At 39.1% G+C, this 144,179-nt stretch overlaps 1 protein-coding gene and 1 long non-coding RNA gene across 2 annotated transcripts; one reads left to right on the forward strand and one right to left on the reverse strand.

Moving 5' to 3' along the window:
- Positions 1-5,361: 5,361 nt before the first annotated feature.
- On the reverse strand, positions 5,362-115,288 carry NXPH2 (neurexophilin 2). The gene is made up of 2 exons (XM_077861553.1): positions 115,048-115,288; positions 5,362-7,870 (listed from the first exon to the last, which is right to left on the reverse strand). The coding sequence occupies exons 1-2, from the start codon at positions 115,096-115,098 to the stop codon at positions 7,127-7,129; spliced, it is 795 nt and encodes a 264-aa protein (XP_077717679.1). The 5' UTR covers positions 115,099-115,288; the 3' UTR covers positions 5,362-7,126.
- LOC144291975 (uncharacterized) lies at positions 93,980-99,899 on the forward strand. Its single transcript, XR_013359514.1, has 3 exons — positions 93,980-94,076; positions 97,671-98,036; positions 99,037-99,899. It is a non-coding gene; the product is annotated as an uncharacterized LOC144291975 (long non-coding RNA).
- Positions 115,289-144,179: the final 28,891 nt, after the last annotated feature.

Raw genomic sequence — 144,179 nt, forward strand, 5'->3', positions numbered from 1 at the left:
GTGGGATTGGGATAATGATAGGCTCCACTTACCATGTGAGATGTCATAGAGGCTCTGATAGTGAATTGGCTTCCTAGATTCTACTGTGAGTGGGATCCTCTTAAGATTTGTAATATATTTTTTGATACAGCAAGTTCTGCAAAACTATTTTATGTTTCACAGACTAGAATCATTCTACACTCTATTTGTCATAAGATAGATGACAAAACGAGAGAAAGCAGAGGGCATCTCATTACACACATAGTCTCAAGGTATCCCATTTTTGAGTTCACACCTAGCCATACACTAATTTCTACATACTTTCTTCAGGAAATGTTCTTAGTGTCTTTTTATTCCAGTCAAGTGTTATTTTTTTTCCAGTCAAGTGTTATATTTATACATGAGATATACTGCTCTATTTATTAATTACCATGCTATACATAATTACAACTACATAAAAGCTATGCACATATATACACATATATCTATATATATGGATAAAGACAAGACAGAAAATATAAGAATAAATAGATTTATCAGTGATGGAATTATGAATAGCATTTTTAATTTTTAGAATTTGGGTATCTGAAAGTGATAAATTAAATTTAAAAAGGAAACAACAAATAAATGCATCATAATGCTTCAGCTAACCAGAATACACACCAAAGGGAGCATAATGGAAAACTGAAGAAAATATTTGCAATCATTTAAAGCACTCCAAAATATATTAATATATCTCTGCCAGGAGACATGAGAAGTATAAACTATGATTTTCCTCTTGAGATAGGAAAGGCTTGGCTATAGAAAAGGGGTGGGAAAGAGATCTTGCATTGGATGCTGTGTTGGTAAATTGGGAATTATGAATCTATGTAAGTGGATTACTAGCAAAAAATAAAATAAAAAACAGATACACCTCTTTCCCATCTCAGTAGCTGAAGTGGAATTAGCATGACTCTTAAATTGTGTTTTCACTCTCTTTTAAGAATTCCCATCACTCTTTTATATAGGTCATTCTTAAAACCAATTTTTTAAGAAAATAACTTCCTATGTTATCTTTGAATGCAACTTACCATGCATATTCCATTTAAAAGGCAATGGCTTTATCTGGGCATTGTGGGACTTTCAAATTAAGTACAAAATGTAATCTCTGGCTTTCCCAGACCGATTTTCTTTCTAGGACACATGAAGAAGTATAAATAATAAGAGAAGCTAAAAACGTGTGTACAGAATTATTACTGATGCCTAGCATAGACTGGAAGACACAATTTAAACAGATGGAGATCAGAGTGGGCTCAAGTTCACAGAGAAGATTTTATGCAATGTTTGTATTTGTTAGGTCAGGCTGAGGTGCAGCAACAAATTCATCCGAATAATCAGTGACTTCAAGAGGGATATATTGATTTGTTTATTTGTTTGTTTGTTTGTTTCTTCCTTTAAAGATTTTATTTATTTGAGAGAGAGAGAGCACAAGAAAGGGAGGTGGGGGGAGAGAGAGAGAGGAGAGAGAGAGAGAGAAAAGGATATTTCTTGTGAGGGAGCCCAATGGGGGGCTTGATCTCAGGACTCTGGGATCAGGACCTGAGCTGAAGGCAGACACTCAACTGACTGAGTCATCCAGGCACCCCTATATTGGTTTCTTTCTTACATAGCAGTCCAGGGTAAGCTTTTGTTAGCTGGGTGGCTCCCCTCCATGGTTGGAAAGGCACTAAGACTGGCAGTTGCTTTTCCTCCTTCACGGTATTGTATCTCAGGACACTCAGGTCAAGTCTCTGAGACAGCCAAAGGGAAGGGAGCACAGAGATGCTGGAGTGCACTTTTATTTGAGTCTACTCCTGGAATGAACACCTGCTTTCCTCTCATATTCCATTAACTGTAGCTCCCTGCAAGAGAGGCAGGGACATGCAATCTAGTTGGCCAGGCACATACTTGACCTTCTATTGCAGTAGGAGGAGGAAGGTCCATTTTGGCAGGCAGCTGACTGTCTCTAGTACAAATGCGGGGAACATCCGTGATTGGGAAAAATAAAAAGAATGAATGGCTTTACCCAGGCAGGAAGAACAATAACAACCATGCTGTTAAACCTCATCAGGCCTCCATTTCTTTATCTAAGAAACAAGACTTACTCTATGTGAGTTTTAAATTGTTTCTAGCTTTTATGTTTGTAGGTCCTGGGAGCTAGCATTCAATGGGTATTGTGTTCAGCTGGAGCAATGTGTTCATGTTGGAAATGGTGCACAATAATTCTTACGTTATATGGGTAGAGTGGGTCTTGATTAACCCTTGTATTGCACTGGAATTTTTTTTTTTTAATCAAGTGACAAATATTGGTCAAGTAACCACTCCATACCAGACACTTTGAGCCAGGTGCTGTGCACAACAATTGACTCATTCTTATTGAGAATAGATTATATACTATTTAGGAAAGAGCTGAGCTAGACAAAGAAGAGGAAGGATTATAAATGAAATAGAAGAGGTTACATGCCCAGGATTCCAGACCTCACAGTTGGGGGAGGAGATGAAGACAAATATGAAATGACTCTTTATCTTCTATAAGATTTTTGTGAAGAAAAATATCTCTTATAAGAGTTTGTTTCCCTATGATTTGTCTCTAACTATTGGACATATTACATTTTCATTCATTGACTGCTTACTTCAGCAGCACATATACATTTCCATTCATTGAAAGTTTTGATTAATTAAGCTGGGGTTAACTAGTTTTACTGCAAGTAAAAATGCATGATTCCATTCTCTATTTTATAGACCAATTAATTTAAGTTTCTTTATAAGATAAAATTGGACTTTCAGGCAATTAAAGTATTCCATACAATTTACCTAGTTCTATGAAAATATTTTTTCAGGTGTTATAATCTCTGGAAAATTCTGCCAAATGTGGTGTTTTACTGCTGTTAATTCTTAGCCAGTCATACCTCTAATATATCCCAGGGCTCTCATCTTTGTATATAATTGCTCTGTCCTGACTTTCTTTTTCTTTTCTTTTTTTTTCTGACTTTATTTTTCTATAGTGGTTAGTTTTTAAAAATATTATGTTCATAAGGAAATTATAACCCTGAAGGTTTTGGAGAGAGAGCTTTGCCAGTCCTGTTCATGTTCAGTTTGCTTTCTGGATCATGACTTGTTATACACTTACTGCACTTATTTTTGTTTTGTCTTGAATCTCTGTTTCCATTTACTTTTCTTATGTAACACAAAACCTGGGATTAGGAGTCAGGATACGTGCATTTCAATTGGATTTGCCACTTACTCCTGGGCATATTATGTTCTTTATTGTGATGGTGCTTCAGTCTACTTGTCTGTCAAATGAGGGAGTTGAACCAGAAGATAGGTAGGTTGCACTCTCTTTGAAACATTACTCTTTTTTTTTTAAGATTTTATTTATTTATTCATGAGACACACACACACACACACACACATAGAGAGAGAGAGAGAGAGAGAGAGGCAGAGACACAGGCAGAGGGAGAAGTGGGTTCCATGCCCAAAACATTACTCTTCTATATCTTAATATTAGGTTGATCACTTTATATTTGGTTATCAATCTATTACTTCAAGTTTTGTTGTTAAAACGATCCTTTATATTTTTTTGGAAGGTATTTTCAGAAGCTTATTTGAACCAGCATAACCTGGGATGCTTATTAAGATGTAGATTCCTATAGTCAATGATGCTGTAACAGCATTGCATGGTGACAGATGGTAGCTACACTTATGGTGAGCACAACATAATGTAGAGTGAAGTTGAATCACTATGTTGTACATCTGAAACTAATGTAACATTGTGTGTCAACTCTACTTAAATAAAAAAAAATAATAAAGGTTTTAAAAAAAAGATGTAGATATCCTATAAAAAAGTGTATAATCCCTAGAGCACAGTCACTAAACCAGACTTTCTATGGAAATACTCCTTAGTCGTTAAATGTGTGTACAAGTCATATGGGGATCTTGTTATAAAGGAAAACTCCTAATTTGGTATGTCTGGGGCTAGGAACCGAGATTCTGTGTTTCTAATAAGTTTAGAGGTAACACTGCTGATATGCCCACACACTCTGAATAGCGGGGCTCTGGAAGCCGGGACTGCAGCTCCAACAGCAGGACCATGTCTTGAATGAAGACAGAATTAACCAGATTGTGGAGTGTTTAAAATGTAGCAATCATGCCTAAAATGTAGCATGTAGCATCTGAGTCATATAAAATAAGGAAGAAAGGTGTTGCAGAATAAAGATTAAGACTGTAATGCAATATGTATCAGTACTCTTATGGGTGGCCATATCAGAGAACTACACTCTTTGTTGCTGTTATTCTAATCATGAGAATGCATTGAAATTCCAAGTACCAAGCAGTAAGAAGAAAATTGTTCCCTTTTTACTGATTGCTGCTTTGCTGCATGCTGTCCACAGGCTCTTCCTCTCATTTCTTTTCTACAGATCTTAGAGACTCTGTGGCTGGTGTGATCACATTGTTCTTAGTCATGGAAATATATGGTCTCTTTCCTGATTCAGTGTGATGAGTAAAAAGATTGTTTCTGCTGAGGGTGAAAAGGTCTTCAAACTAGTTTGCTTTCTAGTAAGCAGCAAGCCTGGAGAGATGCCTGACAACTCCCTGAGGATTAAATTTCTGCTGAATTTTTTTTTAACTTAAAGAATTTTTTATTGAAGTATAATTGATATACAACATTATAGTAGTTTCAGGTGTACAATCATTAAATTTTCATTTTTAAAAGGGTCTATAACTTTTTAAGAATTTGTAATTGAGTGTAAAGTTAGCTTACATGAATGTCCTTTCCCTCAACTGCAATATTCAAAGGCAAAAATGGTTTTGTAGAAATGTATGCATTTGCATGTTTAAATGGAATCTGATTGATATTGTGCCAAGTACCATTACTGACAATTATGTAGTCTTTGAGATGAAATTATGACTTAAAAATGTATGTGGCATATGTTCTACTCCAATTAAAAAATATGCCTAGAGAAACTTTCTTTCTTTTTTTTTTAAATTCCACAAACCCTGCTAAAATCTAAGAATTGTGTAAACCGATCTCCATTTTTACTCTTTGCATGGATATGTTTATATCACTCAACATTTAAACATCAGAGAGTTTTTAACATATATTTCATGTTGTAATAATAATAATTAATATCAACCATAATGGAAGCTTACACTTGTAGTGTTCTTACCAGGTGCCATGCTATGTGCCAAATACTATATATGAATTATTCTTTTACTCTACGTTAAAATCTTCATAGCCAAGGTGCTTTGTTTAATATGTACATAAGGAAAAACTTGATGCCCACTTGGTGTTACACACACACACAAATCCTTGTGAGAACGAAACCAAGAAGAGTCTTAAAAAAAAAAAAAGCCATCCTGAAGTCATGTGACAGATTTAGCAAATTCTTTTTATTTACATAGAAATGTGTACACATACTTTCTCTGTACACAGAAAATTCTAAGTATATATACATATATGGTTCCCACATATTTTACAATAAATAGTATTTTAATCTTGTTTCTAGATGAAAATAAAAAGATGCCTCAAAATATGTCACACCAACCACAAAATTACAAAAGCATCCGAGGAACTCAGAGCAAAAATTTCAAGCCTGTACTACCACACACTAATTCTAGTACAATTTTTACAAAAGACAAAATCAAACACTGTACAGAGATCACCAGTAAAAGGAAAGGAATGGAGATGCAAAATAGAGAAAGAGCTGTTGGTTTTTTAAACAATGTAGTAAGAACATTTTTTTGGTTGGACTTGTCTTCTTTTAATTTAAGGTTTTACTCCCACTGATATTTTACAGATAAGGGGGCAAAAGTGAACACCTGTTGTAAAAACAGTAACTATTCCATAAGTCTGACAAGTTCTAGGAACCTTATTACTGGCCAGCCAGACCCTCTCTCTGTGCTGACTCAGAGATCATGCAGCTCTACGATGCAGGATGACTGTCCACAGGCCCTCAGAGAAGATGGCAAGGACTCGGACTGTGAAGCCACATTAATTTGGAAGTGATTTCAAAAAACTGGTGATGAGTCAGGTATCTTGGTTGTTAGCATTTAATAATAACCAGTCATGTTTAAATATGCTCTTTATTTCCACGGAGAATTTGATCCCTCATTCAAATAATTAAATGCACGCAAAGAGGACTTCATCTGGGAGGCTAGAAATGATGAATCCATAATCCTGAAATTTTGTCAGTCCACTTCCAATTTTGTCCCCTATTCTTGCCTAGGGAACAATCACTTTCTCTCAATTTTGGAGTTCTAGGCGTGTATATAAAATCACACTATTGAATAGAATGGGGTTATAGGTTATAGGGTGATACAGATTTTATAGTATTTTTGACAATGTCACACCAATGAATTTGGCAAAAGAATCTAAAAACATCATGATCTTCATTATTGTGGGACTGACTTAAAATACATCCAGATTAACTTTCCCAATGTACCAATATGACTACTCGGATGAGAATCCTAAAGATACTGATCAACACAGGGCTAAGTTAAATCACATCCCACCCTAGCTCAGACAATAATGTTTTTAGTTCCACTGTGGCACTGTAACTGCACACATGAGTTTTGAAACAAATTTTACCCCTTCATCTCTCATATCAGTAACAGCACAGATGTGGAGGTAGGGGGGGAAGACAGCAATAAAAAAAGAATCTGATGTCAGAAATGTGATTCATCTATCAAATACAATCTTTTCAGTTACTTTACTGAATCTGCTATTTTTAAGGTAACCTTCCAAAACATATTTCAAAGGCAGGCTCATTTCAAGAGCAATGTTTATCACATGCATAATTCGGTTCTTTCTTGTTACACGTTGCTATCACGGATGCTTCTTTTAGAGAAACAACAATATTTCTAGGACTTAGCCATCCTATGTGAAAGTGATGGCTTCATACACAGTTTGACTTTTTAGATTAAGGTATGACCAAAACAAACACATTTCACATTTAAAGATGTTTCTTTTTTTTTTTTTTTTTTTCCTTTTTAATTTGAAAACCTAATGGGGAACTAAGGTTCACTGCCAGAAACAGAAGGGATCCTTTACCATGAAGAGCTGAGCTTGGTTCTTGGCCATTCTAATTAAATATATATTCAACCTTCATTTATATCACTGTGGACAGATTCAGCCAGAAGATAAGTATGGAGTCTCACTATGGTAATTGTAGTCAGGACAGACTTTCTGCACAAGTTTATAATCAACACTGTAAAAGGCAATGTAAATGCAAATGACCTTGAAGGGTTTGGAGCACAACCAAGACACATGGCTCTGAGTCTGCTCCTGGTAGCAGATCTTGGATGGGTCAAAATTGCACAGGGCAGTCTTCTTCGCCCGATCTGTTTTCTCGTACTCAATGCGACAATTGAAAGATTTCGATTCCTTGGTCTCCAAGGTAGACTGTGGGGAAACTTCAAATTCCACCACTTTGGAGGGGGGTACCAAACTCACTGAAACATTGCCTAGGCCTGTGGAATTATGTCGGAAATAAACACTGAAGGTTCCATTTCCATGATCAACAATTTTCCCTGTGATGAGGAGGTTGAGTTTAACAGTTTTAATGTTGGAATGGAAGTCACCCCATCCAAACATCTTCTTGAATTTTCCCGTCTTTACTATCGGCCTCCGTTTAGTTCTTGCCAATGGCTCCTGAACCTCCGTGACATTGGCCAGCCAATCCCAAAAGTTTTCCATGCTGTCCCCATAAGCCAGGTGTCCAGACTTTGGGACTGGAGACTGTTTAACAAACAGGCGCAGAGGATTGATGATCCTTGAGTGCACCACATTTCCGACCAAAGTCCCCGGGCCATCTTTGTCTTCCCAGTCCAGCCCCTCTGTGGCATGCACCACCTTCTTACTGTCACAGAATAGCTGTTCGAAAAGAAGAAAGAGAAATACACCTCAGGTTAGGCTTTGAGCACACATACTAAAGCCAAAGCACAGGGGAAGTGCTTGCAGTATTATTTCGATTCTTGATAAATAGCATTTCGACGACACACCTGGGCTCAGCAGTGTAACAGGATGAGCATCTATTCGAGCAATGTGAAGTTGTGAGTACAAAATTCAAATTAGGAAGAAAGTATTTCATTTTAATGGGCTGATGTGGTTTTAGTCCTTGCTTCCTAATCTTTATGATATTATCTTTCCAGATTGGAGGAAGCAATATATTTTGGTATCTCCTTTGATAAAAACATTCAATTTGTGAGGTCTTCTCTTTCAGGTGAAGACAACTCTGGAATGCTGAAGGTTTCTACCAAGAAGCTAGAAACCGTCTGAATATAAAATATTGATTAATCTCTTAAGTGTAATATTGGAAATATTAAGAGTATTATTATACTCAAAGGCTTAGGTCAAATAATGTCATAGCTTTTGATATAACTCCATCTCAAACTCTGTAACAAAAAAGGAGTGTGAATAGTAATAGAAAGTTCTACAAAAGCTTCAGTTGAAAAAACACAATTTCAAATTTTGTGGTGTTTACAGCAACAGAAACAAACTGAAAATGTGTATTTTGAACTAATAACAGACTATAGATTATCCAAAAAATTTTATTACAACTGAATTATATACCATGAAAGAATTGCTAAGAAAGAATGCAAATGTTTTATGGATTTCACAAAATGTGGTTCAGATCACACTCACTGAAACACAGTACTACATCTGCATCTGATTTTTCTTTTTATTCTTTTTGTAGTGTCAGACTCCCCTTAATTTCTAAAAATCATTTAGTTAAGTCAACATTGATTTTGAGGAACAGAATCATAATATATGAAACAGTTGCCTGGAGTGAATATTTATGGATGAGTTATAAAGTCCGGAAAATAGAGGTTTCTAGTGGAAACACAGATAGCCTCTTATCTCTAATGGCACAAACCACTCTGGTAATGATTCTCCAGAAAACTGTCAGCATGATGAAAAGGATGAGAGAGAAGTGAAGCTGTATTTATGAACTGTTTCCCCAACCCTTTCAAACTTGGCAAAGCACCTGGTAAAACTAGTCTCAGTATTATTACAAAAATTATTGCTTTCAATCCAATTCTGAGGAAAAAAAAAGAAGACACAGCTTGGATCATAAATATTGCACTCGACCATATGGTAGAGTTTAATAACATGGGGTTATCTTCTATATATTCATAAAAGTTTAGAAGTTTAAGTTCTAATAGAGCTTCGTGAAAAGTATTTTCACCTACACCTCATCCCCAAGATCACTTTAGAGTTGGAAACTAAGGACTTCAATGGATGTGTGGGTTTTTTCTTTCTGTGTATGTTGGGCAGGGGGTTCATAATATATATTTGCCTTTGATTAATTTCCTGAAGGCTTTTCTTCCTCATGTCTAGTATTTTAAAAAATTCTCTTCCCTTAAATTACTGAGGTTTGGCAGAAGGACAAAGTGACACGAAGCACATTCTTACTGTTTTGAGAACCTAAATCCGTGCCACCTTCTTAGGGGCTTAGATATCCTGAGTTGGTATTTCTTTCCTCTTCCTCCGTTGGTGTGAAAGGTGAATATATTCCCCAAGAAAAGAAGAATTCTTACTCTAGATTCCTGGCTCAAGATAGTCTGAGTATTTTTGACACTGCAACTAGCTTTCTGATTTTGAACACTCTTAATTATGATGTGCACAAATCTCACTTAAATCCATTGGTACTAGCCCATGGAGTTCAGTGCTGGTTTCCGTTATGACTTGAGTTTCCTGAGAACTGACTGATGCAGCCTGGTCCAACTGACACCGCCAGCCTCTTGCCTAGCGAGATGACCAAGGACACACGGGCAGATAAGAACCCCTTGCTGATCAAGGTCCAATTTCTCTTTTTTTGTGGTTGTGATTCTTGTTGTCCAGGGTCTACTATCTATTTTTCAGCCATTTCCAGTATTGCAAGAGATGTGCCTTTCGTGGTCCATGCTGACAGACACACCTTCTACTTGCTGAGAAGCTCGTCCGCAAGAACTTTACCTCCTGATCGCTACTCCCCTACTTGGTACAACTTACAAACTTCTTTCCTCACTCTTGCCTTCCTTCCTCTCTCTGATAGGGTAAATCCCTTCTGATATTTTGCCCTTCTAAATTGTTTTTAAAAAATCTCAGTTCTTACCCTTATACATCATGCTGCCGATCAATGCTTTTTTAGAACTAAGACCCATTTTCCATTCAGAAATATTTTTTTGCTCAGAAGTATGAGAACATTCTTTGTTCCCAGCAGCAACATGACCTTTCTTCTTCCCCCCTTAAAAATGTCTGCTTTACATTATACATTTTCCTGAATTTTTTCCACCTGGATCATTTTTCCTCATTTAGTGCCTGACCTGATTTTCTCCTTACTTTTCCATTATTGAAAACCTATAAACAGTGAACCCATCATTCAATGACAAGTAAGTTTGCAAGTTAACTGATATTGGCCTTTTACTCATCATAGACCCATTATGAGAGATGTCAAGGAATCCTCTTATCTCTAGGACTTCTGTGCTGGTTCTGAGATTACTCAATGATAATAACAAAAATGGGAATAATACTACTAAATGATCATTTACTGAGTGTTAAAAGATTTTCTTTGTAGTCATTTCTGTCATGAACAATTTGATCCAAACATATGTGACTAACCCTAAGAAATGAGACTATTAAAACAAAACAAAACAAACCCTAAATTTATGAAGCAGATAACTTAGATGTAACTATTTGCTTTTAGAAAGGCTCTTCCACTCTTCAGAAAAGATTTTCCACATGAGAATTTAAAATATAATTTGATTTCTAAAAAATATATTCTAATACAATACAGGTTCAAACTGTTCAAGGAGCTTTTGATTGTAAAGTAGGTTCATATAAAAAATAAAAATATTTAACTAATAGCACAGATCTATAATTGCCTTCTGTTCTCAGGAAAATACTAACAATATTTTAGATAATAGACATTTTTAGATAAAAAGTAGATATATATATATATATTTTAATTTTTTTGCTTTGCCCTAGATCATGTATTTTTAACTTGCTTTGACAACAATATTAAACTAGTTAAGAAAAGCTGTGTATAACTTCATTTGTTTATTACTTTATTTTTTTTTAAGATTTTATTTATTTATTTGAGAGAGACAGGCTATGAGTGGGGGGAGGGGCAGAGGAACAAGCCAACTCCCTGCTAAGCAAGAAACCCTGGTATGGGGCTCAATCCCAGGACCCTGTGATCCTGACTTGAATCCAAGTCAGGCACTTAACTGACTGAGCCACCCAGGTGTCCCTGTTTATTACTGTAAAATAAATACATGACCATTATCACAAATACTGATTTCCAAATCTAAACGCAAATCTCAAAAGGTTATCAGATAATGAAGTATGGGCAGAAGAGTGTAATTAAATGTATTGCTAATTGTCCTAGAAAGCTGACAATTGTGCTTCCTTTCCCAACTCACTCTCTCTTTGGTATAACTTGTTTGGCCTTCTCCCTGGAATACTTTCTTCTTCTTCTTTTTTTTTTTTTTTTTTAAGATTTTATTTATTTATTTGAGAGAGAGAGAAAGCAAGCACAAGCAGGGGGAGTGACAGGAATAGGGAGGGGGAGAAGCAGGCTCCCTGCTTAGTAGGGAACCCAATGTGGGGCTTGATGTGGGGTTCCATCCCAGGACCCTGGGATCATGACCTGAGCTGAAGGCAGATGCTTAACCCACTGAGGCACCCAGGTGCCCTTCCTGAATACTTTCTTATGAACCCATCACTGCTGAGAGGGTACCCTCTCCTAGGCCAGGTCTACAGAGATGGTTGTGCAATCTAAGTCCCTAAGCCTCATGCTTAACCTCAAAGATCTAATCAGGGATGCCTAGGGGTTGCATGATCTATAGCCCTGCCCCACACTCATTTATATACTCCCAGTATGGAAGCAGCATGGTGGAAAAAGCCAAGGGATCCGGTGCCGGATGACCTTCTACCTCTCACTTGAGTGTTCAATGTGAAACCATTTTCTCATCTATATCTTCTTTGCTGACTGATTGCAAGGACCAAATAAAAGAATGGATGGAAATTACTGAGCCCAATCTCTGGCAAAAGGCATTCAATGACTGATGGCTCTTACATGGTCCAATGGATAGTACCATGTTTCCTATTCAAGAACTGTCTTCAAAGGGTTGTATGAACTCTCAGGCCTCCAGGAAACTGATTAATGGTTAATCAAGCAACTTGTTCAATGCCATAAGATAAATTAATGACTGAGTAGAGAACACCCTTCTCAACCCCAGAACATCAATCAATCATTTCCTCATATTTCCAGTCTCACTGGCATCTGAGTCATAGCCAGATCACAGGCACAGGTGAGCTCTCTTTGCCAACAAAATGTGTTTGTGGCTCTTTGATTCTGACCTACCAAATGAGTCAGCAAAAAGACCTGAAAGTACAAAATGTCTGGCAGGCGCCCTCGTTCCTGAACAGACAATTTCCATGACACAACATGCTGAGAGACTGTAGGTGGTTCTGAACCTGTTGGCAAACCACTCTGTCCAAGACAACGTTGTTAGATGTTATCTACAAAACACATGGCTGTATCCCCCTGGTTACTTTTGTACTTGCTGGAGCTCTCTATTGGTTTCTGCTGTCTTTTGTCCCATCGTATTACAATAATAATGCAAAAACATTTCACCGCAAGCACAAAATGGAGTTTAAAAACGGCAGAAAAAAGAGGAATTGCTGTGCTTTATCTGTTTGAACATCCCCTGATTTCCACACATTTATCAAAGTTTAAGTAATTTATGTCTTGGCAGGGTGTATCAATTTCACAAAGCACACACATTAGCAAGATACAATGATATCATATTAGCTTTTTCTGCATCTTATGGAGGAGCTCAAAAAGATTAATAAAAGCTCAAACCTTCATCAATTAAATGAAGCAGGTGGAAGGAAGGGAGTAGAGGAAGAAGACTGTATTTCATTCCAGTTCTTTGTTTTTAGAGGGAAAAAAGCTGACAGGTTCAAATCATTCATCATAACAAGCTGGAGTTGAATTTCGCTGATAATTAAATGCATTTTTTTCCCAAGAGGCAAAGAAGCTGCAATGAATTTTATAGTAGCAGATGTGAGAACTGTCACGAATTATGGAAATAATTTATAAACGAAAAAGCATCTTCCTCTGCAAATACTATATCAGAAGATCCTTTTAAAAACTACATCTGTCATATATTTTTCAATAAACATTTTATTTTAGAGTAATTTTAGTTACAGAAAAATTGTGCAATAGAGAGAGTTACTATACACCCTACTCCCCATTTCCTATACTGTTAACATCTTAGAGCACAGTTGTCAGTTGTCACAACTAATGAGCCAATACTGACACACGATTATGAACTGAAGTCCATACTTTACTCAGGTCTCCTTTGTTTTTCCTTAATGTTTTTTTTAATCTACCAGAGGATCCCATCTAAAATCCCACACTGTGATCACCATGAATCCTTAGGCTTGTCTTGGCTGTGACAGTTTCTCAGTCTTTCCTTTTTTTGTTTTTGTTTTTATTTTTAAGACTTATTTATTTGATAGAGAAAGAAAGCAGGAGTGGGAGATGGTGGAGGGAGGGAAAGACTCTCAGGCAAACTCCAGGCTGAGCACATAGCCTGACACAGGGCTCGATCCCATGACCCTGAGATCAGGACCTGAACTGAAACCAAGAGTCTGACGCTTAACTGAGCCACCTGGGAGTCCCAGTCTTTCCTAGTTTCTGATGACATCGAATGTTTTGAAGAGTACTGGTTGGGCATTTCATAGAATGTCCTTCAATTTGAGTTTGTCTGATTTTTGTCTCATGATTATAGTGGGGTTACAGGTCTGGGAAGGAAGACCGCGGTGGTGCGTGCCATTTTCATCACTTCATCTCAAGCGCACGTTAGCAACACACTTCAAGACTGTTGAGGTTACTCTTTGTATTCTGGCGCAGGGAGAGAAGATCCTCTTTTTAAAGGTTTCCTTTCGGAAGTTTCACAAGGCTAGTTCATTTTTGTTATCATAAACTTAATTTAACTTACATTTAATTCGGCTGCACTTGGTTTAGGATTTTTTTTTTTAAGTCGGGAATTCTCAAGCCTTTCAATTTATAGCTATTGCATTACTGAGTTATCCAAAATAACTGCTGAGTTGTTTAGGAAGTCATACATTACTCATAAAGTACTTCAGCAATACTGTACACTATAAATTTGTCTGTTCTCATTATTATTTTTTTATTTAACATCAATTTTTTAAAAATTGGGTCAATTTCCATCACCGGCAGCTCATCAGAAGAGCTTTCTATCAATATCTTACATAGAATTAGACGCGGACTATATTAGAGTCAAATGTCCCTTTTCTCAATTTTGGAGTCAGTCCACCATACTTGATTCTACATACCCACTGAGTCAGTATCAACTTGTGGATGGGGTTTTCTTTGCACCTGTTTAGCAAGGGGGAAGGGAGAGCTAATGAAAGAAAGGCCATTCTATAGTCATAGTACTCTGGGTGCTACAGGATCATGAATGCTACTTGCTCTCCCCTGGGCTCGGGGGACAGTGAGACCTTTTCCATAATTATGGGATAAGCCTTTTTCTAGATGTCCATCATTGTGACAGCTTTGCTTTTTCTCTGAAGCTGCATGCTGTAGGGTTGGGGAGCGAAGAAGAGGGGAGTTTTCTTCATACACAGTGAATAACAGAAAGGAATTGACGGGCATTTACAGCTTTGAACTTCTGGGGTTCAAATTCCATTCAATATATGCCATGTCATTATCAGTCCAGGGAGCTCTATCTTATAGCAATTTTAACAGACAGAGTTTTTATTTGAAGAAATGCCAATGGAGGAGATACCTCGACCAGTCTTGCTGTCCCAGCCCAGTGTTTAACAATTATAACTGACACGTTTATTGAGCACCCACTGACTCTTCACTTTCGTGACAACAGTGGAGTACGAAAGGCTTGAATTTCTTAAGTAATTGAAGCTCAGCACTTTAAGCTCACTGCCTCTATATATAGTTCCCCTGACTTAGCAAGACCAGACTGGATGGCATTAACACACTTTGTTTAAGAAAGTAGGAAGCCTGAAACAGCTTGGAAATATTTCCCCCCAAATTATTTTGCTTTTGCAGGAGTAAATTTATTGCTTCACTGACTTTTGCCTATACCTGCAATCAGATGAATGTGACTGTACTCCCACATTGCACTTGCAAATGGCTGGACTGGGAGAAAAAATGGGGAGTCCCAAACAAGTGCATGCATTGTAGAAAAGAATCTGTTGGCACAGTCTCCAGGGGCTGAATTTACCCAAATAGAAAAACTTGCAAGAGCGATGGAATGAATGAAAGAAGGCAAAATGAACTCAATCAGAATAGGTTAAAAACCGCAGCACAGAAGAATGAGACATGGAAATAGCAGGGCTTTGATTTGCTGGAAGGAGTTGGGGTCAGAACACTGGGATGGTAATCTGGCACTGCCACTGTGGTCCCATCATCCTGGGAGTCACAACCATTTTCTCAATGGTAAAACGGGGGAGGGGGGGGCAGGGGGAGGAAAAGGTTAGAGCTCACTTGAGAGAGAAAAAGGAGGTCACGAGGTAGAAAGTGACTCAGAGTGAGGCAGCTCTGTGGGAGGGACACTTGTAATGAGGTGAGTTCTGTAGGCCAGAGGATTGAGGTGACACAGAACATCTTTACTCACTGACTCAACACCTATTTATTGAATGCCTTCCAGGTTTAGCATTTTTGCTCCAGGGATTGGGAGCACATTTCTCATGGGGCAGATAGAATTCTTGCCTTTGTGGGATTTGTAGGAGAGAAAGGAAAAGAAGCATTAATCACACATAAATATCTCACTTATTTGTAGTTGTCATACAGGATTGGACATTTATATCTGTATCTACATCTGTACCGATATCTATATCTGCACACATCAGCACAACAGGATGTAGAGAGCGCTAGTCCTAAAGAGGGGGAGCAACAGTGCAGGATGTGAATAGAACGGAGTAATTAATACCTTTATTCTAATGAGAGAAATGAAATCCAAGATTCATTAGTTGACGGTTGATAATGAATGAATCAGTGACAAGGAAAGGAATTGATCTTGGTATTTATACTCCTTTTTTCCTGTTCCAAATTGTGTATCGATTTGTTTATAATTACTAATGAGAGTGTGATAACATTATAAGACAATAGTTATATTTCTTCTCGTGAAAGGTTAATTTTTTTCTTTTTTCTCCCCGCAGAACTTTACCGAAGTATAATTGACAAACAAAATTGTAATATATTTAGAGTGCCCCACGTGATAATTTGATACATGTTTACGGTGTAAAAGGATCCCCAGCATCCAGTTAATTAACACATCCATCACCTCACAGTTACCTTTTTTGGGGGGAAGGCGGGTGAGAACCCTTAAGAAAGGGTTCCTGGCAAATTTCAATTATAGAACACGGTACTATCAATTACAGTCATCAAGCTGTACATTAGAGCCAGAGAACTTATTCATCTTATAACTGAAAGTCCACAACTGCTTCTATTAACCATAAGTGGACTCTGACGTTGGTCAGGGCTGAATTCCTGATCAGGAGGTCTGGTGCTCGTAGGTGGCAACCCTAGCAGGCCTGGTCTTTCACCCTTAAGACCTGCGAAGGTTTATAGTACAGTTGACCCTGGAACAACATGGGTTAGAACTCTGCGGGTCCATTTATATGCAGATATTTTTCCATAAAGAGCATACAGTACTGTAAATGAATATCCTCTTCCTTATGATTTCCTTAATAATATTTTCTTTTCTCTAGCTTGCTTTATTGTAAGAATACAGTATATAACACTTATAATGTGCAAAATATGCGTTAATAAACTATTTATGTTATGGTAAGTCTTCCAGTCAATAGGTTATTAGTAGTTCAGTTTGAGAGGAGTTAAAAGTTATATGTGGATTTTTGACTGCCTGGGGGTCAGCACCCCCCGTATTATTCAAGGGTCAACTGTATATATTATTGGGTTCTGGGAGAGCCAGACCTTTGCCATGATTATGTTACAACCCTTTTCTATCATACTATATGATTAATATGATACATATTAATGCTGATTGATAATGAACTAAATATGCTCTAGATAAACAACAATATTTTGAAATAATGTAGGTTTGTCTTTATGTTTCTATGTGTGTGGAAAGATGCTAGTAGACAACAAATTTGACTGATATCTATGGTTTTCACAAGAACTAGTGAATGTTTTAAATAAAAGGTAAAATAAAACAAACTAATTTTTTTCTTAACCATAGCAATGAAAAGACATCTATACCTCAAGAGGATGTTTTCAGTTTTATGTGTTTAAATTGAATATAAAATATGTACAGCCTATACTGCTTTACCATGAAACAACATAATGTATGTAACACACATTGTACAGATTGAATAGATCACCTACCATTAACAAGGAAGGCCACACCCTTAACTGTTTTTTACTACTGCATTAAAAATATGTAGTCCTCTGTCCATTAAAAAAAAATATATATATATGACTTTCCAGTACCAGACAGAATGAACTGAATGCTCCAGACGTGTGGATTTGTACCAAGCTGGGAGGGCTGGCTTCTTAATAATAGGAGTGGCATGTGCTACAAGAGATAAAGTGATACTGATCTGGACAGATCTTTTTTTTTTAATTTAAAATTTATTTTTATTTTTTAAAGATTTTATTTATTTATTCATGAGTGACACAGAAAGAGAGGCAGAGACACAGGCAGAGGGAGAAGCAGGCTCCTCTCAAGGAGCCCGATGTAGGACTTGATCCCGAGACTCCAGGATCATGCCCTGAGTCAAAGGCAGATGCTCAACCGCTGAGCCACCCAGGCGTCCCAGACAGATCTTTTTTAAAGGCAGCTAGTTTGCCCCCCCCTTGGATATGCTGGAAGCATTCATTAATGTTTGTTGAGAGTGACCATCACTGCTAAGTGCCAGTTTGGAAGAATAACTGGTGTGTTTAATAGATCTGTTTGTAAGTTGCTCATGATGGAATCCATGTAGCTAGCCAGTAATTATTTTGCTGGGGGTATGAGTTTAAGCCAAGAACCCCCAAAGTGACCACTGTTATGTGATCTAGAGGTGGCCTGCAGATCCCATTAGAGCTGAAGAATTACAGAGCCAATACTGAAGGAGGTCTAAAGCCTCATTTTTGTTGCCTATATATATAGCTTATATAATTGGATTGCTTAACAATTCTGTCCTGTAGCCTGTAGTTAAAACTAAAATGACAACCTACTCGACAGAAAAAAAAAAAAAAAAAAATCCCTGTCATGATCAAACTCAGCATCCCATTAAATTTTTTGCTTGTAAAGGAATCTTGGAAAGCATTTTCTGAGTAGACATTTTACAGATTATCATTGTTGCCGACAAAACAGGATGGACAACACACAATGCTATATTGATGATTAGTAGTACGGCTCGCCCTAAAGTCATATTTCTGGGGCTCCATTACTGAACTGTCACAGCAGATTAGAAGAAGAACGACATAAAGGGAATGAAGGATGGTAAAATCAAACACATATCAATATATTAATTGTGCCTATTAATATTTTGTGGCATAATGTGGCATTGTTTCAAAATTCATTTTGCAAGTTGAAAAACAAATGATCGCTTAGCAGAAAAAAGCTACACAGTGGACATCCTTCCTTTCTGCTGAGAGTAGCAAATTCATTTTACCTTCCAGATATCTTTTAATAGCTACCCTTTACATTTTTCTAAATTGATACAGGAACTAACAGGAAACATAAATGTGAAGACAGAAATCTTAGCAGTAAGAGCCAAAAAGCTAGATTGCAATGCTTGGCAGTAGTTTTATTGCTAAGGTTAAATATGGCAATTCCTATTTTATCCTGATGACAGTAATCTGGAAAAGCAATGACACAACCTATGCAAAAAAAAAAAAAAAAAAAAAATCACACACAGACACTCTGATACACAGAAATATCATAAGTATAAATACACGTGTGCATGCACATACCATAATTTCTGTAAACATTTAGGGGAAATGGTGTGGAAGAAAATTTGGATTTCATTTTGTATTAGCAAGCTGAATAATAGGGGCTCTTAAGCATAAACAGGCTAGAAACAAATGTTGAGGATGCCTTGTGGTAGGGGACTGCTAAGTGTTATGAGATGACCATGTTTCCAGAATGAAACGGGGTCAGATTGCAGTCTCATTTACTGCACGTTTTGCAAAGTCAAACAAGGTAAGGTTTTTTGTTTTGTTTTTGTTTTCTTTTAATAATCGAAGAGAATAAAAAATAGTCCTTTTGTAGTTAGAGACTGTAAGTGGTAAGTGGTACGGTCTGTTTTCACCCTTGTGTCCTTATAAACCCCACCCAAGATTTTAATGAGAGAGAAGAGCTTCACGTGATAGGAACAAATAAATACTTGTCATATAATGCCTGGGAGGAACAACACGCATCTGTGTCTTGACCTCTAAAAGTTGGCATTTGAAAAGGGAAGTTTCAACAGAGGGAAGAACAGTTGAATGAGTGGAAATGCCAGTTATTGTTATTTCTATGTCAGTTTAGGCAGAGTTTCAACATGGGGTGGGGGTTGCAGACAGAGACAGGAGATAGTGGTTAGGAGGAGGGCACATTTTCCATCAAATCCATTTGGCATTTTAATCTTCAGGTACCATTAGCCTGGCAATTAGCGTATACTGCCTGTGATGGTTAGTTTTTTAAAGGTCTTATTTATTGTTATTTTTTAAAAAGTAATCTCTATACCCAATGTGGGGCTCAAACTTAATGACCTCAAGAGTAAAAGTCACATACTCTACCAATTGAGATAGCCAGGTGCCCCGTGATGATTAGTTTTAAGTGTCAACTCAGCTAGGTGATGGTGCTCAGTTATTCCAACACTATTCTAGGTGTTGCTGTGAAGGTATATTGTAGATGTGGTTAACATTCATAATCAGTTGACTCCCTTTTTCAGTTCAGAATGTCAGTGTTTATTGGTTACCTTCTTTCGACAGACATGACATTTATTCATTTAAAATAAATCTTCAAGTGGTTTTAGATACATAGTATGATATTTCACTTAAATGCAAACATTCACAATCTATTGGGGATTTTTACATGAGCCTACATAAATATATAGGCTATTTATATGACAATTTCCATATGATAAAAGTCCCATTCAATAAAAAACATAAATGCATATATTTGTGCAAGTGAAACTGATAATACTGTTCAAATTATTTTTTTGCAATAATTATTCCTAACATTTATACTGAGAATTACAGTCTTCATAAATAACTTCATTTGATTCTTACATCTATTTTGTGAGGTGTGTAGCGCAAGAAATAGCCTTAGAGACTTTAAGAGGGCTTGTCCAAGGTCCAAGTATTGAAAGGCAGCAATAAATCTAGAAATCAGGTGTTTTTTATCAATTCACTGATTTTTTTCCACACTGATATTCTAATGGATTTGACACCAAAAAAGCAACTTGATTAATAGAATACAAATAATAGGATGTAATATAACATAACATATTTACCTTACAAATAAAAAATTTCTTTTCATTACAAAATGAAGTTCTAGAAAATGAAACTAAGAAAACCAAAGAAAATTAAAGTCAGATAACTATGAATATTTTAATGTGCATTTATATTTTCTCTCTGTTTAATATAAATAATACATCTTTTGTATGTTATTTTTAGTTATTTTTAAGAAAATATGTTGTATTCAGGGGCATCTGGGTGGCTCAGCAGTTAAGTGTCTGCCTTTGGCTCCAGGCGTGATCCCGGGTCGAGGATCGAATCCTGCATTGAGCTCCTTGCAGGAAGCCTGCTTCTCCCTCTGCCTATGTCTCTGTCTCTCTCTCTCTGTGTCTCTCATGAATAAATAAATAAAATCTTAAAAAAAAAAAGAAAATATATTTAGTTGCATAACAGTTTAAATGCTTTAGAAAAAAAAAATCTTACTAAGAATGAAATCTAAATTCAAATCCAGGTCAATTTTCTCTAGACTCCTCCCTAAATCTTTGACACTTTGCTGTTCCATCATTTGTCATCTAAGTCCATATCAGAATCATTTGGATCATTTGGGGCAAGAGCAAACACGCTGTCCTCTGGGCTGGCTCCACCCTTGAAGACCAAGGAGGTCTTGGGGGCTCTGGTCTCTGATCCATGACTCTGCCCTCTTGAGTCATTCTTCATCTTGTCCTTTCCCTGTACTGTACCTTTCAGTCCAAGCCGGTGACATTTCTGGTGGTATAAATTTCTTAAAACCTCATCAGTCTCCTGTGTCATTCACTGGGGTCCAAGCCATTAACAAGAGTGCCTGCTACATATCTTTTTTGGATAATTATATCTCTATTCCTGGTTTCTACTGAGATAGTTGATTGGATCCATGAGTTTTACACTCAACTGTCTTTAGCAAAAGTTGTCCAGCCACACCTTTGGTGTTTTCTCCACAGCAGATCAGTTTGACTCTTGGTAAAGGAGATTACTTTTCTTGTTGTGGGTGGGCATTATCCAATCAGTTGAAATGTCTTAAAGACAAAGTTGTGTTTGACTGAGGAAAAAGCAATTCTGCCTCAAAACTGAAGCATTAACTCTTGCCTGAAAGTTTCTGGGGCCTGTCCTATGGATGTTGGACTTGCCAGCCCCCACAATTGCAAGAAGCCATCCTTTGAAATATGGCTTTTTGGGTTTCCTTTTTTTTTTTTTTTAATTTTTATTTATTTATGATAGTCACAGAGAAAGAGAGAGAGAGAGGCAGAGACATAGGCAGAGGGAGAAGCAGGCTCCAGGCATCCGGGAGCCTGACGTGGGATTTGATCCCGGGTCTCCAGGATCGCGCCCTGGGCCAAAGGCAGGCGCCAAACTGCTGTGCCATCCAGGGATCCCAACTTTTTAGGTTTCCACTTATCTACCCATCTATCCATCCATCTATCTTTTTTTTATCATCTGTCTATCCTATTGATTCTGTATCTCTGGAGAACTCCAATAGTGCCTTTTAATTTTAATAATTATGTTCATGTGTGAGTATCTTATTTTGATGACTCATTTATGCCTCCCATTTTCTTATATTCTCCATAGGACCTAATAAGGGAGATGCTTGATTGTGATTTCATCACAGGTTCAGATTTAGGGTCAAATGTCTCCATGTTCTTCCAAGAGTAAACTGTGGAAGTTCAAATTGTTTCACTTGTCATGTTGTTTTATTATTATCATTATTATTTATTTTTCACTGGACTCTTCTTCTTGTAAACTCCTTGAAGGCAGCTACTATATCTTGTTCGCCTTCATGTCTCCCGTGCTTATCACCGTGTTTGATTCACAGTAAGTGCCCAATAAAAACTGTGTACATAAATCTGACTGGCAGTGTGTAACATCCTGAACCTTTCACAACTTTTTATTTCCTAGACTTTACTCTTAGGCCACTTTGGAAAATGTTCTAGATCCTAAATAAAATGGAGTCAATAAAGTAGTCAAGTAGAAAAAAATAGTGGAGATGCAGAAAGAGGAGTCGCATGTTTGTAGAACGGACCTAAATAAGCAGTAATGACAATCCAATAGAGGGATAATGAAAACTAAATAGAAAAAAATTCCAAGATAATATCTGAAAGAGTTGGAAGTAATTATTGAAAAACTTAATTTACAGAGTGTTATAAAGAAAGGCTAAATTCCATTACTCTCAAGGGGTATTCATTCCCGTGACTTCCTCTTCCATCTGGAATCTGAGATTAACTCGCTGGTCTTTACTGTTAGCCCCAACTTTACCTGGAGTTCAAGATCTATGGATCTAGCTTTCTAGCAGATGAGTTCACTTTAATGGAAGACAGAAGAAAGACAGGCAGGGACAAGGGCCTCTGTCCTAAGAGGAAAAGTATCCTTAAAAAGAAAAAGACCACATCCTGTTATTTTAGGCTTTACTCAGCACCCCAGAGTTAAGTCTTCCTATTGGGACTTCAGACTTGTACGTGACAGAATGGGAGGGAATGGCCTTGGGCGTCCTAACCCAGGCCTGGGGCCAGCTCAACAGCCAGTGGGATTTTTAAACAGCTTGATCTGGTGGCCTGTGCTGGCCAGCGTGCCCTCGGGCAGTGGCGGCCACTCCCTCTAGATCCTCAAGGCTAGGAAACACTACCCTGCAAGGAGCCCTCTGCCCTTTCCCACGTGAACATTCCCTGATAGGTAGGACCTGATTGGGGAACAGGTGCATGGAGGATTAATCAGATTAAAACACCCCACACCACAGAGCCCATAAAAACTCCTGGATTTAAACCCCAAATTGGCAACACTCTCAGGTCCCCTCCCTCTTCGGGAGCTTTGCACTCTGAATAAACTTTGTTTCATTCAATAAACCTCGCTTTGCTACCCATCACCCTTCGTCTGGTCTACCTCTTCATTCTTCCAAGAGGCGTGACCAAAAACTGCAGGCGCTGAAGGAAAAGAGATCCTGCAACAATTTGAACCATGGAAAGCACATAACACTGGTTTCCCATTTTGTAAAACATGACCTGATTTCTCTGTGACAGTGTAAGTAGCAGTTAAATATGAAGATAGAAGGTTTTTTTGTTTTTTAGGGGTGGGGGGCTGGAGAGCTCTTCGTTACAACTCAAATGATAGCAACATTGCTTCATGTAGTCTCTGCTGGGCTGAGGTAGTGTGCCCATGGCCCCATGGGTTTTTGTGACGTCCTGGCCACTGGCACAGCTACGTTTACACCTAGGGAGCTGTCTTTCAGTCATCTGATACCAGCTAAGATCTGTCATGGCTTCTTCCTCAGTGTCTGTAATCATTTGCAAATAAGATCAAGTCAAAGTCTTTTCTGTCTTTCTGCAAACTCTTGAGTAGCCTTCCCTCCGTTCTCTGTTCTCTGCCCCCCTTCTTCCAACACGTGGTTCAGAAGTCCTGGGAAAGGTCGAACAGGACTGTCCTGGGATTAGGAACTGGTTCAGGCCCACAGGCAGTGGCCTTGGCTCTTGCAAACATTTCCTGTCAAGCCACACCCATCAGGCATCTGGCCCAGTGCATTTTCTAAGATCTACTGTGATCTGATCATGAGACTTTAAAAAGCTCCCTGTTACCTAGAGCGGTGTTTTCACAATTACAAAGCAATAGAATCTTTTTTCCCCCCTCAATGTAAGCTTTCGTAGAATTTTAGTATATACAAGAGACATCAATGCCATTTATTAATGCACAATTTTATGTGAGTTCAAATGTGTAACAATTACTATAAGCTTCATGAATGAGAGCAGTAAGGATCTTAAAACAAATATACAACTTGAAATCAGAGGTAGTAGATGCTTGTTGCAGTTATATCAGCTTCAAAATAGTTCATAGCAACATCCCCATCGTGGAGTGTCTTTGATAATCTAGTGGACTTGGTCATTCCCTACCCATTGGTGGGCCCACCATTATACTCCTATAACAGCACCTGAGTTGGTGTCCCTTCACTAGGCTGAATTATTTTAAGATACATTTTCTTATTCTTGCAGTTTCAAAGCCCAGCATTTATTTTATGTCCAAATAAAGTACACATGTTTAGTAAGTATACGATTATACACTGCTGAAAAAGTGTAACCCTTCCCATAAAGTGCCAACATAATTTCAATATTAAATGGCATGGTTAGATTTGCCCAGGAGATTTTACATATTGTAAAATCATTCCTGGGCTGTATCCAAATAACCATTTAACATTTTTAAATTATTGGGGATCAAAATCAAAAAGTATAACTGTCTGTGGTTTTGTAGGAAACCTGGAGAGAAAAGCCATACTTGAAATAGGAACAAAATGATATGCTACAATTTCTGATGGGATCCTGGCCACTCTGTGCCTTGGAGAGTCAAGCATAATTCCAACTTTTGGGATTCAGAAGGCAAGGATTGTTGGACTTAGTTTAGGAGTATGGTCAGATTTAGGAAGGGATCTGAAAAAGGGATGTTGTGGCTTACTCTTTTTAAACAGGGAAAGGGAGACTACATGAAGAATGTCCTCCAGTGACAAGGGAAGAATTAGTGCAGCATCCACTGACTTGCTAAGGAGAGAGGATACTTTTCTAGGAGTGCTCATGTCAAAGTAAAGGACCAGGGAAAAAGATATTTAGATATGTTACAGTGTTGTCGAGAGATCTGATTTTTTCAGACTAAAAGTGCTCTGGACCTGAACCACATAGATAATATTCCATTTCTCACTGTACTGCTCTTGGCTTTTGTAGACATCTTTAGCAATTGACTAAGTAAGCCAGAATATTTAATAACCAGTGGACACCTTCCCAATGTGTTATTGGGAAGGAGGAACAATCAGTGATTCACTAGGTCTTTATGTACACATAAGTATTAAGACCTAATCAACCTCTTAATTAAACTCGGTTCACGTTGGTGCTTATTGAGTGACTATAACGTAAAGACCGCTTGGTGAACATTCCCCCATTAAGAACGTGCAGTGAAATGGATGGGTAGCTAGAAGTGGTGGCAGAGGGAGGAAATGGTTAGAAAGCAAATATCCAGAGACTGAGAAACCTGAAATGTACACTTATCCTCAACAGTGCCCATCCCTTCTGTGATAACTGGATCATTTACACTTATTTCCTTTCTGATTCCCTTCTTGCGAGCATATTCATTCTCCTTTTGCCACCTTATCTTTCCTACCTAATATGTCTCCCTCCACCAGTAATTCAACCTGGATCCTTGTGTTATGCTTGAAGCCCTCCCCCATTTTCACTATCTCACATCTAATTCATCCATAATTCTTGTATTCTGTTCCCAAATCTATTCTATTTTATTTTTAGAGAGAGTGCATGCTTGCATGTGGTGCGGGGAGGGGCAGAGGCCAGAGAGAGAGAGAGAGAGAAAGAGAATCTCAAGGAGACATCCTGCTAAGCATGGAGTCTGACTTGAGGCTCGATTTCAAGACCCTGAGATTATGACCTGAGCCAAAATCAAGAGTCGACACTTAACTGACGGAGCTACCCAAGTGCCCCCCACAATCTATTTTAAATCTGTCTCCCTCTCTTCACCTCTACTGTCTCCTACATCAACAAGCTGGTCTCTCTCCTGGACACCTTCAGGAGAATCCCTTGTGTCTAATCTTGACCATTTACTCACTCTCTACATGGTGACCTTTGTCCTGCGTCCAACCTTGACTTTTTACTTACTCTCTGCATGGTGACCGTTACATGACCAAGAGATGTCCCTTCACTGCTCAAACTCCTCAGCATGTTCCACTGCATTAAGACTAAAATTCAGCCTCCCCAAATGGTGAGGAAGGTCCTCTGGCTATGGCTCCTTCTGCCTTCCCAAAGTGCACCCTACTTTCTCCTGGGCAGACACCTTCTGTGACCGACCTTCTGTCTATTCCTCTTGAAAACCAACAGAGAACTTGGCTCATGGTTCTTATCTTAAGGCACATTAATATGCTGCCTCATTTTGCCTTCTCTCGCGAGACTGCAAATTTACTTTGTGTCCCTATAACATCCATTCCACACACATTTTGGGAGCACCGTGCATTGCAGGCCCTGGGTTGGGCAACAAGATGCAGTGGTGAGTAGACAGTCACAGATCCCACTATCTGGAATGTGATGTCTAGTGGGGAAGATGAACAGGAAATGACATTTACAAAACAGATGCAAACTCTGGGGGACTGCAGAGAAGAAAACCAACAGAAGATGCATCAGAGAATGGGGTAGGTCACTTTACAGGGAGTGGCCTTTAAGCTCACGTGGCCAGAATTATAGGGACAGTACAGAAGGAGTGCTGTGGGCAGAGGGGCAGTTCGTGAAAGGCCTCATGACCAGCTAAAACTTGGTGAATTCTAGGAATTATATGAAGGCAGTTTAGTGGCAGGAGAAAGGGCACAAGGTGGTTTTGAAGGAGCGGGCAAGGGTCAGGTCATCTGGGAACAAGTCAAGCATCTTACTTGGAAGTGTTTAATATTTGTTGGGTTTTCATGAGTTGACTAAACACCAACTGCAAAATTCTATAGGTTAAGAGATTGAGGCCCTTAAAATTAAGAAAATCTGGAACTCAGGTCTCCTCATTCCCTGTTGAGAGCCTGGTCTGGTATCAGTATAGACTGTAAAATATAAATGAAGACCCAGAAGTAGTGTGGAGATGTGATGACTCAGCATCTGCAGATGACAATGCCAGCTTCTATCATGCAAAGACTGAATGCGATTGACATGCATTAATCCACATTTTTTTTTTTATCAGAATGTGTGACAGCTACTGATAGTTTTCCGGAATCTATCCTCATTCTAAAAGCAAATACTACTCTTTGCCTGGATGCTCTCTCTTCCCCCAACTGCTTTTGACTTTTTTGCCTGTGTTTTCTCTACCAGGGAAACTTTCCCTCACTGTTAGGACCAAGTTATAACTCCCTAATATATGCACTCTTAGAACCTTAGCAGGCAGGTACCAAGTCAAAACATTTAGAGGCTCTGAAATTACAGGGTGAGGGAAAGGAGCCTGGTTGAGTCTAAACTTCCAGCCATCCCTTCCAAGGCCCCATGCCTGTGAGTAAAGCCATCCTGAACGCTTCAGAGCAGTTCAAGTGCCATGGAGTACCTCCAAGTGATCCCAGTAAATGCCACTCAAAGCAAGAGAATCAATCAGCTAAGCCCTGTTCAAATCTTGGATCTGCAATATCATGAGATATAATAAAATGGCTGTTGCCTTAAGATTTCAAAATTCTGAGGATAGTTTTTAATGTAGTCAATAATTGAATCATGGAGGGTGTGTAAGAGTCTGTGAGGTTAGATTGGAGCAGAAGCCACAAGGTGCAAGTACTAGAAAGATAATCTAAACTTTGTCCTGTAGATGAGGTTGTCTGCGTGTGGAGTGACCTGCAGCATTAGCCTAATGATTCAGTCCCTAATCAGTCTGATTTATGGATCCCACACAAAACCCAAAGGCCTTCCTAAATTCTGCCTCCAGGATTTTACAGTCCTTGTTGAGATGGTTCTTGAAAAGTCCAGACTCAACCCCAGTCTCCCATGAACAGGACCACTTGAGTCCATACTGCTGGGATGACTTCCACAAAACATCTTTGTACCACCAAGGAACCCATGCTAGCTCCTCACCAGCCAGTGCAGAGCTTTGGCCAATATATATTTCAGTGATATTCAAGAAATGTGTGATGTTTCTTGCTAAGTAACCATCTCTTCTGTTTTCTTTTGCTTAAGAATTCTTAGCTATCTTGGGTCTTAATCAGGCACCTTTTTGTCCTGAAGAGGATTCTTAAAGGTTAATTCTGAATGGATACATAAATAGAAGAAAATGATGAAGTATGTACTATTAAGCCAGGCCAACAGAAAGTAGGTGAAATTCAGGATTATTGGTTTTTATTTGTTTAGTATACTCACAAGAGACATCATTTTTATACAGGGCTTATTTGATCTTCAACGTTATCTCATTTCTCATCTTGATATGACCTAATTCTAAAAAGTGAGTGCTTCAGAATATTTGGAGATTTGCAATATTTATAAAGGAATCACATCAATAGCAGAAAATAGCAGAGGAGAAAACAATTAGAAGAGGTCTGATTTCTTAAGTCAATTGTCAGAATCTCAAGAAAGCTTTTTTCAAAGAAGTTAGTTTCCTCCCCTCCTTATGCAGTGCATGTAAGTTGTATTTCCATTTCACACATATTCTTTTTAAAAGTCATTTCAAGCAAGGAATTAATGATTAATAACATTTAACAACCTGCTTGTCTCTTTTCCACAGTATCTCCTTTTTACTGTCTTTGCTTGATTTGCTTTCATGGTTTGCCCTGTGAAGGTACTTATGCTTCTCATGCTTTGTTTCTCAACATAGCTCAAGCACCATCTGATCTAGCCACCATGGTCAAATGAAAAGGTGGATAAAAAAATAGAAATCACCTACTTCTTCACCAACTATGCACCTTTAGGAGAGAACTCACTGTTAAAAAAGTGTGGGTGTTTCTCTATTACTGGCTTTTGGCCAGGTTAAAAATTAAGGTAATGGCCCAATGCCTGGGAGCACGCTGGGTCAGGTATGATAAAGATCAATTCAGATGCTCCAATGTCATGCAAATCAGAAGAACTTGAGATTACTCTCTGAGATAACTGGTGAAGATCAGGAAAAGGATATTCAAAACTCACAAGTTGTATCACCTAGCTTTATTATATATATACACCTCTGAAGTAACTTCTATGAATTGGTAATGAGTAGTTTCCATATAATTTACAAATTCTTGATTGTGGCCAATTCTTGATTTCTTTCTTTCTTTTTCTTTTTTTTTTCATCAAGTGTGTGACTATCTCTAAACAGTGAGCTGTGAGGTTTTCGTACATCTGAAGGTCTGTCCAATAGAAGCCGGGTGAGATTTACTGTGGTTTACTCTAGGTCAAAGTACAAAGTATGGAGACAAGAGGTAGGCTGACCATGGTTTGGTTAAAGAAAGAGATTCCTGCACTGAGGGGGGCACTTGACGGGATGAGCACTGGGTGTTATTCTGTATGTTGGCAAATCGAACACCAATAAAAAATAAATTTATTATTAAAAATAAATAAATTTTAAAAAATCAAAAAATTAAAAAAAAAAAAAAAAGAAAGAGATTCCTAGCTATGAGGACTGCCCATCAACAGAACAGCCTGCTCCTATAAGAGTGTTATGGGTTGGACTGTGTCCCCTCAAAAAGATATGTTGAAGTCCTAACCTCCAGCATTTGTGAATGGGATCTTACTGGAAACAGGGTCTTTGCAGATATAATCAAGTTAAGATGAGGTCATTACAGTGGGCCCTAATCCAACATGACTAGAGTCTTTATGAGAAGAGAGGAAAAAGCACACAGGTAAAACACCTTGTGAAGACAGAAACACACAGACACAATCTCTCAAGACAGAGGCACAATTGAAGTAATGCTGCCACCAGCTAAGGAACACCTGAAGCTACCAGAAGCTGAAAGAGGCAATGAAACATCCTTCCACAGAGGCTTCTAAGGGAGCTCACTCTTGCCAACACCTTGATTTCAGACTTGTAGTGTTACAGAGTGCTACAAAACAAATTTCTATTGTTTTAAGCTACCCAGTTTGTAGTACTTTTTTATGGCAGCCCTAGAAAACCAATACAGACAGTTAATTTCTCTGTCCTTATCACTCCAGATATTAAAGCAGAGTATCTGAGGTTGTAAAGGGAAATTCAAAAATTAACTAAGCATTAACTTAGACAACTTTTACATTTTTTGCAGTCTCAAATTACCTTCATTTTTAATCCACTTTTCTATGATCTGTGAATGATACTGGAGGCTTTGAGATTATAGACCTACTGTTATCATTATTATTTAAAATTGTTGCAGAAGTTCTGACCAATTCAATAAGGCATAAAAAAGATAATTGGAAAAACTCCTGGCAATGAAATGACTACATTACCACTACCTGCTGAAAAAAATAAGTTGCATAAATAGAGAATCCAAGAAAATCAAATGAAAAGAATTCAAAATGGATACTAGTCCAAGAAAGTGGCTAAATAAAAAATCAAGAGCAAAAATAGTTTCCTATATTTTAATGTTAGAAGTGTTAGAATGTAATTTGTAAAAGATGCTGTTCACAGTAGCAACATAAAGTTTAACATAGGTAGAAATGGCTTTAAGAAGAAATGTCTAGGACTTCTATGGGTAAATTTATAGAACTCTGCCAAGAAAAAAAAAAAAAAAAAGAACTCTGCCAAGAGAAATGAGGGAGGGCTGCACTGATTGGACACATAGCATGTGCTTGACTGAGAAGAATGGATTGTGTGAAGGTATCACTTCTGCCAAATAAATATATCCATTTTATGTAATTAGATCTAAAAATCCTAACAAGATTTTTTGGAAAGCATTAAAAAATGATTTTAAGTCCATTCTGAAGTAAATATTAAACACCTCTGATATCAAAAACTGGATTGTTGAAGTTAAAATACAAACACAGACCGATAAAACTATTTTGAATAAATACAGTACAAAAGAGATTCATATATATAATCATATAAAGAGATTTTTAGATAAAATTAAGAAAAGAGGTAAAAATCTCAATGGAAACACAAAGGATAAAAACATAAATTTCACCAGAAAAGTATACAAATAGCCAATGAATATTAGGATAAACAGATAAATATCCACTTAAAAATAATGATATAATATTTTCTAAAAATTAAGTTGGCAGGGAGTTTTTTAAAGTGACACAATCAATGTTGAAGGTTGGGAACATGTCTGGAAAAATAAATGAGATATAATCTTTCTAGAGAGAAATTTAGGCACATTAACCAATAGCCTTAAAAACTGTGATACCTTAGAGCCCAATATTTAATTTTTAGGAACTTACTGTAAGGCAAAATGATGTCCAAAGCAATGGGACAAAATAGCCCTGAAATAAACATATATTAAATATATATATATATATATATATATATATATATATATATATATATATGACTGACTTGCAATAAAAGTGCCAAAGTAATTAAATGGGAAAAGAGTAGTCTTTTCAACAGTGCTGAAATATCTGGATCTCCACATGGAAAAAATGAATCTCTTACACCCAAACAAAATAATTGGATAAATCCAATAATTATTGGATTGAATGGATCTTAGACCTAAATGTGAAAGTTAAAATTATAAGACTTCTAGGGACACCTGGGTGGCTCAGCAGTTGAGCATCTGCCTTTGGCCCAGGGCATTATCTCGGAGTCCCAGGATCCAGTTCCGCAGCAGGCTCCTTGCATGGAGCCTGCTTCTCCTCCCTCTGCCTGTGGCTCTACCTCTCTCTCCATGTCTCTCATAAATAAATAAATAAATAAAATCTTTTACAAATTTTTTTAAAAATCAAGAAAATAAGACTATAAGACTTCTAACAACAACAACAACAAAAAGGAAATAACTGTCAACAATTTGGCACAAGCAAAGGTTTCTTAGGATATAAAAAACAAAAAGTATAAAAGAAAAAAATATTAAATTGTATGTCACCAAAATTCAAGTCTGCTCTTTGAAAGATATTGTTAAGAAAGTGAAAGATAAGCCACAGACTGGGAAAACGTATTCCTAATGCATTTATCTTACAAAGGGTTTGTATTTGAATATAGTAAAGAACTCATTCAACTCAATAATAAGACAAGCAGTTCAATTTTTAAAAATGGGAAATGGTTGAGCCAAAAGAAGATATATTTCACTACAGAGATACAAATGGCCAGTATGCTCATTACAAAATGCTCCACCTCATTTAGTCATTAGGGAAATTACAATGAAATCCACAAGAGATAGTACTACATACCCACTAAAATGGCCAAAATGGAAAAAAAACTGACAGTATCTGATGGTAGCATTAGTATCAGATGTGGATTAACTAGAACTCTTGTCCATGGCTGGTGGGAAAGTAAAATGTAAAATGCAACTCTGGAAGGCAATCTGACAGTTTCATATAAAGTCAAAGACATACCTATACCAAGCCTCAGCAATTTTACTCCTAGGTATTTATCCAAGAGAAATGAGTATACAGGCATATCTTGCCTATATCATAGGTTCAGTTCCAAACCACCACAAGAAAGTAAATATGGCAAATAAAGCAAGTTAAATAAATTTTTTTTTGGTTTTCTAGTGCACATAAAAGTTATGTTTTAAAGAAAAGTTATGTTTGTACTCTAGTGTAATCTATTAAGTGTGCAATGCAAAAGCAATATGTCCAGAAAAGGTATATACCTTAATTTAAAAATATTTGATTGGCAAAAAATGCTAACCATCATCTGAACTTCCAGCAAATTGTAATCTTTTTGCTGGTGGAGGGAGGGTTGTGCCTTTGCCTTGATGTTGACAGCTGCTGAATGATCATAGTGGCGGTTGCTGAAGGTTGGGTTGGCTGTGTCCATTTCTTAAAATAAGACAACAGTGAAATCTGCAGTATTGATTGATTATTCCTTTCATGAACAATTTCTCTGTGGCATGCAAGCTGTTTGATAGCATTTTACCCAGTAGAACTTTTTTCAATATTGGCGTCAATGCTCTCAAACCCTGTCATTGCTTCAGCAACCAAGTTTATGTCATATTCTAAATCCTTTGTTGTCATTTCAGCAATTGTTACAGCATCTTTAAAAGGAGTAGGTGCCATCTCAAGAAACCATTTTCTCTGCACATCCATAAGAAGCAACTCCTTACCTGTTAAAGTTTTCTCATGAGGTGGCAGCAATTCAAACATCATAATAATGAAAAAGTTTGAAATTTGCAAGAATTATCAAAATGTGACAAAGAGACATGAAGTGAGCAAATACTGTTGGAAAAATGGTGCCGAGAGACATGCTTAACACAGGGTTGCCACAAACCTTCAATTTGTAAAAAATGCAATTATCTGTAAAGCGCAATAAAGTGAAGTGCAGTAAGACATGGTATGCCTGTATATATCCAGACAAAGACTTTTACACCAATATTTATAGCGGCTTTATTCATAGAGGCAAATCAGACATTGCCGCTGATCAAGGGGTTGGTGGTGGTGCTGACTAAAGGGACTTGCGAGAAGTTTTCAAAGTGATGGAAGAGTTCTATACCTTGATTGTGGTGGTAGTTACACACGTGTACATATCTGTCAAAACTCTTGGAACTGTTTTTTTAAATCTATTATGTGTAAATCATACCTCTTAGAAGTTGATTAAAAAGTTAAAAGAAATGATGCACACAATTTATGTACAAGCATATTATCATAGCATTATTCATAATGGCAATAATACACAGCATATACATTTAATGGAAGCATTAAAATATAACTTATATGAGGATCCATTAAAATCATGTAAGTAAATAACATTTAGTAACATGAAAAATGATATACTGCTAAGTGGGAAAAAGTGATACTTTTTTTGAAAAAAAAAGTTTATATACACATTACAAATTATTGTCAGGACCAAAGAAGACGTTCAGATAGATGGCCAACAGACACATAAAAAGACACCTCAACATCATTAATCATCAGGGAAATGCAAATCAAAACCACCATCAGATATTACCTCACACCTGTCAGAATGGCTAGTATCAAAAAGTCAAGATAGGACAAATGCTAGCATGGATGTAGAGAAAAGGGAACTTTTGTGGACCATTGGTAGGCATGTAAATTGATGGAGCCACTGTGGAAAACAGTATGGCAATTCCTCAAAAAATTAAAAATAGAAATACTATATGAGGGGATCCCTGGGTAGCTCAGTGGTTTGGCGCTTGCCTTTGGCCCAGGGTGCGATCCTGGAGTCCTGGGATCGAGTCCCGCGTTGGGCTCCCAGCACGGAGCCTGCTTCTCCCTCCTCCTGTGTCTCTGCCTCTCTCTCTCTCTCTCTCTCTCATAAATAAATAAAAATAAACTTAAAAAAAAAGAAATACTGTATAATCCAGTAATTGCACTGCTGTGTATTTGCCCAAAGAAAACAAAAATATGAATTCGAAAAGCCATAATGTGCTCCTCTATTCACTGCAGCATTATTTACAATAGCCAAGGTATGAAGGCAGCCTAAATGCCCACAGATAGATGAATAGATAAAGAATATGTGGTATATATGTACAATGGAATATTACTTAGCCATTAAGAAAGAACGAAATCTTACCATGCACCACAACACCGATGGACCTAGAAGGTATCATGCTAAGTGACATAAGTCACATAGAGAAAGACAAATACCAAATGACTTCACTTATATATGGGATCCAAAAACAAAACAAATGAACAGGTAATAAAACAGAAATAGATTCATAAATACAAAGAACAAACTGGATGGGGTGGAGGGATGGGTAAAGTAGGTGAGGGGGATTAAGAGGCACAAATGTCTAGCTATAAAATAAGTCATAAGGATGAAATGTACAGCATAGGGAATACAGTCAATATTTAATAACTTTGTATGGTGACAGATGGTAATGCCACTAGTGGTAAGCACTGAGTAATGTAGGGGATTGTCAATTCACTATATTATACACCTGTGACTAATATTCTATGTCAACTATACTTTAAAAAAAATTGGCAAGAGTGGAAAAAATATATTGGGACATGTACCGTGACATTAATTGGTTGTCTCAGGATACTGAATTTCTTGGTGTTTCTTCTTTTTTTTCAATTTCTACATGAAATTTGTATCACTTTTCTAATTTGAAAACTTAAAAATGCAGGTATTGAAGAAAAATAAAATAAAAATTATAAACTGACCAAGGAATTCTCTTTAGAGTAAGTATAAATGGATAATATTAACATTCAATAAAATATTCAACCTTATTACTAACCAAACAAGTACAAATTAAACAACAGATGCTTTTGTGACTAAGAAATTAGCAAATATAAAATGTATGAAAACAAATTATGTTTTCAGAATAAAAATATCTACTGCTGGAAAGGATATTTTTCTGACTTTGTTATGGCAATATAAATTAGTACAGCACTTCTGGAAAGCAATTTATATGAACGAAAAGCCTCAAAATTCCTCATTCCTTTGATGTAATAACTGCACTTCTGAAGTACTAGCCTTAGGAAATTTTTTCAAAATACCAACTGTGATGTATGCACAGTGACGTTCACTACAGTGTTATTTATGCTATGATAAACTACGCACAAGCAAAACCTCTAAAAATTAATAAAAAATTGTTACGTATTTCGATACATTTACTTAAAAGCTTATTAACTGATATTTAAAATGATGTGGATTTTAATATCATGGGGGAATGCTTACTTCTATAATGTCAGGTTATAATAGCTACATAATTGTACGTGAGGTCTTATTTCAACTACATTGTATATTAAAAATAAATGGAAAGAAGTTAGAATAACCTAAAATATTTATAGTTTACAATTAGAAAGATCACTGATAATTTTCTGCCTATTTTAAATGCATTTGTATTATTTTGAAAACAGTCAACAATAAGCAGGGATAAATATAATAACTGTTCCCAAGTAAAATTCTGGAGTTAAAATATGCTCAGACCAAGGTTAGCACATTCAGGCAATTTGCCATCAAAGATAGAATCCTTCAGTCTTCTAGTGTCTAGTGAAACGGAAAAGGGTAATAAATTTTGGGAATCAAACTACTTCAGTGCCTGGACAGAAATCCATAAGGCATTAAACAAAGGTAGATTTGTATCTCTGATGCCTAGCATAATATCTAGGACAAGATGGTTAAGTGTGAGTTACAATGAACAGAAATGAAAAAAATATTGAAGATATACATGAATGTGTATGCACATAAGCACACACACACACGCACACACGATATAAAGCAATCTCCTAATGAATCAACAGTAGGTAAAAGGTTTCATCCGTATGTGTAGAGAAAATTGGAATGAACACAAACCCCTCCTGCAGTTGTCAATGAAGTGCAAGTTTAATCGTTTGTGGGCAGAAGGATTAAGTGTCTACTGGAACGCAAGCACTGCCCCGAGCCCTGGGAGGAAGGTGCTTTTCGTCATCCAATCAGCTGGCTCACCAGGGAGCTGCTGAAAATAGAGGAAGTCAAGGAACAATACCACCTGGGTTTCCAGTGCACACCCTGTGAATAGATCTTTAGGAAGAATCATCCTTAAAGGCAGAGAGGGCAAAAATTCCCCTTTTTGCTTTGTGTTTTATCTAATTTAGAAGGGCCTTCCTATTAAGGCAGCATCCAGTCTCTGGGATGAGAGCTGGCCTAGAAACATGGCAATGAGAACAGACAAACTGGGTTCCAGATTTAAGTAGGTCAAGGGAGCTTAGCCCAAGGTGGGGCGAGAGTGAGGGCAGACCTTGCCGTGCCCAGCTCCTGAGAGGACAGATGACAGATGATAGATGTCAGCACAAGGGGACACTTCTCTGCAGGGATTTAGACGGAGTCCGAGCTTTGGGTGAGCAAGAGTCTTACCCGATCCCAGATCCCAGCCAGCCTCCTGCTGAGATGCAGAGCACAGGCTGTGGAAATATGTTCATGCTTATTTTCTTGTTAATAGCAACCTTTAATCCAAAATTCTACAGGAGGCCGAAGTATACTCAAATACAAACTGAGGCTTTGGTGGTGGATCTCGTCGGTGCACACTCTAGGCAATAATGCCACACGGCTCCATGCATGTGGGGCCAGGGCAGTTTGAGGATATTACTGAATCCCATTTTCCCTATTTCCTGGATAAGCCATGTAGGCAAATGGTAATAGCCTCATTGTGCAGATGAGATGATCTCTCATCTCATCTGGGCACAGAGAGTTTAAGCAGCTCGTCCAAGTTCTTTAAGCAAGTGAGCCCTGGAAAACAGAACTCTGCTCCTCTTATTGCCCCTACAGGGATGCACTCAACAGTCCACTTTAATCAAACGCTCAAACCATTTTTAACATGATCCATGTATGGACTTTTCTTTTAATTGACTAGGTGGTATAATACGCGAGCCCTTAGTAAAATACATATTTAGCACTATAAACATTTAAACCTTAACAATTCAACGATCTGTTCACTTGCCTCTGGTTTCTAATATTTCTATTTTGTTGAAACTGTTTATAGTATTGCTAACAATCACTGCTGGGTACCAGGCTACATAAATATTTAATGATGTCATTAATTTCTGAAAGGGAAAATGAGAACCTTGACATTAGGCTTAAATGAAGAAGGAATTTATTTCCCGATATTTTGCACTGATATTTAACTTGAGGTTCTTGGATTGAAGCCTCAGATCTATGATTGATTAGAATTGGACGCTGCTCTTTAGGTATTTCTGTTCACCTTTAAATATGGGCTTTTCCCTGCCTTGCGCAGCACATAAAAACTAGAACGTTCAACACTCTCAGACCAGCACCTGCTGACCATCCGTCTGTTGGACTTCTTAGTTAATGTCCTCCCTCCTGCTCGTTTCTTGAAAGCCTGGGAGATTTCACTTTACATTTGCTAAGACTGGTTCATTAAAATACTAATTTTAAACTGTAATTATCTGTTGGTTCATATCTGCGATTGAACCGCAGTGGTGCTATCTACTAACTGCAGGAGAATTTCACATCTGTTCTCATCCCCTGGAGCCTCGAGCAAGAGTTACCTTGGCACTCAAAAAAGGAGGCAGTTTTAAAGAGATGTAGAGAACTGCGTCTTAAGAAAAGCAACAAAGGCAGGCAGGAAGAATTGTAAATATGGTAAATAGACTCAATTGTAAAACTATTCATGATCATACCTTCTGGGGGAGAAAAAAAAGCAATCAAATAGGAAGCATAGCAGGTAATAGTCCTGTTGTCAAGTTAGGAAGATTTTAACTGTGCATCAGCTGATCTAACTCCTGGAGGATTTGCAATCTGCCGACCAAAGTGGGTGGGAAGTGTGGGTTATTCCTCATTTTTGGATAAAGGTCAATGATATCTTTACCCTCGAATCCATCACCCAGCCCAGGAAATGCCCACTGGCTGGCAGTACTGAGTGCAATTCTCAGACTTAAGGTATCAAATACGTGAGAGAGGGGCAAAAAAAGGCAAACTAAGGAAAACAGAACAGGTTTAAGAAAAGGGACTAGGAATAAAAAGATGGGGGATGACTACAAGGGGAAGAAAAAACACATCCCGGGTAGTTGCTACAGTATTTTCTGAGCACCCCCTACTCACAACTCACTGGAGGAGTCAGACCAATAAGACAGAACATTTCCTGAATGTTCATTGTGTGCTTGATTAGGGTCTTTGGATTAGATGAGAATTATCTGCATGGTACAGATGAGAAAACTGAGTCTTGGAGAGATGAGAATCTGGGTTTAAGACCTTGGTTGTCCAACGTCAAACTCTATGTGTTTTCCATTACGTGCTGTGGATTTCCAGTTTTCAGAGAGAAAAAAGATAAGATACAAATTCTTCCTTAAAGCCCTCATGGCCTATAGTAGATATCTTTTTTTTTAAGATTTATTTATTTATTTTAGAGACAGTGAGAGCACACATATGTACATGTGCATGGAGGGGAAGGACACAGGGAGAGAGAGAGAATCTCAAGCAGACTCCATGCTGAGCACAGAACCCAACGAGGGGCTCAATCCCAGGTATAGATCATGACCTGAGCTGAAATCAAGAGTTAGATGTTCATCCGGCTAAGCTACCCAGGCCCCTCTCTAGTAGACAGGGAAAAGCAGTGTCATCCATATACTACAGAGACTCACCTCACCCAGCTGAGGGCTCTCGCCTGCTTATAGCACCTGTCTTTCGGCATTTAGGGACATTGACTCGTTAACATTTAACATCCGTGTAAATGCCCCCACACAGGCATGCACAGAGCTAGCTTTGGTAGGGAGCAGGTCCTGCCGGTTGCCCATCACAGGAGAGGAGAGGTCTGTTACTCTGGTTCAGGGCAAAGCTAGTATGCAGAAATACTGAGCGAATTCTCTGCAACACAAAGGTTACTTTATGATTTTTCAGAGGCAGTTTCTTTATCTTTTAATATATTCCAGTCTCAGGTCCTGACTTGAGTAAAGTCATAAATTTGGCCTGGCATCATATCGTCTCGTGGCTCCTACCCACAGTATCTACTTCCAGAAGAATTACAGATGATTCCAAAATTTTCTTGAGTTTCCTTCCTACTCCATCCCCACCCACCCCCAAATAACCTGAATAAATTAACTCAAGGAGAGAAAACTCATGATGGAAGCACAGTAACGATGGGGCCAGAGGGACAGGCTACTCTCACAGAGAATATTCAAGGCTTCGAGTACAGTGTAAAATGCTGTTGCCTTTGTCCACATATGGGGAGTAAGTTGCCGGGTGCCAAGAACAAGAAACGTGAAAGATCTTTGCACAAACCACTGGGAGCTTTAACTATGGCCAACTAAAAGTGGGATGGAGAAGCCTTGGAGGGCAAAAGAACCTCTCTCCTGTGAGTATGGAAGGTTAAGCAAATGAAACCTAAATCAGGCTTAATGGGTGCTAAATCAAGGGATGTTCTATTGACAAACTAATTTGGACATCATTGAAGAAAAATTGTGCCTCGGCTCTTATTTATATCTGCTGGAAATAACGGGCCATGTTTTCTCCCCTGTGTTAAATAACAAGTATTTAACCTAGGAACTAAAAGTCCATTTTTCTTTTATATCTCCAGGACCCAGGGACTAGGCTGTTAATAATTTAGCTAATTGAGTAAAACTTAATGCTTCAAATCTTGAAGCAGGGAAATAAAAATTCAAGATTTCCTGTAGATATGGGATGCATAATATTTAATGCTTCAGAGATCATTAGTAAAAGAAAATATTACAGCCATACACACCCTCTGAGAGTCTAACTAATGAATGTCTCCCAGCTGCTGTTGAAAAATCAGCAGCAGCATCGGTACCAATTTCAAGACAAAGCACAGCTGACAGATGTTTGAAGGGATAAATCAGGCTGTACAAGGATTAAAATAATAAGTCCCCAGTGCCTTTTAAAGGCAGAGGTGCCACAGCAAAGTATTCCCAGCCACTTGAGTACAACCGGAAGACAGATCCTGGGAGTCATTGTCTAGCAGCCTGGTAGGTGTGTGAGCAGGATTATTACTAAAACCTAGTATAGGTTCTAACCACACCAGGTTTTAAGAAAGAACAGCTTTTACTGTTACCTCTATTGTAAGGGAGTCTCAAGGATTTTACCCCAGTTACAATGTTTGGGACCTGACGTGGCAAATGTGAGCAGGGCCGGTATCACAAAACACAAATGACAGCGATCCTTCATATATGCTGTAATGGTGCTTAGCATGGCGATGCAGCTGTTGTAAAAAGGGTGGCAAACAACCTCCTAACCGAGGAACATGCACTCACTGGGGATCTATTATGTGTCTATTCCTGCTTATCATTTAACAAGGTGGCTTAGGGAGACTTTTGAAATAATACAAATGGTTAGGCTTCATTCCAAACTTATTAGAACCCTTGGGAGCTATGGGCCTCTCCTACACCACCACCCTGGATACGGCTTCACTGCAACACATACTAAATTGTGTTGCAATGGTTTGAATGCCTGCTAGCGACATTCCCCTCGCTCATACCCCCATGAACTCACTGCGTAAAACCTGATCCGAGTCACCTTATGTCCCTCAGAGCCTTAAATGATGCGTGTGATACAGTGTATTGAATAAAAGGCTAGCATTTTCCTATGTGTCATCATGTGATGGCTAATTTTATGGTCAACTTGACTGAGCCACAAGGAGCTTAGATATATGGTCAAACATTCTGGGCATTTCTGTAAGAGTGTTTTTGGATAAGATTAGCACTTAAGTTAGTAGACTGAGTAAAGCAGATTTCTCTCCCCAATGTGAGTGGGCCTCACCCAATCCACTGAAGGGCTGGTTAAAGCAAAAAAGACTGACCCTTTCATGAGTAAGAGAGAATTCTTTCTGCCTGATACCCTTTGAACTGGAACACTGGGTTTTTTCCTGCCTTCAGACTCTCACTGGAATGTTGGCTCTTGCTGGGTCTCTAGGGCGCTGGCCTTTGGACTGGAACTACACCATTGGCTCTCCTGGGCCTCCAGCTTGCCGACTCACCCTGCAGACACTGAGGCTTGCCAGCATCCATAACCATGTGAGCCAATTCCTTATAATAAACAGTCGTGACTAAAAAACGTCTTTGGGCTATGGAAGTGTAAAACACAAGTCAATACATAAGAAGTTACATGGGAAGCAATGACTGGCAGACAAGGCAGGCTCTCTAAATCTGTGGTTCCTTGCTCCACCTTTGGTGAGAATCAGCTCTTAAAGTATGATCCACAATCTGTTACCAGTCCAAGATAAATACTTCTGTGTTTAGAAACTTTTAGAGCAATTTGACATTGTCACAACATTCAGTCATATGGTGCAGCCACATGTGATGGGAAGATATTTTTCCAGTCCATACAGATGAGCTTTAAAGGGATTCTAACTTGGAAATTTATAGGTAGACAGGGGCTATAAGGTGGAATAAAACTCCATTACAGAATGGAGCGAAGATATACTGGGGCTCAAACTATATCCCTCAAAATGTGAACTGTCCAGAGTTAAAGACTGCCATCTGCAGCTACTGTGTCTTGTCTCCTGATACCAAAATAAAGGGATGTCTATGCTTTTAGATTTCTATACTCTGACATCTGCAACTCTGTCAAGTGGATCTTATTCAACAGAGTAGAACCCATCGTATTTTTCAAAGAAAGCATTACTAAACAGTATCAAACTTATGTATTTCTTTTCAGATTTGTAAGTCATTTTAAATTCATATAACAAATTCACTTAACATACCTTCATCTAGTGGAGATGTAAAATGCTCCTATTCCAGGAAATAATTATTGTTAATAATATTAATAAGATTTGTGTTTCTTTGTTTCTTTTGCTTTGATTTTTGGTACGGAATTCTCATCCTGGAGGAGAATATGTATATGCACGGACTCATACACATGTATGTACACAAATATGTATGTATGTTCTTAGTTGTATTTCTGGTATCTTGACACAAAAATCATTCTTTTGAAGAGGAGTTGGTTTTTTAAAATTAAGATGAAACAATGACATTTGGGACTGCCCTTCTTTTGGCAATGTTTTGCCAGAGGAATGTCTTCGGCCTAATTCTTTTTAGTAGATTGGCCTGAGTGACTGATTTTCTGGTATCGCCATTAGGGTTTGAGAAATTATCATCATCTACTTGGATTTCCCATACTAGCCTGAATTTGTTCTATACCATCACTGCCATGTTGGTCATCCCGCCTATTTTGAACATGTCCAGGGACAGGCATCTCCCAGAGGGCTTGTGTCATCTTTAAATTCTCTACTAAAGTTCATGCTGGTATGAGCTGAAATTTGTCTGCTTAGAATATTAATTGGTGATCTGTGTGTTCTCTCTCTCTCTCTCTCTCTCTCTCTGGAGTCCTAGAGAAGAGGTTCAGTGAATCTTCCTTGAAATAGATACTCCAATAGCTGAAGATATTTGTGAATCACCCCCTTTTTAGACTAAATGCTTCCACTTGGTCAATCATAAGCCATCCTTTGATTCCCATCCCCATCCTGGTGCCTTCCCTCTGATTATGATCCTGTTTCACAGTACGTTGACTGCTCACCCGTAGTAGGCTCTCTTCTGGTACCCACCTATTTTTCTTGAGTTGTATGTGAGACAGCTATTTGTCTCCATCTTGTTTATGCCAGTTAAAGTGGTCATTTTAATCATGTACTTTAATAAAATATTATATAAGCTGGTGAAATATGAGTGAGAAAAGAAAATTTCTTACGTAAAAATTAAGTTGAATGCTTGGAGAAACTTTTTTGCAGATGGGTCTTAAAACATTGCTGTTAAAATAAATGAGAGCAAGAGAACTATAAAAGGGAAAAATGCAAAAATTGTAGAATGATTTGGATTGATTAAAAGATGTCTTTTAAATACATGCTCCATTAAAAGAAAGCAGCAGCTAGAAATTTTAGATAATCCGTTAAGGATGGGGTTTACTTAAATGAGAAAGTGAGAACTCCAGTCAGGGGACCCATATTTAAAGGGATGATACTGCAAATATTGTTATAACCAACGAGAACCTACACCAAGCACATGAGAATGGGAGTCAGCCACCAACCACAGGTACGGTCATAGCGGTGTGCACTGGCTGAAGGTAAGCTCCACCCTCAAAGGAAAAGGTTTGACCTTACACCAAAAAAGATCTATGAAAGAATGAACATTCACAGTTTAAGTTAAAAAGTTTAGTGTACGTTTGACATTTTTATGAATCGCTCCCAAAGAGCTTCTACTACACCATGAGCCGGAGATGGGATCTGCAAAACGGTTGTCTGATCCCAAAGAGCATTTGCCTGACATCTGTGTATATTGCCTGCAAATGCTTTATGCTATCGCTGTTCTCTTACTAAATACCATAGTCTATTAATATAGTCTAGGATTGCATAAGCATTCTGGAAAGCTCATGCACATTTAAAAAGCGTTCACCATATTGATGACTCATAACTTTAGTTATTTCAGCTAAAACTTTTCCATCCATACTTGCCATCCATATATCCTTATTCCTCTGGTGGTGGCTCTTTCTGTATCCAAGTACCAAACTTCAAAATGATCCCTTTTAACTTTCTTCTTTGTGGATTGGACCCATCATTCTAGTCTGCTGAGATCCTTTTGAATCCTGTCAGCCAACACATCCCCTCTCTCTCTCTGAGCCTCATGTCATCAGCTAATTTAATAAGTAAGACTTGCGTCTGCCCTTTTAAAATCTGACCTTGTCAGAAGGCTCCCTGGGCAGTCAAGCTGATTACTATAGATACTTCCTCCATTTCTTCCTCACTGGAATAATTTGTGATTACAGTCACCACTCTGGCTGTCCCAGGATGCCAGGGCTGTCTTCCGGCAGAGCCTCATGTGTGGCACTGTGCTTGTCTCGCCCGCAAGTGCATTTAGTCTAAACACCCGGCATATAGTACGTGTGTTTAAATCAGAGAATTTAACTCTTTTTTTTCTGGCACAGGATGACAAGGAGGGCCTATTTGGAAAAAAACAAAAAACAAAAAGAAACACAAAAACAGCTGCTACCTTCCCCAGCTGTCATACACACAAACCACTTTGCGACGATCACCAAAGCCATGAACCTAAACTCGAGAGAAGAAGAATGAGCGTAGACTAATTAAGATATTTTAACAAGTATCTGAACACGCAATCGAGCCAGCGCTATTTCTTACACTATGACTTGAATATTGTAGAAGACTCTATTGATTGCTTAAATCTAAAAATAATTTCATTAATGGAGGCAGATGTAATATGATTTAATATGCAAATTAGTGCTGCACTCACTGAAAAATACTAAATCACCCCATTTAGCAATTCGACTGAAATTAATAAAATTCGAGACAACTGTTTTCCTTCACAGTCTTACTGAAAACTCTTGAAAGACAATCACTGTCTTTGAGTTCTGAATATCCTACACAGCGGTCTAGAAATAGGCCCAAACTAATGTGAGGTACAGTGCTCATTACTCTTTGAATGTTGTTCTAAATTAAGGAGACAAGTTGTAGAAAAGTTAACTGCTGTGAACTGGAAAACCTCCAATTAAGTGGTTGGATTCCAACCTCTCCTTGACTTAAGGGCTGGAGGACATTTTTCAAGGCACAGGGAAATCGAGACTGAAAACAAGGGCTGGTTTAGATAACAAAAAGCCCTGACTCACTCTCTCCATGTTGACAAAATATATCCTATGCCCACACACCTAGGCTGTGTCCACGCACCCACAAACCAATTTGAAACAAAAACAAGTGAGTATTTAAATTTAGACCAATTATGACAGCAAAAGCTGTGTTCTCTGGCATTCTACCAAACAAAAGCTGCAGAAACCAGCACTTCCAATATTCCCCTGGTCCCCATGTGTATTCTAGTAGCAGGGACTGGCAGTGGAGCTAATTGCAATCAACGATGAAGCTATTTAGACCCCACAGGACTGACTCTGGGAGCCACTGGGGGGAAGCTGGAATGTGGGCTGGTGGTTCCCATTGGGGGTTACGTGGGGCAGAAGGTGTCTCCCATACTGTCAGGCAATAGGGTTAACTGTGGGGTCCGGTGAGGAGGGGTGCTCAGGAACAGGCAGGCTCAAGCTGCATTTTCTCTCTCACTCTTCAGTCTACAAGCAGCCTTTGCAACTTCTCTTTAAAAAAAAAAAAAAAAAAAAAGTCTTTAAATTGTGGTAAAATATACATAACATAAAATTCACCATTTTAATGATTTTTAAGTGTACCTAGTTTAGTTGCGTTAAGTACGTTCATGTTGTTGGGCATGCATCTGTCACCAGTACATCCAAAACTTCTTCTCACGCCAAAGAGAAACGCTGCAATCATCAAGCAATAAATCTATTCATCCCAACGCCCCGGTAACCTACTTTCTGGCTCAAAGAATTTGCCTCTTTTAGATATTTTTTTTTCTAAGTGGACTCATGTTTGTCCTTTTGGCCCTGGCTTCTTTTACTTAGCATAATGTTTTCAAGATTCACCCATGTGGTAGCATACACTGGAACTTTACTCATTTTTATGGCCGAAGAACATTCAGTCGTACCTACGTACCATGTGTTGTTTACCCATTCATCTGTCAGTGGACACTTGGGTTATTTCTACCCTTGGCTACCATGAATACATTTTTCAATGAACACTGGCATAGAAGTATCTGTTCGAGTTCCTGTTTTCAATTCTTTTCAATTTTCTTGTTTTTCAATATCTAGAAGTGGAATGCTGGGTCACGTGGCAATCCTATGTTTAGCTGTCTGAGGAACCGCCAAACTGTTTTCCCCCCGAGTATGCACCATTTCACATTCTCACTAGTGATGTATGAGAGTTCCAATGTGCTGCTTATCTTGAGACCCAAGCAGGGTGGTTAGTTCACCCGCTGCAGGTTACTTTGAAGTTACCTGGCATCCTTACTCCACCTCGGATTCTGTAAGATACATTTTACTCTAAGTTATTATATTTTACCAGCCCCAGATGCACCCCTCACCCCTCCTCAGGCTTTACTGGACCTCCCTTGGACCACTCGGTGCTTCTGGCTGCTACCTCCCTGCTCCTTGGTTCCGAGCATCTTGCCACGCTCTTCCCAGAGCCCCTCACTAAAATGAGGGGAGATGCTCCTTTTGTCTCTGATACTGCACCTTGCTGTCTTATGAACTGGTGTAATTCTACTTGAAAATCTCAGCCTGAGAAAGGAGGCTAATTAACAAGCACTTTGAGAGGAGTTTCCTTTATGTTTCTTCCAGCACCTAGACTTTCCTTTCAGTCATCCATGTGCTTCCATCGTACTTCAGGCCACAGTCACCTCATGACGACACCTTCCGAACGCGTCCAAACTTGTCACTTGGCCTCTAAACTGCACCTCAGTCGGATACACATGACCTGAGCTCACCGAATTGGTGCGTTGTGTGTACGTCTGTGTGCTGCAGAATGTCATCACATGAGTTAATTCAGTTGAATCCATCTTGTTGAGTACAATCATAGCATCTCTCTTACGGCACCAATTCTTTTACTCAGACTCTTCAATTGTTCCTTATTCCTACTCAGTATGATTCAAACCCCGGATTCGGTCCCCCACAGCAGTCCAACCCACCCTTTCCCACACCAGCTCCCACTCTTTCCTAGTAGCTCCTGTCTGCAGAGACCGTGCATACCCCTCTGCATCTGACTCATGAGTTGGCCTTTGGGTTCCCGTTCGCCAAAGCCCTCTGCTTAATGAACCTCTACACTTGTTCAAGGGTAGAGTTTCCATGGTAGTTCCAGTTAGAAGAATGTTTATCCTTTGCTGGTCTCATGTAGTTTATGCATTTGGTTTATGTTTTAGCTTGATCTGAAAAGCATCCAGTGAGCTTGGGGCAACACCACAAGAGGGCAGATGGCAGCCTGCCAAATGGTCTCAATCAGGTCACCTTGGGGTGTTCACCAATGTCAGGTTCTAATCCTTAGTGTGGAAGGGGAGGAACCTGACTTTGAACTGTGCATACCGGGCAGAACTGTTTCTTAGGAATGGATGCACGTTGCCTAAGCTCTTGAAACTGGTGTGTGCGTGTATGTGCGTTGCAGAAGGCTACTACGGTATAACCTACATGGATAGAAGCCCGTATGTTACATGAGTAGAAGATTCTCTCCCTGACAGACTTAAACCAGAAGCCAGTTTATAATCAGAATATTAAGTGAGTATAGAATCAAAACACGGTGCTAACTCATTGAGGGGATTCATTCTTCTGTCCCAGGGTCTGACCTGTTCATCTTCGGCTGGTGAGCAAGGACTGGATTTTGGAGTTCTTTCCTCTCTGGGCTGACCACTTTCTCTTGATTCAGTTTTACTCTCAACAGCCTAAATACAACTCACCACGATATTACCCTCCCTGTCCTCCCACCCTCCACCTTCCATCCTTGAGACATTCAGAGGCATCTGTGAATCTAGTTTTACTTTTCCCCAAATCTGCAGCAGCATACTATCTTTGGTTTATCCTCAAATCATGTTCAGCCTTGTGAATGCGGCTAAGTGTATCTTCCTAGTTGAACTCTGAGAAAGCCAAGGTCATATCCCCCTTTATGTTCTTAGCTACTACTTTACCGTACTGCCGTCCACCGATTACTATGTGCCACTGAGCCGAAAATCCACTGCACTATAAGTACTTGGGCTCAGCCTTATTTCCATGTGTGAATGGAAAACTCCTTGAAGATTGGGCCAATGTCTCATATATCTTTCTACACCCTCCACAGCCTACCACACAGCAGGTATCCAGCCAGTACTATGGAGTAAAGGAACAACCAGAGATCATAAGGTAAACACTCTGTGATGAATTCCTTCTAATTCTTCCTTCTCTCAGCTATGTCTACTATTACTAATTGTTTGGAGACAGTTTTAAATGTTGGTTGTTCACAAAAATGCTCTGAATGAAAAAAAAATTAAATAAATTATCTAATGCTTTCAAGCCTTACACAGTTGACTGTGGAGAAACAACGGTTGCTAATTCCAAAGGGGTTTTCTGCTGGGAGAAAACTGGATTGGGAGGCCACTCAGGATTTGCCTACATCCTGCAAAGGTGGCTCTTCCTTGGAGCTGCTGCTGACCTTCACTGCTACCCTTTTGTTTGTTTTTAAGATTTTACTTACTTATTTATTTAAGACAGAAACGGAGAATGCAAGCAGGTTGGGGAGCAGAGGGAGAGGGATAAGCAGACTCTGTGATGCAGGGTTTGATCCCATGACCCTGAGATCATGACCTGAGCCTCTGGAATCGAGAGTGGGACACCCAAACGACCGAGGCCCCCAGAGGGCCCTGACTGCTGCCTTTCTGATTGGGGTCTGACCTGCCTCAATTCAAGTAGGAAGCCTCAGAAAGTCATAGTAGAGCATGCTGAATTTTCTTGGCTCTGTGGCTGACCCATGTCTGAAGAGGAATGCTTATCCACTGGGAGTAACAGATTTCTTCTCCTTCTGCCATCTTTAGAAGCCTCCAAATGAAGAGAGACAAAATAAAAATGGAACGAACTCTGGTCACAGCTTTGCTGCCTAGTGCTGGGTGATCCGGTGTGCTTAGTGTTCATCTCCTGATTTCAGTGAGGGAAACGGAATGAATAGGAAATGAGAACATGAGAAATATAAAACCCTTTCTAAAGACTGGATTAACTCTGCTTAAAGTCAATTGTAGAAACCTTTTTTTAAAATAGCAAAATCAGGAGCACCTGGGTGGCTCAGTGGTTGAGGGTCTGCCTTTGGCTCAGGTTGTGATTCCAGGGTTCCGGGATCGAGTCCCACATTAGGCTCCCTGCAGGGAGCCTGCTTCTCCCTCTGTCTGTGTCTCTGCTTCTCTCTGTGTCTCTCATGAATAAATAAATACAATCTTTAAAAAAATGTAAAATCAATGCAAGCAAAATTTCCATTTGCCCAGGATCCCAAGAGAAATGGCGTCATGACATGTGTTCTGTGATGAGGCTGTGGGCCCAGACAATAGGACTGGGACTGGACGGTGGGCACAAGGGATCCTCCCCAGCCTTTTGTTTCGCACAGACTCACAATGTACCCACCAGGGGAATCCAATGTGTTTCTTATCAAAGCTTTCTGTTTTCAGTGTGAATTACCAAACAATCCTCCAGATACTGATTTTTATCTCCTCACAAGATAAATTTTAGTTCCTACTGGCACATTCCTAGTCAGTACACCACTCTCAAATTATGTAAAAACAAAACAGAACAAAACAAAAAAGCTACAGTCGGCAGAACAAAATAGGCCAAAAAAAAAAAAAAATCAGCGAGAAGAGCTTCTTTCTTCTTTTGTGTTGTTATAAAAGTATAGAAGCTTAAATACATGTCCTAACGCATTAGGTCACTCATTTGGACTATAATTACTGGTTATTTCTAGCCTCAAAATTCACACTGGAATAAATTAAATTTATTTTCTATCCCTGCTGCCCTCTCTTGCTCAGTGTGTATGTATGTATGTGATGGGATGGGGGCATATTAAATAAAAGAGCCAATAAAGGAGCAAATAAAATCTCACCATGAGAATCATTACTAGTAGGCTAGTTTTGTATTATTGGATCCCTATTTTAAAAGATTCATTCATTCATTTTTTTTCTTTCATTCAACAAATAATAAATATTAAGTGCCTGTCATGTATCCCACTTCATGCTGGATATACTCTCATCCAGCTGAAATTCATATCCTGAATTTCTTTGAATTCCTAGAAATAGAGCAACCCTTCTCATATGAATATAAGACTTCTTTATTTCCCAGCACCTCAGGAAGAAACTCGGAATCTTTTTGAAGATGATGTGCTAGGAAAACGCTGGACTCTTCTAAACGCAGAGGCAGGAAGCAGGCTGTGTTCGCATCCCCACAAATTAGAAATGACACACTTTGTTGTTAATGGCCTGATTAAACAATAACAGGTGAGGTACTGAAGAACTAGGTCCACCTCTGAGATAGTGGTGTTAAGTCATTTGGATTACTTTACTTCCACCATGTGCAAAATAGCACAAGGACAAAAGTCTAGCACCTGAAAGAAATTAGACCATGTACTAGAACAACCTGACTTCACACCACATCATAACATCTAAAGGCATATGCATATACAATACAGATAGATACAAAGGCAGATGCTGATATTTATTTCTTTTCAAACTGTTAATGTCCATTAGCATGACCTCTATGGTTTTTTTAACCAGAGAAACACAGAAAATCAGAGGAAGCATTACATATGTGCCGTAAAGTTACTTGCAAAGTTAGTTAAAAGGCTTATTAGCACATTTTTGTCACGCTTTTTAATGGAAATCCATAAAACTCTGTGGCCAAACAAATTAATTTGGGAATTAATTAGAGATGTTAGAAAAAATGTTAAACTGATAGAAAAAAGATCAGAAAGTTATTTTCACTATATTAATATGATAATCAGCTGATTACAATTTATCCTAATCACCAAAACAGTCTTCCTTGCTGTGCCCATTTACTTTTGATACAATCATGCTTGGCTCCCCAGAGCACTGCTGAAAATATTTCATAAAGATAACTGCTTCCAGCAATATGGTGGAACATAATTGTTGGGAGGGACCCTACTGCTGTAGAAAGGACTCCAGTTGGGGAATGCTTCCCGGTGGTCTCAAAACCCCAAACCACAAGCTGTTCAGGAGTGGGAGGGGCAAGGAGGGACAGGGTTGCCCTGAGGTTTTATGCATAAATTAGATCATGAGTCTTGGGCCAATACCATAGACAAATTGAGCCTGAGAATCCTGCTTTGAACTCTGACTCTCAGAGGGACTAAATGGTCCCAGGTTGGTGCAGACCCTTAGTTCACAGCAGAAGCAGATACAGGCACTCTCCTTGGGAAAGCATCCTCACAGGATCCCAACAGAAGAAGAACAAACAAAAAGCTTAAAATCAAAGAGCAACAAGCACAAGAGAAGGCAAGCTCCAGGAATGAGAGTCAGAGCAAACTAAAAGGAAAGAGGTGACCCTCAAGGATTGCAGAGGCTGGATTCAGATATAGAATGCAAAAGAGTTATGTGTGAACAATTTAAAAAAATGATATAAGAATTTTTTTTTTTTTTAAAAAAGAAGGAATTATCAGGAATGACCTGGTAGACCTGTTAAGGAATCAAACAGAAACTCTAAAAATGGCAAGCATTTTTGGGAAGAAAAAGGCAAAAGTGTCATTTGGATGAAGCTAAAGAAAGAAAGAGATAGCTGAAGAAAACATCAGCATAGAAAAAAGATGGAAATATAAAAGAAATGTTTAAAAATATGAAGTGAATGAAAAGTTCTAGTCTATGTCTAGTTAGAATCTCAGAAAGGGAGAACAGAAAAAATGGAAAAGAAGAAATATTTGCACAGGTAATGCCTGAGAATTTCCCAGACCAGATAAAAGACACTAATTTACAGATAGTAATCCAAACAAATGAGTAAAACAATTCCATGAATAGACATATCATAGCGGAATCACCAAACACCAATGACAAAGAAGTGGAATTTGAAGGAAAATATAGGTTATTCATCAGTGATGGAGATAAGGCTGTTCAATCAAGTCTAGGTACACTCATCCAAAAATGCTGAAAAGAATACTACATCGTAGGTCCACCAGAGGCACTTTGTTTTTAACTAGAATCTCTGTATATTGATTATAGTTAACTATAAGCTAATAGTTCTCTTGGCACAAAAATACTTTTCTAGTAAGTAGATTTAGAATCTGATTTTTCACTCTAAACTCAATTTCAAAAAAGCAGAGGTCATTTTATACTAAACACAAGCAACTATCCCATTCAGTTGTTTAGAGCAGAGTTTCTCAATCCTGGATACAACTCAGAATTATCTGAAGAGCATTTATGAGGTAAAATATATTGCACAATTTTTTGTGTGTGTGCACAGCTGGATGAATTGTAACAAAGCGACACACTCCTGGTGCAGGCTGGCTTACCAAATGCTTTCTGAATGGGAGGGTAAAATTCACCTGTGACACTCTTCAGGCATTCTGACAAGGCTGGCTTCCTAGTAGGGCCTGCTGGCTTGGAGCAGGCAGGAGGCTGGGAATCCCACTATAGTCAAGGAAGAATGGCCTTACTCTGATGGTTAAAGGGCTTTCCTGTTTTTTACTGATTGGCAGAGCTGTTTCCTTTATATTTCCCCTGGCTCTCTGAAGTAGAAAGACATGTAGGGTTACCTAAACCTCCATTTCTCTTCTCAGGTCTAGTACATGTACTAAGACCCTTCCCCAAACTCTTCAACCACTTGTTCGTTCGAGAATAGGGCTTCAGTCTATGGCCAGGCCATCCTGAACACACCCAATCTCATCTGATCTTGGAAGCTAAGCAGGGTCAAGTCTGGTTAGTACTTGGATGAGATGTCTTCAATATTAAAGGCAAAACTTCCTATGCCAGCTCTGAAGTAGCTTCTGTATATTGTGGTAGGGTGAGAGCTAGGAAGGCAGCCGAGCTGGCTGTTTTAAATTTAGTTCTTAACTTAAAAATCTTGGTGTTTGCCTGATGATCTACTCTTGCCTTTGTCCTAATTAACTTTGTACTTGGAGTTTCCTTGGAAGCTACCTTGAGAAGAATTGCTTTCTTCTCTTGTGTTTCTAGCTATAGTTTTTCATATCCTGCTTTCTCTCTCGAAAATTTCCTTAAATTTTCTAGTCCACAGCTAATTCCATTTTTATTTTGCTTTGCTTTATTTTCATATCATTGTTGCATTGTCTTCATATGCATATATCTGTTTCATTATTTCTGTGAGGCTATGGGGAATGGGAAATGGGTATTTAGTCCTTTCCAGGCACTGATTCATGATATCTTGAATAGCCCCTGATGATCAAGATGATTACCTGACATATCTATAGTCCCTGCTTATAGAACACAGTGAGAGAAGTGTTAGACAGTGGAAGAAATACTGGACCAAATGTCATCAGGTGATGGTTCTGTTCCCTACACCAGGATAAATTTGCTATGTACCTATTTTTAAACCACTTCACCTTTCTGGAGCTGTTTCCTCATGTTTGTTAAATTTTTTTAATTTTTAAAAAAGATTTATTTATTTGAGAGAGAGAGAGAGCATGATAGGGGAGAGGGGTAGAAGGAGAGGGAGACAGGCTCTTAAGCAGACTCCTTGCTGAGTGCAGAGCCTGATGCAGGGCTCAATCTCATGACCTTGAGATCACTCCCTGAGCTGAAACCAAGAGTCGGATGCTTAACCAACTGTGCCACACAAGCACCCGTTTCCTCATATTTAAAACTGAAAGGTAAGTTGTTGATACTTACCAAAATTAAAAATACATTTCTTTTAATACAGTTTCTGTCCGTAGGGGATGATTTTGCAGATATAACTGCACATGTACGAAATGTCAAATAGATAAGATTATTCATTACAGCTTTAAAATAGAGGAAAGAATTCCTTGCTCTAATATTTGAAATAACTCAAGTGCTTCAAGTCAATAGGGAAATAATTAAGTAACTATGGTACATCCACACAATGGAATACAATGAAGCTCTAAAAAAAGAGGGATTTTTCCATACATTGATAAGGAAAAATCTGCAGGACATATTATTAGATGAAAGAAGACAAAGTGAAGAAGTATGTACAGAATCTTATACCCACCCTATTAGCTGGCATAGATAATCCTATGTCTACATGCCAAATGAGAATTAACTGAAGAGCTCTTACACTATAGATGGCATGGCATCTCAGGACAACCTGTACGATTTGCAAATATGAGCAGACAGCAGAAGATCAGCAGAAATGTGAGGAAACAAAATAGACCCAAAATGTCCCTAAAAATTCTAAGTATTATCCTTAGAAAAACGAGCGAGGCTACTGTACCTGTGAAACAAGAAAGAATTTTAGAAATTAAAATATGACAGCTGAAATTTTAAAATCAATGGGCCACCATATTCTAAAGGAGTTAAAAACCATATTTTTGATTTGGAAGCTCAAGCAAAGAAATTTTCAACAACCTAAAACAACAAACAAAAAAAGACACAAGAAATAAAATTAAAATTTTAAAGATATGAGGAATGGGTCCAACAAGCTCAATAGTTGACTAAAAAGAGTTCCAAGAGAAGACAGAAAAGAGGAGAGATAGTGAAAGATTATAATGAAATAAAAATATTCCAGACTGCAGAAGCATAAGATCCCTCATATGGAAAGTCTCACTAAGATGAGGTAGACAGAAAAAAGATCTATGCTTAAACATGCTCTGTTGAAATCTCTGGAAAGAAAATTTTAAGAATTTCGAGAGAGAGAGAGAGAGAGAAAAAGGAAAACTCCCCAAAAGCCTTACTTAGTAAGGTGCTCCAGAAGATCAAACAGAAGAGAAATAATTTAAAAAGAGTATGTCATGAGCCACAAGGGTAGCGGCTGACATGACTTAGGCTCAAAACAAACAAACAAACAAACAAAAAAACAAAAAGCCAAAAAAAAAAAACCGCTAAGAGAAACTAGTGGACTTTCAGATTTGGGGCACTGTCTTATGAGTAGTTGGTGATTAGTGTCTTAATACTATATTTCTTTCTCTCTAAATCCAACAGTATTGCTTGTTATGTAGTAAATATTGATAGGAGAATAATCTCATTAACGCCTCTTAAATCTGAGTTAAACGCTTTGCATTGACAGACTAAACAAATAATACATAATCATGGTCATAGAACAGCAGATGTAGGGAAGTGGGGGAGGCAGGAGATGGAGCAGCAACTCACAAGATGGTAGTTTCTGTATCAGAAAGGCAATAGCCAAATTCTAAAGTCAAAGCACAACAAACAAACAAACAAAAACAAAAAGCAAAAAAAAAAAAAAAAAAAAGAGGAAAATGTCATTTAAGCTGTAATGGTAACTCCAGAACTACAACACAGATCCATTTTTTGTTTATTCCTGGGGAAGAATGTTGGAAACAGAGTCAGAGGAAACTTGACTTTTCATTTTGTTCCTTCTGTATGATTTCACTTCATTTTAAGATTTATTTATTTACTTTAGAGAGACAGAGAGAGCTCACAAGCAGGGGGAGGGGCTGAGGGAGAGGGAAAGAATGGCAGGCAGACTCCCTGCTGAGTGCAGAGCCTGATGCAGGGCTTGATCACCACCCTGAGATCATGACCTGAGCCAAAATCAAGAGTTGGCTCCTTAACAGACTGAGCCAACTAGGTGCCTCTGTATAATTTGACTTCCAACAATATATTAAAGACATTCTTATCGATAAAGGACAGCTTAAATAAATTGAAGTTAGAATGATATAATGGAATACTGTGTGTAGCCTTTGGAAAAATTAAGCTATATCAATATATATTTTTGTGGAAGATCTCCCACATGATACATTTAATATGCATAATAATTTGCAAAATAAAATAATATCCTCATTAAAGTAAAAAAAAAAACAAACCAAACTGTTCCTCTGCATATGTATATATAAATGCACATAGGGATCCCTGGGTGGCACAGCGGTTTGGCGCCTGCCTTTGGCCCAGGGCGCGATCCTGGAGACCCGGGATCGAATCCCACGTTGGGCTCCTGGTGCATGAAGCCTGCTTCTCCCTCTGCCTATGTCCCTGCCTCACTCTCTCTCTCTCTCTCTGTGACTATCATAAATAAATAAAAATTTAAAAAAAAGCATTGGAAAAGAGTGAAAATCATAATATTAAAAAAATAAAAAAAAAATAAATGCACATAAAAATATCAGGGAGGAGAAATATAAACCAAGTGTACTGTAAACAGGAAGGAGTCTTTTAGTATTTACTTTTATAATCTAAATTGTTTTAATGTTAGGAACATGTAATACATGCTATGCAATATGTGAACATCTCTGTTATTTTATTTTATTTTTTTAAAGATTTTATTTATTTATTCACGAGAGACACAGAGAGAGAGAGAAAGAGAGAGAGGCAGAGACATAGGCAGAGGGTTAGAAGCAGGCTCCATGCAGGGAGCCCGACGTGGGACTCGATCCCGGGTCTCCAGGATCACGCCTTGGGCTGAAGGCGGCCCTAAACCGCTGAGCCACCTGGGCTGCCCTGAACATCATTTTTAAAATAAATTCTAGTTCTTTTAAATTACAAAGGTAATATGTGTTGTAACAAGTCAAAAATGTAAATTTATAAATAAATGTATAGTGCTATCCTTCCTTTTTTCAGTTAAAACTTTGAATGTTTAAGTATATTATTAAAATTCAAACTTGTTTTGATTTTGATAACCAAATAATGCCAATTATTTATTAAACAAACTCTCTATTTCTCCTGGAATGGAAATGCTCTCATTATCTTATAGTAACTTCCCACATTTACTTACATATGTTTCTCGATTTGATTCTATTCCACTGCTCTATTTGCTTTTTCTTGTGTAAATAGCATTTTTTTTTTATTACATTAGCTTTAAAGTAAATTCCAATATCTGGTACTACGTGAACCCCCTCATTATTCTCTCTCCCTCTTACATTCTTGAGAATTCTTGCATTTATTTTTCCACATGAACTTTTAAATCATCTAGTCCCATACAAAAAAGAAACCTATTGAATTTTGGGGGGATTACATGAAACATGCATTATCACTGTTATAAAAAATATTTAAATAAAAAAAGCAGTATGTTTAAATCAACAGAGGCCATTTGAAAACATAATGCAAAGCAGGTCTGCTGCTCATTGTATGAAGAGCACCAGCAATAAGTATTAGAGAACCCCATCTGCGTACATAAAACAAAATCCTCAGTTACAGAAAGAAGTATTCCTATGGACTTCCTCAGAGGCAGACGGGAGCAAACATGAGTGTTCATGGGTGGCTGTGGTCATAGACCTGTGGTCATCACAAACCGAATGAACAAACTTCTATGAAGTGTGAGCATTTGTTCGCTTTGAATGGATGGTGAGGGACAAGGCCACACAGTCCAGATGAGGGCTGACTGCCCCAAAGCTGTTGGTGTTCAGACGTAATTCCTAGTCACGGTCTTTTTCACAGATAATTAATCCTATTTATGCAACTGCAAAATTGATGACCCAGGCTACTGAGGCACTGTAGCTACAAGGAGAGCGAGAAGGCTGTGCCAGGAAGGGACCTGCAGTCTTAGCAGGAGATGCGATCACAGGAGCAGACACGTGGCACCCAGCGCAGCGGAAAGATGACACACACTGGTGTCGTGGCAAGAAAGTGTGGCTCGGATCCCTGCCCTCCCATTGTTTAGTCATGGGGTCTTGGGCTCTCTCAGCTGTACTTCCTTTATCTGTAACATGGGCTAAATGCAATATATGCATTTATATATATATATATTATATATAAAATATATGGTTGGACACTGCCTGACGTGTAGCGGGCTCTCAATAGACGCCGGCGTTAATGACTGGCAGACAGAAATCAGGCAGAGAAAGCAGTGTTGGAGTGTCTAGTGTAGAAAAGTGTTTGATTGTGACATTGCATAATGTATGCAGGGTCCTATAAATACTTTTGTTGTAAAATTAAAAGTTGCCAGAGGGGGCAAGCCTGGGCAGAGGTCTGTGAGGGGCACAGGATTTCAATCAGAGAGGACCTCATATGCTAGTATGTTAGGTCAAGGCATCATGATTGTAGGTTATAGCAGGGTTTTTTTCTTTTTCAAAATGGGTTAAGTAATAAGATTTGGGTTTTATAAAGACCCTCCCGGCAACAGTACAGAGGATGTGCCGGAGGGATTTGGAGGTAGGGCTTTTTGGCACTGTTGCAGGCAGAAGGATCATTTTATTTCAAGAGAAGCATTTAGACCTGTTCTTTTTTCTTTTCTTTCTTTCTTTTTTTAAGTTGCAATGGGAGAGATATGACATGTACAGGAAAAAAGACCCTATAAAAAGAGTATGCCCAACAGCTAGAGAGGTGACACAGGCTCTGGGAACTAAGGAATCCTGTGTTATGCTCAGTCTTGTTCTTTTACCCTTCTTTCCTCTCCTGCAAACCTAAGGCTGACAAAGGCTTCAACTTTCCTAGGCTGAGTAACCTTGTCAGTAACTGGATAACGCTGTACATTTGCAGGATTTAGATGCAGCAGGTAGATACAAAAGCGTGGTGCACTTTGAGCATCCCATCTCTAGTGAATGTGCAGACCCACAAGAGCAATGGATGGAGCACGGCTATTTTTGCTTCAAAGTCCGCTGCTACCAAAAAAAAAAAAAAAAAGAAAGTCCGCTGCTTGATGTAGCAAAGAGTACACAGGCCGCGGAGACTGCCAGGCTGCAGGACCACATACACTATGGGTAAGTTCATCTCTCTCAAATGTAATCTCATTTGTTGGCATCTTTCATGAAATTTATATAATAGTGGATGCAGAAGGACATCAATAAAATAAATGTATACCAAAGCTGATGGGTGTGGTAAAGAAGAACGAAGCAGCACAAGGGGAAAGAGAGTAACAGAGAACTGCCTTCTGTGTAAGGTGGTCAACGAAGGCATCCTTCGATCAGGGCCCCCCTGAGCACATGCATGGCGGAAGTGAAGAAGTGAGTTTTGAAGGTATTTGGGAGAAAGGGACTTCTGGGCCTAGAAAACAACAGGTGCAAAGGCCCTGGTGTGGAAGCGAGCTGGGCACGGGGGCAGGGACCTGAGGAGGCGTGTTTGATCCGAATAGAAAGCCGTGAAGGTGGGAGCAAGCAGATGGGATGTGTGGGCCTCGTGGAGGCTCAGCCACACAGCACAGAGAGGCGTCCAGCCAGCACCCCTCAGAGGGGTCTGAGATATAGAAGACCCCCGGAGCAGAGGCAGAGGCATCATCTGACTTGCATGAGCATCACGAGGCTCCTGTGCTGAGGACTCCAGGCATGTGGGGAGAGAGACCTTTCCGACCATGAGAGTTGTGATGAGCCGCACAACAAAGAGGAGACCAGGATGGGGAAGGGTGGTAGAGTGGTTGTATTCTGGATTTTTTAGAAGGTGGTCCTGCCAGGATTTGCTGCTGGATGGTCAAGGTGTGATCTTTGGCTCAAGGAGTTTTGGCTGGTCTTAGGAGAATAAAACAAAGTAAAAAACAAAACAAAACAAAACCCTAAAATTTGATAGTTGCTCAAAAACTCAAGTTCACTCCCATCTTCTTTTGAGGCTCTCCAGCCTCTCCAGCTGTTTATCTGCTGAACATTGTCAAGGGTGGCACAAGGGGGAGAGGGGAGGGATGAAAGGATAGTGAGAAACCCCATGTCAATCAGATCTCTGTTTGGCTTTTCACCAGAAGTTCTCTCCTCATCAGTGGATGCCCAAATTAAAAATGACACAGAGAAAGAATAAAATAAAGGGGTGGGGTGGGGGGGCAGAGTGCCAAATGTTGCTTCTTCAGCTATTACCTACTGTCTCCTGTGTCCTTGACTGCTTGTTTTCTGGGTGAAGAAAAATGAGGAGGTTAAACACTGCATTATTTAATATCTATCACCGGGGCAAGCAGAGACAAGAACTGCTTGAGACGAGATATTTTCTTTCTCAGAACAACACTGAGGAAATTCATTGCAGGCTTTCACATTAAAGCACAGCCAAGCCAAGCAAACAGTGTTTCTCGAGGCTCGAAGCCTTAATCCAAGTAGCTTTAATGAAGCCTTGGAAAGCAACAATTGACAGTGGTGGTGGATTTTGTTCCAGAAGGAATCAATGAGAAAAAGAAACTCATTGAACATTATAAATACTGGAAAATGGATGGAAAGGCCACGGTTAAGTACTTGGCAGAGTTCCTGGTATTCGAAAAGAAATCAAACTATTTGGCTGAAACCTGTCCCTAAAATCGAGTTTTCAGTGATTTAACTGTAAGGCCTCTCTTCTCCGAGTGAGGCTTTCATGTGAAGCCACGTGTTGGGGGGACAGCCTTGGTATTCCTTAGTATCCTAGCTTTTCCTAGCTGGAGCTCCTTGGAAAACACTGAACCTGGCCCTTTCATAAGGCCCTTTCGTAAGTTTTACATCAAAAGAAAAAAAAAAAAAAAAAAAAGGAAAGCTGCATTTCCTGGGCATCTGCCTTCTGTGAGGTCCTTGGCATCCAGCTCCGCTCTCACAGCGCTGCTCTAGGCTGACGATCACTATCCCCATTTTTCAGAGATGGTACTTGAGACTCGCCCCAAGCCTCGCAGCTGTCACACCACGAAGCTGCAGTGTGGCTGAGCCAACACGTGGCCCAAAGCCTCTCCTCTGTGGCCTCACATGTCCTCCCTCCCACCGGCTAGTATTGACATTCCCGGAGCCCCTGGATTCTTTCACCACTCATTACTCCTAAACCAACATTTCATGGTTTGCTAATATTTTTATCAGGCACGACTTCAGGTACATAAGGCATTTTATCAACTTCAGGGGATGCTGCATCACACTTAGCACGGCCACTTTCCTTTATGGCTTCAGGTTCCAGTGCATGACAAGGCTACGGCAAGTCGTGCACTCGTGTGGGACCTAACTTCACCAAACCACTGCTGTCCCATGGGATGAGTGTGTGTGTGTGTGTACGTATGGCGAAGTGTATGGCTCGGTGGTGCAGAGCTCAGCAGATCACTGTTCGCTGTTGGATACCTGTCCTTTCCACCCTGATTGTTTCTCCCCCTTACGTATTTATTATTTCTACCTTCAAGAAAAGCACAGCCTCACCAGAGAAAGTGGGGGGATACACTGAATGGTTCATAATGTATGACTGCTTCAATACTAAAGGGATTTGATGAAACGACAAAACTCTGCTACTGATAATTGTGTGTGTGTGTTTCTTGTCCAAATTAATCCGTTGGTGGCTCAAGAAGATGAATATTATAACTTATTAATTAAACAAACAGCAATGGAGTGCTTATTAGGCAGCAGGCATTGTGCTACATGCTCTCTTAGAACCAGGCGCTGATCACAATAGGATTACACAGAGTTGAGAATCGATCTGTGAATGGAAGAAGCTACACCAAGGACAGGGGTTGCCATGCCTGTTCTCGCTACTCCTAAGCCCTCCCTGCTGGTGTTCCACATTGTAGAGGCTTCACTATTTTTTGTGCTAACAAGTGGTAACAGTGAAAGACGAACTAAGACACAGTGTGGTTAAAATACAATTGCTATTTGCTTTGCAAATGTAGGCTGAAAGATAAACATGGATTATGTCTATTCCATAACAAAAGAGTTGAGAGGACAGTTAATTATTGAATATTTTATCCGACTGATTAAAACCTCTGCAAGTTTTTAAATGTGCAGGTATTTGAGGCAAGGCATTACAAATATTTACTAAGTGGCTGCTTTTTAAATTTTTCATCTGATGCTGTGTTAAACAGATTCTGCATCCCCAAATAGATGAGACTAACTCACGTATCTACCCATCCTCTGTACTTAGATTTTACTGTATTTTGCTAGTGTTCCGATCCAAGGTAGATATGAGGTCTGTGGGAGAGGATAGAGAAAGGAGATAAACCCAAAAAGCTAGGATTTCTCAACTGAGGGTCCGAGTCAGTAAATGCATGTTGAATTGAAGGCAAATATAATTATTAATAGATGTTAAATTGTGACTCTTTGTTTAGGTAAATTTCATGAAAGCAAGCTTTTTTTTATAGATAATTTTCATTCAAGATTGAGGCAAAAGGATATTCTAGGCTTACGTTACATAATATTTGGCATTGTAGAGACACTGCTTCCCGCTCTTAAATTTATCCCACATTTGTCCCACCAAGCGATGTATATAGTCGCTCTTTGTATTTCAAAATAGTCTTTTGACAATGATTTGTATTTTCTAGCTTCAATGATCAGTGGCTTTCTCTGACAGTCTCTGTGCTTTTTTTATTTTCTTGCATTAAAAAACCCATTTACTGTGGGTAAAGAATTTTCAAACACACAGGTATTGTTCCACTATGCCTGCTTCTGGTATTTACTGCCATTCATATTATCTACATTTACATTCTTTCATGCATGTATGAGTTTGTCTCATCTATGCCACAACTTCCTGACTATATCTTGATATTGTAACTATTTGCATATTGACTTTTTCTCTTCAGCACCATTCATAACATCTCCCAAGGTATGGCCAGCTGAGAGTTTAATTAACATAATGTTGATATATTTCCCCCTAGATTATTAACCTAGATACAGAAATTGTGTTGCTGAAATGGACTATTATTATTACTGCTATACATTCCTTAGGATTTCTGGAGATTAAAAATATTCAATCCATACTGAAGTTAAGTTGCTTTATTTGCATCAATTTGAAAAAAATAAAAAAGAAACACACAAAATATTTCCAACACAGAATGAAAGACCAAATTTACTAGTTGCATACATAACACATATTTTCATGTTATTTGACCTATATGAATTTCTGCCAATTGCATTGCTTCTAATTTTTGTGTACCTGCCAAGGTTTCTGGAAAACAGAGACAGATGTAACTATATAAGGCAAACTGAGTGAAAATGTAAAATAGAGCTCTATAGTCAGACTGCCTGGGTTCTAAACCTCCCGTATTTGTAGGGTACGTGATCTTGCATGACTTTCTTAATATCTCTGTTATGGACTGTACTGTGTTCTTAAAAAAACTCCTATGTGAAGCCCTAACCTTCGATGTCATTATATTTGGAGACAGGGTTTTTAAAGAGGCAATTAAGATTAAGTGAAGTCATAAGAATGAAGCTCTACTATGAGAAGACTGCTGTCCTTACAAGAGGAAGAGATTCCAGAGCTCTCTCTACGCTCAGCCTCTGAGGAGAGACCATGTGAGGACAGAGAGAGAAGATGGCCATCTGCAAGGCAGGAAGAGAGGTCTCCACAGAAACCAATCTTTTGATCTAAGACTTCCAGCCTCTAGAGTGTGAGAAATTAATTTCTGTGGTTTAAACCACCCTGTTTGTGGTATTTCCTTATAGTGGCCCTAACAGACTAACATAATCTGTAAAAACGGAATTTTTAATTCTCTGGATACAAAAATAGCATATAACCTGATAAGAAGTATTTGGATGAAAAAGAAAGTCATACTACCTGACATATAGAAAGATCTCAATAAATATTAGCTATTTTTATTTTTATTTTTTTATTTTTTTAAAGATTTTATTTATTAGAGACAATTTTTTTATTTTTTTAAAGATTTTATTTATTAGAGACAAACACACAGAGAGAGAGAGAGAGAGAGAGAGAGAGAGAGAGGCAGAGACACAGGCAGAGGGAGAAGTAGGCTCCATGCAGGGAGCCCGACGTGGGATTCGATCCCGGGTCTCCAGGATCACACCCTGGGCTGAAGGCAGTGCTAAACCGCTAAGCCACCAGGGCTGACCCCTATTATTATTTTTTAATAAGCAGGTGCTTAATCAGGTCAAATAGAAGTCTTTTAACCAAAATACATTTTTCCTTAACACAAAAATAATGCTTATAAACATAAAGTATGAATAAAAATTCCTATATGAAAATACTGTTCTAACAGCAATGTAGACAGTTATTCTCTCATAAAAAATGTTTGCTATTATCTAGACATCAAGCTATGCATAGTGAACAAAGCTAAAATTACAGATTAAAATAGAAAAAAAATCAGTAAAAAATCCGATGTGGCTTTTTAAAACATTTTAATCACTTATGTTTTCATTTTTCAGTCTAAGTGTTGGGAATCATGTAGACCCAAAGTTTTGCTAAAGGGTTTAAGCCATTTCCTGGTAGTTATTATTAAGGTATCCTATGACTCTAATTAGTTTTCTAGGGTTAAATAGATCAGAACTTTACTTATAATTATTTTTTATATTTGCTTTCATGCATATTGGCCCAAATATACTAAATTACCTGCTTTCCAAAGAGAGCCATAGACTGTGTCTGGGTCCAATCTTCTCCCGATGTTCAGAAATCTCCTTATGTTTTGCTAAATATTTCATAACAGAACAGGTGGTACCTATTGTTCTTAAGAAGAAAACAGGTCATTTCCTTTTTTTAAAAAATGAGATTGATACTGAATTCTGTTTAGAGTTCTATTCTTTTATCAATGTATAGAGAGTTCTAATACATTCCGATTATTTTCTTAGACAAATTGGATTTACCTGCTTCTTAAGAAGGCGGTATTCCTTCTTTTATAAAGTGAGGCTGATTTTTAAAAATATTTTATTTATTTATTTATTTATTTATTTATTTATTTATTTAAAAGAGACAGAAAGAACATGAGCAGAGAGAGGGGCAGAGGGAGAGAGAGAAGCAGATTGCCTGCTGAGCAAGGAGCCTGGATGTGGGGCTCTATCCCGGGACCCTGAGATTATGACCTGAGCTGAAGGCAGACATTTAACTGACTGAGCCATCCAGGTACCCTGAGACTGATATTTTTGAACAGGTCTAATCTTTTATTATTATTTTTTAATTAAAAGCACAGATTTTAGTATATACTTGCATACTTGGAGGCCCCTTTCAACTGGGGTTTGGGGCGGGCAGAGTGCTTAGAAGCTGGAGGTGACATGTGTCTTGGGTAGTTCCAACTAATTTCTTTCTACTCTACTTTTGTTAAAAGAGAGACATGTGAATAAAATTAGGGCAACTTTTTTACTTCTGGATTATTGTTTCAGGGGATATTTGCTAAATTTCATTTGAAGAAAATTCAAAAGACGCTTTAGGTGTCCAAAACAAAGCCTTTGATTCCCATTCATCTTCCTATCTGATCTATCTCGTTTTTCCCATCCCAGTAAATAGTGTCCTTAGTTTCTCAAGCTGGAAATCTGGTAGTGAGCCTTCAGTTCCCAACAAACTCACATTTAGTTCTTCATCAAGTCTTGCCAGTTTTACCTTCAAACCTTATTTTGTACCTATCTGACCCTCTCTATTTTCACCACCCGTATCTTCCTCCAAGCCAACAACTTTGTTCCCCTGGACCCCTACGTTCACATAGTAATCAGTCACTTTGCTTCCAGTTGTCCTCTTCCTCACAGCTGTGTTAGTGCTTTTTATTTTATTTTTTTTTAAGATTTTATTTATTTATTCATAGAGATGCAGAGAGAGAGAGGCAGAGACACAGGCAGAGGGAGAAGCAGGCTCCATGCAGGGAGCCCGATGTGGGACTCGATCCAGGGTCTCCAGGATCATGCCCTGGGCTGCAGGCAGCGCTAAACCGCTGAGCCACCAGGGCTGCCCGCTTTTTAAAAATATAAATCAAAACCTCATTCTCTGGATTAACCTTCTAAAATCCTGCTGCACTTAGAACACCATCTGAAATCTTTGCTGGGACAAAAACAATCCTCCAATACTTGATCCCTGCCTACCTCCTGACATTTGCTTCTTCCGACGTGATGCCTTGCCCACCATGTTCAAGCCACACTGGCCTTTAGGTCCTCCAACTGCCAAGCTCCTTCCAACACATTGCAGTTTAAAACACTGCCGCCTATCTTTCAACATTCCCGTCATGAAGAAGTGAGTGGCTCAGTGGTTGAGCGTCTGCCTTTTGGGTCAAGGCAAGATCCTGGGGTCCTGAGATCGAGTCTGCATCAGGCTCCCTCTGGGGAGCCTGTGTCTCTGCATCTCTGTCTCCCATGAATAAATAAAATCCCTCTGCCTGTGTCTCTGCATCTCTCTCTGTGAGATCTCCCATGAATAAATCTCTGCATCTCATCCTGTGTCTCTCATGAATAAATAAAACCAATTTTTTTAAAGAAGTAATGCTATGCAATGTAACAGTTTGCTCCCTCTGCCTGTGTCTCTGCATCTCTCTCTGTGTCTCTCATGAATAAATAAAATCAAATTTTTTTAAAGAAGTAATGCTATGTAATGTATCAGTTTGCTAAGACTAGCATAAACAAATACCATAGACTGGGTGGCTTAACCAACAGAAATTTATTTCCTTGCAGTCTGGAGGCAGGAAGTCTAAGATCAAGGTGCTGGCAGGGTTGGTTTCCTCTGAGGCCTCTCTCCTTGGCTTGTAGACAGACATCGTCTCACTGTGTCCTCACATGGTCGTCCCTGGCTCTGTGTTGTCTGTGTACCAATTCCCCCTCATAAGGATACCATTCATAGTGTAAGGGTCCACTCATATGATCTCATTTTACCTTAATTACCTCTTTAAAAGCTTTATCTCCAAATACAGTGTCTGAATTCTGCTTAGCGTTAGTGGAGCACAGGACTTCAGTATAAGAATTTGGAGGGACATACATCAGCCCGTAACACTCCAGCGGCCAGGATGTCAAAGGTTAGGCATCATCTGTTGTTCACTCTGAGATCCTATGCAACTGTGTAAGAAATATGACTATCCCAGGGCACCATACTGTGTGGAAGTCCCTAAGCCACTAGACAAGCCAGATGTAGATGCTTGGGTTCATGGCCCCACCTCTGCCGAGTGTTGGAGTTGTGCTAGCACAAGAGCCAGAGGCGGGAGCGAAGTCCTGATAACTCCTGCTGGTTGCAGCCCCTAGCCATCCAAGTTACCCAGAAATTTTAGTCTTCCCAGATGAGGTCCCATACTTTGTGAAGCAAGGACAAGCTATCCTGGCTGCAGCCTACCCAAATTCCTGATCCCCAGGACCTGTGAACACAGTAAATATTGGTTGTTTTATGCCATTAAATTTGAGGTGGTTTGTTACACAATAGATAATGGTGACATCATACCGGGGCTTCACGTATGTTCTTTTCTCTCCCTGGAATGCTCTTCCCTCTGTTCTTGGTCATCATCCTCTGTCTCACCTTAAACATCACCTCCTTAGCGAGTCTCTTCTGACAGCCAGTGTAAAGTGTTTCCCCTTTCGTTTGTCTTAGAGTTCCTATTCTCCTTCAGAGCATCCATAAACACTTAAATGGCATTTAATTAATTTTTATTATTCCGTTTCTGTCTCCTTCATGATGCTACTCGCTTTTTAAGAGAAAGGACCACTTTCCACTTGTTTGCCTGGATCAGCTATGTGCTCATAATCAGAGGCTGTGGAATACTTGTTGAATAGATAGATGACTCTCAGTTCAGCATTACTCTGTTCTTGTTGGGAAAAAAAAAATAATTGAAAGTAAACTGATGGGCTTTAGGAAGAGGCTTAGTTAAATTTAAGCAGTGTTCTTTGATTGAGTACCAGTTCTTGCAAGCTCTAATCTAGGAGCTGACGATGCAATGACAACCACGGAAACCCAAATGCCAAATAAATCCACCAGTGGATAGCACTGTGGCAACTCACAAATAGTCTGCTCTTTGACACAGTCTCCCGGAACTCTGGCAACTTAACATGGGAGTTAAAGTGATGAGAGTACTGGCTAAAAAATGCCCATCTGCCCTTGGTAGGTGAGGCTGTTTCCAAGATCTTCCATAAATACTAGGCTGAGCCTTTAGAAGTCTGTGGACACTAAACATGAAAAGTTGAAGCAAACTTGTGGGTAGATCTTTTAGGAATCATGGAGGTCAACCCAAGGAGAGGGTGAGAGAGTGGCACCATTAAACCATCACAAGGAGGAGGCAGTAGCACAGTCTTGACAAGCCCTGCTTCACAATTCCTAAAACTCACTTCTTCTTGTAGTAGTGCCTCTTTCTTTATTGTTTTTGCCCAAAAGTTTTGCAGTTGTTTCTAGTTATGCCTCTCAGTTCTCATGATTTATATATTGCCTCAACCTATGATCTGTGTGTATGCACCTCTGCCAAAATCTGAAAATGATGTCTGCGTAGGCTGCTGTGAGTAGGCAGGTGTGGATGGATATGTAGATAAAGAGGAAACAGAAATAAGAAAAATGTGACTAATGTGGCAAAGAAGGTTAAGGAACTAGCTGATTGTTCTCAGACATCTTGGTATACATCCAAAGAATGTCAAATTAGAAATAAGAAATCATGGGCTACATTGCTTCCCAAGTTTGCTGATCTCACACATGCTGTGTTAGAAGGGGGGCTCTGTGATTAGGGGTACAATCATACCGGCCAATCGAAAATGTTTTTAGAACTCTGTAGAGCAATTTGGCCCATGAAAAGTCCTAGAGGTCCTAAAGAAGAGGAGGAGGTTGGAAAGCTCCCTAGGTGACCTGTCATATATGTGGAGAGTATGATGTATATAACTGGACCTTTTAAAAGGCATCCGCTTGGTTAGGTAAAGGAGAAAAAGTTGAAAAATTAACTCTGTTAAACTGTAAGGGCAGGAACTCCTTTTAGGAGAAGGTCTCCTCTAAAGTTCTGTCAATGACAGACCTGAGGATATGGACTTTTTTCTAATGCGGGGAGATCCGCAGGTATGCTGGCCCAGCTTTTGGAGACCTACACCTCAAAGCTTCACTACACAGGCCCTGCCTTTCCCGTCTTGTCACATTGCCTTCATGAGCCTGTGCTGTGATCCCTTTGACCTGTCTTTCTGAGTCCAGGGTCTTCTAAATGTTCCTTCTGCTGGTATTCTGGTTTTAGTTTGTGCCCTCAATATTTTATTTGAGTCCTAATAACTGGCTCTTCAAAATTCTGAATAATGTGGCCCTTCCTAGTTCCACTGCTTATTCTTTTTATTCCACTTTTAGAGGTTTGCTCACTGTCAGTCATTATATACATCATGGCATATTTGACATAAAGCCAAAACATCCATATTAAATGGAAAAAACCCAAAGCAAATCACAAATATTTGGTATCGTGCAAAACAGACTTTCAAGCAATTGACTACATTTTCTCCTTTTCAAAATGCAGCTTCTGTGTTCTTAAATCATCTCTTGTCCTGTTTAAAATGCACAAATCCTTCAAATACCTTGCATGACTTGTTTCTTTTTTTTTTTTTAAGAATTTGAGAAAAGTGAATTTATTAAAGTAAGCTGTGTTGTATGCTCTAAAAATTGTTTCACATTCCCTGTATCAACATGGCCTATAATGAAATGAAGTTAAAATTCCCTTAAAGATGATTTTTCTACTGAAAAATTTCTATGAGAATGTTTAGTATGAGAGGTCCAGTGATAAGTGTATTTAAAGAAATCAAGCAAACAGAAGGCCATTTTGTTAACTGAGGGTAGCTTAGAAAGAAAGAATGGAAACTTATAAAGACTTAGAGAGAATATCTGACTTAAAACAAGGGTTGAAGACATATTTAGATACCAAGAGGGAAACCATTTATCAAGTCTGTAGGTGACTCCAAGCTAGAAGAGATTATTAATATGTTAGATTACAGAATCAAGAATCAAAAAGATCTTGAAAGGCAAAAAAAAAAAAAAAAAGAATATGAAATTAATGGAGAGAAATGTGAAATCTTACACTTAAACTTGGAAAATATTTCTGTGGAAATTGTTATTTCATGTGAAAAAAAAATATCTGTATGGTTAGTTGTCCTCTAGCCGCACTTACACAGGGGATATAACTTCTAAGAAAACTCTCCCAACTTTTGGCTACATTATAGAAGCAGATCATATGGAGTGATCGAAGGAGGTTACTGTACCCATGGGTCTCAGATCACACCTTGATATTCATACTTGGTTCCAAAAGGGACATTAAGTAATGAGCTGTCTCCAGAAGAGGGTGACCAGGATCTGGAAGTTTCCAGAACATAGAGTCAGGGGTAGTAGAGGGATTTGCAGTTATATAACAGGAAGCAAGAGGATTTTAGACAATCAGAATGCTGTTTGTAAATATTAAAAGAAATGTCAAAAAAAGGAGGAGACACTTTGGGTAGTTTTAAAGGGTAGGTCTAGAAGAATGCACGGAAGTTACTGAGAAGCAAAACTCAGTTTGGAGATATTCGATTTAATAAACGCTTAACTACCTATTATGTTCTGAGTATTGGGAATACAAAGATCAATAGGACTCAATCTCTGTTCTCAACTTTATATTTTAGAAGGGGGGCAGAGGTCTGAGCACCAAATTTCAATGTGTGTGGGGCTGTTTCTCCCCACCAACAAGCAATGCTCTGGTACCAGCTGGGTGTCTTACAATTTAACTTGAATCTGACAGTATTGTGGAATTATATAAAACTTCTGGGCATGAGAGACTCCATTTTGAGAAAAGCTCCATTTCTTTTCTAAAATAAATGGCTAATGAACTTGTGAACTGGGCAAAAAGACCTTGGACTGGGCCAGAAGCAGTATTTTACAAACAATTGTTTATAAAATCAACAGGACGATGGACATTTTGGTCCTAAAGACTGTGGGTTGTGGACTTTTTAAAGACATAATAGCTAAATTAATTAATGTACACGGAGTAGTTCCATTTGTTAACACCAATAGGATAGTTGATCAATGTGTAACCAAAAGCAGCTTTGCCTGTTAGTACCAGTTGATAATGTTTTTTCCTCTTTTATTCAAGTCATTAATCATTCCCCTTCCTTTTTCTTTTACATAAAACCCCTTGCTTTTACCCTGTAGGCAGGACACTTCTGGTTACTGCTGGAATCTGTGCTCCCTGAATTACAATTTGAAGACCCCAAATAAATGCCTTTGTTCTTTTTCAGTTTTGCCTCCTTTATGGGTTGACACTATCTATCCAGAGATAGCATCACCTCCCACAGGTTAAAGGGTCAGTCCAATAAGATGGCCCCCTCTCCCCAGTGCCAGGTGCAAGTCCAGGGCATGGTCTGTGCTTCTGACCAACTGCAGATTGGTGGTTCCAATGCCCTTTTTTGAGATCAATTGATTTGTTAGAATGGCTCACAGAACTCAGAGAAACATTTTACTTACTAGATCACTGGTTTATTATAAAAGAATATAACTCAGGAATGGTCAGAATGAAGAGTTACATAGGGAAAGGTATGATGAAGAGGTATAGAGCTTCCATGCCCTCTCCAAGCATGCCACTCTCCCCAAATCTCTATATGCTCACCCAACCTGGAAGTTCTCTGAATCTCTCTTCCTTTTGGGTTTTTATGGAGGCTTCATTACATAGGCATGATTCACTAAATCACTGGCCTCTGGTGACTGATTCAATCTCTAGTTCCTCTCTACTCTCTAGAGGTCAGGGGCAGGGGACTGAAATTTCTAACCCTCTAATCACAGGGCTGGTTCCCCCGGCAACAAGCCCCCATTCTGAGGTGTTATACAAAAGCCACCTCATTACCATAAACCCAGTTGTGGTGCAAAGGGGTTTGTTATGAGCAGTGAGACACCCATTATTCCTGTATGGCTCTGAAGTGATTTTTGGAACTGAGGACAAGAGATCAAATAGTATAACAAAAGATGCTCCCACTGCTTTTATTGTTCAAGAACCTCTAAGAGTTTGGGGTGCTGTGAGTCAAGAACCAAATGATATGTATGAGATACATATTTTGGTTATCTGAATGACCAAATTGCATACTCCTTATAACTCACAATATCACCAGGAGGCAACGAGATAAACAAAGTAACTATTCAATGTCAATAGTGGCAGAGAGGAAGAAATGTCCAAGTTAGGGAAAGCTTTATGGACACGATTGTGTTCTTAAAGTGAAGTGTGCTTGTAAAAAAGAATATGGAATAGAGGGAGGGAATGCCAGTTAGAAATGTGGCAGTAAAAAGCCAGAGGGTTGGGACGCCCAGGTGGCTCAACAGTTGAGTGGCTGCCTTGGGCTCAGGGCGTGACCCTGGAGTCCCGGATCGAGTCCCACATCGGGCTCCCTGCAGGGAGCCTGCTTCTCCCTCTGCCTCTGTCTCCGCCTCTCTCTGTGTGTCTCTCATGAATAAATAAATAAAATCTTAAAAAAAAAAAAAAAAGCCAGAGGGAAATGCCAGAAGTGGTGGGAGATTTGGACATGGAAGAATGAAGAGGCCCTAGCGCTGATGGGGGTGGGTAGGGGAGGTGAAGGAGAAGTACACCCAGGATGATTCTGGAGATTTGTATTTGGATGCTTGGATGGCTGACGGTACCATGAAGAGAGGCAATATGGTGAGGAGGGGATGTTCAGGGACAAGAAGAGAAAACAGGGAATTCGATGTTGGATAAATGGAGCTTGTGGTGGCTCAGAGGCATCTTGATAAAAATGTAGAATCAAGAGATGAAAATCGGAAAAGGGGTCAAGGTCAGAGGTGTAGATCTAGGAATCCTCAGTTAATAAGTGGTAATCAGTCTTGATAGAGGGTGGTATTACCCGGAATTTGATGGAGAAGATTTTACTAAGTGAAAAGGCCAAGAATAAAATCTTGAAGAAGTCAGTAGTTTGAGGTCAGGTGGAAAGGAGTTTGTGGCAGGCAAGAAGCTGTGCTTAAACATAAATATGGTGCTATCCTGAAAAATCCATGGTATTAGATGCCTGAACTTGGAGATGTTGGTTTTTATTGACCTAAAAGGTCATAAATCTCCTATGTACTATGCATACCAAAAAAGCTGATGGTTGAGACTGATTTTTGTAGGAGGTTTTAGAGTTAGGATCCCATGGTGGTATCCTTGTTTCTTACTTTCCCATGCCACCAATCCCCACAGTTTACTACAAATTTCAGAGCCAATCTGTCTCTGGAATGTCTCAGCCTTCCTGGGACTTGTCTCTCAAGTTAAGAGCAATGTGTTGGAATTAGTGACAACTGGATGCCCCCTCTAGCCCTTGAAATTGCTGGTATCCTAATCAGTATCTGTAAAATACACAACTTTCAGGCACCTAATAAGGAGAGTGCTTCTCTGAATCATTATGTAGCGTGTCAACCTCTGAAGACATTTCCAGTCTAATTTGTAGTTAATAATCCAACGATTGACACAAGGAGCTATTCTACTATCTGGTTAAAGTGAACATCTTCATTCTCATCTGTAGACACAGTCCAGTGTAGTAGAAAGAAAGCAAAGTTTGGAGTATGTTTTGGATTCCAAACCCACTTTATCACTTTCTAAAACTTATTTTCTCGGGCAGCCCGGGTGGCTCAGTGGTTTAGCACCACCTTCAGCCCAGGCAGGGCTTGATCCTGGGGTCCTGGGATCAAGTCCCACATCAGGCTCCCTGCATGGGGCCTGCTTCTCCCTCTGCCTGTCTTGCCTCTCTCTCTCTCTCTCTCTGTGTCTCTCATGAATAAACCAATAAAATCTTAAAAAAAAAAAAAACTTATTTTCTGCCTCTCTCATGAATAAATAAATAAAATCTTAAAAAAAACTTATTTTCTTTATCTGTAAAATGGTAATAATATGGGGCTTATGGGGTTGTTCTTATAATTAAATAAAATGAAGAAAAAAGATATGGAATAGTGCATGACACTTAATGGACTCACCCCCAAATGGTAATCACTATTCCTAATTTTATTTTGGAAAACATATTTTTGTCTTCCTTCATTGTGTGCAAAAATCTTTATCTAATCTTTAGAGATATACCTATTACCTCAGTCTACAAGGATAAAAGACTTTAAAGAAAAAAAAAAAACACTGTGGTTATTCAAAGGATTTTCATGGCACTGATAAATGGGTCTTTTGTTCAATATAGATTTCCTCGATCACTTCAGTGCTCATTATAGAAGCACCTCTGTTCTATTCTCTTTTACAGTTTTGTTCCTACAACAAAAGAAATCAAAGTACCCAAGTTCGATGCAATGCAGTGCAATCCTAATCTAACTTCACTGAAACAAAGAGTCAGAACCGAGGGAACTGTCTGAATTTGCTCCCCTTGCTCTGCCTGGTTAGTGCTGCTTGTGGGAAATGTGTTATCACACATGCCACATGTGCTGCAGCATCAAAGGGCCAGAATCAGGTGAACTGGGAATTTTGTCTCTCATCAGCTTCTTCGGGGATGGAACACACCTATAATACCATCCTCAAAGATCTTAGCGGCCTGCAACCTACACTACCAGGACAAGGAAGCCAGAAAGTCCTCAAAAACATCTAGGCTTCAAAAATTAACAAAATCTTGGGAAACATGGTCTAAATTTTTAAGAGGAAAAATTTCTCTAAACAATAAAGTTTACAGTGGATATAGGATGGTGAATAAGTTAGCAATTATTGCTTCCATGGGCAATGTTTTATTGCCCAAGGAGCAGAAACTACAAAGCACTGTGTAGGCATACCTCATTTTATTGCATTTTGCAGATATTGTCTTTTTTTTTTTTTTAAACAAATTGAAGATCTGTGGCACCTTGCACCAAACAAATCTATTGATGCCATTTTTCTGACAGCATTTGCTCATGTTGTATCTGTGTCACATTTTGGTAGTTCTTGCAATACCTCAAACTTTTTCATTATTATTGTATTTGTTATGGTGATCTGTGATCAGTGATCTTGGGTGTTGCCATAGTAATTGGTTATGAGGCATCATCAACCATACCCACATAAGACAGGAAACTTAATCTAGAAATTTTATGTGTGTTTTGACTGTTCCACAAACCAGTCATTCCCCTTTCTCTCTCTTTCCTTTTGGGCCTCCCTACTCCCTGAGCCACAATAATATGGAAATTAGGCCAGTCAATAACCATACAATGGTCTTTAAGTATTCAAGTGAAAGGAAGAGTCACAGGCTTCTCATTTTAAATCAAAAGCTAGAAATGATGAAGCTCAGTGAGGAAGGCATGGTTGAAAACCGAAGACAGGCTGAAAGTGAGACCTCTTGTGCAAAACAGTCAAATTGCAAAAGAGAAGTTCTTGAAGGAAATTAAAAGTGTTATTCCAGTTAACGCAGAAATGATAATAAAGGGAAACAACCTTATTACAGAAATGGAGGTTCCCTTGGTTTGGACAGAAGATCAAACCAACCACAATATTCCCTTAAAAAAAGCTTAATCCACAGCAAGGTCCTAACTCTCCTCATTTCTATGAAGGCTAAGAGAGGTAAAGAAGCTGCAGAAGACTAGTTTGAAGCTAGCAGAGTTTGGATCATCAGGTTTAAGGAAAGAAACCATTTCCATAATATAAAAGGAGAAGGTGAAGCAGAAAGTGCTGATGTAGAAGCTGCAGTACATTATCCAGAAGATCTAGCTAAGATAATGAATGAAGGTGGCTACACTAAACAACAGATTTTCAATTTAGTCATAACAGCTTTCTTTTTTTTTAAAATATTTTCTTTATTTATTCATGGAAGACACAGAGAGAGGCAGAGACACAGGCTGAGAGAGAAGCAGGCTCCATGCAGGGACCCCAACGCGGAACTCGATCCCAGTACTCCAGGATCATACCCTCAGCCCAAGGCAGATGCTCAACCACTGAGCCACCCAGGTGTCCCAGTCATAACAGCTTTCTATTGAAAGATACCAACCCAGACTTTCATAGCTAAAAAGGAGAAGTCAATGCTTGGCTTGTAAGCTTCAAAGAATAGGCTGACTCTCTTGTTAGGGGTGAATGCAGCTGGGTGACTTTAAGTCAATGCTCTTAAATTTTTTTTTTAATTTTTATTTATTTATGATAGTCACAGAGAGAGAGAGAGAGAGGCAGAGACAGGCAGAGGGAGAAGCAGGCTCCATGCACCGGGAGCCTGATGTGGGATTCGATCCGGGGTCTCCAGGATCGCGCCCTGGGCCAAAGGCAGGCGCCAAACCGCTGCGCCACCCAGGGATCCCAAGTCAATGCTCTTGACTTTGACTTTTAGTCAAAACCAATGCTTATGTACCATTCTAAAAACTCCAGGACCTTTACAAATTATGTCAAATCTACTCTGCTTGTAGTCTATAAATGGAACAACAAAGCCTGGATAACAGCACATTTGTTTACAACATGGCTTACTGAATATTGTAAGCCCATTGTTGAGAGACCTACCACTCAGGAAAAAATACTCCTTTCAAAATATTACTGCTCAGTGACAATGCACCTGGTGACTCAAGCACTCTGAAGGAGATGGGACAATGAGGTTAAGATTGTTTTCATGTCTGTTAACATGACATCCATTCTGGAACCCACTGATCAGGGAGTAATTTTGACTTTCAATTCTTATTATTTAAAAACTATATTTTGCAGAGCTATGGCTACCATAGGTAATGATTCCTCTGATGGATCTGGACAAAGTTAACTGAAAACCTTCTGAAAAGGATTCACCTTCCCTTATGCCATGAAGAACATTCATGATTCTTGGGAAGAGGTAAAAATATCAGCATCCAAGGGTTTGGAAAACGTTCATTCCAACCCTCCTGGATGACTTTGAGGGGTTCAAGACTTCAGTGGAAGAAGTGACTGCAGATGGGGTGGAAACAGCAAGAGAACTAAAATTAGAAGTAGAGCCTAAAGATGTGACTGAGTTGCTGCGATCTCATGAGAAAAACTTTCACGGATGAGGGATTGCTTCTTATGGATATGCAAAGAAAGTGGTTTCTTGAGATGGAATCTATTCCTGGTAAAGATGCTGTGAAGGTTGTTGAAATGACAACAAAGGATTTAGAATATTACATAAACTGAGTTGATAAAACAGTGCCAGGGTTTCAGAAGATTGACTCCAATTTTAAAAGAAGTTCTATTGTGGGTGAAATGCTATCAAACAGTGTCACATGCTACAGAGAAATTGTTCATGAAAGGAAGAGTCAATCAATGTGGCAAACTTCTCTGTTGTCTTATTTTAAGAAATTGCCACAACCGTTCCAACTTTCAGCAACCACCTCCCTATCAGTGAGCAGCCATCAACATCTTGCTGAAAGTTCAGATGATGGTTGGCATTTTTTACCAATAAAGTATTGTTTAGTTAAGGTGTGTACATTTTTTAAAACATAATGCTAGTGCACAATCAACAGACCACAGTCTAGTGTAAACATAACTTTTTTTTTTTTTTTTTTTTTTTAAGATTTTAGAGTCATTTCTACCCCAATGTGGGGCTTGAACTCAACAAGAGTTGCAAGCTCCACTGACTGAGCCAGCCAGGTGCTCCTACACACAGATACTGGAAAACTAACGAACCATTTGACTCACTTTAATATGATACTTGCTTTACTGCAGTGGTCTGGAACCAAACCGGATCTCCCAGGTATGTCTATGTCAATGATAAAAACAAAATAGCAACAATAATAAGCATAACCACAACCACCGTCATAATAATGCGCTTCCATTTATGCAACAAGTAATCATCGAATGCCATCTTAGGTTCCAGATTTGATTGCCATACTGGGAGGCACTGGAGAGAGGAGGAGGGCCACCACCCCTGGGTAAATGAAATTAGTAGACATAAACAAACATTCACAATATTTGCCACCAAAATTTTATACACACACATACATTCAGAAGAGGGAGAAATAAATATTGACTCTGATGATCAGAAAAGGCTTCATATGGTAAACAGCAATGAAATGTGGTGAGGAGCTACCGTGGAAACAGAATATGGAAAGAGCTCAGGTATGCAAGACACAAAGGAGGAAGGGAGTGGCCGAGGGAGGAAAGGGGACAAAGTCCCAAGTGCCTGCCACCCCCAGTGGGGTCACATTAGGGAAGGCCAGAGGAATATGGTGGGAGCAGGTTACAGAGGGACATGAAAACCAAGGTTGAAGAATTGTGATTTTCCCTCTGCAGTTTAGCTGATGAAAAGCCATCTGCTCTCAAGTAGGGAAATGACATATGATCAAAGATGCAGTGCAAGATTAACCTAGCAGTAGTGAATCTGCCTCAGGAATGAGGCAGGAACTGTACATATGCATAAAGAAACAAAAAATATTATAAATAAAATATTATATATGTGTGTGTGTATATACATATATAAAATGGCACTGTATGGAATAGATTAGATTGGGAAGACTGAAAAAAAACACAAGCAAGGAGAACAGATAGGAAGCAGATGGGAAGATGTAGCTCTTGACCCTAGAATTATTTGGATATGTACACTCCGAGTTGCTTTTGTAACAGCTGTGGCAATCTTTCCCTAACACATCCATATCTACTCACTAAAATCCTCTTTTGCTGAATGGTACAAATTTGCACACTGGTATTCTCAATCCACAGAAAGGGGCCATGCGAACTGGCCCATACTGGGCTCAAGTCCATGCTCAGTTCTTCACCTTAGGGCCCTGATGGCACGAAAGACCTGACCAGCTGGAGATCACGACTGCAATCCGCAGTAGAAAAGGGAGGGACAAGTCAGGAGTAGGCTTCAGTATCTAGGTCCTGGTTAGCTTAAGGAAGAGAGCATCTTAGAACCACAGACGTCTTTGACAAAAATCTGTCCTCTGGAAAAGAGTTAAGAGCATGAGGTAAAATATTATTTTTCAACTTTGTGGCGACAGGTACTCTGGTGCTCTGTTTTCTCTTTTAATCAACATGCCACATAGGTATCCGATTGTTTTTGAACTTTGCTTGTTTGCTTGCACACCTTTTCAGAAGATTATCAAAGTGTGATGAGGGGTTCTAGTCATCCTGAAATGAATCAGCAAATTAAATTAATTTTATCTCGGGTATATTGCTTTAGTCCAATTAAGTTACTAAGCCAATCACATCAGAATAAATCAACCATACTGTTACATAATTCTTTTTAATAAACAGAGTTATAATTATATGAAGGCAATTCTGAGGATACCATATGCTACAAAGCAGGGAACCTAATTTATTTCCTTGATTCGGAGAGACAGACTCACTCATGTGTAATAACTTTTATCATCCAAAATTTTAATTCTTATTGCATTATAAAGTTTAGAGTCTCTTGCTTGCTTTATAGATCACAGTAAGAATTAGTTCACAATGGGGCTTATGGGGGAAAGAGATGCTTTGCCACAGATCTGAAATGATGAGCATGAAGCCATGCTGCAAATTCGCTAAAGCAGTGTCAGAAACAAGTGCTGGTGTCCTGTCCTTTCGAACAGCCAAGATAAGGAGAGATGTGAGTGGGGGTTGGGTGGGGAAAAAATACGTCTTGAAATAGATCCTTAGAGTGAAGAGCCACGTTGGGACAATCCCCTTGCTTCCCACTTCCCCCTCCACATTTTCCTGGCAAGTAATAAGCGTCATATCAACTCCTGGTGAAAAAGACTTATTTTAAAATATAACAAAACAGAAATCCACTTAACAGATCTGAGAACAGGAATGAAAACACCTTTGTTTGACAACTTGGCCTGATTCTCCGTGAAGGCTGTTGACGGTTCAGCTTTGTTGTGGATGGGAACGCGTGAAGCTTGCACGGGGAATCGGTCCATGGTAGCATGATGTTCAGAGACGTTTACCGTCTCCAGCCAAGATAAAGTTGGCAGAGCTGCAGACACCATCGGCCCAAGGGATGGATGGCCTGCACAGCCGTGCACACATTCATTCATGCAGCTACTCAGACAGGCATGAGCACTGGAGAGCTCAGAAATAATGAAATGCGAGGTCAGGGTCCCTGAGAGCTACCTTTGCTTACCTTCTCTTTGAAGTGGTTTTTGAGAATGCTAGAAAAATGAGAAACCATCCCCCCACTTTTTGGGTTCATAATTTTCACTATCGAAGTTCTGAAATTGTATGATCCAAATCCCAGTGGCTTCTGGAAGAGATAAACGAACAACCTAATTTCTCAATTGAGGATGGCACCTCTTGTCATTTAACTAATTCTGCTATGTGCAGAAGTTGTACCACTCAGAATTTACTTGGAGTCCTGAAATGAAAGAACCTAGACACAAATATCTTAATTTAACAAGAAAAAATCTAGGCTAAAGCAATGAAAGTAGCAAAAATTGATGTGAAAGCAAGGTATTTAGTGTATTATGTACTTTCTGTAGTGGTTACATCTAATTCCATTCTGGATTGCTACTAGAAATGTTTGGATATCAAGTATATTTACTTCCGTTTCCTTCCAGCTCTTATATAATTACCTAGATGCAGAACAGAGAGAAGCAGAGGATCCCCAAAGCAGAAGAAAGCCCTGTATTGCACTCGATTTGAGCATTAAAGGGTAGAATGTTACCATGGTAAAATGCACTATTGCTAATTCATGGTTACACGTTCCACAGAAGCTAGCATATTGCTCTCTATTTATGAGCCTGAAAAGTCAATCCCATGCCATCATTAGCCTCTAATTCCAGCCAACTGTCAGCATTCCAAATGAAAGAGAGCAACACAAAATTTGGCTCAAATCGAACCGGTTCATTACTAAGGTATTAATCCCAGGAATAATGAGTCTTGGGCTCAGAATTCAGATTGTTTTATTTATCCTCCACAATTTCAGAGCTGGGTGTCTCACAGCCTCGCAGATGTGAGATGCCTCTGAGCTAACATTTGAATCCATCTTCAAGTGCTCCTCTGGGAAGGGGGACTGGAGCCCTGAAGAAGTGAATTTTTTCTGGAACTTACATAGATTAAAATACTGAGGAATGCTAGGATAAAATGAGTGCTTTCTAATAGAGCACAGTGGAAAAAAAAAAACAGTGGATGATGATAATGAAGAGATGAATTTGGACCTTATGGGAAAGTATCAATATGTTTTTGACAGGGATTTTTTCGCTAATATTTTTGCTGAATATTCATTTCAAAAAAATAACAAAACTCTGGTATGGTATTATAGTAGCAGTGTACAGTGACAGATGGTAACTACGCTTGTGGTGAGCTGTACATAGCATAACCTATAGAGTTGTCAAATTACTATGCTGTATACCTGAAATTAGTGTAACATTAAATTTTTAAAATCTCTGGTATTATTATAGAGTCATATAAAATGAGATTAAAGGTTTCTTCCTAAGACTCCCAAAACATCATAAGTGTCTGCTTGACAACAGTGGATGCCACCATGGATGAATGTAACAGGAGTGTGTGTAAGATACCAGAAGGGCACACCAATGAGCAATGCAAATCCCTCACTTGGCTGAAACGGTATCCACTCCCAGCAAGCAAGCACCCCCAACCATGGTTGGGCCCAGAGCAAGTCGGTTTTATTCTATGAACTCAAAGGAAAGGAAATAGTGACTTAATTTAAATCTCAACTCAAGTATTGCAGTGTCCACAAAGTGGTTTTGAAGCTCAGGTTCCAGAGGGATCCAGAAGGTATACAGACTAGCCTGGGACAGAAGGGTCTACATATCAATAGAGAACAGAGATATGGCAGTAATTAAAAGTAACAAATATTGTTTGACCTTGACTGTGGCAGACATTAACAGCAACAATACTTTTATCATGCATTTTCACTTCTGAATCAATGTGTTTTGGTCCATGAGATCATTTCTTGTTTGCAAGACTATTTCTCTGGTAAATGGTAATTCACATTTCAAAGAACTGGACAAAAGAACGCACTCTCAAACAGATTTCAAGAGAGTTATCATAATGTCAAAGTAGTTCTTTTGGTTGCTTGTGACTAAGGCAGTTAGTCTGTACCCAAGTGCAGAGAGAACTGGATTTACACATGCCATGAGGTATCTCTTTGAGGTCATGGTCATCCAGGTAGGATCCACTTCTAGTTGAAAAAGACAAACTAATGTTCATTGACTGATGAACAAATAAGCAAATTGTGGTACATCTACATGATGGAATATTATTCAGTCATCCAAAGGGATGAAGTGCTGATACTTGCTCTAACATGGATGAACCTTGAAAACACTATGCTAAGTGAAAAAAGCCAGTGATAAATGACCAGATGTTATGTGATTCCATTTGTAGAAAATGGCCAGAATGGGCACTCCCTAAAGAAGTAACTTGGGTCGCCTAGGGCTAAAGGAAGTGGGGGATAGAGAGTAACTGCTAATGGGTGTAGGATATCTTTTGGGGTAATTAAAATGTTCTACAACTAGATAATGATGGTTGCACAACTCTGTGAAAATACTAAAAACCACAAAACCATACATTTTTGAAGGTGAAGGTTATGGTCTGTGAATTATAACTTAATGAAACTATTATAAAAATGACTACAGCTAGGAGTGCCTGGGTGGCTCAGTTGGTTGGGCATTTGGCTCTTGATTCTGGCTTAGGTCATGATCTCAGAATTGTGGGATCAAGCCCCACAGCAGGCCGCAAGCTCAGCAGGGAGTCTGCTGGAGTCTCTCTCTCTGCCTCTGCCCCTCCCCCTGCTCGTACTAACTAACTAACTAAATAACTAACTAACTAACTAACTAACTAACTAACTAACTAAATAAATAAAATCTTTCTAAAGAAATGACTGAAGTTACCCTGTTATTTTGATTTATTTTTTAAATCATACCTTTATCTTACTCTTTATGACCATTACTAGTAGAGGAGTGGCTTGGCCATAAAAAAAAAAAAAGAAAACTATGTTTTCAGTAGGCATGATGTTTTGGATCTGCTATGACTATCAGAATACACTGTTTTAAGAATTTTGTCTCTGTATATAAAACATATGACAGCATTTTCCCCCTAACTAGTATAGACAAATAACCTGTGAATTGATGACTGGCTTAATAATGGACTGCCTTTTCTGTCAAAAGAAAAAAAAAGGGAAAAAATTTCAAATAAAAAAGAAAGGCTCTTTCAGAGGAAGGGAAGAGAGTAATCTGCTGTTATCTTTGGCACTGGTCCTAATATTTCACATTCATCTTTAGAGGCCTGTAGAAACAGGTAGCTCTACCGGTGTCCACCACCTCTTAGACTAAGCTTCGCCCTGATTAGCTCAATGTTTTGGCATTGGGTATGTGCCCATCTGATCCTCCCTGCAGTTACTGAGGCCTTCAATATGCTCCTCCCTACCATCATCTTCCCTAGGCCTCCCTCCTTCTGGTGTCCAGACCTCCTTCATCTTTGTAAGCCTCCCATCCTTTATGGACCAGCTTGACCATGCTTCCTAGTTACTCTCTCTCGGACACAATTCTGGTCCTTTCGGTCTGGCATTTCCTACTGTGTGAAGGGAAGAGTTCTTCCTGGCTCTAGCCCCACCGACCGTGTGAGGACCAACAAGCCAGGCTCATTCTTCCCAGGTTGGGTGGGGATCTCTGAACGCAGACTGCTGCTTCCAGAGACTCCCTGCCATCTCCATGTCCCTATACACTGGACAATTAAGTGGTCAGCTGTTCCTCAAGGGTCCAGGATTGTCAGCCATGCAACCTCTAGGGTGCAAATGCAGAAATGTGCATCCCACTGTCACTTTTCCATGTGTGGTTGGCAAAGCTATGGAAACAGCTGATCAATGCTATGATGCCTCTCCTTTCCCCAGTTTTCACTTACTGTCTTCCTCTATCCTGACTTACTCTTGATTTTACCTCCACACTGCTAGCTCTTATTCCTCTCACCCCCGGACCTCCTTTCTCCTTTCATTGTTCCTAGGTGATGTTAACAGCCTCCCTCTGACATGATTTTTGGGGTTAGGTGATTTGGTTTGGAATCTGGTGCCATGGATTTCTTTGTGGCTTTGATATTTACCAGGGCAAGTTACCTCATGAATTCATTCATCCAGTGTTGCAGGGATGCTGGTGAGTGCCTGCTACCATGCTAGGTTCTAGTGACACTGCAGTGTGTCAGGAGGAAGAGGAATGATGAACAATTACTTTGTTTAACCTCACCAGCCTGTTTCCTCCTCTGTGACACAGGAACAAGATGGTTCTATCAATCTCAGAGGACTACTGTGAGGACTGCCAGAAAGTTCTTACTTAGCTTACTGTCTCAGAGTGAGCGCTCATTAAAAGTTAGCTCAGTGTCATCATTTATACTGTTTACAGGTCTGTACTGCATGAATATCCAGTTGCTGCTCCCAGCACCACCTTCTCATCATGGTCCAATCGCTAGACAAGAATGATAGAACAAACAACAAAAAGGCGGGCAGATGTTATGGTGCCAGCTAGGGAGATTTATTACTAAAACGGATAGAGATAAGCTGGAAATGGAAAATGCCTGCATTTGAGATGTACACACACATGCATGCACACACACATGATAATATACTGTGGAAAATGTATTTATTAGGAGAGGAAGAAGAAATTGCCATATCTAATAATGGAAATTAAACTTCTACTTACTATTCGCTTAGCTTTTAGAAATCAAAGATGGCATGTTATTGCAACCCTAAGATTAAGGGGAGTCTATATCCAAAACAGAGTACCTGGAAAATGGCAGGTTTTTTTTTGTTTTTTTTTTTTAAGAAAAGTATGCATCTTGGTCAGCACATTTAAGGACTCCTCTGTGATTGTGCAATAAAATGGAATAAAAGAAACGGTTTTGGGCAGCCCCAGTGGCCCACTGGTTTAGCACCACCTTCGGCCCAGGGTCTGATCCTGGAGCCCCAGGATCAAGTCCTACGTCGGGCTCCCTACGTGGAGCCTGCTTCTCCCTCTGCCTGTGTCTCTGCCTCTCTCTGCCTCTCTCTGTCTCTCATGAATAAATAAAAAAAATTTTTTTTAAAGAAAGTTTTGCATTCTTGCTTCTATTTCTTTTACCAAAGGGCTGAAATATATGACTTAGTTTACTCAGCCCTGAATTTTCAGATTTGATTTAGTAAAGTTATTATTAATGACAATGCCTTACATGTTCCTTTCTTTTTATCAAATTACTTTCATATACTTTGTCTTATCAATATGTTTTTGAATTTTCTAATGATGGATCCTGAACATATACTCAAAGAATAAATGTTTTCTATTAAGAAAACAGAAAATTTAAGACAAATTCAAGAATTAGACGTTTCCCTACACCTTACCTTTCATCTGCCTCTTTACCTTAAGTGAATTCTTAGTTTAAAAAGTAAAACAGCAAAAACATTCAAAGTTTTGAGAACAGTTGTTTAAACTACAAAGGGAAAGAAAGTGACAATTTTAGGTCACAAGTAGTTAAGGGTACAGTTTATAATGTTAGGATGAAATAATAAATTTCACCGACATGAACTATTTCTCTTATGAAAACACCACATTTAAGTTTGCTCCTCATAAGGATGAAACATTCCTCTCCCAACGTAATTTAAGACCAGTATAATTTAAGACCTAGTATTTTAAATCAGACCAATAGCAGGGGTCGTGTTGCTTCTATAAAGGACTTATTTTGCTTTTCATTTCAAAAGATGTGGCTCAGAGGTTGAGCGGTTGAGCATCTGCCTTCGGCTCAGGTCATGATCCCAGGATCCTGAGTCCCTCATCAGGCTCCCTGCAGGGAGCCTGCTTCTCCCTCTGCCTAGGTCTCTGCTCTCTTTGTGTCTCTCATGAATAAATAAATAAAATCTTTTAAAAAATATGCTTAGACACCAGGTTGAAGCCAAAAACCTAGGGGACAGGTGTCCATTCCCTTTGAATCTCAAGGATGATAGGAGAATAGTAGGCATTTCATTGGTTAGGAGGCACGGTTAGGAGGCATTTCAGTTCAAACATTTTTTTCCTTTTGGTCTTAAACAGAAAACATACAAGTGATACGCACACAATGACATTCAGGGTGATGTGAGGTTCCTACAGGATGAAAATAATAATGCAATCTTTTGTTGCATCCAAAATGCAGGTCTTATTTTATTCTTCTCTATGGTGATGACTAAAATGATGTTTCTTTTTATAGTTCACCATTTACTATGTTCAAAAGAAACATTTTGTGAATGTGAAAGTCATCCATGTATTCTGTTTTTAGTATCTCCCATGGAATAAAAACTTAAAAAACCCCAAACTTGGAGTGCATGCAAATGATTTGATTCTGAACACTAATATACAGTCCAAATTCATCCAATGACATTAGCAAATGAAGAATTAAATAATTTGATTTGGGCATGAAAATAAAAGAAGCTGGTGAAATAAGAAAAAAATCGATTTAGAACATATTCTAGATATCACCAACATCAGCGATCTAGCCCAGGGGCAGAGCTATAATTGGGTAGCAGCAGAGTAGAGACGCATCCACCTGTTCATTCATTCATTCATTCATTCATTCACCAAACATTTATTGAGGACTGCTACAAGGACAGGAACTATGCTTATGGACTGGTGACACAAAGGTGAGTAAGAACCAGTCTTTACCCATGAAGGTCTTTCAGACAAGTGAATGAATAGATAGTGTCCCAAAAATCTATCGGGAAATCTTATGACTTCACAAATGAAATAAAAAGGAAAAAGATGTATGCATAGCCCCAGCAACTTCAAGACAACCAAAATTAAAAATCTAAATGTTACAAGCTATAGAAAAATCAGAAGTGTTGAGGCCTTCATTCCAAGTTACAGACAACTGTGCTTTCTACTGCCATTGGCTATTTTATGGCTTTTCACAGGGTGTGGTATAGGACAGATCTTTTGGCTGAAGGTCCTGGCAAGATTGACTCAATGAGAACATTCTGTGACAAAATCACCCCCTGAGCATGAGCGTACAGTTTTAGGTTCTTTAGCAGCATACAGAAGAAACTAACCAAGCGTTAGTGGACTGTACTGAGTTAAATTACACAAAGAATTGATTTTATTCAATATTTTCTAACAAATGCTTTGTTACTTTAAAAAGTACAAAATAAACCCCCATGGGAAACACTTGGCCTAAGGTTTAGAACTGCAATAAGTTTGGGAATATATTTACTTGGTGAATGGTGTGTGACATAACCTTAAAGTAATGACATAAAGCTCTTTAGTTCCCGGAACTATGCTTCAAAATCCGCGGTCCTAAGCCTCTTGCTAGATAAGGCAAGAGGACCTCATTAAATACTTCTTTCTGCTAACACTTAAAACCCTTTTATTGGCCACTTGCAGATTATTTTCCTCATTTTACCCTTTAGTTCAGAGATAACTCCTTGAACGTAAGTGAAAAAGTATAATTAAAATGACCATACATTTTGGTTTTTACAATGGTAGGCCTATCAATTTAGTGGACTCCTTCAATACTGCATTTCAGTATTATTCCTAGCTTTTAAAAAATTTATTTTTAATAAGCAGCAAATTTACGTCTCTTGATCCAATATTTTTTTTTAGAAGAAGCAAGCCTGTTCCCATTATAATCTTCTTCATCTTATGGAAAAATATTCCAAGAAAAATGTAAGTCTATTTATATCTTTCAAGGACACAGTCTCCTGTTTTATTAAACTTCTCTTTCAAAAGCATTGTAATAACACCACCATCATGGGAAGCAAAACAGGCTTCCTGCTGAACCAATGTTAAAGGGTGCAAGGCCAGAATGAGCCTAAGCATCTTTCATTTAACATCTATATTTTACTATTTCAATGTTGTTGTAACTCAACTTATTAATGCCTAAAATGGGCAAAAATGGGCAGAATAGGCATCACTGCATCTTCTATTCCCTCTTCCTGGGAACAGATTCTCTTTCCTCAGGTATTCCCATGTCTGGCTTCTTTATTTCTCTCTGCCCTCAGCTCTAATGCTAAGTCAGGGAGGCCTTCTCTTACTATCCTCTATAAAACTTTGTCGCCTGCTCCATCCTACATGTGGCCCCACTGCCACCCTGCCAAACCACCCTGTTTTTTTTTTTTTCTTGCATAGCACCTTTTACTGTCTGACCATGTCCTGATAGCTTATTTACTTTCTTTCTTCTGTCTCTCTCACTAGAACATCTGCTCACGAGAGCAGGTGCCTGTAGTCAAATGAACCAGGATATCTTGGGACATAGAAGGTACTCAGAAAGAAGTATTTGTGCAAGAAATCAATGAGTAGTACAGATCACATATTAGAGAATGTAGCATGCTCTCTCTGAGACCCAGCTACTCACAGAAACCCGGATGAGAAAGATAGTATTTAGAGAAGATAATTTTAGGAACAGGCTATATATACCACTCTTACTCGTCTAACATATTCTCAAAGTGAATTAGAATTTGGAAACTTCCGACAATATACATTGACTACATTACAATATGATTTCAAATAACTGTATGCATTGAATTGCCTTTTATTGTTATGACTTCAATCCTTTAGTCAATTTTTATGAGAAACAACTGTATAAATTTTGTTTTCATAATGGCCGTGAAATTATTATGAACAATTCTTTCATTTTACCCCCTCAAAATACCCTAAATAATAAATTCTTTCAGAATCTGAAACAAGGGAAAGTTTTGCTTCTCTAAGAATCTGATATGTTCCCTCCTCAAAGGAGACATATAATTTAATCACATTTCCTTGTTTTTCTTGGCCACCAGATAAAATAGTGGCAGCTTTCATGATGAATTTTAACAACTCTATTAACTTTTATGGTTAAAGTATTTGTTTATCCCCTCACAACTCTGTTTAGATTTTTCTTAAATTGATTTTACTATATTCTTCTTTCTAGGGTAACTTCAATTCTTATTTGAAAGGTTGTGAGGAATATTGAATTTAAATTGTAATGCTAAATATTAAATTTAATACTCAGCACTAAATACTTGATACTAAATTGAGTGACAGACATCATCGAGATTATGGGGAGATAACTTTAGGAATATCTGAGATACCTAAATTACTTTGAGTTTGGTCTCAAAGATACATTAATGAAATGGGGGCCTGAAGGGATTAAAAAATAAATTTTGAGAATAGAGCAATAAAGAATGATTTAATTCTAGCTAACAACATGGCTTTAAAAGTTTCCTGTATCTAACAGTGTGAAAAGGAAATGTAAAGCGACAAAAGCCCACATATGATTTCTTTTCCACCCAAATCTTATTTGTTAGAGATAGAATTCTGACAAGCCCCTCATTTTCTCTCAGCATCAGCCTCCTTATTCATAGATCTGAAGAAAAACACTGTCCCCGAGGAGTTGTGGTGGGGCTGAATGAAATAACACAAGTCAGGCACCTAGTGGAATTCCTCGTCCTGAATTAATGGTAGAGCTTTCAGGAGAAGGCCCCTAATCTGATGAAATTAGGACTGGCCTGCGGCCCGTTTAAAAGAGATGTATACATTACACTTTAAACATTTTTTAAGTAAACTTTTTATTTTATAAGTTTTTAATTTACAGGAAATTAGGAAGATAGTAGAGCATTCCCATTTACCTTGTACCTAATTTCCCCTATTATTAACATCTTCCAATCAGTATGATATATTCATTGTAATTAATAAACAAATTATTAGTACATTATTATTATAAAGCCCATACTTTGTTCAGATTTCCTTAGTCTTTCCCTAATGTCCTTTGCCTACTCTAAGATTTCATCCAGGATACGTGGTATTTTTTAGTCATCATGTCTTAGGCTCCTCTTCACTGTGAGTTCTCAGGCCTTAGTTTTGAGGAGTTCTGGGTAGGTATTTTGTGGAATGTCCCTCTATTCAGATTTGTTGGATGTTTTTCTCAGGATTAGACTGTTTTTAGGAGGAAGACGATACAGCTAAAGTGCCATATTCATCCCATGGTATCAAGAAAATATACTATCAACGTGACACCCATGTTGGTTTTATCTGGCTGAGGTAGTGTTTGTCAGCTTTCTCCACAAATTAGTTTTGCCCCTTTCCATACAGTACTTCTTAGAAGGAAGTCACTATGCACAGACCAACCTTAGGAGTGGAGCTACACTTCATCCCTCCTTGAGGGTAGAGTATCTATATAAACCATTTGGAACCCTTCTGCATGGGAGATTTGTTTATTCAGTAATTTGTGTCATTAAAGACTCACTTATTTTAAACCTTGGGTTATAATCCAATATTAATTTACCTTGTTACTCACGTTATCCAGCTTTGACCACTGGAGGCTCTTTCCTTTGGCTCTTGTGTCCTTTTGACATATGTCATTGTTGAGGATTTTTTTTTTTTTTTTGAGCACTTTGTTATTCTCGGGCACTACGAGATGTTCCAGATGTGAACTGTATATTTCCTGCCGTAGTTCTAGAACTTGTTTGTCTATGGAGCCCTGGTTCCTTTTACTGAAAAAATGGTATGAGAAACTAAGATGTGGTTGATATGTGTACTCATTGCTACTGAGGTGTTGTTGCTGCTGGGTCCTCTCAGCTGGCAGAGCAAGGAAATACATGTGTGTGTACTAACTTGTGTATATACACACATCTATAAATATTTCTAAGAGCAACCATCTATATTTATACTAAACATGAGCTCATACTGATGACTGCAATTCTAATCCATTACCACATGGATCATTCTAGCCTCTTCCTCTTTCTTATTTGTAGATTCCAGCTCCAAAGTAAGAAATCTAGCTCCTACATGCACCATACACTTACTTAAGTGATTCCAGTGTACATGTATAGTGATGTAAGGACAACTGACTTGGACCTCCAGGGGAAACAATTTATCCACTAGAGTACAGTGCCTTCAGTTTTACAGACCCCATTTCATCTGTCGTTCCTTAGGTCAGTAACTCCCCCTAACCCCTATCCTCTTCAGTGAGGCCATTTCATTCATTTGTAATGCAGTCAGATTGTTTTATCATGTTCTGCATTCCGTCCCAGAATCCCTGACCTCCTAATTTTTTTTTAAATGCATGAAGATCCACTCTTTGTGCCGCAAAATTGTATGTACTTTAACAAATGCCTGGTGTCATATATCTACCATTATGGTATCATATAGAATAGCTTCAGTGCCCTAAAATGTCTATGCTTTGCCATCTGTAGCTCCTCTACCCCCTAACCCCTTGCCAATCACTAATCTGTTTACAGTCTCTATAGTTTTGTCTTTTCCAGACTGTCACGCAACCATAAAGTGTGTGGCCATTTAGCTGGGCTTCTTTCACTTAGCAATATGCATTTAAGATTCATCCATATTTTTCCTAGCTTGACCACACATGTTTTCTATTACTGAATAATATCCTATTATACATATGTACCATTATCTGTTTATCTGCTCACCTATTTAAGGACATCTTGTGTGCTTCCAGTTTTTGGTGATTATGAATAAAGATGCCCTAAACATTTGCATGCAGGGGTTTGTGTATAAAAAGTTTTTTAATTGTATTGTGTAAATATGTAGAAGCTCAGGTGCTGAATCCTATGATAAAACTATGTGTAGCTTTGTAAGGAACTGCCAAAATGTTTTTCCAAAGTGTCTATACCATTTTGCATTCTCATTAGCAAAGACTGAATTCCTGTTGCTCCGCATCCTCGCCAGCCATTGGTATTGGAAGTTATTTGTAGTTTAGGTATTTTAACAGGTGTGTAGTGGTATCTCATAATTGTTTTAATGCGAAATTTCGTATGACAAATGATATTTTTTTTTCAGACAAATGATATTGAGCATCTTTCCACATGCTTATTTGCCATTTGTATATCTTCTATGATGAGGTTAAGATCTTCTGCCCATTTTTAAATCATTTTTATTATTGTGTTTTAAGAATTTCTTGTATATTCTGGATTTAAGTCCCTTATTGGATATGCACTCAGCAAATATTTTCTTTCAGTCTATGGTTTTTCTTTTCATGCTTTTATTAGTGCTTTCACCAAGAAGTTTTCAATTTTTAATAAAGACCAAATTATCAATTTTTCCTTTCCTGGATTGTGCTTTTGGTTTTCTATTTAAAAATTCATCAACAGACCCAAGGTCACCCAGATTTTCACCTATGTTTTCTTCTAGAAGTTTTATTGTTTTGCATTTTATATTTAGGTTTATAATTTTGAGTTAGTTTTTGTGAAAGATGTAAACTCTCTGTCAAGTTACATATTTTGCATATGTATATCCAATTGTTCCAGCACCATTTGTTGAAAAGACTGTCCTCTCTCTGTTGAATTGCATTTGCTCCTTTTTTAAAGATTAGCTCGCTATATTTGTGCAGGTCTATCTCTGGGCCCTCTATTCTGTTCTATTGATCTATGTGTCTATTCTTTTATCAATTCTACACGGTCTCGATTACTATGGCCTAATATTAGAGTCCTAATTACTCTTAAAATTAGGGTAGTTCTAAAATGAGGGTAGTGTGAGTCTTCCAACTTTGTTCTTCTTCTTCAGGGCTATACTGGTTTTCTGGGTCTTTGTCTTTCCACATAAACTTTAGGACTAGTTTGTCAATATCTATGAAATGGCTTGCTGGATTTTTTCAATGGTATTGCATTACTCTGTAGATCAAGTTGGTAAGAAATGATTTCTTAACAATACTGAGACTTCCAAACAATGAACACAGCATATCTCTCCATTTATTAGCTCTTCTTTGTTTTCTCATCCATGTCTTACAGTTTTTTACAGATAGATCCTGACATACTTTGATTTTCTACTTAAGTACATCCTTAACTTTCATGGTGTTGTAATGATATTATTTTTTTTTAAATTTCAAAGTCCAATTGAAAAAAAAAATAAAGTCCAATTGTTCTGTGCTGGTATATAGGACAGTAATTGACTTTTATATACTAACTGTATATTCTGAAACTTTGCTAAACTCACTTATTAGTTCTAGGATTTTTTGCTGTTTTTGATTTTGGGGGGTTTTCTAGTTATACAATCATATTACCTATTTTATTCATCCTTTTATAATATGAACACTACTTATTTTCCTTGTGCTAATGTACTAGCAAGGACTTCTTATATAAAAATTTTTTAAATTTTGATCAAAATGTATAAACATGCCAATCTTTCACTGTTAATAATATTATCACTGGGTTCTTGCCTATCTAGAACTCTTCTCTGAGAATTGGCCCATGATGGAAGTTACATGTCATATTTCTTATTTAAAAAACACACATTCTCTAAGACTTATAGTACTGATTCCTTTAAGTACTTCCAAAATGAACATACTTGCAAAGTAATCTGGATGTAGAATCTGCCCAGAGTTTTAGAAAAATGTTGCCTTTTATTCCAGTTACCTTGCCCATGCCTAATTTTTTACCAATTAAGAAAAATAATTAGCCCTTATTTACTCTTTCAATGATACTTAACTAAAGTTTTATAAATGAAATTACTTTTCAGAGACAATTTCTATCCATTCACAATAATAATTAAGTTACAGAATCACAATAACAATTAAGGGTGGAATGAATAAGCTGGGTGCAAAAGAAAACTGACTTGACAAAAGAAACTCTGCTATACTAAGAAAGAGCTCAGAAAGCCATCTAATGGATTCAAACTCTCACTGTTCCACAGGATTTGTTAGTATGACAGAGAGAGTTAAAGCCACTAGTTTGGCTGGCAAACCAGGTAAGTGAGTTATAAGGTAATTTATTAAATTAGAGCCTTAATTTTGGATCGATGAATAATGAACAATGTATGTTTACACACAAATATGTCTGGAAGTATAGATGTGTATGCATACATGTGTATGTATATCTATCGATCGATCTATCTATCTAATCTATCATCTATCCACCTATCTAATCTTCCATTGGCTCTGCTTGCCTAGCTGAACCCTGACTAATGCACACACCAATGAACCTTCTCCCAGGGTCTTATTTCTGAGTGAAAAGAGTGGTAGTCCAAGGAATACCACTGTTTTGATGTAGTTTTCAACAAGCTGTGTGGTAAGAGAAGAGAAAGGCATAGGCTGAATCAGAGATGACTCTCAGACTCATGTTTTAAAGTAAATTTCTATCTCCTATATTCCAGAGACTGATCTTAAAAAAGAGACGAAAACCCTTTTAAGATAGAGCACTCCAGACAAATGCAAAATCATAGTTGAATAAGATTGCACTTCTTTTGAAAAAAACTGGCAATGATTTTTAATATTATCACCTGGGTTCTTGCAATAATAACATTAAATATTATTGCCAAGGAGCTATTCAGGCACACAAGATGCCTGTGCTTGAAATCTGCTCTCACCCGAAGGAACTGATCCTTGTCCTTGTGAAATTACTATAGAATCATAGAATTTTAGGTCTGAGCATAACCTGAAAGTTCATATAATATTTTCAGGGAAAAACACTGAGGTTGAGTGATACCATGACTTGCTTAGAGTCACACAGCTAGTCAACAAGAAGTATTTAATTTTCAAGTTCAAATTCCTGCCCCCAATCCAGAGTTCCTTACACAATACCATTTCTATGCTTGACTCATGTCTCTACCTGATTGAGCCCTGTGAACTCCTTCATAACCCTTCTGGCTCAAACATGCCCTGCCTCACTATGAAGCATCCCAAGTTTGTTAAATCACATGCTTGTCTTTCCAAATTCCAGTTCTCAAAGTTGAAAGACTCATAATCAGATGCAGCCTTGTAGTTCTGTTTCTCTGACTGGTTTACCAAGTCTGGAAAATTCTTATGTACTCAAATTTTGTTTACACCAATTGTACCTCACCAAGAACATCAGCAAAAATTCACTGAAAAGTTGTTCTGAAACATTCCATTGTCTGTTGCCGATTCTGAGGGGATAAGAGCTAGTCCAGTTCTTACATCACAATATATTCATGTCATGAAAGTGTTTCCTCTGGATAGTTTATAAGATACAGAACTCACCATCTCAGATCCTGAGACATTTCATGGCTACTACCTGAAGTTACAAAGCAATTTGCCACCACATAGGCTGTAAGAGAAACAGACTGTCATTTGAAACTCCTTGTAATTCCTTTTGAATCTCATCAGGCTCTGGTGCATGGTTTTTAAGGACATTTTTCTTTCCCCTTTTCTTTTTAACTAAGGTGTCCTGTTCATAATGGTTCTTAACTATCTTTGATAATGGGTATTTTCATTACAAAATTTTTTTTTAAAGATTTTATTTATTTATTTGAGAGAAAGGGGGTGGGCACACAAATGAGAGGCCGGGCAGAGGTAGAAGGAGAAGCCAGCTCCCCACTGAGCAGGGATCCCAACGCAGGGCTCTATCCCAAGACCCCAAGATCATGACCTGAGCTGAAGTCGGATCCTTAACTGACTGAGCCACCCAGAGGCCCTGATAATGGGTATTTTTATTAAGGTGGAAAACTTCATGGAATGTTTTAGTATTCTGTAGCAATTGGGACAATATGTGGCTTAAATAGGCAGGTACTCAAGAAACAAGAAGTCCCGAGACAAATAGGCAAGGGCTGATCCAGATGCTCCACAAAGCCTTAGGAGACCAGGCTTTGTCATCATTCCTCTCTGCTGTCCAAGATGTAGCTCTCTGCCCACGCTTGCTGCCTCATGTTCACAGGATGGCTGCTGCACCCCCTAGTTACAATTCTATAATCCAAGGGAAAAGGAGGCAAAGTGCCAAAGGGCAAAAGGCATTCCAACCAAATTTATCCTTATTTTAATCAAAAAAGCAAAAGTTTTCCTGGAAGTAGCACTCAGCAAATTTTTGCTTGTATGCCATTGACCATAGCTATGTCTTCTAAGAATTGTAAGAATTCTACAATTCTACTTGTGCCAGAATTTTACAAAGAACAAACACATTGTAGATGGTGATTATGATACTATATTTTAATAGTGTTGGTCACAGACTCTTATGCCACTATTCTTCTATTAAGTGTTTAAATTAACAATCATTCTGAAAAAGGCTTCGAAATCATAACCCATTCTGAACTTTTTCTTTTTTCCAAATCAATAAGTTAAAACTCACCTGCAATTTGTTCATTGTCAAAGACAGGTGAGAAAAATTAACAAATCCAACCCTACATTGGATAGATACCGTATGTCTAAGAGACAGAACAGTAAAATAAATGGAGCACCAGCTAGCTCCTCAACTACTAGTGAATGATAATAAACCCATCTGCAAGCCACTCTCCTTTTTGTTCTGTTGCATATTTGGAGTCTGTCCACATACTCAATATCTGCTTAAGTTTTAAGATGACTCAGCCTGACCCTTCAAAAAAGAAAGGACTAGGTGGTAGAAACGTACTTACCAATGGTGAAACCTGGGATGTTATAATGAGTATAGGGAGCCACACATCTCATCCCCTGCAGAGGGTCCCTGCTTTGGAGGACAAATTCTATCAGGATCCTAAGTTATTAATGTCCCTAGAGCAGGAGAAGCAGCTCCCCTTAGGCTAGTGTTTCTCTAATTGTCTCTAAAACCTGCATTAGAAACCCTTTAAGCGCTGCTTAAAATTCAGGCTCCTGGGCCCCACCTTATACACCTGATATCTATCTCCTCGAGCAGCAGCCAAGTACCTGCAGTTTCCAGGTGGTTGCAAATTAAAAGTTGAGAACCATTCTCTTAGATTAATATGCCAGACTCAGGGACTGGGTGGACAGGCTGGCAGGGTTCTCCGTCAGACCAGACATGGGCCTTCCTTCTGAAGTTAGTGCTAGAAGAACAATAATTCACTTTTTTTTTTTTTTTTTTTTTTTACAGGAACCAGAATGAGGATAAAGGCCTGAGCTCCCTTTGCTAAGCAAATACCCTGGGCTAGGGCAGCCACCAGACTAAACCAGGCTGTGCCACGTACAAGGCTCCAACCAATTAACACTGCCACCAAGTAAACATCCATCCTAAGGAGATTTTCAGAGTGCTGGAGCTAGCTCTACCTGAAGCTCAGAGACCTATAATGGGCCAAAGCTTCTGTCCTTATGCCTGACCTACTGCCACTACTTGCCCCAATCTTCCCCTCCATTTGAACCTTCCAGCTCATTCCAGTCTTCCCTGCCTATGCTCTGCGTATTTCACCAGTCTCTAAACCATTCCCTGGCCACCTCTGGCTAACCCCCATGCCACACATTTTTCACCTATGGCTGTCCATTGTTCTAGCAATGGGACAACCTTCACAGCCAGTTTCTTGGCCAGGTCCTCAACAGTCAGGGGCCACAGCACACTCCCAGGCACATTTATAAACTGGAGCCTTCCAATGGCATGTGGCTGTATTTCTTCATAGTTTTGTAATTTCTGTGATTTACTAATACATCTGCTGTGCCTCCTGTTGGCTCTCAGCAAGAAGCCGAAGCGTGTTCTGTGGCACAGAAATGAGTGCTATTCTGAGAGAACATGCTGGAAATCTGAAGGGGGTTTCCTGTGCCATTTGAAGCTGAGAAAGGAGGATCCTGGCTTGGGCTTTAGTACCCAAGTACATCTTCCTCCACCCCCAAAGTTCACTAAAATAAAGTTGGGAAAGTGGTTTTCTGGCCGCTTGCAGATACAAGAACATTTAACTTTCAAAGATTCTGATTGAAGTACATATCTAAAGCAAAATACGTTTTGTCGTGTACATTCAAATATATGGATTATCTGAAGATAAAAAAGAAGGTTGGCAGATTCAGCTTAAGAGAAACCTAGCAGCCTGAGATTTAGAAAATTAAAAGCCGGGCATCTGAAGCTAACCATTTAAGATGCTTGTAGGTGTTCAAGAGGGTGACATGGGAGTATAGTGCGAACATATAAAACATCATCCCATTTCAGCACGTAGGGTTACAAAGGTTGAAATCCTGTATTAGGCTTGTTAAAATCCAGAGTACCACACAGGTAGGCACAATTGGAATTTAGAGAGTTGTTTTTTTTTTTTTTAACTAAGTTAGAGAATTATGGTATGTACAGAATTGGGAAATAGCCAAAACCACATGAATCCCCAGAGAAAGATCTTAGCAGAAGGTTCTGTTAGAGTGCATATTAAGTAGATTCAAAGCTGGGTACATGTGAGGCAAGAGAAGGCAACAGACATAAAGAGAAAAAGCATGACTTTTGCTTCTTTTATAGCACACCCTATAACCTCTCTCTGACATATCTGGAGATGAGATCCTTGAACCACACTGTATTATGACATCAACAAGGTCAACTCGAGATAACAGAAATCCACAAGCTATGACATGTATTACATCACTAAAGGAACCAGATTTCACACCAACACTGGCACATCTCTCCCAATGATTCACACTTTACCCAGAAACCTCTAGCACCCCAGAATTCTTAATAAAAACTTTAAATCTCTCATTAATAACACTGAGAAATGACAGCTTTTGCTCACTGCAGGCACTCAGAAAATACTGTTCTTTTACTGCAAGCTCGTCATTTCATAACAACTTGGATACATTTGATTTGGTTCCACATCTCCCCAATATAAACCCAAAGACAAAGCAAAACCAAATATTATAAAAGGAATTTGCTTAAGGATTTGGTCACGTGCCTTTGCTGTGTCACTTTTGATGTGTTACTTCAATGTTGTACAACATATAAAAAGGGTTTCTTATACCATAATATTTTTTGTTGTTTAGAGCCCAGAAGAAAAGCTGTTCCTGAATGAAAATGCAAGAATCTTCCGACAGCCTATATGGGAATGCTATGGATAAACAGAGGATCCCTTTATCACACGTAGCTTGTGAGCTGTGTCCTGCTTAAACCATAACTGTCTACAAATAATACTCTTCAACTGAAAGTAGATATGCTCCCTTATCTGCTAGAAATACGCTTGTTCAGTATAATAAGAAGAGGCACCATTCCCTACAGAGTCATGCTTGGCTCCTCAGGTCAGGCCATGCCTACTTACATGTGCCATTATGTTACACTACATTTACTTAAACATAAGATGAGAGAATTGGGACATCTCATTGTTACAAGAAGGTCACAGTGTGCACTTACAGGTAAAGTGATGATTGGTAAAACCGTATGTGGTCCTAGAAATTTTTAAAAATCTGAATCATGAAATAATCACCTTAACACTAAACAAAAATCTGTTACATGGTGATTCCAATTTGAAAAGAGGGTAAATGAAGCTATAGTAAGAAAATGGCCTTAGTATATAAATGTCAGCAAATTAAACCTATTATCTTATGAAATAATAAATAAACGAAATAAGGAGATTTATGTAGAAAAGCACTCAAATATCAGAATTAAAAATCAGATCAGAAATCTTGATCATAAATTTAAAATTGCTGAATGTCTCAATCCTTATTTTCATGACATTTTTCTACCTAATGATCGACTCTAAACTTTAGAAATAAAATTTTTCCTATATTATATATTTCTCTAATTATATAAATGTCAATATATTAAAAAGAACAACAGCAAAGCATATTTTACTAAAAACATGAGTCAATGATAATGATAGGAAGAGATTATATAGCATTGTAAAGTGCATATTTGCGAATGAACATCAAATTTTAATTGTGCCTATCCATATTTACTTCTAAAAGAGTAAACAATGGAACTAATCAGTTCCTTGGCTATTGAGAATATCCTTTCTTTGTTCTAATAGAAGATAACAGACAGCAAATAAATCCATTTTTGTATGGTGCTGTAACGGAGATGTAAAAGTTTTATCCCAAAGGATCCTTACGATAATATCATTAAGAAAAGTAAAGGGCCTCTTCCTATATAAATCCACACAAGGGGTTTAGGTATACTTTGAAGGTCAGTGACACTGGCATCTAAAGGCTTAGATTTAATTTGCCACTCAAATTTCTTCCTTGTGATATGTCACAGATGGTTTTCCGTTGGCTTTGTGGCACAGCTCAGGGGGTTACTGAGTGGTTTCTCTCAATAGTTCATTCGCTCGGTCACTTGAGCATTTGCCGGATGCTTACTGGGGGGTTGGCTGTGGTGTTAAAAACTGACACCCACATTCTCTGTGTTTGTGGACAGCACTTGAGTCAGGTGGAATATACAAAGATGAGCATCATAAATACCAAACCATAACACAAATGCTCCAGTGGAGGTGTGCACGGAGGGGAGGAGCCCAGAGAGAAGCACTTACCATGGCTCTGAAGGAAATGTCTGCAAAAGCTGGGAAAACCCCTGCTGTGAGACCCAAGTGGGTCTCCTTCCTGTGACAGTGTAATCAGGAGAGCCAAAGCTCCTTCCCTAGGGGCTGTCTTATATTCCACCCACCCGGGGCCAGGGCTCCAACAGCATCATAAATTCATAAAGTCAAAGAACATCTAAGAGACCATCTGGTCTAGGGGTTCCCAAATCTGGCTGGGCTCCAGAAACACCTGGTGCCTTGGCCCCAACCCAGAGACACTGATGTAACATGCCTGAAGGCTCTGAACAAGCTCTCTTACTGTGGCTGCTGCAGCGGCATACGTGCACCAGCACTTGGGAATCACTGAATCCGACCACCTAAATTTTCAGAAGGAAAATTTTTAAGGAAATTCATACCTACAGAAGTGAAAAGACTCCATCAAATTTCAGGAACATGAGAACAGCAATGGAGAAACATCTGGGAAAGAAACTTTTAGCACAAATACTTTCGAAAAGTATTTTCATGGCACATGACATAAGCTATATAGAATAGGACCACAGGGTCAAGAACTATTGGGAGAGAAAAACTTCGAGAAAATTGGGTTTAGTAAAGGTACTGAGCTATAAATTAGCTGTGCTCTTCCCGGTAGAAAAAAATAATAGAAACATTGACTTGAAAACTCTCATATTTTTGTCCTTAGGAACATATTTTATGGAAAATTTTGGCTTAGTATGATGCCTACAGTAGACACTTAAACTTGTGAATGAAGCAATGAATGAAAACATGAATATACGTGTTACCAAAAAAATGTTTTTCTTTGGTTATTTCCTACATTAACCTTTGATGGAAGCTAAGAGTGTATCAGTAAATAACGGCTTGTTCAGGCATTTGTGGGGAGTGACATTAGCACAATATAAGCAGGTCTGTAACTTCCAAGGTAGAGACAAAGCATTCTCCTGCTAATGAAAACATATCATTTTTGATGTAGTCGGAAAAGTTCAGTAAGAAAGTGTTGTCTGTGTGCATATGTGTGTTTATATAACGGCAGAAGTAAGAATGTACTGGGCCACCCAGGGTGTCCACAACACACTCACTGCAGAAGCTACAGGAGCCTAGGAAGAGGCTCATCCAACATAGATACAATGGCATAGTGCTGTAGTCCGCTGTGGTTCTGAGATTTTATCCCCATATAGTCATTATTTATATATAGCTATAATTTCACAAAAATATACTGTATTTCAAATTTTAACACCAGCAGGGATTCTGTTTACTTGTTTATTACCATGTTTACCTCTGGGGGAGAAGACACAACTTCTATAGTATATCTTCATAGATATATTTTTAAAAAAAGAGAATTGCCTTAAAGGAGAAATTTAATTAAAAATGCATTCCAATGTAGAAGAAACTGATGCATACCACTTATAAAAATAGAGTAACTCAGAGTTTACATTTCAATAAATTTGAAAATTCCCAATTTTTCAATAAAAAGGAAATGCATTCTAACTCCTAAGAGCTGAATTTAATAGTGTTAAGCTACTTTTTAAAATCTCAAAATACAGTGGATCAAATTTCCCATTCAAAAGTGTTACTCTCCAGATTTGGATGATTTTTTCTTATAAGATTTTTATTTATTTATTCATGAGAGACACAGAGAGAGGCAGAGACATAGGCTTCTGTGGGGAGCCCCATACAGGACTCAATCCCGGACCCCGGGATCACGACCTGAGCCGAAGGCAGATGCTGAGCCACCACTGAGCCACCCAGGTGCCCTACTCTTCAGTTTTAATATTCATATTATAATGTGGGTTTGTGATAGACTCTTTGAAGAATGTAATCCCACTATATTTTAATCATAACAAATACATGCATCCAGTGTGGTTTAGTTCATATTTGTATTAACCAACTATTATTTGTGATCATCATTTTCAGTTTTATTTGCTGTCTTCTATCTTCTACGAAGTATTTTTTCTTTTTACTGCGTTCTAAAATATGGAAATTCAAAGGCTTTACTAAAATTCTCTGAGTCAGCCCTAACAACTGGTTAAGAGCTGTACCTGAGGCAAAATAAAATGTGTGAACTTCTGTTAAAGAGGGAAATCATATCCAGGAGAGCAATATCAGGGGGATCACTCTTCCATTTCCCTTAAAAAGGAGAATTTGTTAAATAGAGATGTGTACCCTGGGCAGAATGCCTAATAGAGCTGACACTCAAAAATATTGTTTGAACTGAACTGAACTGAAGGAGACTGAGCGGAGGGAAACTGAGATGGAGGGAAAAAAGTGTTAAGAAACTAGGTCTTTGTAAAATGCTGACCCCTTCCCAACAGTGCAAAGACAAAGTATTTCATTGGAAGAGGCCAAAGTGGTCACTTGGTTCAGCTTCTCACAGCCAGGAATCTTCTACAGTGGTGAGCCTCAGTCTGGTATGTTTTGCTCGCCAGGGCACATGTGTCAATGTCTGGAGACACTTTTGGTTGTCACAATTGAGAGTCTGATACTGGCATCTAGTGGGTAGAGGACAGGGATGCTGCTGAACATCCTACAATGCACAGGACAACCCTTTTCTCCCTACCCCTAACCCTCACACAAGTAATTACTTGGGCCAAAATGTCAGCAGTGCTGAGTTTGGGAAATTCTGCCCAACTGCATGACCCAAGAGATTGCCTCTGATTACCCCTTTTTTTCAAATCACTTTATTGAGGGATGATTGACACACAAAAAGCTATACACATTTATAATGGATGTACTTGAAGATAAGTATACACTCATGAAACCATCACCTCAATCTGTGCCATTAACAGTCGTCACATCCCAGTGAAGGCACACTCATGACCTCACAAGCATGCCTTTACACCTGCTGGGAGGCTCCCGCCCCTAGAAGTCCTCCCTTATTTTGAAATTCATAGAGTGATAATATTTCTCAAATGCACTACACAAAAAGAAGTACACGTATACAAAATCACATTTGAAGGTCAAAAGCCACCTCCAGAGGTTACTACTAACATTATTATTCTCATCTGTTTAATATGACAGAAAAAATAAATTTACACGCTGAATTTTTGTTGGTGGTAGCATTTTTAATTCTGCTATTATTTGGTAGCTTTTAGGACTTAAGTCCATTTCTTAATTTATTAACGTTAGACAGCTTCTCTTCACTTCTTACTATGAAAGATAAACTGTCATGCTTGCCTATCTTCACCGGTACATTCCTTTTACTCTCCAATTTTAATTATATTCTATTACTTTAGTTCATTAACATTCATTGTGGTTACATTCTGTTCTTAAACTACATTCAAATCATTCATGCTTTGTGTATCAATCCATTCTAAACACAGGGAGCTAATAAACAGCATTTATAAAACTGAGAGGGTTGAAATGGGATTCCCCATAGAGCCACAGTGTAACTAGACGGCAGAGAAGGAAACAGAACTTCCTACTTTTCCCAAGTCAGAGGCTAACAGATCTTCACGTCTTCTGAGTCATCCTCAGACACCTCTGTATCCCATATCATCTCTCTGTTCTCTATTTCTTGCTTGGCTGAGGTATGTCTTTAAAGATCGTTCCATATGGAATGAATGGTACCTCCCCTGAGATCCTTGCATGCCCCATTTTTTTGTTTTCTCTGATTTTCTCTCCTTCTTCCCTCTCTTTCCTTCATATTCAATAATTTGGCTGTTGATTCAATATCGCTTTCCCCTTAGAACTATGTAGGCATTATTCCATTGCTTCTAATATCCAGTGTGGTTAATGAGGTGTGTGTGTGTGTGTGTGTGTGCGTGTCAGTAATCTCTTGTTTCTATGAAAACTCTTCAGATTTTCTTATTTTTCCCTTTGAGTTCAGAAATTTCACTAATTTTTTAAAAATCAGCACCTTCAACATTTTTTTTTTCTAGGTTCCCTCCTCTCATAGTCTCTGTTTCTGGGTCACCTCACTGGATTTTCTGAATTTGTCCTCTATGTCTCTTTACTATTCACTCCCATTTCCTATTTTGGTTTTTTGGTTCTGTCTTGGCAGACTTCCTCTTAGAGTTCACCAGCATGAATGTTAGCCCTGTTCTTTTTAATCTTCTCCTCAGCTTTCTAATTTTGTCATTTATATATTTCTTTTCCAAAGCAGCCTGTTCTTATTTTCAGGATGCAATATCCTCTTGAGTTTCTGAGATTACTAATTAGGAATCCTTAACATTGAAACCCATCCCTTATATTAATTGTTTCCTCCAGGGTAGCTCCTCCTCCTCCTCCTCCTCCTTCTTACCAATGATTTCTCTTAAATGTCTGGTGATCTTTGGTTGTCTATGTCTATGAGTGAAAAATCACACTAATTAAGGTGAAGAGCTGGAGGTGTTTGTGTCTCTTTCTCTAATAGAGTTCTTCCTTTAGTGGGAGTTCTAATCACAAGTTCTCTAATGGGAACATAGAGTGTTGATTCCCTAGTACATGTAGAACTGCTGATCAAAGTATCCCACCTTTTTCAAGTCAACCAGACTCTCTCAACCAGAACATGACATCTTAAATGAAGCAAAACAAGAACTGAAGAAAAAAAAAGTTGGCATGTATTCATCATCTTGCCTAATTGATACTTTCCTGACACCCAGACCCTTGATTCTGCTCTATACATGCCTGGTTCTCCAACATTTCTGGTGAGTCACTCCATTCTCATGAATTTCTTCTCTGCTTAAGTTTGTCAGAGTCAGCTTCTGTTGCTTGCATAGCAAGAAACTAAGGTGTTGCAGATGGGAAGGAACACTCATCTTTGTTAAGCTAATGCTAAGTACTAGGCATTTTACATTTTTGTATATAATCATCACAACCCTATGAAATAGCTATAATTGACATTATCTTATGAAGAAACTGAAATTGAGTAGATCTATTGGCTTGTCCAAGATGCCAAAGAAAGCACTGGAACCCAAGTCAATCTGATATCAAAACCCATGCTTTTCCTCTACTCTGAAGTATTCATGGAGTATTAAGGATACAAATCTGGCTGCAGTTAATAGTATATGATGAATATTGGACGAGAGATTTAAGGCTGGAAAACCAGGCAAAAAAAAATTTAGACACGGTATGTTAAGAAAAAGGGAATCACAATCTTATTCTTAAAAGTTGAGTGACATAGTAAATCAAAAGAGGATTTAAAACAGATGATTCTATGGCATGTGGAATGAATTCACAAGGCTTGTTTTGGAATAAAGTAGACCAGCTAGGAGGCTGCTGTAGCGATGAAATGGCAGCAGGTGGAGAGGAAGAGACAGTTTACAGAAGGATTTGGAAGGAAATTTCATAGGATTTTGTGACTGAATGGATATTGTAAGGGCTGAAGAAAAATGAGCCAAAAAAGACTAAAAGATTTCCAGTTGCAATGGGGAAAGCTGAGTGAATGTATTTACCTTGCCTCCCTCCCAAATTTCCAATGACATGAACTAGGAATGCAAAAACAAGAATGAATGCATAGTGGTGCTAGAAAGAGGAAAGGATGCCAAAAGCCTGCAAGATTTGAGAACCTCTAGAGGGAGGAAAGAAGAGTGAATCAGAATGATGCAAAAGCCAGATGTGCGGAGCAGCCTGTAACCAAACAAAGGCAAAGGAGAACAGCGCCACTGAGTACCCTCTTCCCACCACCAAGCTCAGCCCAGGAGGAGCTGGGAGTGCACCAAGGCACCAGGGCAGCACCCTGGAGGCTGCAACGTCCCCCAGTGAGCAGAAAGAGGGCTGAGGCTCTGGATGCTCGCTCTTAATGTGAGGCTTCATTCACCTTGGACAGCTTACAGAACGAACTGCACAATCTGCCACAGAAGGCTTCTAGTTACAGCCATTGATCTAGAAAGGAGGAAGGCAGGCCCCCTGTTTGGGGGCCTGCTACTACTACTACTACTGCTTCAAAACATACAAACTTGGGGGGGGACATGGAGTAAATTCACAGGTGTGGAGTAAATTTTTTAAAATTAAAGTAAGGGCATATATAATTTTATGCTAAATAAATTTGAAGGTGCACAAAAATGCATACTTTTCTTTTAAAATTAATAAAAGGGAGGGCAGGGATCCCTGGGTGGCGCAGTGGTTTGGCGCCTGCCTTTGGCCCAGGGCGCGATCCTGGAGACCCGGGATCCAGTCCCACGTCGGGCTCCCAGTGCATGGAGCCTGCTTCTCCCTCTGCCTGTGTCTCTGCCTCTCTCTCTCTCTCTCTGTGTGACTATCATAAATAAATAAAAATTAAAAAAATATTAAAAAAATAATAAATAAATAAATAAATAAATAAATAAATAAATAAATAAATGGGAGGGCAGCCCCAGTGGCTTAGAGGTTTAGCGCCGCCCTCAGCCTAGGGTATGTTCCTGGAGTCCCGGAATCGGGTCCCATGTCAGGCTCCCTGCATGGAGCCTGCTTCTCCCTCTGCCTGTGTCTCTACCTCTCTCTCTCTCTCTCTTTCTCATGAATAAATAAATAAAATCTTTAAAAAGAAAAAAAAAAAGGCAGATCGTTTGCCTTGGCTTAAACAGCTTAATATTGGGAAAATATTAGGAAAATTAGGTTTCATAAATAAATATAAAAAGGTTAGCATTTTAGTCTGATCATTTTGAAGGATGCTAAAACCGTATCTGAAATTGACTTCTGCGATCAGCAAATTTATTTTAATGTGGAATATAAAAGTATATTTCTAACTTGATAGATTATCAGAAGCTAAAAGTAAACATCATATTTAGTAAAGTTTCCATTAAAGTTGGAAATATGAAAACCCCAACTTTCCCAATGTTTGTCAACACTATTCTGAAGGTTTTACTCAGTACACTAGAATCAATTTTAATTCAAGAGGCATTAATGTTTAATAGAAAGAGTCTAATATAAGATTATTTAGAGATAATACAATTATCTATACATAAAATCCAGGAGAATCAAATTAAAAATAATATAGTACAGAAATAGAACTCATATGAACATAAATATGCTAAAATAAATATCTTTCCTTGTATGCCAGCAAAAAAAAAAAAAAATCTAAAATGTCAGGCATAGAAACAGTATCTACAACAACTCCCATGATGTAAAAAAATCCAGGAATAATAAAATAAACAATTGTGCAAGAGCAATATAAGAAAAGTATAGAAGTTTAAAGCAATAGAAAAAAGAATGATACAAGAATAAGAAATACAAATGATTAAATATGAAAACACACTTTACCTTCCTAATAAACAATGAGGTGTCTTCCTTTAATAGAGTGGCAAAGTTAAAAAAAGGAAAAACACTGTCCACAAAGGGGCATAGATATGCGAAAACACTATGTATGGTACTAAATTTTGGCATAGTCCATTAGGGGAAAATGTATATTTATCAAAAATCATATTGTACATTCCCAGCATTGAACCAGTATTTACAATTCTAGGAATTCATTTTAAATATTCACAGATATATTTTAAAAATCCAAAAGAGTCAAAATATTCATAAGGAATGGATCAAACACATTATGGTATGTCAATGCTATGAAACACTATGAATCCTCAAAAACATAAGTTGTTTTATATCGCATAAAAATGGCCACAATATATTATTGCATTAAAAATGTTATAGAACATTATGCTGTGTTAGTATAATTATGATAAAAGCATGCATATCCATAATTTCTGCAAAAATACACATTAAATTATTCATAGTGATTATCTCTTACTGTGAGATGACAGAAAGCAGACGGGGCGAGAATGGCTATCTTAAAAATTCCTGAATATTAAAAAAAATTTTAAACAGAAATCTTAGGTTGGTTTCCCCAGAAGCAGACCCTGAGACAAGTGTTGGAATGCAAGTGATTCCTAAAGAAGCGGTTCCAGGGAAGTCGGGTAAGGGAGTGGGGCTGCAGGTCAGAGAGTGGAAGACAGCCATGCAGGTGTGTGATCTCAAGCAAAATCCACTTGAGGTAGTTTCAGGCCGCTGCCTCCAGGGAACTCTGGAACATTCCGCCAAATCTCGGAGTGAGAGAACATGGCTTTCCATACCCTGGTACCTGTGAGTCATCTGTTAAGAGCTGGCTGAAGGGGGAGAAAACGGAACAGGAGGACATTCTGATCATGAGTACTTTCTAACAAGATGCATCCAACACCAACACCGGGGGGTACTTCCCAAAGGAGATTTATAGTTGTCCAGTGTTAGAATAGAAACCAAAAAGTGGAGGGGATGGGGGGAGGGGGGGTGTTGTCCATAGACATGTTAAAAAGAGATCCAAAGAGGTCTGGGTGGAAGAGCCAACAAAATCCACTATGATATAGTATCTTTACAAATGTAAGAAAGGGATGAGAGAAGAAGAGGAGGCTTGCTACTGCTAAAGCACAACTATGCTCACAGTTCTGCACAAGCATAAGCACCTACTAGGTAGCCCGGCCCCATCCCCCAGGCTTCTCACATTCCTACCGCCCCTTAGACAACCAGGATTAAGTGGCCCTTAACAGAAATCAAGACCTTTCACGCTCTTCCTGTTCACCTTTTCAGTCTTGAAGAAGTGCAGGTTGAGATCTTGAGAAATTAGAGGAACTCTCAAACCTCTCTTGATCCCAACTGGAACCACATTTACTGGGCCAACAAAAACCCTAAAGTTACATAAAAGCCAAAGCACTTGGCAAACTAAACTCTGTGAGACTAAATTGTAAATGCAACTCTTGATTAAGGGACATTGCAACTCCAGCAATGTGTTTGTTGTATTTACCTTCTTTGACTCTATCACAAACTTGTTTAACACATTTCTAAAATGAGTGAGTTGAGGTTTCTATCTCAGCATGGACACTGAACAGAATGAGATGTTACCCAGAAATGTTCCTCAAGCCTATCGCTCTGGATGTCAAAGACAGATCTCACAACCTCCTGCTATAAATGGAGGCTGCCCTGAGCTAACAGCTGGGCTGGGTAGACAATGCAAGTTTTATCTTTTCCGGTCTACAGTCCATCTCTGAAAACTTCAAAGCTTTTGCTTCTTCATCTGTAAAGTGGATGCAATAACTGTTGCTCTGCTTACCTTTCAGAGCTGATGTGAAGATAAAATATGGGATCACATATGTGAAAGAATCTAATAAACCACATAGTGCTTTATATCAAGTCACCTGTCTGAACACAAGGACACCATACATTAAAAAGGGGGAGGTGGAGACTTCAAGATCTGAACCCATGAATACTGGAAAGCACTTATTCAGGAAAAATGTGCTTGGCTTTGAATATGTTGAGTGAGTGTGAGTTGGTAGTAAAATATCCAAGTCAAAATGAACAGTAAACTATGGAGATATGGTCTTAGAGCCTGAACGGTAGGGTAGGAAGTGACATACAAATTTGGGAGTCATCGACACGGGATTCGCAGATGAACTCATGATTATGGAAAACACACCTTTGAAAACTTCACCTCCTTTTTTATCTCCATAGCAATATTCCTTATACTGACCCCAATTGTTGTCTGTTTAGATTACCAAAATGCAAAACTTTGTTAATAAAAATTATTGTTATCATTACTACAAAATGTTAAATAGTTCTTTAGAGCCTCTATTCTCTTACTGTATACATTATCCATTCAAAATATTGTGCAGATTGTCATAGTCCATCAATCATTTTCATTTTCACTGGCTAAGTCTGCACACACAAATAAGAGCTAGAAACCTGGACTGGAAATTACATGGATATAAATTAAACATGTGGTCTCTCCCTGCGAATAACTTCTTAAGTTATTGTTTTGAATGAGTAAATATACATGCTAGGTAACTTAAGGTAAAACTGATAAAATTTTAAAATTGTCAGTATTATATCACGATGCTTGGAAATCACAATCCTGCATATTCTTGCATGAAGAGATTTAAACAAGTGCTTCTGTGATCCTAGATCATTATTTGGCCCCGAACAGCAATAGCACAAAGTCAGGGTTCATTTTTCAAGACATTTACATTGTTTAAAGTGTAATTGGACTGAACCCCAGGACGAGTCAGTCTATTTCAGATGGTTTGTTTCCTAATGTTAAAACCACTGACATTTTCTCCATCTTTGATAGGTTCTCACATGTGAGCTCTTTGTTTTCTTTTAAAAATTCCATACCATTTACATCTGAACTCCTGAAACCTCTGGAGTTAAAAGTATTTCTGATTTAAAGAGGCTGGATTCTACTGAAGAGCACAGAAGTCCCATGATCATTTTCTGGTTGAAGTACAGTATTACTCTGTTATGTTGTTTATCTTAATAATTAGAATTTAACTGAGAGTCAATTTACTTTTTATTTAAATTAAAGCAATGACTAGATGTTGGTAGTTTTCAATTCAAAAATAGTATGGAGGAGAAAAAGCCTGACTATACCATTTTAATTTAAATTTTATTGATTTTGTTGATTATATGGGTTAAATAAATGCTCATCAATTCCCTTTGCCTACTTTCACTAATTTTCTCTTCCCATAAGCAGAGATAACATTTAATTAATCTTGCAATGTTTTAAATCTACTTCTAAATATACATATCATTTGTGATGTGGTTACACAGCATAAACTCCATGTAAAATTTATATTTAAAACAATTATGTCTGTATGTAACACATACTTTCTACAATAATGGAAGATGTAATTCATGAAAAGAAAAATCCTGAGACACTGTTACCATGTAACAAAAAAAAGGAAAGTAATGCTAGAAATCACTTTCCATCCACTTTATCATTAATGACTTCATTTACAGACGAGAGATTGAGGTTGCTAAGTGACTTGCCCAAGACACATACACACACGTGTGTGCACACACATCCACACACTTACACTCTCAGATCAGTCCTATTTTGTTTACTCCTATGTCCTCAACATCTGCTATGGTCTCAGTGCATAGTCTGGGTCAAAATAGTCAATATTTGTTGAATGTGCCATTTATTTAGAAATGAAAACACCAAATGCATTGTTCATTCCAATATACAAGTGGGAACATTTAAAATGTCCTTCTCAATCTTATAGTTTTTTGGGGGAGACAAGAAAGCCACAAACCGTGTGAAAGAAACTTGAAAATTCTAAGGATATGCAACTCTTAAGACAACACTATTATTGTAGTTTAAGTATACAAAACTTCCCTTGTCCCTTACCATACATCCATAAATCTCGGAGGGGCAAAATTTATAAGAACGGTAAGTTTAAAGACACTATTTTAATTTCTTGAATGATCTGACTAGGAAAAAGGAAAACATATTCTGTAGCTTTTGGGTTTCAATAGTGAAATTTTAATTTTTAATAGTCGTTCTACAAAGAAATGGCATTCCTTATTATATATTGATCTTGCAGCACAATGAACCAGTTTTTGAAGGTTTTTATCTCGATTTTCATAAATTAAAAATAACATAAAATGGAAGTTTTCAATCATATCTTAGAATTCCTTCTATAATATGAAAATCTATGCTGTAAGTTGCTTTAGATTCTTTTTTTACTGAACAACATTCTGAAATAAAAAATGGAGTTGTCATTAACACCGCTGGTCATTTCAAAAGTAGTAAAAAATTCAAGTAGATTGTTAGCAAATGAAGATTCATAAAAATAATTATTAGGGCATCTGAATTTGGCACAACTAAAACCGCTTATGATGAAATAACATTTCAAAGTCTCACAATGGTGCAATATATAGGTTAATTGGGAAAGGATTATTTTAAAATGATTTAAACATTATAACCTCTGTGCCAGAATAATAGAGAAATTAGTTTGTTAAACCATCATCTTGCACACTATACGAATAACAAGAGAATAACCTCACATGGATGAGTGCTCAAAATCATTTGGGCCAATTTTTTAAAGCAGCTTTAAAATAATTGACTCCCAAATCAAGATATTAAATGCCAACTTCTTACCAGCAATAATGCTTATGGCTAAGATAGAAATGAGATTCTTTACAGAATCGCTGACACAGCCCTAACTGTAGGCACTTGAGTGTGCAGCTATAATTCTTTTTTCAAATCTTAACCCAGCAATGCTTCAGGTAAAGGAGTCTGCAGAATATGTAAACAGTAAGAGACAGTCTTAGAGCTTTTACAAAAGCACAAACCTGTGACACATTTATATTCACCTTTGATTGCTACTACTAAATGTCTAAATCATCCAAAGTGTATTGATTAGCTCTTTAATAGGTAAAAGGTGGGCAACGTATTATAAAATCAACATTTCTTAATTCACCCGATTTGCAAGAGCTACACATTTTAAGCTGACAATGTAAAACCTCTAAAAGGTTTTTCAAAAAGCCTTCTGCCTTTTTTAGCATTTTGATCATTAATCAAAAACAATAAAAAAATATTTAAAAAACACCACAAGGATTAAGAAAGCTTTTCTTTTCCATTTGGAAATCTATTAAGCTAAAAAATAAGTTCCCAAAAGGAGTCAGTTTCCTAGGTGGATGGCATTTAAAACAGAACCAAATAACATAAATCTCAGAACAGGCCAAGGGAACGCAACTTACACGGGAGGTGAGTGTCTAGAACGGAGGACTTGGCTGTTTAATCCTAATTCTCATTTTTAAGAATGCCTAAGATAATGATTCTTTTAATGAGGAATTAATTTTAATGCCCGGCCAACTCTAAGTTGTAACCAATATATGGTGGTACTTTTACTCCTGTGCATTGTCATCTAGCCAACAGACTATTGATCCTACACTAGAAAACACTGTTTTGATGTTTATGGATCAGAACTGCATGAGGGAAATTGCGACTTCTGAATGGAAGAGAGTCATGAGTTACCACCTTTTGTAATTATGGAGCTGAGAATAAATACATGATATGAATACCTTACTAGACAAATATTAAAATTATTAATTTGTTAAAGATAAACAAAATACCCTTAATAAGTTCATGTGGGATGATACTATACAATGAGGATGACCTTAAAATTGTAACACCTTGTATCACAAGTATTCTGATTTTATATAATTCTAAAAACTCGCTAACTTACATCACTTCTAATTTATATTTTGCTTTATAAAATCATTATATCACAGAAAAACAAGTTGAAATGCATAACAAACTTATTTTAAAAATCATCACTGAATTTTATCTTAAACTCAAGCTAATAATCCATTTAAATTCAAATTTAATCTTTTTACAATCTGCATTTTACTTAAAGGCAAAAATCACACTTATTATGAGTTCCAAATTATCATATAAATCTGTAAGAAGTTGTCATCTGGCAAAGTCTTTACTTTGTATCATGTCAGGAAATAACACTCATTATATTATAATATTAATTTCAAATGCTAATTTCCTCATCATTAGATGGCAGAAAAGAAATAATGTGCTATTAATACTGTAATAAAGGATGTGTTGCTGAATAAGGATTTTGGAGAAAATAATACTTTCAGGATTGATATTTAAATTTTGCAACGGCCCTGGTAATCCTATCAATTAGGTAAAGCAACCTATCAGTTAAAACACTGGACACAGGCAAGGAGAACTGGGCGAGGGCAGGTAACATACACACGCAGTTCATAGACTTCCTGCAATATTTATCAATTCGGATGACTGTTTTCTTAAAAATTTCAAGTATTACAAAAACATTCTCATTATTGTACCAAGATCATGTGGCTAGTGACTTAATCTCAGGACTCAACGCTTTGCGATTGTTTTTGATGAAACAGACAGTTTTCTTAAAGTTAAATTTCAAAATCCCCAAATGAATCCACTACTCATTTAAAATACTTGGCATTTTTTAAAAAGTGTATTCTTCGGGTTGCCAGGGTGGATGAAGAAATAAAATCCAATTCCAACAATAACCCAAACTTGCCCCTGCCCCCCGCCCCTTCCTGGCCCCATGGCAGATCTACTAAATACATTATGTCTCTAGGTCCTGGAAAAGTAAAAGACTAGTTTTCAAATCTAGAAAACATTTTATCCACTTGCTGTTGGGACTCAGCAAGTAAGTTCGGTATCAGCTGAAAAAAAGGTAGAATAAAACAGTGAACCTTCCAAAGGGCCAAATTATGACCTGCCCTCCTGGATACCTGCCAGGGTACATGGTGGGATTGGCGAATGTTTCCATTTAGGTCTACCCTCCTCAGCCACTTTGTTTTCCTTCCACATCCTAACCCCCTTGTGTTATATGACTGGAAACCGCTCTAAGAATGTGGAGAATGTAAACAGCCTTTTATTGTCCAAAAGGATGGCAGTATAAGGAATGTGTGCTTATCACACAGCTGCAGCTCCCACCTCACTTACCATGATAAAGTGCTCCAGGAAAAAAACATTACAACCCAAGCACAATCCAAAAACGGATTAGAATTTGACATAAGCTTCCTTAAAAATGAATCAATCAATCCATGCTGTAATATTAGAATCTAGCTCTTAAGGAGGCTATATAATCCCTTCAAGATGTATTTCCTATTTCCTATTGACTATGGTGGTGTGAAAAAAAAAAAAAAAAGTAACATTTCCAATACGGTAGCTGATAGGAGAACTTTTTCCCAACATATGCCCAAATATATTTCCTCATCTTTAAGAGTCTAACTCAGTGGAACAGATACACAGTTCATGATCACTGAATGCGAAATTAAATTCACCGTGAAATTCATGAAGATATCCTGAAGATCTTACCTAAGTACCCGATTTCTCCAGGCTTCTGGAGTTTTACTCACACACACCCCACAGATGCTGCTGGTTAGCCCATCTTTTATCGGAATCCAGCTTAAACATTTTAAAAAGCAAGCGACCCTAAAGTCTAAGGTGGCATATACGTTGCATGCACATTACCTTAGTGGTAACATTTATTTTGACATGCAGTATTACATGTGGGCAGTATGTGAAGGCTCACTGAAGGACATCTGGGAACATCACTGCATTTTCCTCCTGATGCCACTGAAGGATTTCTTACTCAATGCTGTGCAAGTGAAGCTAATCTCTGTTGTAACCAGAATGGACGGGCCTCTCCCTGGGATCTGTCCCCTTCACTAACACCTTGTGGAATGCCTTTCACCCTCCATATCTGCACAGTACCTCTGCGTCCGCAGCATCATACGTCTCGCAGGGAAACTTTTTTGTAAGTTACTTCATCTTTCCCTCTAAAAGCAAACAACAGAAGAGAAGGAAAGAAAAGGGAAAGGGAGAGAGAATCCTTCTCTAAGGGGCTTGGCTTCTTTGACCTTGTTTGAACAGCCCAGAGCTATAACGTAAGCAAAACCTTAAGTATAATAAGGACCGAAGAAGCCCGTGGAGCCCGGAGAAAGCCCTGGGGACAGCGCCTTAGCTAGGTGAGCGCCCGGAGAGCAGGAGAAACGCCCCGCACGGGCGACAGCAGGGCCCTCCTCTCATTCTCCTTTCCAAGTTGTCTCCTGGAAGGTCTTAGTCGGGATCTCCCTGAAATGTGACTCACGGGCAATGCACAGGGCACCGAGGTGCGCTGGAAGGAGGCGAGCGCGGCGCGGCGCGGGAGGAGCGGGACCCACGGAGGTCCCGGGCAGGGGCCGCCCCCCGCCGCCCCCCGCCGCCCTCCCCGGGCCCCTCGGGCCGCCCCGCGGGGGAGCTTCCCGAGGCGGCTCCGGCGTGCAGCTGCGCGAGCAGGTCCCCTGCGGCGGCCCCCGGGCGCCAAGCGTCTCCCCGGGGGTCCCGGCGCCGGGCGGCGAGCGCAGAGCGCAGAGCGCAGGGCGCAGAGCGATGCACCTGCCCCGCAGCCTCCCCGCTCCGGGTCGCCCGAGGTGTCCCCCGGCGGGGAGCCGCGGAGTGACCCCGAGAGCAGGGATGCGCGACGGCCTCCAAGTGCCTCCCGGCAAAATCCCGGCTGGGACCTACACAGCGCCGAGCCCCCTCGGACCCGAGCCCTGCAGAGCCTCCAGCTCGGACCCCCCCCCCCGCCCGCCCCGGCCCGCGCACCCTCCTCCCGGCCACTTCGCGCCCCCCTCTACCCCGGCCCGCGGGTCGGTGCCCCTCGCGCTCCGCGCCCCCGGCCCGACGCGCCCCGCCGAGCACTCACCAGCTGCAGCAGCCCGGGGACCACGACGAGGGGCAGCGGCCGCAGGCGCATGGTGCCGGTGCCGGGGCCGGGGCCGGGCCGGGCCGGGCCGGGCCGGGGCCGGTGGCGGCGTCTCACGAGCTGCGCGCCCTCGCCTGCCGCTCGCGCATCTCCACTCGAGGGCAGCGCTGGGCACGCGGGGCACCGCGCCGCTCTGGTCCCCGAGTCCGCGCGCAGCGCCGCGCCGGCCGGTGGGCGGGGAGGGGAGGGAGGGAGGGAGGGAGGGGAGGGGAGGGGCGGGAGGGCCGGGAGGGGAGGGGAGGGGAGGGCGCTCCGGGCCCCTGCGCCCGTCCTCGGAGCGGCCCGCGGGGAGCGTGCGGGGAGCGTGCGGGGCGCCCGCGGCTGGAGGCGGCGGCTGGGGCGCCGGGGGCGGGTTCCCGCGCCAGGCCGAGCGCGCCCCGGAGCCCGGGAGCCGCCGGGACCCGCTCGCCCGCTGGCCCGCTCGGGTCTCCCCGGGAGGTGCGCGGCGCGGGGCGGGGCGGGGCGGGGCGGGGCGGGGCGCTCCCCTCCGAAGCCGCCTGGCAGAGGCCCGCGGGCGAAGACCCAGGGCGGTCTGGGCGGGGCCCGGGAGAGCGCCCCAGTCCGCGGCCGCCGGGGGCGCGGAGGGTCGCGAGCGGCGGGAAGGGCTTCTGCAAGCGGGGAGTCGTGGGAGCCCCCCTGCACCTGGGGGGCCTGAGGGAGCGAGCGAGGTGTGCGGGCTGCGCTTGCTGGGGGGTGAGGGCGGCGAGGTCGCCGAGGGGCACAGGACCCCGGAGAGGATGGAGGACACCCCGCCGCGGAGCCTCCCCCTCGGGAAATCTGGCGAGGCGTCGCCTTGGAGCCCTGGCTGCAGCCCCCGAGCCTCGCCCCGATGCTCACAACTTGCCGGTGGAGGGGGGGGGGCTTAACCTGCAGCCACCCCGGCTGGGCCCTCGAGGGGAAGAGTCAGAGGGCAGTGGGCCTCAGTCTTCCACCGCTTACGGCGGGTGGGGATTTAACCATCGTTCATCGGCCCTTGTATGTTATTTTTAACAGGTGGGAAATTTGAGGTCCGGGGATGAGCCTCTAGGCAGCTGCTTCAACGAGAAATGAGCACAACGAGGTTATTTCCTACATCCAGAAACATCCAGAAAGCTCTCCTTTACGGAAGAAAAACACGTTGAGGCAAGGGAGAAGAATCGCGATGGATTTCCAGTCTTCCACAACAAAAAGTGAAACTTGGGCTGAAATTTTAAGCCATTCCTAGGGGAATGTTAGGACAGACATTCTCCTCCTCTTACTACCCACCTCCACCCTAAAATCGTAATGAAAGGGGAGTCCCTAAGTCTTTAAATGGGCCAGGAGCACCTGTGAAGCAGAGCCAAGGATAGGAGGATGGACTTGGGCATGGCAAGGTCCAGCCTTTCCACGGGGTATGCCAAGATGGTACAGAGGGGGAGAGAGTTTATTCCCAAGTGTCCTGGGATCCCGGTGTGACTTTGAAAGCATCTTGTCCCTGAGGCTGCAGGTGGGGCATCTCTCTAGGACAGCTCCATTCTGTGTAGGGAGGGGGGAAAGTAAGTGAGGGCCCAAGCCTGACTGGGAGGTCCGGGACCCTGTAGCAAAGGATGCCCCAGCCCTGCCCCACTTCTGCTTGTCCTCAGACTCTTAACTATTCCTTGCTGCAGACTCATAGACATAATCACTATTTGCATATCTAAGTCTATAATTCACCTCCCCTCGGGTCCATAAAAATTCTCTCTTTACCAAGGCTTAGAGACCACTTCTAGAAGGTTATTCTATCTTAGAAACATAAATAAGATCATTTCAAAAATTGGAAGACATCGCTATGGGTCGATCTCCTTGTCTAACTTTAGGTCCCTGGGATAAGGCTGCAAATTATTCACAGACAATCTTTGGGAAACAAGAAGGACTAAATGGGGAAGGGTTTGGCAGACATAGAGGAACCTCTTTTTGGAGAGGTGCTGCTGGGAGAGGAAGAGGAGGGCAGAGGACTTTGCAATATTTTCTTTTTTTTCCATATTTTATTTATTTATTCATGAGACACACACACACACACACACAGAGGTGGAATCATAGGCAGAGGGAGAAGCAGGCTCCCTGTGGGTCCTCTATCCCAGGCCCCCCAGGATCACGACCTGAGCCAAGGGCAGATGCTCAAGCACTGAGACACCCAGGCGTCCCAGGACATTGCAAGATTTAGACTCATTTAGACTTGGTGTCTGAGCCTCGGCTGACTCATCTATAAAACCAGAAGGTGGGCTCCCTTCCTGATTAAGTAGTTTCTAATTCTGTTACCACTGTTTAAATGCTGAGTGCATGACTTAACACGCTATTGAAATAAATAATTAAGTGATTTAATTACTGGCATACTTAACTCTTTAAAGTTGTTCATATGTCTTAGATCATTATTTTTGGGACAAAGACATAAAATTTAAAGGGACCCAAACTTGGATGTGTCTGAGTAGTATAAAGTATTCTTGCAAAGGAACGTGCTGTAAGGTTTTGAATTCCAAGCTAAAAGCTAAGAGACATGACCAAACTTTTTGTGTCCCATTGATAAAGCTGTGTAAGAGAGAAGTACCAACAGTCTCATTGATTAAGGCCTGGTATTACTGTGTGTGTGTGTGTTCATTTTTTTTTTTTTTAATAAGGTTACTACCAAGAGTTTACTGTTTTCTCCAATTTCTTGCAGTACATACTGTGGGAAAGTAGGAGGAAGGAAGGAAGGAAGGAAGGAAGGAAGGAAGGAAGGAAGGAAGGAAGGAAGGAAGGAAAGAAGGGAGGGAGGAAGGAGATGAAGATAACATGTTGCTTTGTCCTTCAGAATCAGCAAACATGCAATAAACAAAACACAGTAGACATTACAGGAAAGTCTAGTTCAGTTCAAGGGAAGAAAGACCATTGTAATCCACTATGAAGGCTTCATGGCAGCGATGACATGGGAGGGAGCTCAGTTTCCAAGAACGGCCACGATGAGTCTATGTGGGAGGAAATGGGAAGAGCCTTTCCACATGGGAGGAAAAGCAGGGGGAAAGGCAAAGTGGAGGGACTTCATAGGGCATAACTGAAGGATGGATGGACAATAAGTGGAAGAAACGTATTGAGAAAAAGTGAGAGGAAAGTTAGATTATGGGCTAGAAAGTAGAGATCTGAGAATGCCAGGCTAAATAGTTTAGCTTGATCTGCAGGAAATAAGGAGTCTTACAACTTTTTGGAGGAGGAAAGTCACACACCAAGTGGTGTATATATATACACACACACACACACACACACACACACACACACACATGCAGGGTGGTCTTGAGGAGGAGGCCGCATGATGAGATGGTCATGGGAGTTGGAAGGACAAGAATGGAGAGACGTGGGTACAGGAGCTGTTATAAAGGAACGGCGAACTGAACTTGGGGTTGGAGTATTTTTAAACTTTCCCTGGCATACTGGAAGAATTTTTTTTTCCACTTTAAACATCACCACTTTCTCTTATAGGCAATTTAACAGCTAGAGAATCAGATCATTGCCTTTTCATTTTGCAAGGGTGGTTTTCACAGTGTGAGGGGAGTGAAAATAGTCTTTTCATATAGACAAGTGGCAGAAAGTGGAACCTAACAAATTTTACTGCCATAGGACTCCATTGTAGTCTTTATAAAAAGCAAAAAGCAACTTACAGGGATGTCAATGCTTTGAGAGCAAATCTGTCAACTTGTGGCTCATCTGGACCGTTAGTTTTGTTCTTTTGCTTCTCCTCTGGACTGAACTTTTCTCACTCTCCTGTTCATTAGCATCATCACCAGCATGTGCATAAAAACATTCTATGCAGTACATAGCATTTCAGAGCCAGAGTATACAGTAGACATTAACCAACTTTCTCACTTTATGTTTAAGGAAACAGAAACTCAAAGTGTCATGTGCCTTGCTGCGGGTCATCCGAGACATGTGGGCAAATCTGAAACTTGATTCAAGGCCTTCAGCTTCCCGCTGCAGCACACTTTCCAATTCATCACTCTGCCTCAGGTAGTTTTCAACTGGCCGGCAGTTGGAAAAGTTTTGATGTAGTGAATGAATGAACCTTTAGCTAATAAGAGTTGTAGGAATGATCTATGGATGATAAAAGCCCCAGAGTCTATCTTATTATTAGGAAAAGATGTTAGACTGGACTGAGCCTGAAGCTTTGATCTGGTAATAATTTTAGAAGAGTGAGACATGAGGAGAATTGCATGGCGTGGGGCTAATCTGCAGCTCTCGGGGATGTGGGAATCAGGACTCAGGAATATGGCACTACTTACCCCAAGGAAAGAGGGAATTCTCAGGGAGCCTTTGGAACTCTTAGACCTCTGTCATAAACTGGCGGGCTTTTAGTAGCAATTCTTAACAACTAAAATCCTTTTTAGTTGCCACTCTTGTTGAGTAATTGAATATCACTGAGTCACTATTTAATAAAATATGATGCCGTATTACATTGACTTTAAACCCTGACTGTGCATGGAGTGACTGGGGAATTTAACATCTCTAAAAGTGGGCTTGAGCACCATCATTTTCATCCAGGAGTTTTCACTATACAGTCACGGTTGAGAACTACTGCTCTACCAGAAACCTTTCTTTTTTTCCTTCCCCCCTTCCTCCCTTCTGTCCTTCTTCCCCTCCTCCCTATTTGTACAGAATTGTACAAATTGTACAGAATTGTAGCCACCCCGCTTTTGGAATACACTGAAGTTTATTTATTTATTTTTTAAGATTTTATTTATTTGAGAGAGAGAGAGACAGAGACAGAGACAGAGACAGAGATAGCGAGAGAGAGCACAAGCTGGGAGGAGAGGGAGAAACAGGCTCCCTGCCAAGCAGAGAGTCCAATTTTGGGCTTGATCCCAGGACCCTTGGATCATGACCTGAGCCCCAAGGCAGATTGCTTAACTGACTGAGCCACCCAGGCACCCCTGAAATGCACTGAGATTTTAATGGAGTATCACTTGAACCTATTTGCCTTCTTAGTTATGTTATATAGAACAGATCAGGAGAAAGCTAGAGATTCTCTTTGTAGATATTGGGGCCACGACTGGGGGATTTATAAAGTTTTATTACATAAATATATCAGTGGCTCCTGGTTTTGACTCAAGTCAAAGGATTCCTCTGTAGCAAAGCGGTTTTTCTCCACTGTTGGTGAACAGTACCTCTTCACCACCTCGTCCTTGGATGTCAGAAGGTGCTAACAGGGGTGTGTTGCTATTTGATGCCACTGTCAGCCACCGAGAGGAGAGGCTAGAAGGGAGAGAGGTGGCCTGGGGTTCCCAGCAGGTCCTGTGATGAGAGGGCTACTGGGTAAAGAGAACATCTCTCAAGACGGACCAGGCAGGAGAGAGCTTCTCCCTGAGGGCTAATACTACGTCTCTACAAACCAGACTGATTTGTTTTATAAAACTTTCATTTTTTCCATGTAAGTTTCCATGCATTGTCCATATATGTGTAATTATTTGCCTGAATAACTGCTTTTCCTACTTATACATCAAACATGATGGGTGTCACAACTAGGAAATCATTTAACCTGCTTTGGATGTTGCTTCCTAGATGGAGTGAAGGCAGAAGAACAGAGCATAGAATGTTAGAACTATGACATCTTGCTTAACCCCTAAGTTTATAGATGAAGAAACTGAGGCTCAGAGAGGGAAAGTGATATTCCTAGGGTCACACAGCCAGGCCACAGCCAGAGAACATCAGACTCCAGATCAGTTGCTCTTTTGACTTCAGTTGTTCTGGGCTTATTCCGGGTTGAGATAGAGTGCCTACTGCCAATCCGCAAGGCAGTTAAGAAAGGCACAGCAGGGATCCCTGGGTGGCGCAGCGGTTTGGCGCCTGCCTTTGGCCCAGGGCGTGATCCTGGAGACCCGGGATCGAATCCCATGTCGGGCTCCCGGTGCATGGAGCCTGCTTCTCCCTCTGCCTGTGTCTCTGCCTCTCTCTCTCTCTCTCTCTCTATCATAAATAAATAAAAATTAAAAAAAAAGGCACAGCAGAGGAAAAACACACTGACACAACACTAGCTTGGGTAATCAAATGGAAATTTTCCAATTTGAATCAAATGCTTAGGTTTCAGAAATCTGGGATGCAAAAAATTTGAGTAGGACTCCCCCCCACCCCCCAATATTAACAAGGTACTGTTGGTTACTAGCGCCCAAACAGGGGCTCAAATCAAACAGTGACAACAGGATCATGTAACGGCTCCCATGAATAGGAAGTTCAAAGGCTGAAGGTAGTTTCAGGCAATTTGAGGTTAGATTAAGAAATTTTTGAGCAGAGTATTGGGTTGGCCATCCTGAGTGTGTAAGTGCCTTAAAGTGGGGCTGGGGCCTACAGTTGCAGGGAGCTTGTGGTTAAAACTCATCCTCCCAGGAGCTCATTTTTGTGATAGCCTGACACCTCCAACCACCTCCAATTTTCTGCAGAAGGAGGTCGACGTTGTTTCTTTAGTTCTCTCACTGACTCTTTTTCAGATGTCTTTTTTTTCCTTAACATTGTCTTTTCTTGCTCAAAAGTGCTGCCAGTTTTCTTAGATAGATACTTGAATGACTCGCATCTAACTGCTCACACTCCCGGTTTTCTGTATCTGCCTCAGCACCCATCACCTTGTTTATTAACACAGACCCACACCTGCTGTATCAGTTGAACTGGGGGAGCAAATGTGGAAGAAGGTGCCAAATCACAGGAGCAGCTGGCTTCACCACTTCCTACCTCGACAGAACAAGAGTTCCTCCTTATGCACAATGGAAGCCGTTACTCACCAAGACATAACAGCAGCTACACGTACTGGTAGGTTTAACCACGCCAAGGCACCGTCCACCAGCTTCCAGCAATTATGACTCATTTTTTTGTTTACAGCCAGGTTCTTCCTTACCCAGACATTGCATTCGGAAATACATGTCGCTTGTGAACTGTGCTCTTTATCCGGATTCTACCACAAGGTGTTGCATTTTGAATCTTTTTGTGAACTGCAGCTGCTGTATTCCACTTTGTGGTCCCTCTGGACCTCAGCATTACTCTTCAAGTGCTGCTTTCCTGTTTTATTTCAAACTGTTATCAAATGAATGGTAGTTTCCTTGCCTTCAAACGGAGATCGTCTTAGGAAACAAGTGGGCTACCATTATTTTATTAAAAAGTACAGATTTACATTAAAAGGCTACTGGGATATGGTGCGAAAATCCCAATTTCGAAGCATTTGGAGGCATCTATTTTGCCCCTCCACTGATCTAAAATGAACTTGTCTAATGTTTCCCTGGCAGTGTAACAATTGCACCAAGATCCCTTCTCTTCATTTATTCAAACATCTTGAGTGCTATCTACTGGCCAAATGTGGCATTGCCTCCTACAGCCTGAGCTTCTGGTTAACCGTCCTGATTCTTTTAAGTACAACTTTGTCTAGGGACCAAGTACATACCATATGCTTTAGCACATACTGACACATACTGAGGACCTGTATTCTTGAATGATATCACTTCTAGGGCTCACTTATTGTCTTCTAGATCAGAGGACCCCTCAATTAGGAGTCATACAGTTGTAATATAAGTGAAATGTAACAGGTGGGCGCCAGCCTGCTTGTCCCTCCTTTATTTTTTTATTTTTTAAAGATTTTATTTATTTATTCATGATAGTCACAGAGAGAGAGAGAGGCAGAGACATAGGCAGAGGGAGAAGCAGGCTCCATGCAGGGAGCTCGACGTGGGATTCGATCCCGGGTCTCCAGGATCGCGCCCTGGGCCAAAGGCAGGTGCTAAACCGCTGCGCCACCCAGGGATCCTTTGTCCCTCCTTTAAATGGATGACTATCAATAGCTTAAATCTGACTCTCACTTTGCTGAGTAATGTGAATGGATAAAAATAAGCCATTCATTTAAAATGAGGTATACAGAGTCAATCAATATTCCCATGTCTTCATGTGTTTAAAAAGAAGAACAGAGAAGTTAATACAAAAATCCTTTCCAGATAACTTGCACTATAACTAGTAAAAAGCACATGCCGATACTAATATTATTGATCAGAATGCTGGAAAGCTCACAAATAGCCAGTATTTTGTGTGAGTTAAAATTTATCTGATTTATGCTAACCAAGCCATAGTTTCTGTCCGAGGTCTTTCCTTTTTAAGAATCTTAGCAGTTGTGTGGAGAAGTACGTCATGCTTTAATCAGGATTGCAGAAAAGGGTGTACCATGAAGAAGTGAAAAACAGTGAACCAGTGAAAGTCAATGCCACGTGATTTGGGAGACACAGCCCAAGAGCCATGGGATCTTACATGCTGTGGCAAAATGAAGGATTGTCCCATTTAGGACAAATAGCTATAAAGGAAGAACCAAGGACAGGAGATCGCTACTGATTATCAAGAAATAATAAAGAGAAAGCCCTCATGGGTTGACATTAACTTAGGCAAAGGTCCAGATTATGAAGCTGTAGTTAGCAGGAAGTCCATGCAGACATATAGATTTAACAATTTACAAGGCAATAAAATGTCCTGTCTTAATTTTTAAGTTATTAAAATACAACTTGTGTGGACTTTAACTCAATTATTTTCAATTGTTGATTCAGTAATTTGGAGTTGTTTATGTCAGTTGATACCTCTGTATTCTACTTCAAATTTTAAGTTAGAAATTGAATATTCTGGATTCTGGGACTTTATGATATATGTAGTATATTCAGTTATCTGTATGTTATGAGGTAATACATATTGATGATATGTATTACCTCATTTGATTGATAGCAAAAAAGGGAACATATGTTAAAAATACATAACTATAATTTAAAACCATTCTGTTTCAGCAATTGAATATTTAAAAAACTATATTTATAGGCACAAGCAGGAATTTCACTAATACTTATTTTTATTCGTTCCTAAATTGGACTTTCTATTTTTTTTAACCCCAGGTGCTGTACATATATTATCACATATAATTATTACAACCCTGTAAGGCGGGTAGTACCTAAACTTTGCAACGATGAGGCTGAGGAATAGAGGAATTAAGTGTTTTGCCCAAGATCACTTAATTCTTATATGACAGAAGATAGGATTTAGACCCAGACACTCTGGAGCTTTCTCTTCTAACCATCATACAACATTATCTACTGTTGTTTACGTCTTTTGGTAAAGCTCCAGATCCATCTAAATTCTTCATTTTTTTCATTGTGACCAACAGAAATGGAGAAAGGTAGAATATAGACTGATAGTACTGAAAAAGTTATAGGTACGTGTGTGCATGTGTGTGTCAATATCTGCCACAACGTCTGACATTGAGTAGGAATCCTCCCAAAACCTGTTAAATTTGAATCATGTAAATGTTGTCAACCGGAAAGGGAAAGTTCTACTTTTTTCATCTCAGTAATAACCCCTGAACCCCCTACATTCTCATCCACATTTGACAACTGTCAGATTTTTAAATTTTAAACAATTTTAATGGTGTGTAGTACATTCTCATTGTGTTCTTAATTTGCATTTCTCTAAAAACTAATGATGATGAGGATGCTTTCATATGTCATCTATCTTCTTTGGAAGAGTTAGGAACCACAATTCCCAGTGTCCTTTCCCCTATGTTGTGTGTTAGAGCTGGCCAAAGAGATCTGTCTGCATGAGACCCAGAAGGCCACAGCCATTCCTCTCTCAAGGTCTTCAGCTTTTAACAGAGGGACCCAGATTGGACCCAAGAGTCCTAGCCTGGTCTCTCTCTCCTCTGTCATATCCAACTCTTTTTCCAAAGGCTGTGTCTGCTGGCCAGTCCCTGCCGCAGGCCCCTGTCTAGGTGCTCACACAGACATCTTCCCCTAGATCACCCTATGGATTCCCCTTCATGATCCTGCTTGGCTTCTCAGAATTTCCTGACTGAATATTTTCTCTCTCTCTCTTTTTTTTTAAGATTTTATTTTTAAGTAATCTCTACACCTGATATGGGGCTCGAATTTACAACCTTAAGAGTTGCATGCTCTACAGACTGGGAGAACCAAGCAGCCCATCTTTGACTGAACCTTGACTGACAACGCCTCTCAGTTTCATCCTTTTCAAATTTACCCAGCTGAAAATTGGCTGCAATAGTCACAACTGGTCAATAAGCACTGAGGCCCTCAGTTTCCCTAATGTTGATTGTCTGATTACTTATTGCAAAAAAGTCTTTCTCAGGGAATAATACTATGCTCCTCTTTTAGCATTTAATGGAATAAATATTACTACTGAATATTTCCTGGCTTTTCCCTCCTCTGCCCGCTAAAGAGGGTTCTGCTTGGGCCTGATGATTATTTCCTCCTCTTTCCTCCCTGAAGAAAGTCCTACCTTGCCAGACTCCTTGGACCTCGGTGGCAATTCAGGAGTAAATGGTGAGAAAAGCAGAACTGTAGAAGACATGAGGCAGGGCGGTTGGAGGAATTTTTCAGGAGTGGTGAAGAGAGAGCTGGAAGTAGTTTTAATATATAAATGCAGTGGAAGGGGATCCCTGGGTGGTGCAGTGGTTTAGTGCCTGCCTTTGGCCCAGGGCGCGATCCTGGAAACCTGGGATCGAATCCCACATCGGGCTCCCAGTACATGGAGCCTGCTTCTCCCTCTGCCTGTGTCTCTGCCTCTCTCTCTCTCTCTCTCTCTGTGACTATCATAAATAAATAAAAATTAAAAAAAATAAAAATAAATAAATGCAGTGGAAGGAAAAAGGGGAATTCTAAAATGTATTACATGGACTGGACAGCTTCTTCGTGGTATTCAAAATTTTAAGTTAATATTAAGAAAATAAGTTATTAAATAAAATAAATAAGTTATTATATAAATAACTTAAGTTATTTTGAAATTAGCTTCAGTCCTATGGATTGGGTTCTTTAAACTATGACCCCTCTGTGGGACTGGGCCATGTGGTTGCAGCTTTGTAAGGGCCAAATGCATATAAATAGTCTTCAAAAATACCACATGGTCTCTAAATTGGCAGTCAAAACAATTCACTCAAATATTTCAAATTTCTCAAGACCTCAATATTTTTCTGAATCCAAAATTAATCTTTTAAGTATTATCTAAGTGCAAAAATGTATTTCAACATCTGTAAGTATTTCCCAAAGTTTATTTCACTAAACCTCCTCCAAGGAATGTTAGAAGATAGGAAGAAAAAATTCCGAGTTCAACCAAGTTTAGGGAAGACTAGATATAATAAAGTTAAAATGATTTATTCAAGGACTATTTAAAGCCTCCCCTTTTTTTTTTTCCTTGGAAGTTTTTGAGTGCCTCTTTTGTGACTGCTTTGATCAAAATATATTTTGGGAGACACAAAGAGAATCACATAATAGCCACGTCTTCCTCACACGAGAGAGATTTAGAGAGATTTAGGGGGTCACGTGAAAAGTCAAATGTGTCTCGATTTGTATCTCTGCATTAATCATGGGGAAGGAAAAAGTGAGAGCAAAGGTTGTGAGTTAGATTTATGTATTTGACCTGGTAAGAGACCAGTTTTTGTAATATCCAGTTGTATCCCTTAATTATAGTTAGCATATTTCTGCTCTGGGAAAGTTAAAATCAATGTGGAATAGAAGTGGATGGATTTTCTTGTTTTGTTTTGCATACAGTAAAACTCCTTTGTTGTATATGGGTTCATGGATTTTGGCAAATGCATAGTTTCAGTTTCCTCAGAAGTTTCTTAGTATTTTAGTTACAAGTTACTTAGTACTTCTTTGTACTTAACCCACAATCCCAAGCCCTGGCAATCACTAATTTATTTTCCACCCTAATGACTTTCCCTTTTTTCTCGACATCAAAAAATATGTAGCCTTTGGGGTCTGGCTTCTTTCCCTTAGCAAAATGCCTATATGTTTCATCTATGCTGTTGAGTAAATAAATAGATACTTTCTGTGTTGTGTTGGACAGATGTTTTGGAATTTGTTTCTTCTGTGGAAGGATATTTAGGTTCTTTCTCATTTTTGGCAGTTATGAATAAAGCTGTATGAACATTTGTTTTTCAATTTAGCTCAGTATAAATATCTAGCAGTGGGATTAGTGGGTCATATGTTAAATGTATGTTTAAGTTTAAAGAAAACCCAACAAACTATTTTCGTGTCTGTACCATTTTGAATTCTCAGGAACAGTGTATGACAGTTGCAGTTGCTCTACATCCACATTTGATACTGTCAGATTTTAAAATTTTAAACAATTTTAATGGTATGTAGTGAATTCCTATTGTGTTCTTAATTTGCAATTCCCTAAAAACTAATAAGGATGAGGATGCTTCCGTATGTTTATTTGCTATCCATCTATCTTCTTTGGTAAAGTGTCTGTTCAAATGTTTTGCTCGTTTTCTATCTGGTGTCTTTGATTTTATTTTTATTTTTCTGTTGTTGAGTTTGGGGAATGTTTATGTATCCTCAATACAAGGCTTTTGCCAGATATATGATTTACAAATATCTTTTCCTATCCTTTGGGTTGTCTTTTTATCTTGTTAACAGTGCCTTTCACGGAGCAAAAGTTTAAAATTTTGAGAGTCCGAGTAATCAATATTTTCTTTTGTGTGTTGCGCTTTTGAAGTTGTATCTAAAAACTCATAGACATACCCAATTTAATGCAGATTTCTCCTAGAAGAACATTTTATAATTTTACAAGTTATCTTTAGGTCTACGATTATTTTAAGTTTTTTGCTTGTTTTAAATATATCAGTGGGTATGAATCAAAGTTTGTTTCTTGCATAGATGTTCAATCATTCTATCACCATTTGCTGAAAGCCTTTCTCTGTTGACTTGCTTTTGAACATTTGTCAAGAATCAGTTAACTGTATCTGTGCCATCTATTGCTGGCTCTCAATTCTGTTTGATTGATCAAGGTGTCTACCCATTTGACAATACATTGCCTTGATGACAAGCTTTAGAGTAAATCTTGTAATCCGGTAATGTGAGGCCCCTGACTCTCTGACTTTGTTCTTTTCTTTTTCATAATTTCAGAATTGGCTCTTCTAGTTCCTTTGTCTTTCCCTGTAAACTTTAGAATCAGCATGTCAATATCTGCAAAAAAAAAAAAAAAAAAAAGCTTTCTGACGCTGCAATTTGAATCAAAGATCAAACTGGAGAGAAGAAATGAGGAATGGAGTTTTGGTCAGCATTTCTTTCTTTCTTTTATGGTTTTATTGAGGCACTGTATAAGTTTAAGGTGTCCAGCATAATGATTTGACTTACTTATGTCATGAAATGATTGCCATAATCAGTTTAGTTAATATCCATCATCTCATATAGATAAAAAAGAAAAGAAAAAGAAAAAAAAACCTGTCTTTGTAATGGGAACTCTAAGGATTTACTCTCTTAACAACTTTCCTATTACCATACAGCAGTACTATATTCATCATACTGTACTTCACATCTCCAGTACTAATTTATCCTATAATGGAAGTTTGTAAATTTTGATTATCTTCATCCAATTCTCCCTCACTCCACCTCTAGGCAATCACAAATCTGATCTTTCTATGATTTGTTGTTGTTGTTGTTTAGATTCCACATATGAGTGAGATCATAAAGTATGTCTTTCTCTGACTTCTTTCACATAGTGTAATATCTTTAGGATCCATCCATGTCATCACAAATGACAGTATTTCTGCCTTTTGTGACTGAATAATATTCCATTCTGTATGTGTGTGTGTGTGCGCGTGTATGTGTGTGTAAACATTCATATAGACATACACCACTAGTTTCTTTAATTAATCCCCCATTAATCCATCCATGGACACTTAGACTGTTTTCAAGTCTCAGCTTCTGTAAAAAATGTTATTTTGAACTTGGGGGTGCTGATATCTCTTAAACATCGTGTTTTCATTTCTATCGGATATATTCCCAGAAGTGAAATTGCTGGATCTTATAGTGGTTCTATTTGTAATTTTTTGAGGAACCTCCTTACTGTTTTCGATAGTGGCTGGATGTTTGGTATTTTCTTTTTGACTATTAAACAAGTTCGCCCATCTCTGAGCCTCTGTTTGCTTGTCTATAAAGTTGGCAGAATGGGGAAGATGATGACTCAAGTAAAACATGGGCTACATTGTCAGCAAATTCTCCTTGTTCTGATATTCAATGGCCTAATATAATCTTTACCATGGTTTGCATTTGTTTACTGTTTAGCTGTCAACAAAGCATATCTTTCTTTTAATTTTCTTATTAATTGCCTCCTAGATCTCTATAAACCCCATGAAGTAGTCTAGGCAGGAAAGAAAATGAGGCTCACATATCAAATAATTTTCCTAAATCTTCAAGAACAAAATTTTTTCCAAACCTGGAGATTGGAAACTGGCTGTTAGCAATCTGGTATCTCCTTTTGGCTGTTTTGTGAGCTGGACAATTCTTTCTTTCTTGTCTTTACCTACTGAATGACTACAGCTCCTCCCTTTGAGGGGAGATAAAAATCATCAATGTCCTTAAACCACTGTTTAAGGACCTAGAGGAAAGCTTAGGAAAATATAAGGAACATTTTTGTCAGTGGAGAGTATCTTTAAGCCTAGTGATCATCATTTCTTGACTGAGGCAACAAACAAACAAAACCTACATTTTAGAGGCCCCTTCTTATTAGAAAGTGAACTCAAACACCATAGCCTGAGATTGAAAGTCGTCTACTTTTCAGCAGCAACTTATTTTTCTCAGCCTTATAATTTATACCTTTTCTTTTTTTTTTAAGATTTTTTAAAAAATTATTCATTCATGAGAAACACAGAGAGACAGAGAGGCAGAGACACAGGCAGAAGGAGAAGCAGGCTCCATGCAGGGAGTCTGACGTGCGACTTGATCCCGGGTCTCCAGGATCACACCCTGAGCTGAAGGCAGCACTAAACCGCTGAGCCAGCCAGGCTGCCCTATTTTATACCTTTTCAACCTTGATTCTCATCTTCAGCCAAAGCAAATCACTACTGCTCTGAGTGCTCTGACGTACAATGCTATTCCCATGCTCATTAATTTTCACTTACCTCCTCAAAAATACTACTCCCCCTTTTATTTCAAATCCATTTCAGGGTTTAACTAAAGTGAAACATTCCCTAGTTTATCCATCTGGTAGTCATGTCTTGATTTCTGAGTTCCTTCCATAGGTATTTGTGAGCACTACTCATTAGATGTTTCTCAAACGTTGTGGCATCTGTTAGTGTCATTTTTTTCTGAGAATGCCTTTGCACCAGCACCACCTGGCAAACTCCTTGGAGGTAGAGACTGGATTTATGTTCTTTTCTCTATATCTAGAATGTGAAAGTACGCAGTGTACTTGGCTGATATCTCTAAGTTATTAATTTATTAGAATGAACTAACTTTCAATATTTGATACACTACAATTAAATATTAAGACTTCTGGGGTGTCTGGGTGGCTCAGTTGGTTGGGTGGCTGCTTTCTGCTCAGGTCATGATCTCAGGATCCTGGGATCAGTCCTGGAATCAGGCTCCCTCCCTGATAGGGAACCTGCTTCTCTCTCCGCCAGCTTGTGCTCAATCTCTCTCTCTCTCTCTCTCTCTCTCTCTCTCTCTCTCAATTAGTAAATAAAATTCTTAAAAAATAAATATATTAAGACTTCTAATATGACTTTAAATTTAGGTGTTTAGTCTGGGAAGTGTTTGGATTTGGATTGGGTTTTGCTTATGTAATTCATCTCCCTGGTTCTAAATTGTCTCTTTCATTTTTTCCTCATTCCTCTTCATCTCCCCCCACCTCTTTGGCTCTGGGTGAGCTCACATGGTACTGGAGGGGGTCCCTTGTGTTGGATCCTCTATGGAGGGGCTAAATTTTCTGAGACTTTAGTTATTTCATTCTTCTGATCAAACATTTCTTCTCAGCTATACCTTGTACCACTTAGGTATCTTCTTTTCTAAGTGATGTGTGTAGATCAGAAAGAGAAAGGGGATTTTGATCTGATGATATACTAACAGAATTAGGGTTAAAATTTTTTTGAGAAGGGAATAGCTTTTGAAGTCAGATAGTTCTATATTCACATCCAAACTCTCCTAGATACATCTTTGTGACCTTGGGTGAATTGTGAAGTTTAACTAAAATAATATATAGCATTTCCAGAACATGAAGAGCACATTCCACATTAGTTTCCTTTTTTTAAATAAGATTTTATTTATTTATTCATGAGAGACACACAGAGAGAGAGAGAGAGAGAGAGGCAGAGACACGGCAGAGGGAGAAAATTGAGTAGGACTTGATCCCAAGACTCTGAGATCATGGCCTGAGCCAAAGGCAGATGCTCAACCACTGAGCCACCCAGGTGCCCCCACATTAGTTTCCTTGTTCCTGTTTTTCCTATAGTCCTCCCCTGAGGATATGGTGATGGCTATTATTGTTAACATTAAAACATATTTAATGTTTTAATTAACATTAAATACAGTGAAATACACATTTAATGTTTTAAATATGTATGTCAGAAACAGTGCTAAGGGATTTATGCACATTTTCACATAATTCTTAAAATAGTCTAACTAGAAAGTATTGGTATTACTATACCATTTTTCATAAGAACAAGCAAAGACTTCATTTAAAGAGCATTTTGTAGGTCATAAGATAGGGAAGTAGTCAATTTGGCATTTGAACCTCAATCTGATTACTTTTAAGACCTGGGCTTTTAGTTATTTTACCATATCTTACTGGTTATGAGCACTGTGTCTCATTAGAAGTGTCATGTGTGGAGTCAAGTACAGAGAAACATTCACTATTGAGCAAATTTTGGGGGGAAGTCCTTTAAGTTGCACAGATTTTTCATCTGTCCTTCAGACCATATCACAAGGAGCATTGTCCTGTAACATTTGTTTATCATTTATAAAATACATTTTAGTTGGGCAAGATATGTTTATATGTTCATAGCACTCTGCTGAACTTTTTAAAAACTGATTTCCTATAGCTAATTCATCAAGAAGCTCTGTGAAGTTTTTAATGGTAATACTATTGCTGGTGTTATTTCCACTGACACTTCAACTATGGTTCAGCTTGACTCCTAAGAAGTCCACCTCTCTTCTAGTCACAATGGAGTGGGAGGTTGTAGGAAAGGACCTGGCTATTTGCAATAAGAGCTACTGCCTGTATGCCTACAGGCCTGCTTTTCAGGTTTCTGTTCCTTTGGGTGACCACTATGGCTGTGTTTCCCATAGCTCCTTGCAGCTGCTGACCTACCAGCCATCTGTGAAGAATCAGCCTCTAGGATCTGGCCCTTCTTGGTGGGCAGGAAAATAATTTTTCCTTCTTGTGACCAATGTGCCCTGGAGATTTTCAGGCAAGGGCAGTGGGGGTTCCTAATGGCATGGTTCTCTCTTTCTACTCTTCCTTCTCCTCCTCCTTTACTTCTTTTAAAATTTAGTTTTATCATTCTCAAAGGTACACATAATTTTAAAAGCTTACTGTTACATAAGACTTATTATTAAAAAAAAAATGGTAGTCATATGTGTACCTGCTGCCTTGCTACTTATCCACACCCCCACAATCAACCACTTCAGTCTACTACATCTGATTCATTAGGTACATATTTCTATTTATTTCAATTTTTTATTTTATTATTTTTCTCCAATTCTATCTTTTCTCATCCCATTTTTCCTAAATAAAACTACTATATTGGCATTTTGTAATTTTTCTACAGTAGACATTTTATATTAACCTCTCACTATGGAAGATAAAGCTATGTAACTTCTTTTTAAAAGATTTTTAATTTATTTATGAGAGACACAGAGAGGCAGAGACATAGGCAGAAGGAGAGGCAGGCTTCTCACAGGAAGCCTGACGTGAGACTCGGTCTCCAGACCCTGGGATCATGCCCTGAGCTGAAGGCAGATGCTGAACTACTGAGCCACCCAGGTGTCCCTCTTTTGTTTTTCTTATCCTTTTAAACCCCTTTAATATAGTTACATCAAGCATTGGTTACATATTCCATTTTTACACTGTTATGACTATTGTAAATGATTTTCATGGAAAGCTACCTGGAGGACCATGATTACTTTTTCTTTCCTATACATTTTAGTTATCCTAGAATTAATAATTCCCTCATATTTTTGCTTAATTTCTAGGTACTTATTGGCAGTTCAACCGTAAGCTTTTCCCCAATTGTTCAAATCTTCTGTCCATACAAAGGCAATTAGTAGTAATTCCATCTTATTTCCTTGGGGTGTCTCTCCAGGAGTCTTCTGACCTGCTCCTCTCTTCTCTGGTTCTTTCCTTGGATCTCTCTTTCTATCAGACCGAGAATTTCTTCTTTCTTGTGTTGGTCCTTCTGTTCCCTACATGCCATGCCTTTCTTCCTCTTGGTTTACTCTCTTTTACCAAATAGAGCCTGTTTTCCAGTAGCTTCCTAGAAAATATGCCCGAGAGGTAAAATATTGGTGATGTTAAATACATGGAACTGTCTTGTTTTCTTTTTAATCATCAAAATGCATTAGTGTGATTGTGTTTATGTAAGCGTAGAAGCTGAAGTTGCAAGTCACTTCCCTTCAGCATTTTTTAAGACCCTGGTCTACTCTCTAGCTATTTGTGTTGTGGTTAAGATTTCTCAAGTCATTTTGAGTTCTAATTTTTTATTTGTGACTTTTATTTTGGATTGCATTCCCTGGATGCTTTAAATTGTTGTGTTTGTTTCCAGCATTTCATAATGACATGTCTGTCTATCTTTTTTTTTTTTTTTTTTTTAAGATTCATTTATTTATTTTAGGAGCAGGGAGGGTCAGAGGGAGAGGGATAGAATCTCAAGCAGACTCCCTGCTGAGAGTGGAGCCCGACCTGGGGCTCTGTCTCACTACCCTGATATCATGACCTGAGCCAAAACCAAGAGTGGGACGTTTAACTGACTGAGTCAAGCAGGCACTCCAAGATGATGTGTCTTTAGTATGAGTTTGCATTTGCTGACTCCACTAAGCTCAGCCCCAGATTCATCCCCACCCAGCCCAAATCTTATTAGGTAAGTAGTTTTCATATGTGATGTCTTTTATAATTACTATGGTTACCCCTTCAATTCTGGAAATGTATTTCCCACTTGGCCACATTTCTTTCTTTAAATTATTATTATTATTATTATTTTTTGGACAGGTAGAAGAACCTTTTCTACTGCTGCCCTTTCATTTCTGGTCAATATCTCATTTTTCAAATAGTTATACCTTTTGTAATTCTAGCACCTTACTATATTTATTTTAGGAATAGGTAACCATTTTTTTTAGATGCAGCACAATTTTTAATCTTAAAATTTATTAGTATTTTCTTAATTATAAAATTGATGTATACTCATTGTAAAACCTGAAGTTCAGTGAGGTTAAGTAATTTGCCCAAATTCATCCATGCAACTAGTGTCAAATCCAAAATACTTACTATATCCATGCTATTAACTAGTCTACTATACTATTTTATTAACCTAAGCGGATTTTGCAATAAAAGAACCATGTAAATGATAATTACACATTTCTATTATACAAATCCACCTAAATTATTCTCTTTTGGTCTTATAGATATTCAAATCCCAAGTTTATTGTAGCTATCGGCCAGCATTTTCTCAGAAGTAAACTTATTTATGAATTAATTCACCATTCAACAGATATTACATAAGCGCCTACTGTGTTCCAGATTGTGTTAGATGATGGGCAATCATTAGTGAGCAAATGAGAATTATAGGATGAGAATGTTACCTTTCCCCAACCCCCCACCCCCATTTTATTTGTTTGGTTTAGGATGAGAAATTCTTGATTTCTCATTTTGGATTTTGCACATCAGTTTATCTTTACTTTTTCTACTCAGGAGAGAGATTTTTAAATGCCAAGAGCTAAGGTCTTTGGGTTCCTTTAGCTGTGACACAGAAAGACAATAAGTTTTACAGTCTCCCCAGTCGGACAAGCTCACACTAGGCCATCTACCAGCAGGCATCATCACCAGCAAAGGCTGGCTTAGGAAATCAAACAGATATCTTAAATCAACAAGTTTTTGGCTGATTCCCAGCTATAACAGGACTTGTTCCAAATCATCCTTTCACTGGTGGTCACCAGTGAAAAGTCAATGAACACCTCTGGGGTAAGGAATGGGGGAAAAGACATATGTTAAAAGGACAACGAACAATTCTAAAAAAATCCAAAATCTGTTATCAACAAAAAACAACCGCTTGCAATGTTATCAGCTATTTTCATTCTCACATTTATGTACCATCTTGATATTAGAATTACTGTTTCCCCTAAAAAACTAAAATAGCAAGATACTTCTGAGTTCAGCAAATATTGGCCTGAGGACAAAAGGAAGTAGGCTTAGTTTGTGTTATTAACTTTTTAGTTTTGCTAGTGTACGACAGGGGCTCCTCCAGTGGTAAACATGCTGTCTTTTCCATTACCATTGTGAAGGAATAACACAGAAATGGCTAACCGACTTTTTTTTTTTTTTCCTGCTGAGCAACTGTGTCAGTGTTATATTCCTCTCACACATCAACATTTGGGGAACTTGGCTTGAAGCAGTAATTTGTAACTGGTTGCTCCTCAGAAACATCCGTGGTGGATTTGGAAACTTCAGGTGCCTGGGCTCCACTCTGGATATTCTGAAAAGCTTCACATGTGAATGACTCTGTTAGGCCATCAGGATTGGGAGGCCCTGGGCAGCAGCATGAGTCTGCAAGGGCGTTTCATGCCTGAATGAAGGTGCAAAAGTTAACCGCGCTGTTGTGGAGGTGCTATTAAATAAAACAATTTGGCCAGAAGGGGGTTATGTTAAAATATTTATGAAGAGGTAGGACTGGTGGATATTTTGGGTAAATTTCGAGAGCCTTGAGTGCCAGGCTCGTTTTTCTAGCTAAATTCAAAGAATATCAGAAATTACCCTTTGAAACTATTTTAATCAACAACCTCCTCAAACTCTAGAAGCCACTAAAAATATAGAAGAAATCTCCCCCTAGGGGTTCCTGGCCCTTCTTTCACTATAAAACAATTGCTGAAAGTCTGCAAGCAGAGATGTAGAGATGTTGCTTGTTTTGCATGGCCTGAGGCCACGAAATCTTCCAGCCCAGCTGGGGAGCCCCAGTCAGAACAGATCGCCTTTAAATGCACAAGCAAAGCCAGGTCAAATGTTCCAGAACAGACTGAGAAACGTGAAGCCAAATATGATGAATTGTGGTGAGTAGTTGGCTGTGAGAGAATTTGGCTCCGTGTGCTTCAACACACATCGCTCAGGGAGTGGTTTGCTTGTTGATTGTTGGGTGCATTTGAAAGCACAACTCTTTCCCCTCCTACAAATATGGCCCATAGTTCTTCCATGGACAATGCGTTACTCCCCAGCAGCAACAAGGGGCCGATGAGCATTTGGTATTGTCTGGATTGGTCACAATTAGGTGCAACCCAATTTCTGTGATATTAGCTGGAAATAACTCAATTATCCCTTTACCTCCTATAATTCACTTTTTCAATTTCCTTTATATTTCTCTTCTGTGATTCGGTGTTCTGAGCTTTCTCTTACACAGCACAAGCTTCCAAAATCTTTCATTCTATATAATTTCTTTTTCATGTTTATTTTTAAATCGTAACTTTATTGGTGTATGTAGCACCTGGAGTGGCTCTTCCTGTGAGTGCAGAATGATTCTTATGCAGATTATTCTGATTTTCTATTATATCTAGCCTTTGGTTGGGTTGTTGTGTAAAACTAAATATAGGAACATGCTATGTTTAAATTACAAGATACTTCAGCCCCAGTGACGTATTTCAGACTGTGTCCTCGAGAAGGATATTTTATTTTATTGAAAGAAATTATTTTAATTTAAGAATAAGTTGATTTGGGATACATGAATTCATAAACCTGGCGTCTACCTTTCTTAACAGCTGGAAGACTCTGGCAAGCCTACATTTGGATCATTAGAAGTAGTTAAATATACAGTGAGCCAGATCTTGGCTGTGCTTTTTTGCCCCTATGCTAATAAATGGATATTTTGGACAGCTGCTCTTTTGATAGTAGGATTAAAAAATTACACATTTTAAATGCAGAAACAGAGAATAATTTAAAATAAAAGAAGAAAAAACTTGAGAACACAGAAGCACATGTCAAGACTAGGAAAGGAAGGGAATAAACCTCAAAAACAGTATTTAGATTTAGTTATTTTTAAAACGAGTATGATACTGTTCACATATATATATATTTTTAATATTTGTGGTCGTTCTCAGCAGTGATTTTTAAATTGTAGGAAAGACTACATATATTTCTACATTTTTTCACATTCTCTACAATGAGATTATATTATATTACATTTTATTTTATTTTTAGTATTTTTAAGTTTTACTTATTTAAATAATCTCTATACCCAACATGGGGTTCAAACTCATGACCCTGAGATCAAGATGATATTTTGTAATCAGAAAAATGCAATATTTGGTAGGTCATTAGATGTGTAAAACTTCTGCTAGATTTGGCAATCTACATTAGCACCATCCCTTACCCATGATGTTGGGGGCAGGAGGGAGGGGTCTCACTGGGATAATACTAATCGTGGTTAGACAACCTCCAGCAAGTCATTTAAACTTCCTGAACGAGAGATTCATTACCTCTAGTCACCTAGAGCTCCACTGTCCAATATAGTAGACACTAGTCATATCCAGCCAATGAACACTTGAAATGTGGCTGGGCTGAAGTGAGATGTGTTGTAAATGTAAAATGCATGCCTGGTTTCAAAGACTTAGTACAAATAATTTTTTTTTCTGATAATTTTTTTTATATTGCTTACATGTTGAAATCATATTTGATATATTGGATTAAGTAATACATTACAAATTTATTTTATGTTCTTTTTAACCTTTCAAATATGACTACTAGAAAACTTTTTTTGTAAATTGCATTGTATTTCCATCGGGCAACATTAATTTAGAAGATGTAGGTGTTTAACTTAATGACCTTTAAAATCCTTCTAGGTCAACCTTTCTATGAATTGAGAAGAACAAGTGAATGATGTGTCAATACATCAGAGAGGATCAAGATGGAACATATCACCTTGGGGTTAGTGCAAAAGCAATCCATGAATTAAATTTTGGGGAATAGAAATAACTATTGTATAGGTGCTTGAAACTACCTGAGGAACGTGTTTGAAAAAAATTAAGCAAAATGATGGGAAAACAGGTACAAGGAAAAAAACCCAACAAATAGTGATACCTCATATCTAATACAGTAGATCCTCTTACCTGACTTCTGTAAACTGACAAGTTTCTCTTTATCTTTAAAACATATTATATTGACTGAGGCCCCTAAGTGTACAACTTCTATATCTCATGGCTAATTAGGTGGCCAGTAGTTTATGCACCTATCAACTGAATCACATACTTACCAGGGGTCACTTATGTTGGTTCTCAAGCCTGTTTATGCCCGCTGGAGTTATTGTAATTATATAACTTGTTATTATAATTATATACCTAAGTAATTGATAAAAGATAAGTGTGAAAGACGAACAAGGGGTAGTGTAAGGGGAGGCAGGCGGTGGGACGGGGGGGACTGGGTGACGCAGTTGATGGGATGAGCACTGGGTGTTATACAGTATGTTGGCAAATTGAACTCCAATAAAAATATATACAAAAAAAAAAAAAAAAAGAAACTTGTTTCTACGAAAAAATCAGTTTAATGCTTTGGAACTAATAGAGCCCAGTTGCTAAAACATGGTGTCAAGTTATATCTAAAAGTTTCTTGGGGAACTGTAAAAATCTACAAAGATTCTGTACTCACTTTGCTTCACAATGTTACTGAGATCTACGAAAAGACTGTAAATTATAGATGATGCGTTTTATGAGGTAGTTTATACAGGAAAGAATGAGGAATTCTAACCACTCTTTGTAAAAAGATAATGCATCTATTTACTTTAATACATATTGAGACACGTGTTTACTGCATGTATGGAGCATGTTAGCTAATTCCCCGCCACAACCACTTCTCAAATGTGACAATACAGCTCCTGGCCCTCGATGTCTTCTAACTTGAGTTGCTCTCCCTCCCCTAGACTCTATTTTTATAAATGATTACTCCACACCCCCTCCTCTTATTCTCCCAGGCCTAAATCTGTGGCATTTTCCACAGTCCTGTCAGAAGACAAACTAAACTTTTAATTCTGGAAGCTGGAATCCATTCTCTGCAGGATCCAGCCTCAGGCTAACCCTGCAGCCTTTTTCCCTCTTAGGATCTCTGTGTTCCAGAGGGACGGAACTAGTGGTTATTGGTGGAGAAGTCCTGCAATTTCCTGTCCTTACTCATCTAACCATGCTTCTTTTGGCTGGAATATATATATATATTTTAAAGATTTTATTTATTTATTCATGAGAGACACACAGAGAGAGGGCAGGGGGGCGGCTGGGTGGCTCAGTGGTTGAGCATCTGCCTTTGGCTCAGGGCATGATCCTGGGGTCCCGGGATCCAGTCCCACATCGGGCTCTCTGCATGAAGCCTGCTTCTCCCTGTGCCTGTGTCTCTGCCTCTCTCTCTCTCTCTCTCTCTCTCTCTCATTTTTTAAAAAAGATTTTATTTATTTATTCATGAAAGACACACACACACACACACAGAGAGAGAGAGACAGGCAGAGACACAGGCAGAGGGAGAAGCAGGCTTCTCACGGGGAGCCTGATATGAGATTTGATCCCAGGACCCCAAGATCATGCCCTGAGTCGAAGGCAGACGCTCAACCACTGCATCACCCAGGTGCCCCTGGCTAGAACATTCTCATCCCTTCTTTAATAATCAGGGTTCTATCACTTAACCACTGTGTAATTTTGAAAGCATTTCTTACCACATCTTGTGGGAAAGCATGAGGTAAAGTGTGTAATTTGCCCAACACAGTACCCAATAGATAGTGCTGTTCACCAGTGTTATCTCCTTTTCCTTTGTTTTATTTTTTTAATAATAAATTTATTTTTTATTGGTGTTCAATTTGCCAACATACAGAATAACACCCAGTGCTCATCCCGTCAAGTGCCCCCGTCAGTGCCCATCACCCATTCACCCCCATCCTTTTCCTTTAGATGAAGGTTTCCAATTGGAAGGAATTATCCCTGTAAGTCTCTTAGCTTTTTATCTGTACTTTTTTCATGGCCTCTAGATTATATGTTAATTTTATTTATTGACATGCAATTTGTAACTCAGTATGAGTGACAGATGATTAGTTTCTGATCCTGACATTTATTCCCCCTTCCCTTTTTTTTTTTTTAAGGTTTATTTATTTATGAGAGAGACAGCATGGGGGGAGGGGCACAGGGAGAGAATTTCAAGCAGGTACCTCACAGAGCATGGGGCCGCACTCACGGCTCGATCCCGTGACCCATGAGATCATGACCTGAGCAGAAACCAAGAATCATCAGATGCTCAATCAACTGAGTCACCCCAGCATGCCTCACTCTTAGCTTCTGAGTAATAGAACCCTGCATTAGTGAAAGCCCCCTTTTGCAGTAAGTGGTCATTTGACTAAGTTCTGTCCAAAGATGCATACACAGAAATGTATGAGACATCTGGGAACCTATACAAAAGCCGGGAGGCAAGCCATTCTATTCTGCTTCATTCATGCTTTCTGGAATGCAGATAATAGCTGAGATACACTGGCCATCTTGGGCAGGGGAAATGATCTTGAAATGTATTAAGTAATATTAAAGAAACATTCCAGATTTGTCATGTCTGACTGATGAGAAGCTCATTTCTTCCTTAGGACAACTGAATTTTGGAAACCTCTGGCAGATTTATGGAGGTGATTTTTAGGGGGAGGGTAAATGCTAAAATCCATATTCTTAAAGTATCCAGGATAAACCATGGATTACCCAGGGCTGATATTCATGGAATCGCGGTAAAGGCTCCAGTAGAGTCTTCTTTATGCAGGTGCCAAATGGTGGTTGCATCCGAGATTTCTTCCACTCAGGAAGCAGCTGCAGCTCTTCAAGCCCAAATGGCCCAGTGTTGGCCTGGGTTCCAGGCCCAGTTGCTTTTGGTGTTGCCTTTGGCCTCCATTGCCTATTTAACAGCCATCTAATACATAATTGTATTCTGATTACCTGGAGCAGTATTTATACACCATTGGAAAAAGCCTTTAATTAACTCAGTCCCCAAACCTGGCCACTTCCATGGAAACACCTGTCAGCTGAGTTCATCTACTTCCTTCAGATTTCCACTTAGTAAGGGATACTTTTCATTAATATGGTGCTTTTCAATTTACAAATTGAAAATATACCCAGGTCCACAGAGATGTTAATGGCAAGGCCAGGGCAAAATTTATGCTTTTTGATAATAGTAGCTAATATATGTTAAACAAAGAAAACAGAATAAATATGTTCTAGTCTTAGAACCTAGACCTGTATTACAATGGAGGTCGCTGAGGCTTAGAGAGTTTGAATAATCTGTCCACAGTTGATGGTGTGGATCTGGGTTCAAGCCCTTATTGGTGGCTGCAGAGCCCGTGGTTGTTAACTGGATACTGCTGCCTCAGTCTATCTCCTGATACCTCTAGTCCCCATCACAGCTCCATAAAGGAAGCAGAGAAGGACCTAGGATTGCAATTTGGCAAGTGAAAAATTGAGGGTCAGAAACAGATGGCCATCAGCGAAGAGCTTTAAATTATCCCTAAGTCTCCCTGCAAAAAGCCTCCCGGGCTTTCGTTATTTTTAGGAAGAAGGATGAGATTCAGACCTCACATGTGGTAAGGGGATGAGTCTCTGTATCCTATGCTGGCTGGCCAGGCAAGTTCTGATGGCTGGGGGCCCTGTGTCCTACCAGCAGCTAACTATCTTTTTTTTTTTTTTTTTTTTGCAGCTAACTATCTTTAATCAGTCCTGGTAACAAAGTAATCAGCAGGAAGTACTTAGGCTTACGGTTTCTTTTCCCTAACTGATCCATAAAGAATATTCAAATTCATAAATGTGCTTTTGACTGTCTTCCAAATAATTCCAGCGAACTAGCCAGTGTGTAAGAAGTATACTTGTTTTCCTTTTATTTGCAACTTGCAATATTATAGTTTTCACTCTGAAGGCCCATTGCATGGTGCACAGGAAATTTGGGGATGTTATATTTGTCACTTGGGTTGGCCTTGGCTTGCACACCGAGCTCACGTTCTGTATCCGGGACGCACAACTCAGGCAGTCTTGATCCTGCCCTGCAGAACTGAAGGCACATCCCGGCTGGAACAGCAGCTCTATGCTACCATCTACTGGAACTTCAGAGAATGTGCTTTCCCTGCATCTCAGAAAAAAATGTAGACCGGAATTAACAGAGAGCTAGAAAAACAGAAAGGAAAAGAAACATAACAGATATTTGTATGCAGGGAGAGAAAGCCTGAAAAGATGATTTCAAAACCAAAATGACTGTAAATAAAAGTAATGAAGTTATACTATACCTTCATTTTCTTTTCAACATTTGCTATATTCGCTGTTAAAAGTTTTGGCCTGAAATCAAATACCTGCTGTAGTACTGAATCAGACTGCTGCTGCTGAGCAGTATCTCCTGCAGATGTGCAATTTTCTTCTCGGCTAAAACCAATTTAGAAATAAGAAAGGCAATAGGGAAAAATTCTCCCAAGACTCAGCAGACAAAGATCACAGTAAAAAGGAAATTCCAGAGATAAAACGGTGTTTGTAATCCCTAAGAATGGCTCAGAAAACATTGTACTTGCTATGAGCCTTGATTTTCCCAGAGCTGTCATCTCCTGGACCTGCAGACACTTCAGAACAAGGGACTTAACTCTTCTGAGTCCAGGCCACCGTGTACATCAAGCTCTTTAGGAGCTTTGTGTCTTGAGGCTTAAACTGCAGATAATTGAAAACTAAAATAACCATAATTTTAATTTTTTAGTATTTCTTTTTAAAGTAGAATCAAGTCGCAAAAAAAGTTTCACAATGAGAAAATAGAGGTATGTACCAGAGCCATGAACTGGAAGTCTCAATATTGTAAGGATAGCTATTGTGTCCCCCAATGAGATATGATTGCAATCAAGATCTTAATAAGGAGATTCTAAAACTCAGGTGCAAGAATTTAGTGCCAAGGGATGCCTGGGTGGCTCAGTGGTTAAGCATCTACCTTCTGCTCAGGGAGTAATCCCGGGGTCCTGGGATCGAGTCCCAGCAGGCTCTCTTTGAGGAGCCTGCCCCTCCCTATGCCTGTGTCTCTGCCTCTCTCTGTGTGTCTCTCATGAATCAATAAGTAAAATCTTAAAAAAAAAAAGAATAAAGTGCCAAAAATAACCAAACTTCTCTTTAAATCTCTTTAAAAAAAGTTGGGGAACAATCCTTCTAGATAGCATGACTGGTTACAAAATTATAATATTAAGATAATATGCATTGGTCATAAGGTAAGCAGATGGAAATAAAGGGAGGGGGGCAGATTACAGAGCCCAGGAACACCTACAGAAACTGGATGAATGACAGAGAAGACATTTCAGATCAACGAGGAAGAATGTTTTCAATAAATGATGCTCTGATGATTGGTTTACTGGCCAAAATAAAAAATAAGTAAAATAATCTGCTTTATTCATACCAAACAGCAAAGTAACTATGGAGCAATTGTGAATAGTAAACTCCTAAAATTTTATTTAAAAATATGCAGAACGCCTTTACAACTTGAGAGTAAGCAGTGATATTTTAAACAGAACCTAATACTTGCACAACTTAAAGGAGAAGATTGTTCGTTTCGATCACGTTAATATTAAAATCTCCCCACAATGATAACACCAGAATCAGAGAGATTTGCAGTGTATAGACAAAGGGCTCATCTCTAGAACAGGAAGGGTCCCCCGAATCAAGAAGAAAAAAGAAAGTACAAAATAATGGATGAAGAGTATCAATAGGTATGTCCAGAAGGGGAAATCCAATTGACCAATAAATATTTGAATAGATGCTCAGCCTCACAAACAATAAAAAAATGCAAATTAAAACAATTACAATAGGGGATCCCTGGGTGGCTCAGCGGTTTGGTGCCTGCCTTTGGCCCAGGGCGTGATCCTGGAGTCCTGGGATCGAGTCCTGCATCAGGCTTCCTGCGTGGAGCCTGCTTTTCCCTCCGCCTGTGTCTCTGCCTCTCTCTCTCTCTCTCTATGTCTATAATAAATAAATCAATCAATCAATCTTAAAAAAAAACAATTACAATATTTGCAAGTACGTCTTACTAGTAAGCTGTGGTATTTGAACACAGTATTTGACTATGGGAAAAGATATTGATGTTATATATATTGTAGTTTTTTGTGA

Source organism: Canis aureus, chromosome 20, assembly GCF_053574225.1.
Source record: "Canis aureus isolate CA01 chromosome 20, VMU_Caureus_v.1.0, whole genome shotgun sequence".
Taxonomy (NCBI): domain Eukaryota; kingdom Metazoa; phylum Chordata; class Mammalia; order Carnivora; family Canidae; genus Canis; species Canis aureus.

What these genes read in the sequence shown, in the direction of transcription:
- NXPH2 (XM_077861553.1), bottom strand. Translation starts at nt 115,098, where the DNA reads ATGCGCCTGCGGCCGCTGCCCCTCGTCGTGGTCCCCGGGCTGCTGCAG. An exon ending in TCCCCGGGCTGCTGCAGCTG is followed by an intron (nt 7,871 to 115,047) that starts GTGAGTGCTCGG and finishes CTTTTCGAACAG; the next exon opens with CTATTCTGTGACAGTAAGAA.